At 42.5% G+C, this 144,179-nt stretch overlaps 1 protein-coding gene across 1 annotated transcript; it reads left to right on the forward strand.

Annotated features, from left to right (window-relative positions):
- The first annotated feature begins 12,946 nt into the window (after positions 1–12,946).
- Cabcoco1 (ciliary associated calcium binding coiled-coil 1) lies at positions 12,947–116,003 on the forward strand. Its single transcript, XM_028877228.2, has 8 exons — positions 12,947–13,050; positions 21,322–21,428; positions 29,742–29,911; positions 34,539–34,683; positions 40,439–40,511; positions 109,733–109,855; positions 110,270–110,410; positions 115,203–116,003. The coding sequence occupies exons 1-8, from the start codon at positions 12,985–12,987 to the stop codon at positions 115,275–115,277; spliced, it is 900 nt and encodes a 299-aa protein (XP_028733061.1). The 5' UTR covers positions 12,947–12,984; the 3' UTR covers positions 115,278–116,003.
- The last annotated feature ends 28,176 nt before the right edge of the window (positions 116,004–144,179 follow it).

The following is a 144,179-nucleotide window of genomic DNA, read 5'->3' on the forward strand; positions in this document are numbered from 1 at the left end:
GGCTGCTCGGACTAGGAAGCCGACTGCCCAGGCTAGGGAGCCAGCCGCCCTTGCGGGAACCCAGACCTGCCGCCAAGCCAAGCGGTTTTTAATGGATTCTTGTCATGTTGGGCGCCAGATGTAGATGTAACCAACCATCTTATTAAATAAGAAACACAGAGCCAATGTAAAAGAGAAAGCCGAGAGGTCAGAGCTCAGAGCTAAAATCTTACCCTTCCTCCTGTGGTGCTCCTACCTCTCCGAAAGAGACCTACTTCCTGTGTGTATGTCTTTAAATAGTCTTTCTGTTCTGCCTTCTCATTGGTTGTAAACCCAAACACATGACTGCCTCGTTACTGACTGTAAGTACAGCCCTCCAGGTCTTAAAGGTGTATGTCTCCAATGCTGGCTGTATCCCTGAACACACAGAGATCTATGGGATTAAAGGTGTGCGCCACCACCACTGTCACGCTCTTTCTATGACTCTAATAGCTCTGACCCCCAGGTAGCTTTATTTATTAACATACAATTAAAATCACATTTCAGTACAAATAGAATACCACCATATTATCACATGCATAAGTAGCTGGTGGTCAGAGGGTGGCCCTGGGTACTTCCTCAGTTCTTCTCCAACTTAGTATTTTTAGACAGACTTTCCAACTGAACCTGGAGCTCATCAGTTTGGCTCAGTTCCCAGGGATCTTCCTGTCTCTGCCGACCCATCGCAGGGATTACAAATGTTCGCCACATGGGTGCTGGAGATCTGGATTTTATATTCTCACACTTGCACAGGGAGGCCCTTTATCAACTGTGCCATCTCCTCAACCTCTTGATTTTTTTTGTTCAATTATGCAAAATTGAAACATTTATATGTTTTTCAAAGACACAGAGATTGGATTTAAAAAAAAAAAAATGACACACAAGCAAAACATCCCTAACACTCAATTTAACAGATGGAGGCTTTCCTGTATGTTCATGTGTGGATAATAGCATATTTCAGTACATGCTTTTAATTACAAATTGAAAACATGACTAACAATAGGTACTTTAAAAAATGAATATCAAGTTAAATATTAGTAGAACATCTGAATGCAGCTCGCAGACTATTGCTTTGAGACACAATACAGTGCATTCTAACACGGGCTCTTAATTTGATAGTCTGGAGTTTAAATTCTATCACCTCCACTAAATAGCTCTGCGATGCTGGGTAAATAATTAACTCCTTTAAGCCCGAGCGATCACATCTGTTCTGAAGCTTAAAGAAGACAGCACACGAAACAGCAGTTAGCCAGAATGCTGGGTACAATCACAACAGTGATAAGCTTTATTTGATTGACATTCTTTTTTCCTCTCAGGCTTGCCGTATCTGACTGAAAACTACGGCATGGCTGAATTCCCCCAGTCCTGCACCTCTGACTCCCTCAGTGTGCTCTTAATTTTTTTTCCCCACAGCACTCCTCACTGTTTAAAGAAAACTGTATTAGTTATCAGTCAGTGAACACAGTTTCCAGTTTTTAAACACAGTGTACAATACTCAGCTCTTTGTGGGTCTTAACTTCTCGTGTACAGACAAAATGCTTTCCCACATAATAGTGATTTACTTCCATCTTGAAATTTCTAGGAGGGCAGAGGGTTTTGTTGTTGTTGTTGTTGTTGTTTTTGTTTTGTTTTGTTTTGTTTTGGTCTAGTTTGTTGGTTAAGTGTTTGTGACAAGGTCATGTAGCCACTAAGGCATGAGATTTGTTGGACATTTGTGTAGAACTGTATTCCTGGGACAGGAAGATTACATGTTCAAAGACTGCTTGGTCAACAAAGTAAGTTCAAGGTCAAGCTTAGCCTGGACAAATTAAGGAAATGCCTTGCTACACATAGTGGGCCATTTTAGATTGTCTCAAATTGTGAAGGACACTTCTTTTACTGGTGTTTTGTTCCTAGATTCAGGATAATAGTATTACTGAGCATTCACCAGTGGATACTGAGTTAAAATTGAGCCTTAATATCGAGTTTATGTCACCATATACAGAAATGACTCAAAATTCAGTTGTCTTTGAAGTTCCCCTGAGTTGGACTCCAGCAGGGAGGAAACAGGAAGCCCCTAGGGCACAGAATGAAGGAAATGCTTGTCTAGTCCATGAAGAGTCCCACAGTCTTCTACATGAAAATAAGAATTGCCCAACAATTGTGCAACCACAAGAAAAATGGACTTTGCTGCCTATTCAGAGTAGGGACACCAGATCTGCCAATGGTTTCAGAGGATACACGCACAGTATGAAGCCAGAGAATACCATGCTTTATTGTAGGTTGTCCATGACTTCCAGACATAAGACCATGGTGTCCATGAGCTATGGCTCTCCTCAGACAGGTAAGAAGGCTATCACATCCTGAGTTGTCACACATCAGGACTGGGCTGGTCAGGCAAGGGCCACCCACCAGTCATTTAAAATCTCTCCGCTTTAGCTGCCTTATCCAGCTGCTGAAATATAATCAAGCTGCATCATTCAGCTCTATATCTGTGGCTGTGACACCCATTATTATCAGAGAGCCTAATGGATGGATGAAAGAGACAAAAGACGTCATCTTACTACAGTTCAGAAAAATGATGACGCTCACACATGGTCTAAGCAACTTCCAACTAACCACTGGGGTCATTTCGGAATCAAACAGAACCTACCAGAACACCCTAGCCCAATGCATCAAACTATGGCAGAAGTGTTGCCGAAGGTCAGGATGATCCAAGGTCAACTTTCTACTGAATTCTGATCATCATTCTCTTCTATCATCTATCTTTTTCTTCATTTATTTTCCTCCCAATCTTCAACTTTTGGGTTTTTTTTCCTTTGCAAACAATCTAAATTTATATGCTTAGTCTAGCATAATGAATTATTTAAAGATCTTTCTAAGAATAACATTTATATTACATGAAAAGAAAGAATTTTTTCCCCAAAGGTTACTTACCTGGTCAAAAACCTCACTTGATAAAAGTTACTATATTACATTGTACCTCAGCCATTTCTGGATCCTGGTACCCACAGGGTAGCAGCATAAAAGGGCATGATGTGGTCTCTGTAAAATTTCAAGTTGGAAAATAGCTGTCAATCATCCACTGACTCTGATCTGTGGCTTGTGAAACATCAGCTAAAGCCCTATCTTATTTATGGATCTGGTCTCTTAGCAAACAGAAACGATCAACCACCACCCTAATTAGAGATCCCCATTGTTAAAAGATAAAATGTAAAATAACACTGTAAGCTCAGTGATAGCTGAAATCTTCAAAAAGACGCACAAAGACATCTTCAACATCTGCAGTGCAGATGAGCAGCCCACCTTGAAGGCATTTAAAAATACATCTCATCTGGAAAGGATTCACACAAGTGTTAAATAAAAATAATATGCAAGGTTTGCTATTGTACTGAGATGGGGGTAAGCCCAAATGCAAGAATATTTTGTATTGATTGATTAAATTCCTTGTCTCTGCTCTTCAAATATTTATTGGGACATACTGCAGACCGTAAAAAGAAATCACCCTTTCAGCCCCAGACTCAAGTCCATGGAACGAAATGTATCAAGTAAGGTCTTAGAAGGCATCAGAAGGCACTTCCCATTTCCATGGTGTAAACCCCCGTTTGGCAATCCTCTGCTGGAGGCGAACTCTTTTCAGCTACAGAAAGATTTTCCCTTTTCAAAGGCCTCCTAGTAAAATACAAATACTCACTCCCAGTATGTGTTGGGCTACATCATCTCCTGCTTTCATTATTTCTGTATACTAGGATTGCTAACCTACCAAGAGAAAAATGCTAGATGAGTTAGCATTTATTATTTAAAAAAAAAAAAAGCACCGGGGAAGGTGGGGAGAAGAGGAGAAAGGTGTAGAAGGTGAAATGGAAGGTTCCAGATAAAAATTTCATGGACCCATCTCAGCTCCAGGGTGTTCCATACCACTGAGATGGGGTGAGGCAGTGAGAGGGCCACAGAATCTCAGGAGCTCATTCACAGCCCATCTGCCTGTCCCATTCATAGCCACGAGATGCAAGGTCAGATTGTCCAAGCTCTGGAAGATTCAGTGCCTTCATATCCTCCAACGATTCTGGTGAGCAGCTGAGCCGGTGAGGTGACTTCCCTTCCCTGGATTCATAAACACGTGTGCACACAAGCAATGTTTAATAACAGTCACATTGTATATTTGCTGCGGAGAATGGCTCAGGCAATGAACGCTTGGGGAAATTATATGGTAATAGAATTTTCGGAGATGAGGCTTCCTCAGAGATTATCTGGTGGTTTTTGAAACTTTTTAAAGCTCAAAATCCTTTCTCACAGAATTTGCATGAAAGCTATTATGTAAAAGAGATAAAACAAGAATGCCTATATATAAAAAAAATGGAATGAGTTGAGAGGTTCCATGGAGAAGGGGGACAAATTTTGCTCAGTCAAGGCACTCACAGAATTCCCAAGGGGACAGGTGCTCAAAAATGTATTTTAAGAGCAGAAGAGTCTCCTGCCATTAATTAAGTGACACAAAGTCACTTTTAGAGAGTTTTAGAGGGGGAAAAGCAATGAAAACTTTTTAATTTTTATTTTTAACTATGTGTATACGTGCCTATCTATGTATGGCTATGTACAAATGAGTGCAGTTCCTGAAGAGGCCAGAAGAGGGCATCTGATCCTTTGGAACAGGAATTACAGGAGGTTGTGAAGTGCTGGGTTCTGGTAACGAACTCTGGTCCTTTGCAAGAGCAGCAAGTGCTCTTATCTGCTGAGCCATCTCTCCAGCCCCTGAAACCATCTAGTCACACACAGCTCACTAATTGAAAGGGTAAAGTTAGCTCATTCTAGCTAGCCCAAACCATGTACTTGAAGCCTCAGCTTCTGCTTTGGCAATATGGTGACCCTTCTAGAAAGAAGATGCAGGAATGTTTTTTCTCTGTAGAAGCATTTTCGCATTATATACACGTAGCTTAGCTTTGTTAACTTGTCTTGGTACTGAGTTATCACTTTGTAAACACAGATGAGTGACCGCAAGACAGTCCACAGCAGCCAGAAAACGGTGATGAAACTGAACTGAATAATGATTTACAGATGGAAACCATTGACAGGACTTGCTTAAAAATATGAATTTTAAGCCTAAACAAACTGGAACACGTTAATCTGTAAACTACAAGGGTTCTCGAAACAACCACCCCTGCCAGGCACAGCCCTGTTGGATTCTTTGGAATTCTACATCGCAGAACATGGGAGAAGATTTTATTGAGGAGGTCAGAGCTTCAAAGGCCAGGATGAGAAGACCAAGGCACGGAGCCTCCTCTACCTTCCTGTCATGGAGACGCATGGGAGGACCAGAGAGCTGTTCTTTTGTCTTTTCATGTGAAAGTTTAAAAGAGAGCTTGTCAACTGGGGAACTAGAAAGTCTCTTTAGTACTCTAAATCTAAGCCAGTTTTCCAGGACAGGAATAGCCAACTCTCGTGGGTCATTACACTCTCCATGACTGCCATTAATCACGAGAGTAATTGAATTTGGGGACAGCTTCTTTCGCTGAAGAATGGAATGGAATGGGCATAGCCCTGCCTGGGTGAGTTTTCTGAAGCTGACAATGAGTTCCCAGGGTCACTTCAAGTCGGTCCCATCAACTTCTCACTGATCAGTGACAGCAACAATGGAGCCGAACAAGGCAGACACAGCTGTGTTGGTTACTTTTTCTGTTGCTATGAGAAAACGACGGACAAAGCCAATTTAGGGAAGGAAGGGTTTCTTTTGGCTTACAGTCTGAGAGTACAATCCATCAAGGCGAAGCCACGGTGGCAGAAATGTAAAGCGGCTGGTCACATTGCACCCACAGGAAGCAGGTATAAAAGAGGCTTGGCTGTCCAACATCAAGGTCTCCCCCCAGTTGCCCCACCTACACTAGCAAACCCCTACTACTGAAAGATACAGCCACCTTCCAAACAGTTACCCTCAGCTAGGGACCACATACATGAGGCTATATAGGGCATTTCACATTTGAACCAAATTGTCCATCTTCCTCGTTAAAACTTTAGGAGCTATGAGCAGCTCATTTGAGCCAAAGTCCCAGAAGAACCACAACACACAAATGTGGTAACTGAGGCAAGTTTACTAAAGACACAATCTATAACTATGTCACTATTTGTGAAGGATGTCAAGAAGGGCTAGGCTAGCTGTAGGAATGAGTCGCCATTCTTAGGTCTAAAATGATCAACGGGAAAGGGTTATCCACACTCCGAGAGAGCTGTAACCATGGTAGCACTGAGGGATAGGCTCTTGAGGACAAGACCTCAAGCTCTTTGGTATAAGAACCCAACTACTGCTCTCTCTTGTCCAGTAGGGTGGGACCTGGGAGAATACTTTGACCTCATATCTCTACCCACTAGCGTCCAGTTGCTTGGGCGCTCGTTGGCCAATCCCAACAAGAAGGCAGAAGGCAAGAGGGATGGTAGACTCGCCTGAGGGAGCCTGGAGAAGTGACAACTCTGGTACACCAGGCCTAGCTGAAAAAAGCTAGAGTGGGGATGAGAGGCGAGGAAGGGGGCGAAATCCACACCATGAAGGGCAGGACCCAGTGGCAATCCTTCAGGGCACAGCTTCGGGGGAGCAAAGGAAGAAAGGATTGCAGAACTTGGGGTGGCTAGAGAGAAGAGACAAATGAGGAACAACTTTTTCAATACATGGAACACTTACAGAACTATCCTTTAAATATCCTAGGGACAGGAAAAGACAATGATTCCTGATTTAGATTAAAAAAAAAAGAATATTTACCTGAGGAGCAGAAGAATTCAGCATAAAGAGAACAAAGATGAACAACAGATTAACCCCACCTGGGAAAGTAGAGCATTTCGAAGAGGAGCTGTCTATGGGACATCGCTGTCCCCCACCACCACCCTCAATTTTAACTCTTAGAATGTGAATCACTACAGTAGGGTTACTCTCTGGATTAGTTAGCCACCTCATTGCCACAGTGGCAACACACTGGCAGAACAGCCTACTAGGAGGAAAGGCTATTGTGGATCACAGCTTCAAAGGGTCCTGTGCATCGTGGCATGGAGGGCATGGTAACCTGTGCTGGTCAGATCGTGGCAGACAGGGGTGCAGAGTAAAGGGAACACTAGTCCTCAACTGGTGTTTTCTCTCTCTTCCCTTTTATTTCATCTGGACCCTCAGCCTAAGAGATGGTACCTCTCATATTCGGATGGATTTTCCCCCCACAGTTACCCCTCTCCAGATACACCCTCAAACATATACACCTGGAAATGTGCCTTATCAATCTCCTAAGTGATTTAGACCCAGTCAAGTTAATAATGATGGTAAACCATCATAGGTCACCCCTTTTCAGCTTAACACTCAAACACATTCGTCTAAGGTAGGTTTCACTTCTAGTTCCCAAAACAGTCCTCATATCTCCTAATACAAATTGTATATTCCATCCTTCTTTATAAGTCCTGGTGGTCTTAATGGTTCTAATATTGTTCAAAACTCCAAGTCTGAAGTCTCCTTTGAGACTCAAGTCAAACTCAAGCCCTTAGATCCAAGGCCTTATAAAAAGCCAAGAAACAATTTACACAATTCTAATAAGCAATGGGACAAAGTGGACATTCCATCCAAAAGGGAGAAAAGAGGGTCATATCACATCACATGCCCTGCACATCCATCAGGGAAAGCATTAAGTCCTATAGCTCCACATCTGGCACACCGGGCAGGTGAACTCCAAGTGACTTGAGATGCTCTGCCTCTGTAGTCTGGCTCTACTCACTTCATGGAGATGCCCACAGCTCAGGGTCTATGTTCTTGGAGCTGACAATATCTTGAAGTGTCCATCACAGTTTAGACTTCAGCTTGACAGCTTCATGCATGGACTCCCTGAAAGGCTCTGATGCTATGAGATACTGCCTAGGTTTGCAGGCATTCCATAAATCTTAGTGGATGAACCCATGACTCTAAAACATTTGCATTATCAGTACCTACAAAATCACCACTATGTACAATGCCAAGGTCTGTTACGAGCTCAAACCAGTAGCCAGATTTCCTTAGACCACAGCTACTGAAGGCTCTGGGTGCCTGGGAAAATAAACCTTAGAAAACACTTCTCTTCAGGGGTAAAGTGATGGTCGCGGGGGTGGGGGGGGAAGTATTTTAAACAAGTGTACATTTCACACCCTGAGGCAAGTGCGGGGTGGAGTCTGACATCTTCGTATTGATCCACTGCAAAGCACTTTGCTTCTCTGTCATGGTGCTGACCTCTCACTAGTCCACACCTTTCTCATCCACTCCTTTCCGGCCCAAATCCTGTTATTTTAATCCCCAGACTTGGCTCTTTGCTCCTGATTCTCAAGGTAAATATGGCTCCAAGGGGCCACCAATGACCATGCTACAGCCTGAATGCGGGGCTGTTTCAAAGCTTTTTCCACCCAAGTAACTTGTCTTTCAACTCTGAATCTAGCCCCCCACAAAATTTCAAGTCCAAGATAAATTATAAACACATTGTTTTCTGGAATATACCATGGATGGCCTCTAGTCCAGTTCCTACCAGATTACAGTGACCAGTTCAGAAGCCTAGGGACTACACAGTCAGGAAGGTTTAGTCAAGGAAGCATCACCTCTTCTCTAGTAACTATTTGCTGCACTAGTTACTTTTACTGTTGTTGTGAACACAGTATCCAATTCAAGCAACTTAAGGAACAAATCACTTATTTCAGCTCATGATTTCAGAGAGCTCTCTCCAGGGACACTTGCTTCCTTGTGCTTAGGTGGAACATCATTGTTGCAGAATATTTGTTTGTGAAGATAGGTCTTTGCCAAAGCACCTTCTGATTGGTTTAATAAAGAGCAAAATGACCAATAGCTAGGCAGGAAGAGAATAGGTGGGACATCCTGGCAGAGAGAGGGGGAGTGAGAGGGATAAATCTAGGCACAAGAGACACCAACTGGACACATAACAAGTTGGACATACAGGACAGAGGAAAGGTAACCAAGCAATATGATAGAACATAGATTAATAGAAACAGGTTAATTAAGTTATGAGATCTAATTAGAAAAAAAGCCTAAGCTAAGGCCAAGCTTTCATCATTAATAATAAGTCTCCATGTCGTTATTTGTGAGCTAGTAGCCCAAAGAAAAATCCATCTACACATCATAGTAGAGGGAATATGGAATAGAGAGCTATTAAATTCACTGATAATCAATGTTGACAGTGCTCATCAGTTTTTTTTTCTTATCTCCTAAGCATGTTTTATCAAGATAAGACCTCACCAAGTCCCTATATCCACCTACATTAGACACTTGAATGAAATAAAAGGAGCTTTACGGATTAGGTAGCGATTATGAAAATTTTAAATATGTTTTATAATTAGTTAACTACTTTCTGCACTAGTTAGCCTTCACTGCTAACTCTTTACAGTCTAGAGTTACCTGGGAAGAAGGAACCTCAGCTGAAGAACTGCCCAGATCAGAATGGCCTGTGGTCTTGTCGGTGAAGAACTGTCACGATGGATGGTTGATGTGGGTAGCGCCATCCCAAGGAGGGTGGTCTGGAGATATATAAGAAGGAGGAAAGCAGAAACCAGAGAGAAAGGCAGCCAATGGTCTTCCGTGTCCTTTGCTCTCTTTGCTTCAGTTCCCGCCCTGTCTCACTTCAGCGATGGATGGCGACCTAGAAGTGCAAACCACATGGACCCTGTCCTCCCTTAAGATGCTTTGTTCAGAGTGTTTTGTCAGAGCAACAGGATGCAAACTAGAATTTGCTTAAAAAAAAGAGAAAAAAATTAAATATATGGGTAAGGAAAATTACTTACCAATTAAATAGCTTTATGTTTTCCTTTTTATATCAAACAATCCTACATTATTTCAAGGCTAGCTACAGTGTGTTGTCTGAATTCCATCTCCAGAATTCTGGATTCTCTCACTGCCACTTAAAGGATGAATTTGAATGTTCTGGCCTGATCCTCTAAAGAATTCCATGGCTATCAATAACAGAACTGAAAATTTTAGCAATGATAGTGTTTGAGCTCCTAAGATACTGTGAATCTCATTTGTGACATTATTTCATCTATTGTTGAAGAGCCTGACTGATCTTTAACATGAATCAGGGATGGTAGAATCATGAAGGGTTTAGCTGTTGTAAAAACCTTGAGATCTCAGGACCACTGAGATTGGTCACATATTACTGTTCAACACATACTGAACACATACCAATGTTCATCATCAAATTAGTCTCTTCCTCCACTCCTGTGTGTTTCTCTCATGTTTAAAAGCACACTTTTCTTTGAACATGCAACCTATATTTGAATTGGAAAAATTCTGAAAATTCTCATCGCCAAGGGTATGGAGCCTGGAGCACTTTCATTACAAGGGTATAGCTAAATGATCAAATTACACCAAATCATCCCACATTTTATAAATGTGCCAAAAGTCAGAGAATTAACAAGAAAACAAATGCATCACTGTAAACACCAAAATCAGTGTTTTATTTTCCCTTCCAATACTAAAGCAGCAATGTAAAGCTAAGAAGTGGCCGTCTGCAGGCTTCACTTAGAAGCCTTTACTTTCAAGAGAAACCTGAGCAGGAAGCCTTAGCTGAACCATCCCTGATGAGAAGTCTTCTTCATCGGCATGCCTTTCCCAAAGAAGTGGGAGGCTAATGTCAGCCGAAACTTCTGCAAGTTAAAGAAACCTTGGGACTGACAGGTTTTCAGCACTATTCTATACTGGGGGGAAACATTCTGCCCCATAAAATTAAATGACTGCCTCCAAACTCACTTCCCTATAAATTATACCATTAAATGTATTAAGGTAAATTTGAAATTTTGTGTTTCCTAAGGTAGCCCTCCTATTACAGATTCCATCTTTAATGTAATAATCCATCTACTTCTAGGGTCCAAAACTAGAAACATGATGAATAAAACTGTAAAACTGCCAAAGAAAAGAGCAAAACAACTAAGGGATAGCTAAATACATCTCATTGTCAGAGGAAACCACAAACTACTCTTAGGAGAAATAAATGTGTTTGCAGTTTGCAAGCACTAAATTGCAGGAATGTGGGCCATTCTAACCTCACAGAAGGTGACTAGCTGCATTCTGTTTCTTTGGAGTAAAGATCAAAAGGAAAAAAAATTAAACACTGTAATGAGTTTGAAAGTTAGTGGCTCATATTAAGTCTGGCAATAACTATGAATTGACTATATTCTCACTAATTGAACACATTCTAATGTAGTCCTTTTAAAATGGGGTTGAAAGTCATAACAATGTTTTTTTAAGTTTGTACTTCGTATTGAGAATTCAGCCAGCCCCTTGAAAAGTAAAAATTCCAGGAAAAGACCACATTACAACCAATCGGAAGAGCTGGACCGTATGTGAACTAAACTAGAGGAGACTTCTGAACACAGGTGGGCTAGGACAAGACTTGGGTTGTTTAAAGAGTGAGAACACGTGAAGGAGAGATGCAGTGACAGAGCTACGCAAAGCGACCCATTAAATTGGCTCTGCAAGGCAACAAAAGATGCTACTGACTTGGCCAACTGATAACTTTGTATCAAATGGATCCTGTCAAGGAAAGCACAATACAGATGCTATCACTAAGAACACTAGGAGGTGCCAAGACCCCCGGAACTTTTCTAAATCAAAGATCAGTTTGTCTTTGTTAGGGTTTCTGTTGATACAACAGAACACCCTGGCCAAAAAGCAAATTGGGGATGAAAGGCTTTATTTGGCTTACACTTCCACATTGCTGTTCATCACTGAAGGAAGTCAGGACAGGAACCCAAACAGGGCTGGAACCTGGAGGCAGGCGTTGATGCAGAGGCCATGGGGGAGTGCTGCTTGCTCGGTTGCTTCCCATGGCTTGCTCAGCATGCCTTCTTAGAGAGCCCAGGACCACCAGCCCAGGGATAGCACCACCCACCATGGGCTGGGCCCTCCCCCAATGATCACTAACTGAGAAAATGCCTTATAGCTGGATCTCATGGAGGCATTTCCTCAACTGAAGCTCCTTCCTCTCTGATGATTCTAGCATGTGTCAAGTTGACACTTAAAATCAGTCAGTGCATTGTTCAATACCTTTGGAAAGCTTTGAGGCCAGCAGTGGTTTTAATTTTATTTTATGCATGGGGAAACTGAGCCCCTAGTGTCTGGATTTGACAGTAAGCATGTTGCATATCAACCTCCAAGCAGGTAAATTCGTGGTGTAGTACATTCCACAGCCAAAGGAACTTTTGAACCATCAAAGAATCAAACTATGCGGGGTCTGGCTTGTAGCTCAGTGGTTAGAGTGCTTGCTGAGCCCTCAGGCGACCTGGAGTCAATCTACACATTGCATAAAGTGATATGATGCCCTTGGCCTTGATTGTAAGCACTTGGGAGGTGGAGGTAGGAAGATAAGGAATTCAAGGTCACTTTCAGCCTGGGCTACTAGAGACCCTTTCAAAACAAAGAAGATATATATATGTGTGTGTGTTTGTGTGTGTGTGTGTGTGTGTGTGTGTGTGTGTGTGTATTATACTATATATAATATGTATTGTAATACATATAATACCTTGTTGTTTCCAGGATTTTTATTATGGAAATTTCAAACATGTTCAAGAAGAGACAGTGTATTAATTCCATCTCTACAGCAATCCCAGTTCCATCTGTCTCCCTCGATATTTTGAAATAAGTTGCAGACCCTCATGTCCATCACTAGCTAAATCTGCATCTCTAAAATTCCGGCCAGTTTTTCCTTCTAAAGGCCACAATGCCATGGTAAGACTTTTAAATGTTACAAAAATTGCTTAAGATCGATAATCAATAGCCAAAGCCCCAGTCGTTTATCACCTTCCGTTTATAGTAAGCCTTCAGCAACAATACTGGAATTGCTTAAGTAAATTTCTCAGTTCCCACTGTAATTCGAGCAGCAGGTGGCCTCATCCGGAGCCCCATGGGTGGGCGGGGCCTGGGCTCGGGTTCCGTCAGCGACACTGGGTCCCACCCCAGTTGCCTAGGCGACGAGGGCTGCTTCCTCTAGCGGTAATATGGCAGGGTCCTCGGGAGCGACCCCAGGGGCGGTGACTCCAGCAGGCAGCACAGGTGATTCTGAGGTATGCACCCCCTTCCTGTCTGGGACTGGGTCCTGGGCTCACGCCAAGGTCACTCAACAACGTCAAGGCCAGAGTCACCAGGAACGCAGCCCATGAGGGTCTGCAAGCGGCCAGTCAGTCGGTCGGGGGACCCCTGTCTCATCACAAACCCTGTGAGGTTACTCTTGAAAGTTCCATGCTCACAGGGCCTCATGACCATGCAAATATTCAATTGAAAAAAGGAAGAAAGTGATCTCTGCTCTTAAAGGGACCAGTCCCTTTTTCTAAGTGCCACTGGTTGACTGTGATGATCAGTCAATCGCATCTGCTGGAAAGGTGGGAACGGCTGATGTGATCTGAGTGGGTCCATTTTAGCGTCTGTGGTCACCAGGCCTTGGCCAGGAGATGGGACCAAAAGACCCTGAACTGAGAGTCTGTTTTCTGCCCCTGGCTTCTTGGTTCATCATGAACTTGGCCTCGGTACCCCAGGGACCTCTTGCGTAACACAAGGTTTGGCATGTTAAGACCCCCTCCTAGCACCAAGTCTCAATAAGGGGTGCAGGAGGCACTGAGTCATTTTGCCCAGAGACTTAATGTCTTGAAGATCTATTTTTACTTATTTGGGGTGGGTGAGTGGGTGGGTAAAAGCCTGAGTGCCATGGCTCAGTGTGGAGGTCACACGACCACTTGATGGTGTCCATGTGGGTCCCCATGAAGCTCGCAGTTCAAGTGTTCAGCCTTGGCAGCCAGTGCCACTGTCCTGTGCCGATATTTTAACCACAAGCAGATCAATTAAGCAATCTAGGAAGTTTTTTCTTAATGTTTAAATCTCCTGGCTGCATCAAATCCTGTTTCTAGGATGTTATTTTTCCTTGCATTTTAAAGACTCTGAAAATTATATATATATATAACAAAGTGTTCATTAACGGGGCTTTGTTCAGCCTCCGTATATGTCTAAACAACAGTCTTTGTGCAGAAGATAAGAACTCCTGCAGTCTCAGCAGTTAGGAATCACAAAGCCAAGAATTTCATGCCTTCTTTTCCGGCAAGCAAGCCAGTCCCTCCTTCAGGGCCCCCAATACTGCAGGAGAACCTCTAAGCATTTAGGCTCTCCTATGAGCCTTTCGAAATAAAGTTAGCATATGTTAAATGCACATTTTAACATGATAAACTGGATTCCCAGACCATTCCTCCTTTGTGATCACTAATGAAAGTTAACATAATTTTAAAACCAACACAGGAAACTTTCCTATTAAATTTTGTGTCATTTAAACATATACAATAACTTCTAAGACTGTATAGTGTCCTTGTACCCACACACTAACTTACCAGTGGATGTAATGCCCTCTCTAAGACTATTTAGTGATTTCAAGTTTAATGAATTGGTGTTCAAGAATGTGTGTGTGTACATGTACACACATACACATTACACACACACACACACACACACACACACACACACACACACACACCTACCTATGTTTCAAGTTTTGCTAGCTCAATCTTTTTATTAGTAAGTAACTGAAGAAATCCAGTTGTAACATGGGCTCACTTAGCAGTACTCCTTGACTAAGAATAACAGTTAATATACAGAGTGGTAGACTTTCCATATTTCACCCCTGTAAAACTGAGTTCTTGAAGACCACAGCAAGATGGCCCACCATCGGGACCTCCCAACTGGGCTGTCTAGGGACTTTGAGATTAGAAGAAAAACACAGCAAAAGACACCCTTGAAGTCCATTCCCATGGTTGCTGAGGGAGAGACCCTTGAGTCAGATGCCTTGCAGAGTTGACCCCCTTACAGTTATCCATGTTAGGGTTTCTTTTCTAGTAAACTCTGTATCTAAATTGAATTAGTCAGAAGACCATCTAGTCATCCAAGAGGCATGCAAGAATGATTTTTTTTTTTTTGGCCAAGTCAATCAGAAATAAAGCACAAGCTTTGCTCACCTGTGGTTCCCCATGTTGACGATGGACAACATCTAGAATAAAAACTGTTGTCCTAGTCACATAGTAGGTGCTCACACAATTATGGTAGCACATTAAAACCACAGGCAGCCTGCCGTGTGCCACATGAGGTGGTCACCAGAGACTATAATCCATGCTGAGATGCTCTGAGCAAGGGCCACAGAATCTGGAAAGTAGATTCTGTGTGTGGCATCCCATGAGATCTGCTTGCCAGTGTCTTAACCATAACGTCCAATTTCTGCAGCAACATTAGACAGAAGACCACCTTTTGAAATGCAAGCCTAAACTTTCAGCCTTTATCTGTATGAATGTAGGAGGACAAAAGTGAAAAAATAACAAAAATTAAAAATAAAGATTCTCTATGTATATAATATATAAATAAATATCTAATTCAAATTCTGCAGCCTCCTGGCCAGTTAGTTCATAAATTGACTTTCTTAGTATCTTCGAAAAGGTTGATTAATTGGTATTCTTAAAAGTAATATGGTTTAGGTCACATTAGAGAGCTAAAGGAAATGAAAATGCTTCTGTCCCAATCACCATTGCTGAATATGATCTTCTTTTTTTTTTTTTTTAACTTTTCGAGACAGGGTTTCCCTGTGTAATAATCCTGCCTGTCCTGGAACTACCTCTGCAGACTAGGCTGACCTCGAACTCACAGAGATCCACCTGCCTCTTCCTTCTGGGATTAAAGGCGTGCACCACTAAGGCCAGCTCTGAACATGATTCTTAAAGTGTTCCAGATGGGCTGTGAACCCACTGCCTCTGGGAATTCACTAGAATACAGACATTATCTTACAAGGGAAGATGCTGGTGTTGGTCTTAGAGGCCATCAACATGTCCAGTGGGAATCTGTAGACAGAATCCATCCACACCAGGTGGTCCTCTAACATGTCAGAAAACTTGGGCTCAACTTACATAGCAAACGTTCAAGTTTCTGTATTTTCAGTATCATTCCATAAGTTAGTTTGTAAGACAGGGTCTCTTATTGTGATGTGGATCTCACCAATTCCTCAAGACCAGTGGTTCTCAACCTTCCTAACGCTGCGACCCTTTTAATACATACAATTCCTCGTGCTGTGCTGACCCCCAACCATAAAATTATTTTCGTTGCTACTTGATCACTGTAATTTTGCTACTGCTATGAATCGTAACGTAAATAATTTTGGAGATAGAGGTTTGGCAAAGGGGTCGCGACCCCAAGGCTGAGAACTGCTGCTCTAGACTAACTGGCTGTGGAGCTCCAGGAATCTGTATCTGTCTCAGCCACTGGGATTATTAAAGCGTACCACCTGATTTTTCATGTGCGCTTTGGGGACCTAACCTCAGGTCCTTGTGACTACGTGGCAGACACTTTACCCGTCTACCCAGCCCTTCGTCTGTCCAATTTTCATCGATGTTATACCATTTTTATATTCTGCTTTTACATCTAGTTTGGAAAGATCTATTCACCATCTTAACTTCTTCCAAATGTCAGTGTCTTCCCCTAAGAATTTAAAACCTACAACGTTCTAGGAAAATCTCACTGGGGTTCAGAAATTGTCTCTGCATTACATTTATTGTGTGAGAGGAATGTCATTTCTTGAATTTGAAGGAGTTTCTAATTTATCAATTCGTATCCTTCAAGTTCCAACAAAGTTTTAGAAATTTTGTTAGGATTCTTATGCCTTTATTATAGTCGGAACAAAGTATAATGTAATCAAGTTTTGGGACATTTCCATTTCTAATTAGTTTCTCAAATAGAGAAAAGAAACTAGCTTTGTGTATTTATGTGATGTATAACTGTTTTAGCCGGTTTCTTAGCTGAGCGTTAGTACAATGTCCGCCTTCTTAAGGACACTATGATGTAATCTTCAAATAAAGGCCTTTTTGTTCTTTTGTGTCTCGTGTATAAGCTGCATATTTCATTTTCTTATCTTCTAACCATAATAGAGGAGAGTAACTCTAACGTTGAATTACAGTAAGGTTGCTGGTCAGGGCCGCATCTCCTCTTGTTTCTATACCATTGACCACTACCCACCACTTGTTACGATGGTGTCTGTTAGTCTTGGAGAGAGTCTGTTAGTCTAGCTCAGTTTTCTTTTTCCATTTATACTTACCAAGAGTTTTGCTGCTGAGTTTACAAAGTGCCTGCTCAGCATTTACATAACAGTCACAGAATGCGTGTTGAATTCAACATAAACTTAAGTTCCCTCTCCTAGTGATGATGGTTCTATCTGGGTGACGGCTATTATCCTTTAATCACAGTGGGATTCGTGTTTTGGAGATCTATTTTTAACTCGGGCCAGAGTCTGAGTTCATTAGTGATTTGGGTTTCTACATTCTCTTGTTCTCTTTGTGTTCTTATATGTACATTTTAGATGTGCAGCTTTAAAAAAAAAAAAAAACTAAACTTTTTTTTCTTTTTTTCTTTTTTTTTTTTGGGGGGGGGTGGTTTTTCAACACAGGGTTTCTCTGGGTAGCACCTCTGGCTGTCCTGAAACACATTCTGTAGTCCAGTCTGGTCTAGAACTCATAGAGATCCACCTGCCTCTGCCATAAAAGTGCTAGGATTAAAGGTGTGTGCCACCAGTGTCCAGCCAAAAACAAAACAAAACAAAAAAACAACAACAACATCAAAAAACCCCTGAACTCTAAATAGCCTAAAGTTTTTAACCTAGATTTTAATTATATGTAGAATTTCAAGGATAATACCACATGTTTGTTCTGATCAATTTTCCCCTTTATCCCTGCTAAGTTCTAACAATTTATATTTTCCTAGGAAATCACCCGTTCCCTTGTATTTTCTAATGTTCTGCCACCCGCTGTGGCAGCCTTTTGCTTCCTTTATTCTTTAATCATACTTACCAGAGAGTTGCCTTTTTACCCATATTTTTAAATAGCTAACTCTTTATTTCACTTGTTTTTGGTTCCTTTAATTACTTACTTTCTTTTCAAAAATAATTGGTTTCTGAGCCCTCTAGGAAGATCATGATGAGGGGGTTGGGAGGCCCCTGTCCAGCTCAGCATCTAAAATGTGCCACTACCTTGTCGATCCACGCAGGTGATGCTTCAATGGACCACGCTGATAAAAATCAAAGCTGGTGTAAGAAATGTTGGGATGAATCAGATTCTAAAATAAAGAGAGCATCAATATTCCTGATTTTCCTTTTGCCTCAGACTCCGATATGGTTTAATACAACACTACCCCTTAGTTCATTTATTTTTAGGCTTGAGGGGGAAAACTTTCAAAATCTGGCTTTTGTGGACAAGCTTGTGTTTCTTCTGACTGGGAAAGCTCTCTTTCCTAATCCAATAAATGGGTTGTCTTTCCTTTAATGAAGCTTTTTAGAGGCTCTCCTTTATGAAGCACTACCAGCAATGGGTACAGACATGTTCCTAAAAGCCCGTGTTCTAGGAAGAAGACATGTTTACAAGTGTGGAGTGTTCAGATGACATTGGAGGAAGAGAAATCAGGCAAAAGATTATCTGGTAAATAACAGGAGGCTTATAAGGCTGCTTGTGGAATAGATACTAAAATCCAGCAGGAGGTGGGATAAAGTGAGTTCCCAGCATTGCAGAGCTGCCAATCTGGAGACAGGACGACACAGAGAGCCACAGAAACAAGTGAGCACGTTTAGCCTGTTTATGAGTGGCCGTTGGATCTGTAGGCTGTAGAGATCAGAGTGTATGCACTGAAAGACCAGAGGTTTTTAATCACCTAATACTCTTTCTAGTGCAAGGCAGCATAGAGTAAAAAAGCAAAAAGAAAGGAGGGAAAAAAAGGAGGCTTCATTTAAAAGGAGGCTTCATTTAAAATAGGTGCAGAAATAAGTATTTTTTTAATGCTGCTATTCCTAACACTAATACCAATAAAAGAGGCAAACTCTGCTGAGTGATGACTATCTTAAACTCCCAAATTTTATTCCAAACAGTGGCACTGATATCGGGCATCATTGCTAGAGCTCTGACTGTCAAAGCATTGATATTATTGGATTCACTTTCATATAGTTCTGTGTGACCTAATTTTTTTCCTATCCAGAATTTTTCTCGTCAAGTAAATTGATCTTTATGTCGGTATCACTCACTTTTCATGTACTTCTTTCTTGCTCTGACTCATCGTGGCAGTCCTGTGAGTATTCAAACACAGAAAATGATTTTTTTAAATATGAATCCAAATTTGAGACCAAACAAGTTGGCCTAAGTCATAAAATTAATCAGCAGTCCAACCATGACCTTATCAGCAATTCCCCTAAATTCTCAGTTCTTCAACCCTCTTCGAGCACCACACCATCATGGGATGAAGATGAAACTCAGCAGTCCCTTACTAACCCATGTGGACTCAGCAGGGTTTGCAAATTCCAAACAGAAAGGAAGACAGGAGTGTGTCTCAGAACCTAAGAGAATTTAGTGCTAATAAAGGATGTGTGTAGTCAAAACACACATAAGCAAACATTAACACCATGTGTCTGACTAAAATACTGTCTTCTACACAAACTCATCCATGTGAATGAGTTTAGAAGTATCTGAGAGGTCAGCATGTGCAAAACATATTATACTAGATGCTAAAAGTCAGATCCAATCAATCATATGACCTAGTAGTGTTTAATTTACTCATCCTATATTAACAGTGCAGCACCAATCTAATATTAGGTTATATGAACCAATGGCGATTGTGTTAGCTTTGACACTTGCCATTAGGAGGCAGTGGGCTGGTCCTGTAGCTCAGTGAGTGAGGTGCTTTGTAACAGGCGGGAAGGCCTGGACTTGATCTCCAGCACCCTATAAACTAGCCATTGGTCGTACACCCTTGTAATGCCAGCATCAGGCAACAGAAGCAGAGGGTCAGAAATTCAAAGTCATCCTCCTCTATAGTGGGCTCCAGGCTATCTTGAGAGAGGAGGAAAGGACATGGTAATTGTCCTGGGATATTGGCTGTAGTCCTCTTACTTTTCCAATCCCATCATGGGAATAGCTCAGTCCCGGTTTGGTGAATCAAAAGGCATGCACCTGTGCCCCCCATTCCCAACAGGCTTCAGGCTCTGCAGATAACTCCGTCTCATCCCCTCTTCCACCTTGAGTCACAACCTTTCTCTTCCAACTATGTACTAGGACAATCTCATCCATTAACCAACATCTTAAAACTTGACCTTCCCGACTCTGCCGTTTCTAACTTCTAAATATTTGCACCTTGCTCTGCACACTCCTCTGTCAAGTCTACTGTTGAAAGAGGGAGTGTGTCATTGTGAAAGGCCCTGAATCCTCTGTTTCTGAGACTCCCAACTCTTCATCAAAACTGTGTTTTGAGAGTCTGTTTTTTTTGTCCCTTCCTCCACATCACTTCATGTTCCCCATTTTCCCTCATCTGCCGTAGCTCACAGCTGTATCCTGCCACTTAGCTACTCAGAAACTTCATGCATCCCCATCGCCTGTACAGAAAACTCCATAGCTTGCTCTTCCTCCACTGGCCAGGGTCTAAAACATCTGTGATTCCGCACACAGTAGTTCTACCTTGTGAGCTTTCAGGAGGTTATTTATGGTCTTCTTCATTTCGGGACCTCCCACGACATGCTGCGGTGCACACAGCATCTCCCGACTCCATCTCATTCCTGGCGCCCATCCTGGGCACTGCTGGCAACTGCTCACCCAGGGCTCTGGTTAGGCTGGTCCTGAAAGGCCACTCACGGACTCCTTCCATTCACATCCCTGTCCTTGCCTTTGCTTAGGGACTGAATGCCCCACTTACACCAGCTCATGTGTCATGTGCTTTTTGTCGTTGAAGTATTCCGTTTTTGTTGTTGGAGAATTTCTTAATGCATGCAATGTGCTTTGCTCCCCTCCATCACCACTCCTGTCTCTCAACTGTGTCCACTCATGTTGTACTCACCTTTACTACACAACACCTCACCCACTGAGCCCCGCCCCAGCCCCGCCGCTTTCTCATGGAGAATTTCAAAGCTAACACAATCGTTATCGGTTCGGTGTTTATAACGCAATATTAGATTGTTATACTAATGCTGCGCTTTTAATCTAGGATGAGAGTACATTAAGGACTCGCCGTTCAGCTCCATGGGGCGAGCGAGTCTCTCCTTGCATTTACCCTCTCTTGAGCCTGCCATTCGAGGGGCATTGTGTAGACAGTCAGGGTTTGCTGAGTTGTAAAGCAGCCCTGAGTTCTGCGCATGCCCAGGGATAGACCGTCTACCTGTGTGACTTCTCAGCCACCACCACATAACAACAGAAAAGAAAAACGACTAAGTGTTTTGTATCATTAGAGTTAATACACAAAATATAAGATGTAGATGACTCATTCTGTTTTGTTTTGTTTTGTTTTGTTTTTAACAGAAAAATACTGAATTCCAGGAGAATGAAAAGATTCTGTCTTCGGATTTTCTCTCAGTTGACCAGATCACTGACCTGCTGGAAGAACCAGATGTGGATGGAATTCAAGAGTAAGTACTCCACAATCTCAGTCAAGTTGAGATCAGTTCTAGGCCTTTATTGCAAAGTGATCATGGTGCATAATTTACACATTTTAAGCTTTTATGTCAAATTATGTGTTAGTATAGTGTTCACTAAAATATGTCAAGTATTGGGAATACACACACACACACACACACACACACACGCACACACACACATGTGCGCGCGTGCACACACATGCACACACACACATACACACACACACACACACACACACACACACACGAGCACAAATGCAAAGAGCATTGACTCTTTGCATAGCTCAACAGTCTTTCCTGGTGAGTGACATGCATTGGGGACTCGAGCTGCTAATGTTGAACAAGAGCCACCTGTGTCTACCCTGTGTCCTTTCTGCGTCTCTTCTCTTCCATTCATGAAGCTGTCAACATGTCCAGTAATCCAAAAGACAACCTTGTGTAACATTAATTATATTAATATAATATAACAAATATGTTAACAACATTCATAGTCAATTAGATTCTTGTCTTCGTTTGAGTTACTATGGCTGTGATCAAACACCATGATGAAGCCAGGTGGTGGTGGCACACACCTTTAATCCCAACACTCACAGGCAGGGACAGGTGAATCTTTGTGATTTCGAGGCCAGCCTAGTCTACAAATCGAGTTGCAGGACAGCCAGGGCTGTTACACAGAGAAACTTTGTCTCTAAAAACCAAAGAAAAAAGAAAAAAAGAAAAAAACCCACCATGATGACAAGCTGAAAGCAAGTTGGGGAGGAAAGTGTCTATTTGGCTCACACTTCCACAGCACTGTTCATCATTAAAGGAAGTCAGGACAGGAACTCACACAGGGCAGGAACCTGGAGGAAGGAGCTGATGCAGAGCCATGAGGAGTGCTGTTTACTGGCTTGCTCACCATGGCTTGCTCAGCCTGCTTTCTTATAGAACCCAGGGCAACCAGTCCAGGGGTGGCCCCACCTACCATGGACTGGGCCCTCCTCCATCAATAATTTAAGAATATTCCCCATAGACATGCCTGCAGCCCAATAATATGGAAGCATTTTCTTAATTAAGGTTCCCTCTTCTAAGATGACTTTAGCTTGTGTCAAGTTGACATGAAACTGTTCAGAACAGTTATGATTTTGAAAATTCTGCATATGAGCCATTTACCAGTGATATTTATATAAAAAAAAAAGACAATGCTAAACTCTAGACTCTTATGGCATGTGTTGTTTTAAATTATAGGTAAGACTGAATTTGTCAATAATACTAACGTCGTGCTGTCATGGGTATAGAGTACTAGGGCATGCCATTTATTTAGAATACTAGCCAGCTGGGTCAGTCAACATGGTTTCCTTAAAGATGTCTACTAGTGGCTACAAATGCTGCCTAATGGCTAAGAACACATACTGCTCTCCTGGAGGCCCCGAGTTCTGTTCCATGCACCCACAGGGGGATGTTTACAGCTAACTGCCTACAACTCTAGCTCCAGAGGATACAATGTTCTTTCTGGCCCCTGTGAGCACCTGACTCACTTGCACATAACCCCTACATAGACAGACTGACAGACAGACAGACACACATGCACACACACACACACACACAGAGAGAGAGAGAGAGAGAGAGAGAGAGAGAGAGAGAGAGAGAGAGAGAGAGAAAGTTAACAAAAAACGAATCCCTTGAAATTTTAGCCATCACCCACAATTTAAAACAAGTTATCCCACCTTGAAGTGGAAACCTGCTTGGCTATGGAGAGTAGCACTGGGCTGGTGTGATTTGAGGACCCGAGCCATGAAGTCTGGTCTTTGAAAGCCAGTACTCAGGACACAAGCAAGATGGCACAGACCATAATGAACACACAGACAATGACTCTGTCAGTGGTGATCACAGACAGAGCTTACAAGTGCTACGGCATTGAAGTGATTTACTCCTGAGAAAGAGGTATGACAGATGTCCTGGATGGGAGAGGAATCTGCGAAGGCTCACCAGGAGCCCACAAGTAACACTGACAGCTTTTTCCCAAGATACACTTCACCTCCAGTGCTTCCAGAGTCTGCTAGGAAGTGACGGCGGTGACTGGGCCCAACTGTCTGCTGTCCGCAGCTTCCTGAGAGTCAGAGAATTAAAAATTCCCACCCATTTCAAATGATTTCTCATAACGCTTTTTACCGTCTCTACAGAAATAAATATTTATTGGGAGTTCTGATTCTTAGTGTAAGGATTGAAGGGAAAAAATATGTGTGTCACAGATGGATCCCAATGCCTGAGTTTGAGCCCTGACCTACACAGTAGGTCAGGTAAGTTGTTTTCTGTCCTCTGTACACCTGCTACAGTGTAGAGGCACCCACACACACAACCATACACACAAAGAGTAAACAAATAAATCTACACAATTTTAATAATTAATTTAAAATAGTCACACATAGTATTAATAATATACATAGTGATTTTTATGTAAAATGCTTTTCCCATTTGCAGGTCCCTATATGAAAATGATCTTTGTCATGCAAAGCAATAGTCAGGACTAAGTGAGAGCAATACAGTGGAAGTGACAGATACTTAATCCCACTTCCAATTGGCTTGTAATGACTAGTAAGGAAAATGTCAACATTAAAAATACCAAACATCTAGTATTTAATAGTCATTAATATAAAATAACATGTTGGTTTCTAGAATCATGCATTTTTACTATATCACTAGTTGTGCACTCTACCTTATAGAACACATTTTTTTTCAATTACTGACTGTCCTTTGTTATTAAATATTCAAATTCAGAAAATACTCTTAAGCATCGGGAGGGCACAGGTGGACCAAAGCACAGGACACAGCCGGCGTCACAGCCATCAGAGACGGACTGGGCGAAGTACCACAGCCAGGGACATGAGCGTAGGCTTGCCACCAGTTCACAGCCAGCCTGCCTTCCAAAGCACACCCAGAAGAGCCAGGGCTACCTGGCCACACACAACGACACAAAAAGAACCAACAGAGCGCGACACAAAACGTAGCCACAGAGGAAATAGGTAAAACAGCTGTGTCAAAAGCAGGTTGACGTCTTCAGCGATCCGAATGACCACAGGAAGGGATCCCATGTCGAATTTTAGGACAGTGGGACAGCGTTATTATTTTAGGAGCCATCTTCTTGACATTTTCCTGTGTTTTAAAATATAATTCCTGTAACAATAATCTACATGTATTTGCAATCATTTTCAATTTAAAACAGCATTATTGTAAGTGATGGTTATATATTTTTCAAAAAGACAGTAGTATAATTTAATTATCCTCTCCCGAGTGACCAAAATAGTCCCAGATCATGCAGTTTGAAGAGCTATAAACCTACTTAAATAAATTACAACAAATCATCATATTTCCCTACATCTCACAATTATGAATTTTTTTTCTCTAGACCAACAGGCAATCTAAGAAACATGAGGGATTATCCAAAATACATTTTGAAATAGATTCCACATGCCTGGTGTTCTTTTCATGACTTTCTAATGTATGCTATCAATAATATTTTATGTATATGCAACTCAGCAGTACTTACAAATCTACCCCAGAATTTCATTTTAAAAAGACAAGAGAAGTCTGCAGAAATGGCTCAGTGGTTATGAGCACTGGCTGCTTTTGCAGAGGACCTGGGTTTGAATCCCATCACCCACATGGCAGCCAACAATCATCTGTAATTCTAGTTCCAGGGGATCGGACACCATCTTCCAGCCTCCCTCAGGCACCAGACATACAAATAGTGCCCAGACATACATGCAAGCAAAACACCAATACAAATAAAGTAAAAAGGAAAAAAAAAATTTAAATCTTGAAAAAATGGTAGAGGCTAGCTACAAAGAACTTTATAAACACAGACATCAACACTGAGCCTTGGTTTTTGTTTGATTGTGCTTTTGGAAACTGAGGCTGACTCTTGTCATTCAGGCTGGCCTCAAGCTCAAGGGAACACCCCTGCCTTAGCTTCTCAAGTGCTGGGCTTTGAGTTGTGCCCCACACCATGTCTGTCAAGATGGCTTCTAATAACCTTCTGTAGGCAAACCTCTGCCATCTCTTTAACTGGTCTGCAGAGTTAGTTTCTGCATGCTGACGCACTTCAGAAGGGGAAGGCATCCCAAGATCTAGAGCATGAAGGGAAGGACGAGACAGTTCTGCTGATGCTCTTTTTTATTATTTTCTTTTTTATTAGTTAATTTTTTTAATTCGTTTTATCTACCAACCACCATTCCCCCTCCCTCCCATCCTCCTGCTCCCCAACCCACTCCCAACCACTCCTCAGAAAGGGTAAGGTCTCCCCGGGGAGTCAACAGCTTCATCACCTCTTGCCATGTCACAATGTCCTGAGATGCCGCCAAGTTCCTTTCCCTTCGTGTGCATCAGCCCATGCTACAGCTGTGGCGCTCTCTCTCTGTCTTGTGCCATCCTTCTTTATGACTAAACTGACCAGTAGAAGACACAGAAACTGTGTTCCAGCTGGGGCCCTGTCTTGCTCTGAAGGATTCCCTGTATCACCTCCTTTGGAGTAAAATGACTGGGGGAAGAACAGAAACCGTCAATACTAAGCCCTGGGGGTCAGTCAAGGTCGAGAGTCCACTGATCCCAGGGGGAGGGAGGGAGGGAAGGTGCCCGTCAAAGCTGGGGTGCAGGGAGGTTGGGGAGCCCTCACCAAAATATGTTTGGAAAAGTTGTTGAGTTCATTCAAACACAAGCATTGAAAAAACAAAAATAAAAAACAAATACCATGTACAGGTATTCAGGTCAAATATTTACTTAAGAATCCAGAGAGTGCAGATGGCAGAGGAAGGGAAAGTTTAAAGAAAAATCAACAGAAGTGAGAGAAACGCTACCCCAAAGCTCATGATTAAAGGCTAAATCAACTCCGCAAACCAAGGGATTAAAGAGCTGGTAAGATATGTACATAAAGGAACTCTTTGAGCTAAAAGAAGATTCTAAGCATAAAGAATTAAGTTAATGTGGAATCTGCTTTGCTGAAAATGAAGTCAGTGACAACAGAAGATAAATGTGTGGAGACTCATAACAGTGCATGTGTAGTGACAGGATGGGAGGGTGTTGGGCTTCACATCTAACATACTGAACCAGAAAAGAACGAAACTGCATGTAACACATGCTTAGATTTTCCTGTTTCAGTGGCCTGAAACCTCAAGCATTTCATTATGTCCAGTGTAAAGTGACCCAGGGACAATGAGCAGGCAGGCCTCTCACAGTTCCCTGTCAGGAATGGACAGCAGCTCTCTGAGGAACAGCCAAGCCATTAAAATCTAATTCATAGAAAGAATGTAGTTTCAGGATCAAATTCTAGCTGGAATTGTTTAGGACATTTTTATATAAAGAACTCAAAAAAAAAAAAAAAAAAAAAAAAACCCCTCAGTGTCCTGTGGTTTAATTGAAAGATTGACCCATTACCTCAGGAAAGATTAATCAATTCATTGATGCATCTAATGCAACAATAACAAGAAAACTGGCAAAGAGAACTGTGATCTAGAAAACAAAAATAATTAAAAAAAAAAAAACCTGGCAGTAAGCACAAGATTCATTTGAAATTAAAATAAAGGCAAACAGTATAATTATAAACTAGAACAACTATTCTAGAACATTCTGGTAAAAAAAAAAAAAGTATGTGCATGTGGGGGGAGTAACCCAATTTCTTCCTTTCACAAAAATAAAATTGAATTTCGGGATGCGGTAAAACTGTATCCCAAATATAAAGGGTCAATACTTCTCATTACACAAAAAGTTCTTAGAAAACCATTTATAAAAGCAGCAGCCAGTAGGGTTGGGGAGATAGCTAAGTAGACTGAGAACTCACCTTGCAGGCATGGTGACTGGAAGTAGGAGACCCAGCAACCATGTTAAAGCTGGGCAGTCATGGCAGTTGCCTGTAATCCCAGCACTGGGAGGCAGACGGTGGATCCCAGGGCAAGCTGGCAAGTTGTCCTCTGGCCTCTACACACATACATACTAACACATTGAAAAATTTCAAATGGATGCAGATACATGAATACTGTATGTATGCACACTGTAAATATATATAAACAGGTATTAGTATAGATATAATGTCACTATCAAACTCAATATTATGAAGCCAACCTGCCTCTAAGTCTCCTGGTATGTGACATTTTAGATAAAGAATAAGGCGCCTACAGAAAAGCCCTTCTCTTAGACCAATTTCACAGGCTTGACAGCATTGTGTGCCATGGTGAGAAGGGAAGGGAGATGAAATGGTTGCTTAAAAGCCATCAGACCAGCCAGGCAGTGGTGGCGCACGCCTTTAATCCCAGCACTCGGGAGGCAGAGGCAGGCGGATCTCTGTGAGTTCGAAGCCAGCCTGGTTTACAGAGCGAGATCCAGGACAGGCACCAAAACTACACAGAGAAACCCTGTCTCGAAAAAAAAAAATCATCAGCCCTCATGTAGGGTTTGTGGTTTCTCCTGATAGGGTTGCCTTTGAGGTGGACGTTGACTGTTGGACACATGTCAAAAACCACTTGAACATCTGAACTGGTTTTCGTTATCACTCATTTGAATGTGGTGAAGGACAAGGGCTCCCCTTTTGAAGATGGTGGAGTGAGCTTGCCACACATGCCATCTCCCAACTCGTCCCAAGAAAGCACATATAAGCAACAGGGAAGATCAGTCACACCTTTGTCAAAACCAGAGAACGCTGAAGGCCCGCCCAAAGCATGAGCTTTGGAGGTGATCCCCACAATTATCACAGATCAACTGATATGCAGGAGACAGTTTGAGGGAGAGACACACACAGCTATGGGATTTAGGAGGAAGGAAAGGTACAGGACACTTCCTGGAGGAGAACACCCTAGATGCTATGCCATGAGTCCCCATTTGTAGTGTAGGACCTGGGTGTGCAGGAATGGGGTGCACATACCTGTATTACAGACCTTTGATGTCACAGTAAAATGAGTCTCTATTTTTCCTTTTTGTAACCTCACTAACCAAAACAGAAATGAATGTTAAAAGAATTGACAGAAAGTAACTCCGCACAGGAAATGCCTATGAGTTGGTTATCGGGACATAGGAAGCACCAACCAGTTTTTCATCACGGCACAGGAAGTATCTACTAGTTGATCTAAGGACCCAGGAAGCATCTCATAGTGTGTGTTACAGGCAGGTCTCCACACCCAGTTCATTTCCCGCAAGCAGCTGTTCAAAGATAACTAACATGTGAGGACTATGTCTGCGGAGAGAGTGACAGAGAACAGGACAAAGGCACCACCAGAAAGATGTGAGCAGGGACACACAGAAGACACAGGCGAATGTTGTCTCACAGATTTTTTTTTTTTTTTTGGTTTTTCGAGACAGGGTTTCTCTGTGTAGCTTTGCGCCTTTTCTGGGACTCACTTGGTAGCCCAGGCTGGCCTCGAACTCACAGAGATCCGCCTGGCTCTGCCTCCCGAGTGCTGGGATTAAAGGCGTGCGCCACCAACGCCCGGCTAGTCTCACAGATTTTTTAAAACTTACAGAGCAACAGCAGCACAGAACAGACTTAGAAGAGCTGGAGGAAGGGATGATGACGGGAAAGAAAGGGCGAGAAGCATCAGAAGAAAAGTGCAGAAAAAGAAAGGTCTAACAGCAGCTCAGGGGAGGAGTCACTGCTTACCCCATCCTGAGAGAGAAGAAGGAATAAGAAACAGACTCAGGGAAAGGAAGAATGTCTGAAAAAAAAATTAAATGTACCTGACAGAAAGCCAATGAAACATACCCAGGTTGTCATCTTTGCAGAGAGAAAAGGACAGAATATTTAACCATCTGTTTTCAGAAATGGATCAAACTTAATCAGCAGGTTGATTGGTAGCAGCAAGGTCCTGGCTAGAAATGAGGCAACCCCGAATTGGTAGGAAGGGCACCCACTTGGCATGCCTGTCTCTAATCCCAGCAATAGCAATGGAACTGAGGCAGGGGGATCAGGAGCTCAAGGTCATCTTTGCTGCATAGCAAGTTCCAGACTAGCCTGAGCATGAGGTACTGCCACACACAAAAAAAGAAAGGGGTATTGCATTTAGAATTTCGGGAGGAAAAATACCAGGTATTGAAGGTATAAGAAGTGGAGACAGAGAAAAAAGAGAATGGAGTTAGGGGAGAGCGCCCACTCCCCACCCGCTGCCCTTCTTCTCCTTCCTCCACTCCTCCCCTTCCCCTTTCACCTGTGGATTCTGATGTGACTGAATACTTTAAGGTGAGAAGCAGTCCAGAATTTTCATTAAACTAGTCGCTTTCACAACTCCTCAGAACTGTTCAGTACTTAACCCCATCTAATATCTGCATTTTTCCTTTTCGTTACAGAAAAATGAGTGTATTTCTGAATTTTAAAAATCTCCAGACTTGTTTAAGAGATGCCATTCTCCTAGACTACTACGTGTCCGGGTTCTTTTGGGCCAAAGGAATGGACTTTTCCATTGACCAATATTCAAAATTCATGACTTTGCTGGACATGTTACTGAACAATCTTCAAAGTAAGTCCAGTCCCTCTCTGTCGTTTTAAGGGGAAGAAACGCAGTCTGTGTAAATTAATATTCAAAAGCCAGGATGCTGGGCCTCATTGTGATTCCTTTAATAAGAACTGGAGGTTTGTTTCCTGGATACAACAGGGACAGCTCATTTCGCACTGAATGGTAAATCCTCAAAGAATTCTCAGTAAGACTAAGGTTCTCTTTGTTGATTCGCCAAAGTGATTCTAATTAGTATTCCCTGCACCAATCACACTCCAAATATCTTAGGATACTCTGATATATTTGCAATTTTCTGTATATCTGAACCTATGCTGGAACCCAAATATTAGTTAATCTATCTTAAAAGTAGAATACATAGTATTCTAAAGAGGAAATGAGAAAGCTCTCTGTATATTACAAGGCTCCATATTAGCAGAGAAAAAGAACATGAAGAACTATGGACTTTTGTTTATAAAAGATAAAAGCTAGAATATATGTTTTTATTTATATGCATACAGGAAAGCAGAAGAATACAGGATAAAAAAAATATGAATGGTCTGTAAAGCCAGGCATGGAGGCACACACTAGAATCCTAGTGCTAGGGATATGGGAGGTGGGGGGAGTGGGGAGTCTAGGGTGAACCTAACACACAGTAAGAATGGGTCTTAATTTAAAAAAAAATAAAATAAAAACAAAACCTTTCTGGGGAGGATGTGGAAACTGGGGTGTGAGCAGCAGGGGCTGGAGGAAGCCTTTTCAGGCCAGATCTGCATATAAGGCAAAACTTGAATACATCAGTCCTACAAAATTGAAGTTTCAAAGGATGTTTGATGTGGCTGTCCTAAGCCTTTACAGCTTCTGAGCAGAGTGTTCACCATGGAAGGAGAGCAGAAGGTGGCATTTTCAAGAGTTTCACAGCCCGAATTTGAGAGAACATTTCCGTTTTCCACCTTTCCCACACCTCCCAGCCTCCAGGTGGCCTCCAGTGGAGCCTTGTTTGGCTGGTATCAGTTCGAACCTGCACTTCTGATCCGTGGGCGGGCTCCATGCGGCTAAGTCACGAGAGAGTGAACATGTATGTGGGGGAAGCAGACAAGCTCATGTATACATCTGGTAAGAAAACAATACCCTCTCAGGACGCTCGATGGAATTAGATTGTGAACCAAGAGCACAGCTTCAGCTGGTTTCCACAGCAAGGAGGTAAAGGATGTTTACATTTAAACCAAGGGACCATGGGGTCCTGAACATGAAGTCATCGTGCCACCCTACACCATAGCTCCAGCCACGGAGCACAGCCCAGGTTCATGGTTGTCAAGCAGCCCAGCCCATGGGACATCCACTTTTGGACATCTGGGTTTCTGAATTGATCCTTGCCCCAAAACTGTGTTGCGTGTCTACAAGCCTTTCTGCTGAGAGCCCACCTCAAATCACACTGGATCATCTCAAAGATATAAAGTACAGTTCGGAGACTTATCTAAAGAGCATGCTTTTGCTTTTGTGGTTTGCACCTGCTGAAGGCAGAAAATATTTCTGCAAAAAAAAGTCACATTTATTCAACAAGTTAGATTTTTTTTGTGTCAGCATTCCCCGAAAAATAGACCACAGCAAATAATTTATGTGTTATTGAGAGAGAGAGAGAGAGAGAGAGATGAATAAGATTCTGAGGGATTTGGTTAATTCCTGAAGTTGAGATGAGGTCAACTTCAGCAAACAAGGGTCTGTCCTGATGCCACATCCCACATGACTGGCACAGGGAAAAACTTAGAGTAAACAACAAAGAAAATACAATAGAAACCAATACAATAGACACACAGTAGAAGGCTAGAAACCAGTGCCCATGTGATAGATGAGAAATGATGCATGCTAAGAATGGCACGTATATAGAGCCATTTACATATAGTGGACTAGAAACAGGTCCATGAAAGAAAAGGTGCATGTGTAAAGGGATACGGGTAAACACTAGGAAGGCACATATGTTAAGGACCAGAAATGGGTACGTGCTAGGAAGGGCACATATGTAAAGGGCCAGAAAGCACCACACATTACAAACAGCACATGTGGAATTCGCTTGAAGCTGGTTCTCAGTAGAAATAGTACAGGCACACTAGATGAAAAACATAGTATACCTTGGAAACAGCACATTCATAGTAGAATACAAACTGATACATGCTGAAATAGTGCAGGAATCATCAACTAAAAAAGAACACACACAGAGTCTGGCTGTCCAGGGGCTCCTGTGCATTTCCTATTTGCCTGCCACACTAGCACCAGCATCTTGGATGCAGGAGTTCTCTTCGAAAGACAAAATGACGAGACCGGTGACTAGCCAGCAAGTGCCTTTCCCTGACCCCACCCCAAGTTTTCTAACTGGTTACAAATCTAGAGTCTCCTTCCTCGCCTCAGTTTCCCAGAGTGAATTTGGTTCAGTCCCTCTCGGTCCGGTCACGCCACTTGCGGGACTTCGGTTAACTGAGAGCAAGGGTCACACCTGTAGCTTTCAAAGCAGTCATCTCCAGTAAGGCAGGAGGCTCCACAAACACAGTTCTAAAGAGTCAGCCACAGGTCGGCACAAGCAACAGTCTTATAAGCAGATGCATTCTGTGTTTGGCAGCCATACTTTCGTCCAGAATTCAAATCAATCATCTTAAATAAACTTCTTTTCAGTATCTCCAATGAATGAGTTCGATTTACTATGAGCTGTTCTCATTGTACTCATCTTTTCTTCCCAAATTCCCTCCAACTGTGGGGTTATTTTTAAGGTTTATTGTGAAAAGAGAAATGTACAGTTAGTATTTGTTTCACCTGAGACAACAAACAAAAGGCCCTTGATCTGCAGTTCTGTGCAACTCACGTGATAACCATGACCCGTAGGAGGGCATGACTGCATAAGAACTACCCCTAGTCCTTTCCGGGTACTGCGTTTTAAAGGGCTCCTCCCCCCCAGCACCAGGCACATTCACTGCAGTGCTCAGTGGGGTTCAATTACTTTCCATTTCTTTCTAATTGCTACAGATAGAAAATTTGAACAAAGTAATTATAAGCTGATGATTGTAATGTCTTCCTAAAAAATATATTAGTGATTTTGACATCCAGTGCATGTGTCAAATGTGCGTTCCTGGAGAGGTGAGAGGTGCCTGACGCCACTACTCTAGATGTAGCAGAACCAACTCTCAGTCTATATTCTCATAGTTTATCTTTGTCTCCATCCCCATCCTACAACACTCCATGCTAGTACAGGAAGTAGGATCTTTACGGATGGCTTCCTAAGAGGTCTTCAGCTCGGCACTGCAGCCTTTGTGAAGAATCCCCTCAAGCCCTCAGCCAGGCACCGCAGCTGAGCGTCACCTCTCCTGACACCCGGCCCAGACACATTTGTCCAAGACCTTTCAACGCTGCCGCCAGCCACCTCTCTCCCATGTGCATGCCCACCCACTGGTGCCACCCCTGTGCATTCCTACCCACCAGTGTCAGGAAAGACTTTCTGGATATTCCAGTTGCCTGTCTTCAGTCTCCAAGGCAGGAGGGGAGAGAGCACAGAGATGTTATTCTAGCTGCCACAAGAGAAACCAAACACAATCAACCAATCAAAAAGGACAACAGACCTGCATGTTTTCACCAAAGACACCATAGAATTAAGTCTGAAGTTATGAATATTTAAGCTTCATTTTTAACTGGACAAGTGTCCTAGGACATAGCCTGTGGAGAAATGTTGCTTTGTTGTGCGCACGTGTGTTTTGTTGTTGTCTATATGTAGCTTTCTGAGAATCTTCTAGAACCACCAAGCTGCTCATTGTGGGTCGTGATGAGGAAGTTGTGTCATTTCATCCAGGTTTGACAGTCTCTCAAAGGCAAATGTCTGACAAACGGGTCATATAGCTTTGAATTCTTTGGTGATGGTGATATTTTATACCAAAATTCCTATTTTCAATGTAGATATTTAAAGGGTTAATGAGATGACCCAGCAGGTAAAGGCATCTGCCACCAAGCCTGATGACCGGAGTTCAGTCCTTGGCAACCCACAGGTGCAAGGAGAGAACCAATTCTCTGAGATCTTACTCTTACCTACACAGAAACCATGTGATACACGGAGAGAGATGAAATTAATAAAATGTAAAAATAAATACGATGAATTTGAAAATATCAATATATTTGACTCCTATCAAAAATCTTCCAGCCAAGTTTTCACATGATAACACCTAGTTATAGCCAAGAAACAGGGGGACTCTACTCACTGGCCTCCCCCACCCCAGTTCAGTACTGACGTCAACAGTGGCTGAACCCATGAACTGGGGCTCCTCACCACCTTGTCTCTAATTTTTATATTCCCTTCTTTTTTCCCTTAAAATCAGCTTTAACATTTTCCTTTCCATTTAAAAGTAGTGCTTAGATATTTGTGGTTTTGCTCTTGAAAATGGAAACAAAAACTGTCCAGCTAACCACTTACATAAATGATCATAATGATGGGTAGACCAAGCACTACGAATTCATGCAAAAAGCAATTATTAATTTGTTGTAAAGAAACAAGGGCTTCACCTTCTCTCTCCACAAATGCTGGGCAAGGGAAATTTGGGCAGATTTCGGACATCTTGGACTGTTGTCCCCCCACAATGGCTATCAAGCTGACAGAAAGGCTTCCCGGCTTTGTTTTCAGCACTCCACATGTCCTTAGAGGACAGCATCAAGTGGCTTGGGGAAGTGATGGCGGAGATCGGACCTAATCGTTCACGGAAAAATGAGGAGCCGCATGTCTTTGATGTCAAAGAAGCCAACGCCATCACCGATTACCTGAAAATCAGGTAGGACTTGTGTTCATTTATCCTCCATTCCATGTCTTCTAGAAAACACTTATTAAAGATAACTTAGATTTTAGTAAATTCGGACGGCTATAGAATTTGCACAACAACTACTCAATGAGTAGATGACGGTCGAGCTGTGGAAATGGCTCAGTGAGTAAGGCCCTTGCCTCCAAGCTGTGATGATCCGAGTTCTATCCCCAGGACCCACATAATAGACCGAAAGCATCAGTTGACTCCTCCAAGCTGTTCCTTGACTCATGGTAGTAGCACAGATGTACCCGTACACCTACATGAGCACAAAATTAACTTTTTCCAAAGTAGAGAATACTCAGCTTTTCCATCTAACAAAGGAAAGCAAGGACTTGTCTCACTGCATTCATAAAGATGATTCCTGAGTGACACTGTGATTTCATCTGGCCTGTAATCACTACTGGGGACTGCCTTTCGTCCCTGAATCTGTAACCAACAGCCTTGTATTAACAGAATTGAATTTGGTTATAACTATAATTTTGGTTATATTTTAAGTAGCTGGTCCATCCAACGAGCCACATTTACATTTTAAAGAGTAACATTCCTTTCCTACTCAAAAGCTGATTTTACATGATTTGTGTTTGCAATGAAAGAGCTGTAAGTCCTTATGGCAGAGGCCTGTAATCCCTAGGAGGGGAAGCTAAGGCACAACAGCATGAGTTCAAGGTCAGGCTAAGCAAATTAGTGAGACCTTGTCTAAAAGTATTTGCAAAAAGGATTAGGACTGTAGCTCTTTGGTAAGGTGTTTGTCCCTACCAATCATGAAATTATATGCTCAACCCTGGTACAGAAAAAAAAAAAATGAAGAGAGTCACATACTTCATCAAGTTTATTAAATACCCTAAGATATTTTGAACTAATGGCCAGTTTAACTCGTTATTAAGACTTACCTTCTACTTAGAAAGTAATTGTGGATGGAGTGGAAGTATGTTTATATCAGTGACTCTTCATCACTTAGGAAGAAATCTGTTTCATTTTTTGCCTGTATATGTGTAGTGTGCACACGTGATTGCTTATATAGGGGCACACATGTGTAAGGATACACATGTGTGCAAATGTATTTGGAGGCTCAAAGTTGACCTCAAGTATTTTCCTCAATTGCTCCCCACTTCATTTATTGAGACAGAGTCTCTCAGTTGAACCCAGAGCCCTCTGATTCAGCATGTTCCACTAGCCAGCCCATCCCTAGGAAACTCTGTCTCCACCTCCTGAGCAATGGGATTAGGGGTGGTCTACCATGCCTACCCATCATTTATATGGGTGCCGGGGACCTGAATTTTTGTCTTCAGATATGCTCACCAAGTGCTGAGCCATCTCCCAGGCTAAAATCTGGAGCCTGTCACAAAGTGTGTGTGAGAGGCATGCCTATCTACAAAGAGATATTTTGAGATGTCACAAATCCTATGACACCAGTAGATGAAAATCTGCCTCTTCCCAGCTACGTTTCTCTGCACAGTCTCTTTGCTCTTGCTTTCAACTGTGTCTCCACTACTTCCCAACATTACATTTAGCATCCTTCCACCCAGAGGGTCACTGATGTCCTACACAGGTTTGAGACTCACTTGGCAAAGATCCCAGTTGTTGTCTGGCAGCTTTATAAATGTTAGTGTGTTTAATATGATAAAGCTTATATACTGATTTCTGTGATGGCTTAATAATGGCATATGATCCAGTACTTTTTATAAGATAGCATCTAACACACTGTGATTTTTTTTTTTTTAGTACAAAACATGCTTCCTATTGTGTGAGTCTCACTGAAAGCCATACAAGTCTCCATAGCTTTTAGAGCAAGAGAAGTAGAGAAGTTCCTCCACTGGGGGAAGAGGAGGAAATGGACAGAAACCTGCCCCTCGGGGCTGGGTAGATAATAGCTCTGTGGGTAAAACATTTGCTACAGAAGCTAGAGGACCCAAGTTCAGATTCTTCTAACCCACAAAAAGCCAGGAGTGTCTGTAAGCCTGGATGGACACATAAGGAGATAGGAGGTAGGGGGAGAATCTCCTGGACCAGCCAGCCTGGCCTATGCAGCAGTGAACAAGAAAGACCATATTCTAGAACAAGGGGAAAAGGGAAAGTGAAGCTGAATGCCTAAGGTTGTCTTCTCAGCTCTACCACCCACCATGGAATGTGCACACCTGCACTTACACACACACACACACACACACACACACACACACACACAGACACATACACTCATGCATATGCATGCACCAGCAAGCACATGAAAATCTGTGCCTTAAGATCCTTCTGCCCCTTATGGCATGAGAGTGCCTGGGCAGGGGAAGTCAACCATGGACGCTTGCTCTGGCTCCCTTCTTTAGCTACTTACGCTTGTCTGCTGGGTCAGGGTGGGATTTTACAGCTGAGCCCTAGGCCCAGGTTTATAATGCAAATGGGGTCCCATAGCTAACCATAGCATCAAAGCCTCCACACATGCTGCCACATCCCTTTCCTGAAGGTGAGGGACAAGCTCCCTACCCTGTCTCAACTCATCTCTCCAGGCAATGTTCATCAATGTACATCTTAACAGCTCCTCATGCCCCTTCTTAGATCTCCTAATAAAAAGAATATTTAAAGAGATTAGTTAAATACAGAAAATCCAGATGTAATGCTGTTAAATCTCCACATTGTGATTGTAGAGTAGCTATGCATTTAAATATAGTTATTACACAAAGGATAAAGTATCAGTGATTAGGATATCTGGAATTGATAATGAAGTTGTATGAAACAGTATGAGCCTTTCCACAACTGTTCAGAATCCCTCATGGGTTCACAAGGAGAAATTTAGTAGCAGTGAAATTATACAACATATTCATTCCAACGATTATTAAGTTTTATAAATATGAAGAATAACCAAACTATCTAAAGAGGTGCGTTTCACTTTCACCCTGATAGTCTGTTGATCCAACCACGGAAAGCCAGACTCAACTTAAGAGACTCGCCCAAGGCCCATGGCATGTGCATTTCACGACTATTCCTGGGGAGGCATGAACAAATGCCTGTTAACCCCCCAGAGGACAGACAGACAGACCAAAGAACTAATTCTGCCCAGTCCAGCTTAGTGAAATAATGAGTCTATGAGAACTGCTTCTGGGGGCATGGGAGACTCAAAGACAGATGAACCCCACCCCCACCCCCAGCACCACTGACATCATGGAAGCCACATCCTTTGAGCTCCCCGCAGAACATGACAGATAGCTTTATCAGTGATGCTGCCCTCTCCAGCGATTGCTTATTGCTTATACAACCCTGGAGGGGGGCCTCCGAATCTCATCATTTTCTGGGGTTCTTGAGCCCTTGGTTTCAGGATCTCCTCAGCCTTCTAAGTCTTATTGTCAGCCTAAGTTCCGTAAAACTCTCCTTCTAGGAAGGGATGTGGCAGTTAAAAGGAGGAAATCATCACACAGTAGGAAACTTAGCTTGTCAATAAAATTACATTTCTTCAAATACTTTCACTTTAGTCTAAATGGTATATCTCTAGAAACACTACAACCAAATTTCTTTTTCCACACGAGTATGGGGTACTACTGCTGTCTGCTGATGCAATCTGAGCAAGCACACACACACACACACACACACACACACACACACACACACACACACAGGGTTTGGCAGGGGAGAGCTATGTGCTTATGCAATATATATATATACTATATATATACATATATATATATATTGCATACTCTTATAAATGCAGATGTTGTTTACCCTCTTTTCACTGAATACTCTTCTTCCCTGAGAACTACACATATCCCACTGTAAGAAAATTAGCCTCACTCCCATTTTGTGCCAAACAATGTGTGACACCGGCCAGACAGCTCAGACCATTTTTATTCCATCTTGTTTCGAGGTCTAACCCAAAAGTTAGAAGCTTGAGTCAGACAGAAGTCCAATGGAAGAGATAGAAAATGCATTTCCATGGCTGAACTGTCACTTGCTGTCCAGGTGAGGCACCTACTAGCTCCCTGGAGAGGCTGGAGGGTGCAGAGAGACAGGGAGGGAACTTGACCCGTCCCTCAGGAAGTGTCCCCTTAGGCATCTTCCCCTGGGTATATATCCTGGTCATGGTCCAATTGACCATCATATCCAAGTCATGGATACTGTCTTCACGGCTTAAGTTCCCTCTTGGCAGACATAGGACAGCCCTATCCCTCTATATAACAAGGACATAGAGACTGAAAGATTATGACGTTGCAGAGTAGAAACGTTTTACCCTATGTTCCGTGTCAAGCACAAGATGGACAAAGTAGGATTTTTTTTTTCTCTAGTTCATTTACAGGATCGCAAGCTGGTTCCCAAATATGGCCTTTGATTTTTTTTTTTCTATACGCCAAAATCAGTTATTGTCAGTGTGATGTTTTCGACCCTACAGTTCTCTCTAGGTCACCAATATAAAGGAGGGGGAGGCTGACTTCATTTTTGCTTCGGTGACTTATCAGACTTCACTAATCTTCGTGTGTTTTTCTAGCCAACAGATCAAAGCAATGTCAAAAGCTAAGTTAGTCTTGTGAATGTTGATGAGTAAATCAAGTATTCAATGGCTGCAGAGAAGAAAGGAAACTTGACTGGGCCCACACAGCCACCCCTCTTTAATGGATTGAACTCCTACGGAGCCCCACTGCTAATGTAACTCAGAGGGGCCCAGCTGCCTGAGGATTTCTTCATTGATTTCAAATGAATTGAAACTTTGATCCATTACAGCATCCAGGAGAAGCCATTATTACCCATGCTCTGTAGCTACATTCTTGCAAATGTTAATTTCTCAGTTATATTAAAATCAATTTTCTTAAATAGCAGAAGGCACCAGAGTGAAAGAGAACCACGAAGACATTTTTTTTTTGTTCTCGGGCGTTTTGCTGTATTATGAGTCTATTAATTTTCCCAACCAGCAGGAAGAGAATTAGAAAAATTCAAATATTATCACAAACAGGATATTAGAAGTCAGCCCTTCAGTAACATTTTTAACTCTCAAAGATACATCGCCAAGCTCTTAACTTCCTAGAAATATTTCTTTGCAAGAGCTTGTGACTCGGACCTCTTGTAGTCCATGGTCACTGACCACCTAGTTTTCAGGTGAGAAGAAATGATCTGAATAAACATATGCCAGCCTTTGATGTGTGACCACACATTCTGCAGGAAAATCGGACATTTTAAAAACAAATTTTAGACCTTGCCAAGTCATTTTTCTGGGGTTTCTAGAGATCGATTAAATCTCGAAACATTTTGGCAATGCGTGGCATAATGGATATAGAAATCCAGCCTCATTCATACCAGGACTGAGTAAGATCTAAAGCAAAGCACAATTGATGTGGAGACTGTGCAGCTGACTCTGTGTGTGTGTGTGTGTGTGTGTCTGTGTGTGTGTGTGTGTGTGTGTGTGTGTGTGTGTGTGTGTGCATGTATGTGTTGGGGGGGTTAGTAGCTACATTTCAAACTAGGAAACACACTCTTGCTTCTCTACCCTAGAGCACCCACCCCACAACCCCTCATGTCACAGACGGACCTGCTGACACGTTCCTAAATCCTGTGCTGTCCTGTCAGTGTCTAAGAAAGCAAACTTCGAACCTCCCAGCATTCCCGGGCAGCTTACTTCGGAATGAAGGAGATGGATTTCTGCACCTCTGTTGACTTCCTCTGGCTTGGCCAATCCCCGTTTCCTGTGAGTCACACCTTCAGATATTTTTCTCTTCTCTCATGCTTGTTCCATGTTTGTTCTGTGTTCCAGCTTATTTCAGCACTACAGGCTCTATGAGTTTATGTTCAACTCGACCAGGGAAGAAATTGTCATCGGAACCGAGGTGAGTAACATGGGGCGGAGTGGCTGGACCACTTAGCCCATCTGAATACGGAACTGCTCAAAGCAACTCCCAGTCCTGATAGACTCAGTGAAATAATTATGAAGAGTAATTATGCCAGGTGAGCTTCTTCATAAGAAAATAAGATCTTTGGATGATGTGAGCGCCGTTAATCACATATTTAGGAATCTATGGATTGTATGACAAAGCTCCCTTGAGTAGGGTCCTCATGTCTCCATCCAAATAAAATCAGGAAACCCTCAGGTGGATCAGCCCAGCTTGTCTCTTCTGATTTTGCATTATTTCCCCTCTGCTCCAGCATCAAACCTCACTTCTCCACTGAAGCAAGCTTGCACTCATTGTGTTGTGTTTCGGGTTTGGGCTCATTCACTACTTGCAGCCTCGAAGGGTCTCCCCCCCCCCTCTTATTTTCAACTGAGCTCCTCTTACTAAATTTTGGCTTCAGTTACACAAACATCCATCATCCTGCAGATTCCTCGGGGTTTCCTGTGGGTTCGGATAGCCAAGCAACCCAACAGGAATGTTCCCCAAGGAGAGGGTCATCTGCTACTTCTCTAACATGTGACAGCCTATAGCATCACACAGGACACAGTCCTCCTGAAATTAGTCCTAACTAACCAATTAGGTGACAGATGGAAGGGAGGTGTCGCAGTAAATTGTCTACAAAGCGATGGGGGACCCTTCTCGGGTAAGTCAGACAAGTTCAGCTGCTGGAAGTGAATCCCGAGTGGGGAACAAGCTCAGTGAGAGGAAGATGTGTGGAAGGTGCTCCTGACAGTTCCCCATCTCCTGAAGCAGCTCCACTGCCTCCTAGAAGGATAAGGGACAGGCACAGTCTTGGCCAGAAAAGTAGAGAGGAGAACCCACCATCTAACCAACTTTACTCGGATTAGGTACCAGATGGGATGACTCTTACCCTATCTGATCTACTAAGGAAAACTTGTGTGGTGATAGTCCCCCATTAGCAGAAGCAGATGTTTAGATCCATGTTTAGAGCATGTCTGAGTTTGTCTCCTCTCTGTTCATCTGCACTCCGAGGACAAGATTAGATGATGTCCATGAGCATGAAAGGGACCACGGATGAAGTAGATAGAGACCGGCTGCTTCATTGTCTCTTGTGTTTTTGCCACATGGTCAGAGTGACAAAAATGTACTTCAGGGAAGGATGTTGGGTCTTCCAGAGTTGCACATTCATAGAATTGTAAAGGACGGACAAAAGCAGGTATCATGTTAGAGGACTTAGTGGCATCTTGGAAGTCACTGATGACTTTTGGTGTAAATATACGGTTTTTAATTCATGGAAAAAGGCAGGATTCTGGCCCACTACTGCAGGACTGCTTGTGCTGGCCTCAAAGCCCTGGGCTCAAATGAGAGACCACTCTGATAAACTTGAGTTTCTTTCTTAACCATAGATAGAGGATTATAACAAAACGCCCATGTCTCTATTGGTAGACATATCCAGATCATAATGAAAATGAAAAAAAAAAAAAGACACAGAATGCCCCCAGTTTTCAACCACTAATTATGTAGTTGTCCCAGGAAATACTGATCAGTGGGTGCCAAACAAAAAAGATAGAAGCCGAGTATTACTGGCTCCCCAATAAATTCGTAGAATTCCATCTGTGAGTTGTTCCTGCTGGATCTTTGAACTGCTCCGAGTTCTGACTCTTCTCACACTAACTACTCACTTGCTGGGAACATGGGAGGTTCTGATGAGTGTCACGGGGATGCAATGAGCCAACCTGGCTATGTGAGAATGTGTTGCATGGAAGATGTAGAATCCCAAAACATTAAAATAGAAGGGAATAAAAATGAGAAAAGGAGGAAACGATAGATAAAAACGACTCGATGCCAAGTGCACTGTGTGGCGCACATTGGAGTGGTGTGACTATGGTCTAAGAGTGTCAATCCAAGATCCATATTGGCTTCTTGATCCCCAGCATGACACGGTGAGGCTGATGGCATCCTTAGTGGGGCAGTGCCCAGGGAGAGGAGCGTCCTCAGAAGGGGTTGTGAAACCTATTCTCTCACTGATGTCTGGATGCCACCCAAAAGTCTTTGTCATTGTGCCACCGTCTACCATGCCCCAGGAGGAACTCGCCATAGCCACACCAAAGCAAGCAGTGAGCAACTTGCAATTAAATCTCTAGAAATATGAAATACCTTCTCTTCTCTATGAAGTTAGTCTGCCTCAAATATTTTGTTACAGTAATGAAAAAAAAAAAATAGACCCACGTGCCGGAGTTCCAACAACTAGGGAAATAGCCCAGCGCATAAGCAGGGCTTAGTGGAGAGAGAGCATCAGGCGTTTGAGCACAAGCTGGCTGTGCATTTGGCAGTGAGTACGTGCTAATTCGTGTAACTTGTAAAAATGTCATCAATGTTTAAAGGTTTGCGAATTCGATTAAGTGGAGGAATTTGAGAGGGGGCAGAATTACTCTGGATTGCTCAAGTGGGCTCAAAAAGTATCGTTAATGACCTCCGAAGAGAGCAGAGGAGGGGAGAAGTTAAAGGGAAGGTAGATGATGCACGTGTAGTCTTGAAGGAAGAGGCCCAAGCTCAGTCAGATACCCTGGCATCTATTATGGGAAGGTCTGTGATTGTGTTGATTTCTCAACATTAGATTGAGCATTATTGTTCATTATCCTTAGTATGAAATTTAGATAGAAACTTAATGTATGTGTAGATTTCTAGCACATGGCATATGTGAGCATTTAGAAAAACAGCATTTCATATCAACTGGGATGACTGTCTATAGGCTAGATTTCCACCTTGTACAAAATTCTACAGTGAGTTCGGCTGACTAAAGGTCCCTTCCCCAGTGGCAGACACATGCAGTATCAGCAGACTATAATTTACCTTGCCCTAACCTTTCCACTGAAAACAAGTAGAAAAACAGGACAAGATATGATTTTAACTTAAGTATTTGAGCTCTCCGCTGCCATAGGTCAAACCGTTATGAATGTGGGGCAGGAGAGATGGCTCAGCAGTTGAGAGCGTATTGTTTCTGCAGATGACATTAGTTCAGGTCCACAGCACCCATATCAGATTGCTCACAGTTCTCCATAACTTCAGCTCCAGGAGATAGCTGGTGCCCTCTTCTGCTCCCCACAGGCACCCATACTCATCTCAAATGCACATGCCCAAACACATATACATAATTAAAAATAATTAATATATCTTTTTGAAAGGCATGACTCTCAGAGATAAGCCTGGCATTTGGTGATGCTTTCTACCCAAGCAGCTGTCTAATTTTACAGGAGGCTAACGAGACTTAGAAAATAAGAAATGGGTCTTTGGTGGACACTTGGAACAGGAAAAAAAAGTGAGGTACCCCCACGAGTTGTGTGCCAGACTCCAAAGGATCACCTTTGAAAAAAATCAGTCCTTATGTGGACCAAATTTCAGTTTATGGTTCTCTGGAGTATTTAAATCAACTATATGTAATGCTGTCTCCTCTAAACCAAAATTGTACTGCACTCCAGATGATAGCAACAATGTTCCCATAACTAGTACCCACCACACATTGAAGTCCCCAAGCACAGAAAACATAAATAGACTGCAGGAGGTCTTTATGGATGGAGTAGTCACATTCAAACAATTATACTAAAAGAAAAGATGTTCTTCAAAAACTACAGCACATTGACTTTGGCAGAGAGCACAGCTGTATCTTTGAGACACGATCACTTATTGGCCTAGATCTCGCTGAGTAGACTGGGTGACCAGCAAGCCTTGGGTCTCTGCACATCTGTCTCAAGCACTGGAAGTATGTGCCACCATGCCCAGCTTTTTATGTGCATCCGAGGATCAAACTCAGGTCCTGAGTCTGGGCAGCAAAACTTGCTCCACTGACCTACCTATCTCCTTAGCTCCTAAAAGGTTAGATTTTGAAGAAAAATTTTGTTCCCTGTGGTATTTTATTGGCAGTTGTTTGCTTAGCACGATGGAAAGTTACTGGATTGTCTCCTGGCTCTCATAGTTCCTGTTGAGAAGTCATCTGTCCATCCGTTTCCCATTGCTTCTCTGAAGGGAAGGTCTTTGCCCACTCTCATTGGTTGTACCACCCTCTCCTGGGCTAAGGTTCACTATACTTAGGTCTGGATTTACTTGGATTGGGGAATTTATTCTCCCTAGTTTTAAAAATACGTGTCTAGGGAGAGCAGTGCATAAATATGAAAGAGGGAAGAGAACAATGAAATCCATGTAAAGTGCTCAGTTTAAATTACAAAACTGTTAAAATGTGAGAAACATAAGGAAGGAAACATGTTTTTTGTCTTTAATGTAGAATGAGACACCTGATTTTCTAAATTATTTTTTTGAGACAAGGTATCACTCTGTAGCCCAGGCTAGCCTAGAACTTGAGATCCTCCTGCCTCAGACTTCTAACTGCTATGTTTACACACAGGTGTTTAATTTTTTTTTTTAGAAGATGCTTTTTTTGTGGGGGTTGGTTTATTGAAATAGAATGCCTTTCACTCTGCAATCCTGGCTGGCTTCAATACACTCACACTTTCCTGCCTTATGCTCCCAAATGTGATTACAGGTCTGAGCCACCATGTCAGGCAGTTTGACTGTTTGATGAAATAAATCAGTTATTTTTTTAAGTCTCTTGGAGGAAAAAAAAAAAACACTTCAAAATTTCTAATGATGAAGAAAAGATTTTACAAATAGTTCATATAATAAAATATGTAAAAGGAAGCCAGACAAGAGAAATATGGGAAAAGAAAATGCAGAGTTTGTAGCAGCTAAATTTTGTCAAATTGGGGTTTGCAGAGATGACTCAGTTAAGAGTACCTGCTTCTCTTGCAGAGGACCAAAGGTCAGGTTCCGGCACACATTTCAGTGGCTCACAACCACTTCTAACTCCGGCTCCAGTATAGGATGACCTATTCTGGACTCCTTGGGCACTGTACCCATATGCACATACAGACACACATATACAAATCATAAAAGATAAAAGATTTTAAAAGCATTGCCACATCGGGGGCTAGAGAGATGGCCCAGCAGTTAAAAAAAAAAAAAAAAAAAAAGGCTTGCTGCTCCTGCAGAGGACCTGGGTTTGATTCCCAGCTCCCACATGGAGGCTTACAACCATCAGTTACAGCTCCAGGGTCCCCAACAACCTTCCCTGGCCTCTACAGGCACTAGGCATGTACTTGGATCACAGACCCCATGCAGGCAAAACACCCAAAAACACAAAATTAAAATTTATTTTTAAATGGCCAAATCAAAAGGGGAAATGGTTAGACAAAAATGTCATAGAAAGCCAAGACATCTTTAGAAGGAATACCTTTAGCTAGGCACGGGTATGTGAGTAGCTCTGGGAAGAAACTGTGAATACTGGAGTGAAGAAGCACATGGACAGTGTTGGGGCCTTGTTTTAAAGGCAGGCAGACATGAAGATGTGCAGATATGTGCAACAGCAAAAGGACAGATGGATGTCACTGTGAACACTGCGGTAGCTTGCCTCTGGGTAGCAGGGCATAAGTGGGAATTGGCTGGGAAGTAGAAAGGGGCATTTTTGCCCTCTCTGTTCTAGACGGATGCTGGTGCTTAACCCCACAATGCCTTTGTGTACCACTTGTACAAGAAGAAAATATTTCCTAGCTCATTTCTGAGAGGGCACATTTTGTAAATTAAGAGCAGGTCTATGTTCATACTCACCGTCAACATCCTGGCAGAGAGGCAGTCGGTCAGAGAGACATTACCCGGAGTTTTACAAGAGAAAAGCTGAACGGAAAAATAATTGGTGCATTCTCAGCCCATAAATTTAAATGCTTTACAACCGTTCTGCCATATTTAACTTTTAACTACAAACTGGGTCTAGCTGAAGAGTCACTTATAGAGTGAAAAAGCTGGCATTCTCCTGTAACATCCCAAATTTCCCCCCACAAAAAATAAATTTGGCTTCCTGGATCATGAGCTCTGTATCAGGTCTTAAAATATTTACGCAGTTCAAGTTCAGCATCAGCGTGATGACGCAGCAGATCTTGAATCACAGGCACTCTCCAAGGTTGTCGTGTATGAGTGCATGTGCACACATGTGTACATGCACACATGTGGGTTGAAACACACGCGCATTGATACTACATATACACATGGGCATTTGGGAGGTGAAAATTTTCACAAGATTTGGTACATTTCAGTCATCCTCCCAACTTCTGAAGTGAGATGGGTAGACAGCTTGAGGGTTAACCCCAAGAGCCAGCAGGCTTACTGCTCTGCAGGAGGTGCTCTGACACTCAGATGCTTCCTGGGGCTCCTGGTGTAGCTCCATGGAAACTGTTCACACTGTAGCATGTGTGGTTACAATGCAGGCCATAGCATATCCCACAAAGCCACTGGCAGAAACCCTGCTTTTACAAGCAGTACTGTGCCCGGATATGACTATTATACACGTGATAGATGTACAGAGACATTTAAAGAGAATCATAAATACACCTAAGTGTCTACCTTGCCTGGAGTTATACTTTGGCAGACTTTCAAATCCCAAAATAATACCACTTAAGGTCAGCAAATACAGGAATTCAGAGCTCTTCCAACTCAGCGGATGTCAATGGGATATAATTTCATGTTCTGAGCATATACTCGTCAGCAAAAACAAAATAAAGGAAACATTTTTTCTCTCTTATTTCAAAAGTCACTCAAATTATGGGTATTAATGACATTGTAATTTGAGGGAGAAAATAACAAGACAGGAACATAAATTTTCTTTTACTTCTGTAAAGTATAAAGTTCAATAAACAAAACAGGAAACTTACATAACAACCACTGTATCCACTGTCTTGAGGAAAAGAGAGCAGTGTACATAGCATTCACGTCTGGACAGATTTGGGAGAGGAAGAGGAATTGAAGGGCAGCTACAAATGTCTTTTTTTTCCCCTTCTGAAAATGAAATGCACCTATTAATTCACAATACCTTATAACTCCAGCTCCAGGGGATCCAACGATCCAACACCCCCTTCTGGCCACCTCTGGCGCTTACACTCACATACATCTACCCACACACAGACACATAAATATATACACAGTAAAAACCGAAATAACTATTTTTAAAATAATATCTAAACTAACACAAATGATGTTTTTATTCTTGGAAGCGATTTCTGTCTTGAATTAGCCCATTAGCAAGCTGCTGGAAGAGAATATCGCACAGCATGTAATTTGTCGTTTGACCCAGTGGAATGGGGTGTACTGAGAAAAATCCATCAGAAATTGTTGTGTTGAAATAACTTTATCTGCTCTGGCTGGCATGTGTGACAAAGTGACTGGAGAATCTATCACTTAAAGAGAGTGGTCGATGCGCCAGCCTACAATTCATCAAACTTCACTCTCACCCTTTTCTTCCTCCAAGCTCTGAAAAATAATCATCCTCCCTTAAATATCAATCTTTTCAGAGAAATTTGGGGGGAATTTGTCTCTGGCCAAACAATTGATAAATGGCAGGCGCATAATTTAGAGACGGTTTCCATAGCAGCTCACCTGGTGCTTCGGCCCCTGAGCCTGTCACTGGAGTGTTTCTGCCCTCCTGGACCACTGCGGCATCCATCTCAGCACCTCTGTGGCGGGGTCGTTGAATAAGGCTGGGCTTTTGGTAATTAGATCTCCCCGCTCCCCTCTGCCTGGATGGATAAAGCCTCACTTGCTGCCCAGCATTTCTTTGCCAATCCAAAGTGATTATTCCTTCATTGTGCAACTTAAGAGATGTTTTTAACTGAAGAAAGGAGAAAGGGAGGGAGGGAGGGAGGGAGGGAGGGAGGGAGGGAGGGAGGAAGGAAGGAAGGAAGGAAAGAAGGAAGGAAGGAAGGAAGGAAGGAAGGAAGGAAGGAAGGAAGGAAGGAAGGAAGGAAGGAAAGACAGAATAGGAATTTTTACCAATGCTATGTTTTTTTCTTCAATATCCCTCCCTTGCTGGAGAGCACGATCGCTGTGTTATGCCTTAGAAGCTGACTTCTGAAACTCTAGCTCTCCACCATGGAGCTAATTATAGACCACTACGTGGCCACAGCAGCAGCCATTATTACTTCTCTTGGTTTGCTCCATGTAGGCACTATCTACATTCAACCAGTGCCCAAAATTTTACCACATTAAGTGATGGAAAATAATGGGAGCAGTATTTCATTGCCTGATTTAAAAATAGCACATTTGCAAAATATGATTTTGTGTGTCCGGTGGAAAAAACCTAAGTCAATCTTTAAATTATCAATGATTATCCACTAAGCCCTTTACCAAGAAATAAAGAAGGTGTTCTTAAAAGAAAGTGTTTCTACTATTCATGTTTAATATTTAAAAAAATCTTTTATATGAAACACTTTGTGAAATGTCAAAATACAGCTCATTGTAAGTCAAGACATTCAGATATCAGATGTCTTTGCCTATGCCAGAATTTTAACTTATATCTGACGGTAGGAGGTTACTCTAGACAAATTTAAAAATCGAACTTCTAAAACAAAATCTGTGATATAAATAAGTGACAGAAAGGGAATAATACTCTGAATATTCTCCATAATTCCACTTTGCAAATTACTACAGAAGACGTGTGCTGAAGGAGACACCAAAAGCACATGTATGGGGCTGCAGAGGTGACCTTGAGGTTCAGAGCCTTTGCTGTTCTTGCAAAGGATTGGAGTTTGGCTCACAGCATCCATGTCAAGCAGCTCACCCACTTGTAACTCCAGCATCAGGGTATCTGATGCCCTCTGACCTCCACAGGCACCTGCATGCATGTGCCCAAACTCTAATACAAACGCAGGCATATACACATAATTTAAAATATGATAATGTTATAAAAAGCATATTTACACAAGAAGATACATAAATGGCCAAGAAGCTCATGCAAAGATTTCTGCCATTCTCAGTTCTCCAGGAAATGCAAATTAAAACCCCCATGTGGTGGGAGAGGTGCTGTGACTGCGTAGGATTGTCACAATTTCAAAGCAAGCCTGGTCTACATAGTGAGTTCATAGAGAGACCCTATCTCAAATCTCCCACCCCAGAAAAGAAAGAAATGCCAATCAAAACCCCTCCATTCTGAATGGTTTAAACTCCAGCACTCTGTCTTGTGAGAATGTGACAACAAGTACTCCCCCACTGGGCTGGCAAGAGCAGAAATGCTGTAGCATTCCAGTGGCAATTGGGAAACTTTGAAACATGGTGACTTTTCATCTAAGTCTATACTTCCCCAAGTTTGTCTCAAGCAGACAAGGGGTGGAAATATGAGTGTGTGTATTTGTCTGCAATGTAGAAAAATAATGTGACATAAATTGTGCCATACCTAAATGCCTTTCATCAGAAGGGCTGTGTGTGTGTGTGTGTGTGTGTGTGTGTGTGTGTGCGCGCGCGCGCGCCAGGGGTAGGTGGGTCTATGTGTGGATGTGTACACCTGTCTGCAGGTGCCAATGGAGGCCAGAAGGGGATGTTGGATGCCCTGGATCTGGAGTTATAGCCAGTTATAAGCTGTCCATCATGCGTGCTAAAAACAAAACTCAGATCCTCTAGAAGAGCAGCAATTATTCTGAAATACAGAGCCATCTCTCCAGCACCCAGACTTGAAAAGAAAGAAAAGAGGGGGGAGGGAGGAAGAGAAGTAGAGAGAGAAAGTAAGGAAGGAAAGAAAAGAAAAGAAAAGAAAAGAAAAGAAAAGAAAAGAAAAGAAAAGAAAAGAAAAGAAAAGAAAAGAAAAGAGAAGAGAAGCAGGCAGAGATGGAGAAGGGAAGGAAGGAGGGAGCGAGGCAGGGAGAAAGGAAACAACATTTTTATTTATTTTATTTTGTGTGCCTATATGCAAGGATATGTGCTACCGTGTGCATTCTTCTAAAGGTCAGAGGACAAATATCAAGAGCTGATGGGTCCCAAAAACTGAACTTGGGTCCTCAAGCTTGGCAGCAGGAATCTTTACCTTCTGAATCATCTCACCTGTCATGTTTTAAATATTTGAGACAGGGTCTTATGTAGCCCAGGCTAGCCAGGAACTCACTCTCTAGCTGTGGATGAACTTGGACTCCTGTTCTTCCTACTCCACCTCCTAAATGGCACTCCAAAGAATTCTGTGGTCATTAAGAAGTATTCTCAAAGTGAGGTAGCTCATTACAATGGAATATGGAACATTGCTCACATCATGTTAGTCATCTAATCATTTAACTAGTGAAACATACCTACTAGAATTGAACTGCAGGTCAGGGTTCACCTCACCTCTGTGTGTCTCTGCAATGACCGGGTTGTGGGACAAGGCTGTCCAGCCTTCAGGAAGCTGCTTAGAACACAATTCAACTCTCTTTAGGAACACTGGCTTGACACAAATCTTGCCACCTTTGTTTTGAGTAACCCAGACAGAACATTTCCTCTGCTTTACCATTTTCTCAACCTCTACATGGCTCTCTCGCTCTATAAAAACCCTCTACATGGTCTAAGCCATTTAGATCTGCCAAAGACTTTCCTACTTAGAAAAATCTTGCCCCACGGAAGGGCTCAGCAAAGCTGTTAAAAGTCCATACCAGCCTTGAAGTCCCTGCTGGATCAACCTTCTCCTTAACTCCTCTGTGAAAACACTTCTGTCTAGCCCAGTGAGCGGAGGTTCTAACACAGCTTCTTCTGTTCCTGCTTCCCTTAGTAGCACCAGCCCCTCCTTTACGGCCCTCCAGATCCTTTATATTCGTGGGAACCTCAGATGAAGATGACCAAGTGTTCCTAATGGCTCTGATAAGCCATCCATCAGGGCCTGACTTCCCCTGTACTGTCTCAGGTGACAGAGCCTTCGAGTAGTTACATGACTCAGTTTTTCTGCCCCCACAGCAGTCAGGTTGATCCCATCTATTCCCATGTTCCACAACCTCACGAGCCAGGCTGCAAAAGGCTCTTTCACTGCTTGCTTAAAAGTCTCCCCAACTTCATAAACTGAAGTGCTAATGATTTTCTGACCACCCTAGTTTCTGGTCCCAGACTGCTGTTAAGACTGCCATCTTTATGTTGGATCACGGATTTTTCTTTTCTTTTTTATTAAAGGTCAGACCCTCAAGGTAATACCTACTGCTTTTACCATGTTCTCCTTCTTACTTTTTGAACTTTCCCATGGGTTCCAAGCTGTCAGATCACAGGAAGGGTTTCTGAGCACGGATCTAACCTGCACTCTCTTTTCCTTCTGGCCCCTAAGCCTTAAGGAGCCAACACCTCCATCTCAACCTCTCATTTTCCTAGTTTACTTGCAAACCCCAGCCTTACACAGAGGATGCTGATTGCATCTCCCTTTCTTGTTCCAATTACTCTTTTACATAAACAAGTTTCTGCTTTGTATACATGAAACCCTCTTGTCCACCATCTTGGCCTCCATTGCATTTCCAACTAAACACAACGAAGGCTGCTTGCTGACCGTCTCAACCCCTGCGCACTAATCTCCAACACTGTGAAATTTCCTCTAACTCTCTTAACTGTTTTCAGGGCATCTCTGCATTAGTGTGGTGGACCCTACTCATCAAGCAAGGGCGCCACCCTACACCACGAGGATGAAGACTGTCGTCTTGGGATTCTTCCCATAGACACTCCTAACCTTGATGGCTCAGCCTTAGCTGCATGTCTCGTTGCCCAGAGCAAGAACTGTGTGACTACTGTCATAGCACAAAGACACACTAACACACACCGTACAAGAAAGAACAACTCCATCAGCATCCATGGATGCTCCCCGCTCCAGCTCCCCAGTCTCAGTTCCACACTTTGCTGTCCACAGCCAGGACCCCGCACTCACTCCTCCACAACTCATCTTTGGTTCTATCACGGCCCTGTTTGGGCACCCATTGTATTGCGTGACAAAACTCTTTCTGGAGAGACACAGTACACACGTCCCCCCACCCCAGACAGGAAGCCCACAACATACCAACGTACGGATACCACAAAAGTCTAACTTGGTGAACTGAGGAGTTTTATTGGGGTTACTTACAGGAGCGTGGGTGAGGAGGGGTCACTTACAGGAGCAGAAATGACTCAGAGACAACTGCACCACCAACACCTACCCCACAGGGGTGACAACTCACAAAGCTGGGGACCTGGAGCACACTGTACAGCCCGCAGGCAGCTCAACAGGTTGGAGAGTGTCCTTTGCAAGAGACTCTGGTCTAAACCTCTCCCAGCAGCTCAGATGGTTTCTGCTGCTTCCGGGCAGCTGGTCTGAACTCATTCTTCTTTGGAACTTGGCTAGTCTCACTTCTGAGGCGGACTCTTAGCTTTTATAATTGACTCTGGCAGGGAGGGGCCTAGTGAATCTGGTCAGTTTCAGGGACTTGCCATAGTTATTTTGAGTTGTTTACCTTCCTGCTTAAGGAGCTTCCCTGCAAGATGGAATGCTCCAATATTGGAGGAAACTGTTTCAAAACAGACCCAGAGCACATATCAGATTGCTGATAGCAGTCACTCTATGTCGACCATGTTCCAGGTCAGCCTGGCTTCTCCTTGGCTCTTGTCTCTGTATCCTGAAAAGGTTTTCAACAGTCAGAGTGAAGCTGTTTGATTTTAAGAGTGCAGGCATCGATATCAAAGTTTTCCTTCGTCCTCTTTATTTTCACTATTCAGCATTATGTCTCCCTTGCTTTTCTTTTTGACTTCAGAGGCTTTCACATTATGAAAGTACCTGCATTCTTGTGAAGAGCTGTATTTCATGATCATGTGACTAGGCAGCATGCTTTTTCCCTGAAGCCAACGGTTCTATTTCAGATGATGATTTCATAGTTATTTGAGTAGTAGAAGCATCTTACTATTTTCAAGTCGTCTAAATCATGCAACAAAAAGTGTAGGTGGACTTTTCTGTCCCACTAGTCAGTTCTCAAATAATCACAAGGAGACTTATTATTAATTATAAATGCTCAGCTGATAGCTTAGACTTGTTACTAACTAGCTCTTCATCTTAAATTAACCCATATTTCTTATCCACCCTCTGCCACATGGTGGTACCTTCTTTCAGCATGGAATGTTCATCTCCTGCTTCTCCTGAGTCTCCTCAAGACCCTCAGATTTCTCCTTCCTTTTTCCCAGCATCCTCTTAGTCTGGTTCTCCCACCTAACCTTATCCTGCCTAGCTATATGCCAGTCAGCTTCTTCATGATTCCAATCACAGTGATATGTATCCACACAGTTTAAAGGAATATTCCACAATGAAGGATGTCCAGAGCAGTGACAGTAAGATCTGGAAAACAAGGATTATCTGGCCAATAGATGGCAGGCTGTAGAGGAACGGATGCAGTTTGGAAAAAGCCGACATGTTTCTGTCCTATGATCACATGCCTACAGAATCCATTAGCAATCCCAGATTCAGTTTCCAGATAAAGCAGCCTTTTCAACACTGTCTGGGGTGTCCAGACATGCCCCAAGGTAGGCCGCATGCTGTTGAGCAGCCCAAGTGTTAAAGGGAACATTTCCAAATGCTTGAGGTAAAGCAACCTGGATTTTCTATGAGGCAGAAGCCTCTGAAGAATAGGAGGTTCTCAGTCAATGTAGTAACTGCCTTCAAATCCGAAAGACTGGTAACTCAAAGAGGGACTAGTCTAGTCTGCAGGACTCCCAAGGACAGACCAAAAATAGTGGATCATCTAGGGGGAAGATTTGAACTAAATAAATGCCATCTCTCTAAATAACGTAACTGTCCGAAACCAGAGGGGACAAGGCGGAGATGATCCGAGCTCAGGCCCACCTTCCTCTTCTAGTACCACCTCTTGGCACGGGGCCTGGCCTACAGAAGGCCTTGGCAGGCGATAATCGACTGTCTATTGACCAGATCTGAAGCTTCTTCACAAGGCTATTCTTCCTGTAATATTCTGTAAAACTGTTCAGAGAGTTGGCTGGCAATTGAGTTAGTTGATTTATCTACAAGTATAGGAGCATACAAGTATGGGATATTTTCAAGACAGTTGAAGCTAGTTTGTCCTCTTCTCCTCATGAGTCAGTCTCCCAATGTTTGTCTTGTTAGTAAGGTCCGGAATTCTAGTCAGGGTAGCATACCTGATAGGATGGTCTAGAGGTCATGTGGGCTCTGAAGCTGGGGAACAGAGAGAGAGACAAGGCTGTTTACAACATGGATATCACACAGCCAGCTCTAAGTTGGAAGTGCATATCAACAAACTGAGCCGGATGCAAGATCCTAGGACCTGGAATGATACATTTTTTTTTTTTTGGTTTTTCGAGACAGGGTTTCTCTGTGTAGCTTTGTGCCTTTCCTGGGACTCACTTGGTAGCCCAGGCTGGCCTCGAACTCACAGAGATCCGCCTGGCTCTGCCTCCCGAGTACTGGGATTAAAGGTGTGTGCCACCACCACCCGGCTGGAATGATACATTTTTATTGATTGTTTTCTTCGGGAAGAGCTCAGTCATCCATCTCTGCTGTGTTTCTAGGTGTCCACATTTGCTGACCACCACCCTTCATGTTTAGTGTACCAGTGGCTGAGAATAGGCAATAAAGACTGCATTATGCAACGGGTGTGGGAGGAGACAATAAACACAAAGAAGGAGGCTGGCTGCTGTAGCTAGAGTTTTTCTCTCTGGGTCCCTGCCAAGCCCTGGCAGTCCCATAGCCCACTTATAAAATAAGCATACAAACACTTATATTAATTAAACTGCTCGGCCATTAGCTTAGGCCTACCATTATCTAGCTATTACTCTTATACTCAGCCCATTTCTGTTGATCTTTATGTCGCCACATGTTTGGTGGCCTTACCTGTTGCCTTTACACGATGCTCCCTGGACAGCAGGCTGGTGTATCCTCCAGACTTCCACCTTCCAGCCTCTCCTCTCTGTTTGTCCCACCTATCCCATACTTCCTGCCTGGCTACTGGCCAATCAGCATTTTATTTATTCACAACATACAGGACATCCCACAGTGGGCTGCCTTGTTGGTATTCTTACTGTGAGCTCCAGCAATTTCCTATGCAGATTACGATTGGATCAAAATGAAGAGGGAGCACACAGCAAAGTTCTCTGTGGCCAAGTCTCTGCTGTGCCCAGTGGTAGAAATGATGCAAGGGCAGAGGAGATGGATGGGGGCTTGAGTTTTGAATGTGGTGTTCCTCTTTCTTTTGGTTGAAACTCTAATGACTGCAGCGGAATAGGCAGTATTAGCTGACAGATGTGGAATGTCACAAGTTCCCTTACCCCAGCTTTGGTGGGATGATGCCTCTGAAGGCAGAAGCAGTCACGTGCCCTTGTTTCAAGATGGGCCTGGGACACACGAAAAGAGAGGGTTCCATTCATATTCATTCTATCTCTCTATCTATCATCTATCTATCAATCTCTTTCTCACTCTCTAAACAGTACCCATTTACTACTTAAGTAGATTTTTTTTTTTAGCTCTTATTAAGTACTGATAACTTAAAGGGTTAAGGACTTTCAACTGAAGAGATGGAGAATTTTGATGAAAAATTCATACACGCTGATGTTTTAAGAATTGAAAAGTAGAATAGAATTCCTGAACAAAAATCAAACTTCCTTATATTCACAGTTTGGCAATTCATGTGTCTTCTCTGTCTTCTCAACTCCTATAACCCTCACTGAGGCCACATGACCCCTGCAGACCACTGTTGATATGTGGTCAGGGTGTTGTCCCTTACATCATTAGTCAATATGTAATTTGACCAGAGCTGGCTGCCCTTAGGCCTAGCTCTGCTACACACACACACACACACACACACATATACAAGATAGGGGGAGAGACTGCCCTCAGGAGGCAGAGCTCACACCCCTGCCTTGAATGAGTAATGGACTTGGTTTCTGGCCTCTAGTGAGCACAGTGGGAGAAGGGATGGTGTCTTAGTTAGGTTTCTATTGCTGTGAAGAGACACCATGATCACAACAACTCCTCTAAGGAAAACATTTAATTGAGGGGGGTTACTTACAGTTTCAGAAGTTCAGTCCATTATCATCACGGCAGGGAGCAAGGCGGCATACAGGCAGACATGGTGCTGGAGGAATAGCTAAAAGTCCTACATCTTTCAGGCAACAGGAGGTCGACTGAGACACTGGGTGGTATCCTGAGCATAGGAAACCTCAAAGCCCGCCCCCACGATGGCACACTTCCTCCAACAAGGCCCCACCCACTCCAGCATACCTACACCTCCTAAGAGTGCCGCTCCCTATGAGGTTATAGAGAACCAGGGACATTCAAGCCACCACAGAGGGGATGCTTCTTCCAAAATTAGTGTATAAAGAAACCACTATGCCATCTTGAGTGTTCTCCCTTTGTCCCTACTTCTTCATTAGTGTATATTAATCATGAAAGTTACAGTTTTCATGATGACATTTTTATGCAATAAATAGTGTGATTTCACCATAGTCACCCTCATCCCTCCCTTATGATGGTCCTCTTCATTTCCTCAAATAGTGGCCTTATACTTTCATGTCTTTTTTTAAAACCTAAATTACATGTCTAAGAGAAAGCATACATTTTTGTCTCTCTGAGCCTGGCTTTCCCCGCTTAACATGATGGTCTCCTGACCCAGGCCCTTTCTAGAAAATGTATGATTCCATTCTTTGCAGTGGGTGAACAGGACTCTGTTGTCTTGTTATGTGACAAGACTTGACCTGGAGATGCAATAGACATATCTACTCACCACAGACAGGAAGCCCATGGCAGACCAAAGTATAGATACCACCAAAATCCGGTTTGGTGAGCCAAGAGGTTTTATTGGGGTTACTTACAGGAATGTGGGTGCGGGTGAGGAGTTACTTATAAGAGCAGAAACAGCTCAGAGACAGCGGCATCCCCAAATCCTGCTCTGGCATGAGAGACAGCTCACCAATGCTGCGAACCTGGTGCACTCTGACAGCCTGCAGGTAGCCCAGTAGGTTGGGAAGTGTTATTTCCAGGTGGCTCCGTTGATCTAAATACTTTCTAGGCAGACTGGCTGGTTTCTGTGTCTTCCAGGCAGCTGATCTGGTCTCAGGTCTTCTTCATGGCCTGGCTTGTCTGAAAATGACCCTCAGCCATCTTGATTGCTCACTTTGGGAAGGAGAGGCCTAGTGGACCGGGTCAGTTTTAGGGACTTCCTGTAGCTCTTTTGAGTTGTTTACTATCTGCTGTAAGGAGCTTCCTTAGGAGATGAAATGGTTTGGTCATAGAGGAAGCTGCTGTACAACAGATGTGCGTGGTGGCTTTCTTTACATCCATGCATTGCTCCCTGTCTTGTGACATGGGGCTCCCAGGAGCCTCTGCAGAGGTCCCATGGTACCGCACAGTGTCATGTGCATGGGCTTGGAAGTGATCCCTCCTGGCTGAGCCTAGTGAGGGCTCTAAGTCTTATTGATCACTTGATAACAACCTTCAGGGACCTTGAGGCAATGCCCCCGGCAGACCTGTCCTGTGGTGCCTGAGCCACAGGACCGCATATCTCTAAACATCTATTTAAGCTGTCAGGTTTGGGATAATTAGTTACGAAGCCCCAGAAAACATATGTCTGCTCCCTTCACAGTGTGTGTGAAGCACCCACCCACAAGTGTTCAGTCTCGTCTCTCTCTCCCTGTCTATTCCTGTCCAGGCTGCCTTGGATGCTCTGCTGCCCATCACTCTCAAAACTGCTGCTAGACTTCCAGTTCAGATATTCCGTTAGACACCACTGCACACAACAGACGCTCAGGAAACATCTCTGCGCAACTTGACCACTGTTTTCTTTTGCCTTATGTGAGGACACCTGTCCCTTGAGAGATATCTTAATGCCTCTCACTAAAGTCCAAAGAGATGTTGTACTGAAGTGTTGGGAGCTAATCCTCCCATAAACAAGACTCTGACCTGGCAGTCAAAGCACTTCCCCTCACATCTGAGCCTGTTGGATACCAGGCTTGCTCACACGCTCCTTTGCTTCTGCCATGGGAGCAGGCACACACCTCTGTTCCCACAGAGGCAGAGCTGCACTGCACTGAAAGTGAAGCAAGGGCTTTGATGTAAGCAAAAGTCTCAGGTTGACCTACACAGGCATTTCCAAGTCTGGGTGGTTATCACATCTACTGAGCAAATGCGTAGACCTGCCATCCTCACACGTGCCTTAGGGTCTAGTGTCTGTGCTCATCAGCTTCCTGTGCAGACCGTACTTCCACTGTGATTCTCCTATGTCAGCTTGTGCAACAGCCCCGGTTGCCTATGATGAGAACGCTAGCGACAGAAACTGACATCCATGAGAACATAAACCCACAAGAACAGAATTCAGAAGCAAAGAAAAGGTTCCCGTAGGTAGAACAAACTGGATCAGAGAGCTTTCTGGTCTAGGATCAGTGGATGGAGGGATCTCCTCTGAACCCTGTACTGCTGGGCAGAAATCGCAAGATGAAGTGCAAAAACTGAGCAAAAATCCAAGGGAAGTCAAGTTAACTGAGCATTTACCATATGCCTGGTACTTGCAAACTTGTTAACTCTCAATCCATGCATCCTTCCCTGCAGCCACAGGAGGTAGGTACCACTGTAAAGACTATTGGACTCAGAGACATAGTTGTATGTTGACCTCTGTCCCAGATGCCTCTGGAAAAGCAATGATGTCATTCCGAAATGAAGGATTGTGGCGCCCACTTATGGGGTTGAGCCATATACGACATGTTGATAACCCTCGGACGTTTCAACAGTTAAAACACAAAATAGGACCTAGTTTAACTTTATTACCTTCCAAACATACACTCCTTAAAAATTAAGTATGGCATAAATAACATCGTAACAAAGTTATTTTAAATATTCATCACTTTTACAACCCTTTCAACTTCTTTATGCTTTCCACCCAAGAGCCTTCTGATGGTCTCGTTCACACAGTAAATAATGCTAATCTATTACGTGTGCTTCCATTAGCACACAGTGTGTGAAAATGGACACAGCCAAAGCTGGGGAGAGAAAAGGGAATGTGGTTCATTAGTCCCCGCTAAATAATGAATATATTTGAAATAATATGATCATTAAGTACAAATTAGCATAACTGCTAGAAATGCAAATTTTTTCAAAAGTTGAACATTTCCTTCAGATAAACTCTTTGGCTAAAGTTCTGAATACTTAATTGTTCTGTTTTCACAAAACAAAGGCAGACCAGCAATTCAACATAATGAGCTGTCTAGATAAAAAAAAAAAAAAGTATAACAGAACATAGCTAGTGTCTTCTGTTTATTCTTCTAGACTCATCTCTACCCTCTCCTACCCTGCCCTGCTCCCCAGTTCCACTGTATGGGAACCCTCATTAAATAGGCCTCCTCCTCCTCAGAGCTCGAGCTGGGTCACTGGGGACATGAACCAGAAAAGCGAGGGAGAAGTGGTTCTACTCTCAGCTGCCTCGCTGCCGGGTCACCGTCTTTTGAGAATCCTCCACCGAGGAAGATGACTACAATCCCTACCCTGACCTCTTCTCTCTGGATAATGGAACCTGGTCCATCCCTGACTCTGATAACGCCACGAGTTAGCAGATATGCACTATACCATTATTCCCCCGACACACAAGCCACCCTTTTGCAAATGGCACCTTTTCTCAATCCACCTCAATTACTGTTTTTCACTGTTAGGTTTTTGTTTTGTTTTGTTTTGTTTTGTTTTTGTTGTTGTTGGGTTTTTTTTTTTTTTTTGCTTTCTTAGAAATTTGACTGTAATGATTGATGCCAGGAGAGTGGCCCAGAAATTGACCTGTGTGTGTGTGTGTTGGAGTGGAGGAGAAGCTGGGGTGGAATTAGAACCTATGATGGGAGAGAAATGAGTAGTTTGCCCAGGGTGAAGGAGCTGGTGTTCGTGTGGGACTTGAGAATGTGACTACATCACCCAGAAAGGGAGTTACTAGTCTGCTCAATGAGTTGACTGACAGCTGAACTCACTATCATCCAACAGACAATTAAGTTGATGAGCCTCAATATTGAAGGGAAGAACCTGACAGCCGAGAAGTTGTATTCACATATAAACTGTTTACTATTTCCTGACCATCACTCTTAGCCATGCCCTCACCAAGATCTTAATAATGCCTGGAAGAGGGTCTTCACCATCAGTGGTCACTATGGTACCTGGCTATACACTGTAAGCCAACTCCTGAGTATAGGATGCTTGGAACCATATTTGCAACGGAGACCATGCAAGGGCCGCATTCCCGACTCACTAGTCTGTTGACATATTTGTGTTTTTCTAATCCTTAAACGAAATTTTATACTATTAATGAGGAAGAGATATGGGGATGGAATACTTCCCTGTGTGTACATGGGTGTGCACTTGTGTGCAGGTACATACATACACACACTAAAGGCGAACATCTAATGTCATTCCTCAAGTACCGTCCTCGGAGTCTCTACTGAGAGAGTGTCTCTCACAAGTTTGGAACTTGCCGATCAGGCTAGATTCTAGACCATCAAGCCCCAGAGGCCCACCTGCCTCCACCTCCCCTGTGCCAGGATTTCAATCACTTGTCGCATTGCCTAGCTTTTTATGTAGATTTGGGGACCAAACTCAGATTGTCATGCTTGCATGGCAAGGCCCTTTATGAACTGATCTCTCTCACCAACTCACAATTTAAATAGTCTTAAGGTAAATTTCCAGTAAAATCTATACCAATGCCTAATGAATTGCACCCGATTACACGTGGCGCGAAAATCAAGGCGTAGTCTTTATAAATCGGGCACAAGGCAAACATAGAGCTGGTGGGAAAGCTTGGGTCAAAGGTCAGCACTCCTCACACATCTTCAGGGGCCATTTTTCCTAACCACCGCAATTCCTCTATGTCATCTACAAAGCAGGGGGAATGTTACCCACCTCCCATCATCGCAAGGAAGCCAAGACAGAGTCTGACGGGCAGAGTGACTCAGTTAACCCAGCAAGTTAACCTGGCTCCCGCAGCACCTGTAAGCCAGAACAGCGGACCTGGGGATGTGGAGAGCTGTCTGTTAATCTCATTTTATACCCTGGTTCCTGACCCAGACCAGCACCCTACTATATGACTTGAATGAATGTGTGACTGCATTTGAGGAGGCTACATGAGAATGGTTGCTTTATCCTCTTTTCTTCTCATCCACCTGAACTTGGTCCCACATCCTCATGGGTCACCTTTACAATCAGAGATACACTCCTCTTTGGGGTGAGCCCTCCATCTCAGCGCTGTGACAAATATGACAGCAGCTGGTGGCTTAGAACCAACAGAAATATTTCCTTCAGTCACAGAGATTGGGAAGTCCAAGATCAAAGAAGGAGCCCACTTGGTGTCTTGAGATGCTCACTTTCTCCTTCATAGGTGGCAGCTTCCTGTGTCTTCACTTGGAAGAACAAAGCTTCCTCTACTAAGCCACTAATCTATCTGGGGCAAGGGTTCTCCCCTCAGGCCTCATTCACCTGGAAATGCCTCACCCCAGTAATACGCACACATGTCCTTCAATATACATGTTTTGGGGGAAGACACATTGAGACCATAGCAATTCCTATCCTGGAAGGAGTGTTACAAGAAATAAATTACATAGAGATTGAAATATGTAGAAATACAGACTACTCCATAAATTTTGTTTCCTTCCCTCTCGTCCCTTTAGTATTTCTAATGCTGAATGCGTTACAGGCGCTGAAATAAACATTCGTGATGTGCCGCTGGATGAAGTTCTCATTTGGAGAGCCCACACGCTAGTCATTCCTTTTATGAAACTCCTAAATATCAGATTACTGCCCATGGGGTTGCAAAATATTTCTATGCCTTTTATGGTTAAAATGCTCCAAGAATTTGGACTCGATCCCACTTGTGAAAGTTATTGCAATAAATCCAAAATGAGCAGACACAGAAAATAGTTAACATTCAGCAGTTAAAACTTTGAAGAGGCGAGAGACACAGTTTCTTCTGCCTCTTGTGATTCTGCAAATCATAAGAGACAGTTTAAAGCATTTACCCCAAAGAGGCTCACCTAATCATCCCTAATGGGAGACATCAACTCATGTCACCCAAGGATTATTCTTAAAAATGCACATATTGTCTGACTTTACTTGGAATAAACAAAAAGCTTAAATTAAATTATTGCTTAGACACAGAGCCATTAAACTAATATAAGGCCAGACATTTGGAATTAAATCCATTTAAGAGAGTCACCTTACATTAAATCATGGCTACAGTATCTGCATTGTTTTTGAGCTTTATGCCCCGGTCATAAAAACTCAGTTAAAAAAAAAAAAGTCCACAGTAGGTGCACACAGTAGGTGCATGGCACTTTTACACAAATTCTGAAAACCAGAGCCTTCAAAGGAATCTATTGAATAAACAACAGTCAACACGAATACCCCCTGAACCATTAAAGACAAGCATTCAGAGGTTCTAAAGGTCATTAAAACCACTAGTGCCCTGACTTCTCCTTTCAAAACAAAACAATCCAAAAGTCCACCAATCCACGTCTCAAGGTCAGTTCAGTGACCTCCCCTCAGTCACAACTTTTCCCTGGGACTCCAGCAGCACACCAGGGCCTGATATGTAACACCTGATGGGGGACACTGGATTTATAGATTTATGTGCTTGGCAGCTTTGCAAAAACCCACATTTTCCTTTCAGATGAAAGGAAATACTTTCAGTCACAAAAACAAGCAAACCAAAAACCAAAAACTCATCTCATCATTCCAAAATGAGGAAGTAAGTTTAGTGGGGGTGGGCATGCATCACAGTATGAGACTCGATGAGCACCCCATGGTTTAGAAAGGCAGGCTTCTACACACCAAACACAGGCAGGGAGGTTTAAGTACATAGTTTTCTTATTTGCCAAAAATGAGGCAAAAAAGAAATTTGCCTGATGGCTGTTTTTCCATTGAACTCTGTGGGTGGTTGTTAATAAACTTTGTTCTACGCTACAAATTCCTAATTCTAATACAGTATTATTACTGGAAAGCTGAGATGCTGAATCAGTATGTGTGTGCATGTATGTTCCTGTGTGTGCATTTGTGTGTATATATGTCATCTACGTATGTGTCTATGTGTGTCCATGTTTATTTGTGTGTTTGTGACTGTCTCTGTATATGTGTGTTTGTGTGTGTGCATGCCTGTTTGTCTGTGTGCATGCATCTGTATGCTGTGTGTAGGTGCATGATTATGTCTGTTTGTGTGAGCCTATGTGTCAATGTCTGCTTATGTCTGTCTGTGTATATTATTTGTGTGTGTGTGTGTCTGACCATCTGTCTGTGTAGACATTGACACTGAGAGAGAGATGACCAGCTTGAGATGACAGCCTCCTTAAGGCACCCTCAGGATAGCTGGAGGCCTAGCTATGTGTGTATTTGTCTGTATGCTATATGCCTAAGATATTTGTGTCTATTGTTTGCATGCCTATATGAATGTGTATGTGTGCATTTTCTGCCTATGTGTGTGTGTGTATGTGCTATGTGTGTGCCTGTGTACTGTCTATGTCTGTATGCTGTTTGTGTGTGTGTGTTGCACAAGTATGCTATCTGTGTGCAGTCTGTCTATGTGTATGTCTACGTCTGTATGCTGTCTGTCTCTGTGTGTGAGCTGTCTGCTTATGTGTGTGTCTGTTTGTGTGTGCTGTCTACATATATGTATGTTTATGTGTGTGTATATTGTCTGACCATGTGCATGTCTGTGTGTGCATGCTGTTGGGCTGTGTGTATGTCTGTGTGTGTATGTTGCCTGACCGTGTGCATGTCTGTGCAGACATCACACTGAGACAGTAGTAGTAACCTTGGGATGGTACTTTAAGGAGCCCTCAGAGCTCACTGGAGAGACCATCCATGTCTGTTGAACAGTCTGAGCCGTGTGTGGTTGAGGTGCTACTTACCCTCTTTGAATATGCAATCAATGCAGAAATGTGCTCACTCTCCCAAACAGTAGGAATACATTAACAATACAGCATAAAAGTTTACAAATAATTCCATATTCTTCAAGTGTAAAAAAAATACTGTATTCAAAACTTAATCATTTTGGCTTATGTGTCTCATTCTGATACTATAGCTAGCCCAGAACACTCTCTAATCAGGGAAAGCAGAAAGGGATGATTCCCAAGGTCTGTCTCAAGGCCTTGGATCTTCCAGGACTGTCAGGACCTGAGATGCTGTCTTAATTTGGGTTTCTATTGCTGTGATGAAAAACCATGACCAAAAAGCAAGTTGGGGAGGAATGGGTTTATTCAGCTTATACTTCCACATCATTGTTCATCATCAAAGGAAGTCAGGACAGGAACACAAACAGGGCAGGAACCTGGAGACAGGAGCTGGTGCAGAGGCCATGGAAGGGTGCTGCTTACCGGCCCGCTCCATGTGGCTTGCTCAGCCTTCTTTCTTATAGAACCCAAGACCAGAGTAGTACCACCCACAGTGGACTGGGCCCTCCCCCATCAATCATTAATTAAGAAAATGCCCTACGGGCTGCATATAGCCCAACTTTATGGAGTCATTTTCTCAACTGAGGGTCCCTCCATTCAGATGGCTTTAGCTTGTGTCAAGTTGACTTAAAACTGTCTAGCACAGGGAGTGGAATGTGGTAGTTTGAATGTAATTGGCCCCCATAATCTCATAGGGGTGGCACTGTTAGGAGGTGTGGCTTTGTAGGGGTGGGTATGGCCTTTTTGGAGGAAGTATGTCACAGTGAGTCCAGGCTTTGAGGTTTCCTATGCTCAGGATACCACCCAGTATCTCAGTCAACTTCCTGCAAGATATAAGACTCTTCTCAGCTACTACTCCAGCACCACATCTGCCTGCCTACCACCAGGAAGATAATGGACTGGACCTCTGAAACTGTAAGCAAGGCATGCCAATTAAATGTTTTCTTTATGAGAGTTGCCGTGGTCATGGTGTCTCTTCACAGCCATAGAAACCCTAACTAAGAGAGTGGGCTTGCCAAAAGAGCCCTGATCAAGGTAATGATGTGGCAGGGAAAGGCTGCGTGTGCAGAAATGAGACTGGCATTGCAGAAGTGATCTCTCCCAGGCATTGGTTGGCCTGGGCTGTGACCGGCAGTTCGCTCTTCTTGAGAGGAACGTCTCTGCAGCTGAGTGGAAGCTCTGGTGGGAGCCAGACCACAAGATAGTTAAAGTTCAGAAGCCAGAGGAAAGCAGGCCAGTTAACGTGACCCTGAACCATGGCTTTGGGAGTCAGGGGTCAGGGGTCAGCATCTCACCTCAGGAAGTCTGAAACACACAAGCCAAGTCAGCTGAGTCCATGGTTGAATGGACGTGGTCTGTCCCTGTTCCCACCTGTCTGAGAGAGATAACAAGTCACTGAGCCCTAGACAACGTCCACTGAAGAAATGCCTGTGACTGGACTCAAGGAAGAGAAAAAGAGGAAGGCAGAGAAAAAAAATATTTGAAGAGACAGTGGACAGTTTGTAGCCAGGTTTACAAGAACCATTAACTCACAAATCCAAGGAGACCAATCAACTCCAAGCTTGAGACACTTAGAAGAAACCAAGCCACAAGACCTAACACTAAGAACTGACAATAAAGAGAAGCCTTAAAAGCCTCCAGAAAATAAGGATCTTGCTGTACCCAAATGGAGGACTGGACCGAAATCAGGCACGGGAGCAAAGCTGTTGCTGAAGACAGTGGACCACAAAAGGGAAGCGAACTGTCAACCCACCACTGTGTGTGCCACGTGCAAGTGAACTACTTGACAGGCATACAAAAGCTTACAAGTTCGCCATGGGCAGACTCACATGGCAGGAAATGTTCCGGGGTGTTCCCGTGGCAGGGGAAAGGGGAACACGGTAGAAGTCCGCAGTTACACGGAAAACCGTGAAGCAAATTTTGACTACTAAGATAAGGTGTGGCAGGAAGTGAAAATGAAAGCAAGTGTGTTGTTGGATTGGTGTCATACAGAAACCAGAACAGAAGAGAGCGTCGGTACGTGTACCAACAGGAAAGAGATAAGAAAAAACGCTGTCACAAGTGGCTTTGCACAAACCGGTAGACTATCGTTTAAAGAAGATTGGATTAAGTTGAGGATATACAGCGTCCCCACCTAAATAATTACCCGAAACTTAGAGCCAAGAAGTAAACAGAGAAGTGGAGACGAAGTATAATTATTCTCAGTCCTAAAGAAGGCAGAAAAAGAGACAATGGGGGAACCAGGAGCAAATAGATACCAATGGTAACAAGGGTGGATTTAAACCCAACTTAATCAACAGTCACATTAAATGTCCCAACCCATAAATAACAGCGCCAAGCAGGTGATCCAACCATACTAACCTTTCATGACACCCACTTCAAGTACAAGGGCACAGACACACTAAACGTGGATGAGAGTGGATATCAAACATCTCAGTCTTTCTTCCCACTGTTGTGATAAAAAACACCCTGACTAAAACAGCTTATTGAGGAACGGAACGCTTATTCTGACTCTGGATTCAAGGGTACATACAGTCCTTCATGGTGGGGTGGGAAGTCAAGGCTGCGGGCTCTCTAAGCAGCCAGGCACATCATATCCCCAGGCTGGAAGAAGAGCTGTGGACACTTGGCTGCCGTTCAACTCCCTCTCTCCATTTGCGTAATTGAGGATCCCGGCCGGGGAATGATGCCACCCACGGTGGGCAGATCTTCCCAGTTTAATTCATAGAGTCAAGATATTCTCTCATAGACATTCCCAGAAGCTAACGTTAATCCAGACAATCCACTCCCCCTCCCCTGCATAGAATCTTGCCCAGAGGCCAAGCTCTTGGCGACTCTAGATTCTGTCAAGCTGACATTTAACGCTGACTGTAACACCCAGTTAACAGTAATAAAAACAAAGTAGTAATGATTTTATAATCATCTGTTGATGTCAGGCCTCAGAAATCACCAGTGAGAAAGTCATTCCATAGTGGCAAAGAAGCCAGTTCAATAAGAACACATAGCAATCGTGTACATTCAGGTGGATAACAGACACTCAAAATACATGAAGTAAAATTCAGCAGAACTGTGAGAAGTAGGTAAATCCATTAGAACAGATTTCAACACCTCCTTTTAAGAATTGATAGACTTAAGAAGATAGAATTACCAAATATGTAAACAATTTGACCAATGCTAGGAAACGATTCCGTATCATTGACATTCATAGGACAACAACAGAGAAAACTTACTCAACTATGCAAACAAAAGATACTGAGAAAGGAGCCCATGCCCTGGACCATAACACAGACCCTGAACTAATAATATCAAATGATTGACATATACAAAGTATATTATTAATCACAACTGCATTCAGTTAAAAGTCAGTAACATGTGTACAACCGACAGTTCCCAATAACAGGCCGGTACAAGAAATATTAAGAGAAACTTGAACTGTTTGAAAACAAAAGCAAAACTTGTGTGAGAAAGCTAAATCAGTACATGGAGGGGACAGGTCAGTTTTTGTCATGGGTGTGCGACCAGTCAGCTGACCGTGCCCCCAGTGGATGACCCCAGGTCTCTGTGACTGTGGACAGCACTGATTAAATTCAGTGGGTTAGGGAGAGAAGAAAAGAAGGAAGGGAAGGAGGAGGGGGCCGGAAGCTGAGAGGAGAGCTCAGTAGGAAAATCCAGGGATCTGGAAGGAGTTTGAAAATGAATAAGAATGAATGTGATCAAAATACATTACATACATGTAGGACATTCTTAAAGAATTATATTATATTAAAAAAAATGGTAGCTCTATAGCCTCCACTTTCAACTTGAAATTCTAGCACATAAGAGAAGATTAACTACAACCAAGCAGAGAAATAATAAAGAACAGAGATCAACTTTCAAATAATAAGAGGCTCTTTAAAAACTCATTAAAATTAGTGTCTCTATTACGGCTGAGCAGGAAAAGGCTAAGCCGGCAGCATCTGAAAGAAGAGACTGTAACCTTCCAAAGATGGAGGGAGTCTAATGAGAAGGGCCTGGAAGGAACATGGCCAGCTCGGAGATTTTCCCTCCTGTCTGACTTGGTGGGTCACTGACTCATAGACTCTGGGCAAAAACAAACAAGCAACAACAAACAAAGAAACAAAAAAAACAAAACCGATATTCCTGACTTTAAACTGGAAACTCTCAGCAGCTGAGGCAGGGGATCAGTGGTTAACAGCACTGGCTGCTCTTGCAGAGGACCAAGGTTCATTTCTCAGCAGCACCCACATGGCTGCTCACAAACCTCTGTAATCTCAGCTTTAGGAGATTCCAGGGCCCTCCAACGGCTTCCTCGGACACCTACACATATGTGGTGTACATACACAGATCCAGAGAGATACTCATACACGTAAAATATACTCAGATACAAAATACTCATATACATTAAATAAATTGGTTTTAAAAATGAAAAATATCAGATTGAACTCGAAGGAGAAGACATGAAAGCCTTAACAGCAGAAATTAAACAAAAAATATACAGCAATCACAGTAGTAAGCTGTGGGATGGGTCTTCGAAAAAATCAATGACAGTGAAAAGCTCCTAGTGAGGTTTTTAGAGACCACAACACTGGCAATAAATCCAGGTGTCTATGGACCAGTGAACACTCAAAGATAAATATCACTGCTGGTTTTCATACTAGGTAAAAGTGGTAAATCTAGAAAGTTTTAATAGCTGTATATCAAAAAATTGAACTAAATTTTTGCTTACAAAGAAACCTCCCAAGTCCATATTACTTAATAATTAGAAAAGAAACGAAGTCAATTTTGGATGTACGTTCAGGTTATAGAAAGAGATCAAAATGACTTCTGGTCAAACCTGACCAGGACAATATAAGAAAGAGAAATTGTCTAAGCTCCCTCCTTTATGAACATGCATGAAAAAATCAGAAATAGAATATTAACATATCAACCCAAGAATGTAGAACCTGATGGTACCCGTGACCATGGTAAGTGTCTTTCTGGAATGTAAGGAGGACCAGTCAAGGCAGCTATACACATTGATAATAATGAAGGACTGTGTCATTTTTCTCACGAGATGCAGAGCAGTTGTCCCATAAATCCAACACCCATTCTTTATAAAAATCTATTAACAAACCCAGAATGAGGGGGAAATGTCTTACTATATGACTAGACTTTAAAAGTTACTACAAACACCACATCAAGCATTATCATCAATGGTCCATTACTGAAGCCTAGCCTCCTGAGAGTTGGCGAGAAGCTGTCTGTCATCAGTCTTTCTGTTTTCTATACGCTGGCAGCTCCATCCAGCCTAGAGGAACAGAAGGAATAAGCCTGGGAGTATAAAATGGAAACATGGGATCAGAAGTGTCTGTCATATGTGACACTACTATATATGTAGAGTGGAAAGGAATTTGCAGGAAAATTATAAACCTGTAAAATAATTTGTCAGATAACTGATCACATGGCAAACATACAGAATAACTTTTCTATATGTCAGACAGAAGCAACTAGAAAATAAAACAATAAAATGGCATTAGAATAACATAAAAAGCAAAAAAAAATGTCTAATAGCAAATGTCCAAGTCATATATGCAGACAACAGAATATGGCGAGCAAAACTGAACCTGTACCTGGCATTTGGATTTTGAAGTGTATGGAGAAATGGGAGGAGGGCTTGAGAAACGGATCAGGGATTAAGCTCATGCAGAGGACCCTAGTTCAGTTTCCAGCACCCACATTTGTCCTGTATCTCCAGTGCCAGGGACTCCACTGTCCTCTTCTGACCTCCACAGGCAACTGTACTCATGTGCACACACACCTTCCCCCAACCCCCACATGCACATAATTAAAAATAAAAATAAATGTTTTTTAAAAAGTAAATAAAATAATTTAAGAAAGGCAAAGACTAGACAAAGCAATGCTGAAGATTTAAATTAGGGGCTTTGTATTACTGTTCCAGGAGTTAGAAATTTATAGTGATTTCAGAACACTGATTAATTCATATTGGCATAAATATAGGCAGAGCATTGGCAAGAAATAAAAAGGGGGAAATACACCTATATTTATATAGTCATTTACTATATGACATGGTATTGCAGAGAGAAAGAAGTAATTATTTTCAATACTAATTTCAACAAATGATTAAGGGTCTATATTTCACAAGGAAAATAATGAATTTGGACCTTTAGCTCACAATATGAGGAAATATTCTTTCCATGTAAATTACAAATCTCAACATGGAGACAAACTACTTAAGCTTCTAGAAGATGGCATCACAGCCTTCAACAGGACACACACACACACACACACACACACACACACACACATCACATCACATCACAGCATTAACTGTGAAAAAAAAATTGATAAGCTGGGGCAAGAGAAAGGCACAGTTGGTTAAGAACCCATACTGTTCTTGCAGATAACTCCAGTTCAGTTCCCACACCCACACTGGGCAGCTCACAATGACTCCAAGGGATCCACCACCCTCTTCTGACTGCCTTGGGAATCTGCACTCACATGTACATACCTGCACACAGACACATACACACATAGGCATAACTGAAAATAAACATTTTTAAGTTGTTAAACTGCACTTGATACGAAGGAATTCTTTTCAGCAAAAGGCCCCACGAAGAGGACAGATGTTGAAGAAACTAGAAGATAAAATATGTCTGTCAAAAGATACAGCAACATAAATAAATAAGAAAATACCAGTAAGATGAACATAACGAACCTCCACCCAGAAATGGGCAAGAACTTGAAGGTGTATGTGTACTTCATGAGTGAAAATATTCAAATGAAAGTCTTTAATGGATTTATAAGAAATCAAGAAAACACAAATGAACTGAGTTGGGTCTTCACTCTCACCATAGTCTCCATCAAGAGTCTCCCTGTGTCCATACCTGAAACTCACCAGGCAATACCACAAAGCTTCCCAAACTGAAGGCTACCCCGGGAAGAAGCAGAAGCCACTAGTCCTCTTGGAGAGAGGTTAGTCCCAGATCCGCACCGGTTGCATGGCTGAGGCTAGAGAGGTCCCTCAACTAGGTAGAACCCCATGGGAACAGAAACAAAGCCCACTTCTCAATGGGGAGGTTCCCGAGAATCTGCAGCCATCGCCAGGCCATCCTGGTTTCCCACCTCCCTCGGTGTAGACTTGTTTAATGCTGGCTGGACCACCAAAGGTCATTTCAAATCCTCTCTTTCCTAAACTGTCAATTCCCTCACCTGAAAAGAGCTCTTCCCCCACACCCCACACCCCCACTGCAACCCTGAGACATCCAGTTTGTCTCTATGTTTTGGGGGACCCTTATGACTTTCAACCTTAAATTATGTGTGTACATCATCTCCTCTATTTTAAATAACCTCAACTTCAAGTTAGCCACCTAGCTAGGTTCCAGTTACAGACTCAGAGGAATTAGTTTAGGGATGGTGCATGGCAGCCCTGCACACAGGGTGTTTACTAAAACCCAAACTTTCTAATAGATCAAAACACGGTTTCTCTCGAGGTTATTTAGCTCACTGGCATCTCCTTTACACTCAACCATATTTTTTAGCTATTAATACACAAAATAATGCTAAGTATTTTTCTGGTGTATACTGGAGGGAAAAAAAAAAAGCCATACTTAATAAGGAAAATAGCACAATGCAGCCACTTGCTGAACTCTTAACTATGGCCAGGCTCAGTTAGAGCACTTACCTGCCTGTGAGGTTTGGAAGGGAAAGAAAATAACCAAAGAATCAAAGCCAAAGACAACAAAAGAGCAAGAAAAAAAATTGTCCTGTAGACTCTGAACAGCCCCAAGACAGGACATTTTGATGTGTGCCAGCTCCGTGGGGAGGAAACCCAGGCTCCAGGACCACACACAGGTAGGGCTTCAGAAGACAAGGCCGCCTTCCCTCTGAGTTAGAATCTACCCTTTCCACATTACCCACGGAACCATCTAGATCATGGATTCAATTTTTTGAAAAACACATCAATTTTATGCCTATTAGAACTTTGCGGGATTCAATTTACTCTCATTTTCATAATGTTAAAATCTTTAAACACCCATTCAGGGAAAGAAAGCCAAATGGTAACTTGACTTGAAAAAAAAAAATGTGTTCTATATAGAGGCGATTGTACACTATTATTAGAGAAAATGAATCCAATTTCTGATGCTTTCACTTAGCAACTAAACCTATGTTATCGTGTGTTCCCTGCCATACCTCATGACTGTTCAAACAGTAAAAAGGGTTTGGATGGAGGTAAATGACATTGAGTGGAACTTGGCATGAGAGAACTCTGACTTGTTTGAAAAAGAAAAAAAAAACTCAACTATTTAGGGGATTAACAGCCTAACTTAAGTCCATAAAACAAAGCTAAAAGGTTAGGAAAGGGTTGAATCCAGGCACCACGGCACAGTAAAATTTTCTTAGAGGAGTTGGGAGTGGAGGCAGCCTTTCAAGGACAGCATTTAGACAGGTCACCCCAGAACTTTCCAGATTCACTTTGGAGACGGTGGGGATCTGTGACATCGTAAGCAAAGAGCTGGAGGCCAGAAGGGAGCAGTGACCTTTCACCTCAGCTCAGGGAAGAGATCAAGCATGTTCATCACGTCTGTCTCAGAGCAACTGGACATTCCAGTCTAGGGCACACCAAGGCAGGGCAAGCTAACTGTGCTCCTCAGCGCGGCTCGGCTGAGCACCGCGATCAGCCCAAAGCCCCTTCACACTTGACTGTGAGGACAGAGATGATGCTAAGGGAACTTTACGGAGGTTTATTTGTTTCAATATTTTGTTGTGTTTCTTGGTTTCTCAAGCAGGGTTCCTCTGTGTATCCCTGACTGTCCTGGAACTCACTCTGTAAACCAGGCTGGCCTCAAACTCACAGAGATCCGCCCTCTTCTGCCTCCTGAGTGCTGGGATTAAAGGTGTGTGCTACCACCGCCCAGCTAATATTTTGAGTGATCTCTGTTGTTGTTGTTGTTGTTTATTTTTGAGATTGTATTTTAATTACATTTCTCCCTTCTCTTTCCTCGCTCCAAGCCCTCCCACATACACCCCTCCACCCGCTTCAAATTCATGGCCTCTTTTTCCTAAATTTCAGCATTGGAAAGTTCTTCCCAAAGTGTGGCTAAATGAAATCTCCCTATTTGGTTTCCATGAAATCAGCATGGTTTTCCATAAAGAGAGTATTATTTTTGACATGAAGCAAAGGTTAGAATCTGGGTGTGTGTTTGCATCCACAACATGATGATTTGCGTATGTGTTTTAATTTCCAAGGTCAGGGTCAGAAGGCAGGTTATAGCAATATACAATTATGGCAACCAGTCAAGCTGCCCACTTCAGTACAAAAATAAAAATACGTAGTTCACTGGGAAAATGTTTGCTCAACTACATTTAATGTGAGTTATGAATTATTTGTGAAAACTAAATAGTTTTCCATGAAGAAACTATTCTTTAAATAGAATCAATGGTCAGGAGCTGGGGGGGATGATTCAGCAACTAAGATCATTTACTGCTGGGTGGGGGGACCAGAGTTCTATTCTCAGCATTCAGATCAGGTGGCTCACAACCACCTCTAACTACCCCTCCAGGGGATCTGATGCCCTCTTCTGGCCTCTGCAGGCAACTGCACTCAAGTGCACAAAGCTCCACTTAGACACGTACCCAGATGCATAATTAAACACAATTTAAAAAGAAAGAAACAGAGGTCTGGGCTTGTGTGTGTGTGTGTGTGTGTGTGTGTGTGTGTGTGTGTGTGTGTGTGTCTGTGTGTGTGTGTGTCTGTGTGTGTCTGTGTGTGTGTGTGTGTCTGTGTGTGTCTGTGTGTCTCTGTGTGTGTGTCTCTGTGTGTGTGTGTTACTTTCACAAATGGAGGTCAGGAGTCAGATTATGACAACAGAGTCAAAACAACCATCAAATAGTTATTCCAGTTCTCCAGGAAAAAGTCACTAGAAAAAGTTCAGGCAACTGTGTTTAAAATGAAACATTTACCAACTAATTATGAAAAGTCAGAATGCCACTCATCAAAGTCTCAAGACTCTTTCTCCACATTCATCAAGTGGGGACTTTGTCACACACAACTATGTTTGATTAAACTTCTGGGACATAGTTGTCACAAACACATGTTCACTTCTGCCCAGGCCTCTTAGATGCTTAGCGATTGATTTCCAAATCATAGCACAAAGTCGAGCCCATCAGGCAGGTGAAAGGCTCAGGGATGAATTTTCATCTCATTGAAGTGTTTCAGAAACCGTTTTAGAGAAAGCCACCAGGCTAAAGAAGCCCCCTTTTGGAACACTCACTGATGGAGGAAATTATTCCAGTACATAGTCTGAGGAAGCATCACTGTGATTCTGATTTTCTGCGAAACGGACCAAACACCAAATTTCATCATTGTTTTCCTGCATCTCAGAATGATGACTTCCGACAGTTACAGTCATCTTCTGGGGATAGCAGTGATGTAAGGGTGTGTTTACACAATGACAGTGTTTGATTCCCAACTTACACTGAGGAGGGTAAAGCCTATGATGTAATTGCAAAGAACGGGTACCAGACACCAAGCTGTTTAGACAAGGTTGAGGGAGGGAGCTAAGAACCAAGCTTCAACTCTCTAGATGTGAATACAGCATGAGGTCACAGGGAACACAACAGAAAATCCATGGGGTGCCTCTCCTGGACAAATTGGAAAAGGTCACTCTTCTACTCCTAATAACAAATTGGCAGGTAGTTGGGTGTGGCTTCTCTAAACAGGGCCTGCTCTTTGTGCCCAGGCCTTTCCTCTGAGAGCAGCGTCCCATCAGGATCACAGTAACTTAGGTGGGAGCGCCTTCCTTCTGCCTTTTTTCTCCAACTCTTTCAAAACTCCAAAGGTAGAGGCTGAAGAATTGGCCCTGAGTTTCTTCATGTAGAATGTAAGTGGTGGCCACAGAGCAGTAGGTGGGGTAACTTCATTAAAAATAAACAGCAGTTGCTAAATTAGATGTAATAGCAGAACCAAAGCCAGAAAGAAAGAAATGATGGAAGGGAGAAGGGAATAAGAGATAAACGTCAAATGGACAAGAAGAGAGAAAGGAACAACGGAAGAGGAAGTAGAGGGAGCGGTGGGTGGGGGCAGAGGGGAGAAGAGAGAGGAAAAACAGGCTCAGCAGAGATAGACGGAGCTTTACTCTAAAGGAAGAACTTTAACAAGTATGTGCTTTGAACACCCAAATAAATTAAGGGGAACATTCATGACATAAAAACATAACGTAGTGGGAAGGGAAAGGGCATGACAAAGAGAAGGGTAAATGGTGACATTAAAAGATTTTAAAATATCTAGAATAATACAGAGTTTAAAACAACAGTACCGGGAACCAACCTGTGATGCGCAGAACAACCACACAATAAATGAGAAGGGTAAGACAGACAAGGGCCCCAGGTTTTTGATGGAGGGTACAGCACACAGAGCCCCACTATCTCCAGAAGCTGGGAAGGGAGGACCGTGACAAGTCACCCAAACATGATCTTGGAATCCTGTTTGCAAAGTGCCAGGAGATAACCTTTAAAGAGCAAAGGAAGGCTCATTCTGGAAAAGGACAAAGAATGACCAACTCCAAGACATAGTCTAGTAAAGATACTGGGCTTCAGTGGGAAAGCACCCATCGGGAAAGGATCCACAGCCAAAAGAAGAGGAGAGAAGGAGGAAGAGGAGGGGGGAAGGGAAGAAAGGAGAGAGGTGGGAGCCAGGGAGTATGCAGGGGGAATCCAATGGTGTCAGAATTTTAAGTAGCATCTTCGAATGCAATAAATTAGTAGGAAAATATCAAGGAAATTCTAGAACAGATTTGTCTCTAGAATGTCATAGTCAAGTTGGTATCCAGCTGTTCAGATAAAGGAAGCAACTTCAAAATCTGGAGAAGCCTTTCTCTTGCTTATCTCTGAATCGTCGATGACAAATCTTCTTCTTGTCGACAAAATTCAACCAATATTTTATGTCACGAGCTTGGTTTCCCATAATCAGATGTCAAGATAGAGTTTGGAATCGATAACTCTGGAGGGAAAGGGGAAGAAGCTGGATTGGACAGAGAAAAATTCCGATACACACTGACGATGAACTACAAACTCAAATCTGTCCGCAGAGCATCCTTAGAGGAATAGTTACCCTCGGAGTGATCACATAGGGCACAAATGGTCACTTGTGTGCCCACCACACAAGCCACAAGAAAGCTGATTGAGATGGCTCATTAATGTCAACTGGTGGGGCCATTTTGTCCAGTTTGCTGTTCTTTGGCAGTGAATGGTCTCTGGTGGCCTTTATGTGGGAGACACACACATACATAAACCACCTTTATGTTTATCTACTGGCCTAAAGAAAAGACATTATTGCAAATAGTTGTAGGAGTTCTTTAAATGTTCTATTTCTTGTTCACAAAATGATCCCCAATAAATTTCTATATAATCCATAGTACATAAAACACCATCTGACAATACTGATTACAATTAAGAATGAAAAAGATGTGTACAGAATCAACACAACAGGAGCAGCTTGAAAGCATTTGGGTTCTCTGGGGCCACTCTGTAGCCAAAGAGTGGATCTAAACAAACACCACCAGAGAAAAGCAATCTATGCACAGAGAACAGCACTTACATAAATAACAAAGCATGATCTTTGACTCATTGCCTTCAATTAGATGATAAGCTTCCTAAAGGTAGGCCTATTTATTATTTATTTGACACTTCTGCAAATCTAAACATAGGAAAATACTCATTAAACATTTATTGAGGCAAACCAATTGCATTCATGAAACCGACAGCAATATCATCATTTTAATATCTATGTGAATGCAACTGGAATTTATAAACACTTTAAAATTTCAAAGCTCTTCAGTTGCAGTGAAGAAGAGTCATAAATTTTCTGCTACATAAATCTCGAGAACAATTTTTACAATAGTGAGATTTTCAGTGATGTTCTCGGAATACTGAAGAAAGCTATTTAAATTGTTTCAGGTTAATTACCACATAGCTCAGAAAGTTCTAGAGCTCAAAGAAGGTACAGTCCAAACCCTTGCACAGAGCATCTCTCCAGTCAAAATAATAATTAGATATGTGTGCTCCCATAACTCTCTTCAAATATCATTGGTTGTTTTAAAATGATTTTGTTCCATGGGTCTAAAATGCAAGCCAAATAAGAATTTCTTCTTGGTCATTTCCATTCTGTCTTCGTTGTCTGTCTTCTGTGACGTGCCTCTTTGTTAAACAAGAACATTTTCTGATTTTTTCAGATGCTCAGAATGACTTAATTTTAAGGAAAGAAAATCTAAAATAATTTTGAGTGCCTAACAAGTGGTATTTTAAAATACCCTCAAGGATGAAACAATTCTGTGTCTGAACTCTGGGTGCTGATGCAAGAACAGTTCTCCCTGCTCTATATTCGTCTCTCTGTATTTTAAGTCACTGTGTAATTATGGAAAACATTAATAGCAGGTCACCAGAGTGTTTTGTCAATGTCTGTATGCATCATTTACATTGGTATCTGTTACAGACATTTCCAAATTTTATTGCTAAAGCCTGAAAATCACCAACATCAGTGTTTTTAGATTCTATAGTCCTAGGACTAAACACAGTTTTGAAGCTCCCTTGGTTTCAAGACCATTTTGTGTATCTCTAAAAATATGGGGGGCAGGGGTTTACCTTCCTCGTTACTTGAAAGTCTTTCCTTATGGCGCATCCTTAGCTACTTTATGCACCAGAAGGCTTTTAGGCTGTTATTGTCCTTTCTATTTTTCTTGTTTGTCTTATACAATGTTCGTTCTTACCTGTGTTTATGTACATGTCTTTAATACTTGGCAGGTCAGTTTTCAGATGTTTGACAATAAAAATCTCTTTCCTGAACATGGACACATGGACAGTGCCACAGTTGTCCCATCAGAGTTACAAAGTAGAGCCACGTGTCACCAGGCAATGGCAGGTCCCTGGGGAAAGCCATAGCAACAGGAAGCCATAGCCATAGCATAAGGAAGGCCATTTGCAATGCCCTTGTCAACTCATGAAAGCAAATAATATCTCCATATTCATATCACATTTTTTAAAGAAAAAAAACAAACAAGCTTTAAGCCCTAAAGATTATATGGAGAGGGAGGGACTAGATCACTGCCTCTTTTTTTTGTTTGTTTGTTTGGTTGGTTGGTTGGTTGGTTGTGTGTGTGTGTGTGTGTTTACACAGTTAACCTTATGACGTGAATTACTTTTAAAAGATCCAAAGAAGTGTGCTTTAGAAAGTGGGTTTCCCAGACTAAGTTTCATCTTCACAGCTGTCAGGGGCCTTGAAGCAATGCTGCTTGCCCAGCCCTGGCCAGCACTCGGCCATCTGAACCCTCAGCAGTAGCCCTAGGACTCCCAAGGCCGGAGACTGGGATGCTGAGTTCCGTTTCCTTCCTCTTTTCTTCTTCAAAAGATTCCTTCCTCTTTTCTTCTTCAAAAGATTAAAAAATCGCAAGGATGGGAGAGTAACTAAGACATTGCCACAGTACCATAAGCGCATTTAGCACCTAGCTCTTGATTTCTAAGTGCCAGAAGAATCACCTCTTCTCCAACTGACAAAAACAAACGATACAAATAACACTGCCCTTTGAGACTTGAACCCGGAGGGACAGCAAGGAAGTTCGTCCTCGGTGGTTGTTCAGGAACACTATCTATTATTTTGGCAAGTTAAAATCACCCAGAAAGAAAAAAGTAAAACGAATGCAAAATGTTGACCAAAAGTCAATATGAAAATTTTAAATCCCAAGGTCAGCATCTTGGGTACGTGGGGTAGTTCACGTCAACCATTGAGGGCATCGGGTGGTGCATCCTAGCTTCAAAGGCATGATGGCACCATTTCCTTCCCCTGAGGAGGGAGCCAAATTACAAGCTAGGACTGTGAACTTCCTGACCCCTTCATCCTACCCTGCAGCATCATGGAGAGTCTGAAGACTCGCCTAACCTCGTATCTGATTTTCTGATTTTTCTCATCTTAGGGGAAAAATAATAACTGACCCTCAGAAATACTGATTGTTTTCGATAATTCCAACTTAGAAATTAAATGTCTTTTCCCAGCAAAGTTCTAATTAGTGCTCAAGAAATGGAACATTGGCTTTCAGCACAATTTGCTTCATTCTGACATTTTTTTTTTCTGGGGAAAAAAAAAATCTCCCTTACTTTGGAAAAAAGGAGGAAGAAAGCCCAGAGGACTGTTTGTATGTCACAAATATCTGCACAGGGCTGTTCAAGGAAGCAATGGTCACAATTGCTAAGGTGTGGAATCACCTCAGGTGCTCAGTTGAGGAGATAAAGAAGCTGAGTTGTGTACACACCATGGAACTTCATTCACCATAAGAAAAAACAGAATTATATCTGTTGCAGAAAGATGGATGGAGTGGAGATGGACTTAGCATTGTCCTATTGAGGGAGTTAAGTCAGACTCAAGAAGACAAATATGTTTTCCCATAAAGGTCCTAGATTTTACATTGGTTCATAAATAATATATGTGTATATGACATAACAAGAGATGTGAAACTGTCTAGGGCAACCTTCCTAATGCTGTGACCCTTAACACAGTTCCTCATGTTGTGGTGACCCCCAACCATAATATTATTTTTGTTGCTACTTCATAACTGTAATTTTGCTAGTGTTATGAATTGTAATGTAAATATCTGTGGTTTTCCAATGGTCTTAGGCGACCCTTGTGAAAGAGACGTTCGACACCCCCCACAAAGAGGTCACGACCCATAGGTTGGGGGAATGAAGGAGATGAGGGATAAGGTCACACTGTATCATAGATTTGTGTGAAATGTCCTTATGAAGGGCATCACTATGTATAATGAATATATGCAAGTTTTAAAATAAGGAAAATACAGGAGAGAAAAATTATTGATGGCATTGCTAGCAGTGAACCCTGAATGCTACAACACTGACCTGCCAAGCAAGATGTGCCCACTTGTGCGATGGTGGCATGGATGTTAGTGGGTAACCAACCACTGTGGGGTTGGCTTTGAGGTCTGCTTGGCAGAAGATAATTCACACCTGGTCCTGTAAACATCATTTAAACTCCATGTTTAGAAGTTCACAGACCCAGGAAGGAGGGATGCTATTTCTGTTTGTGTGTCAAATGGATGTGTTGGCAAACTGCCTTCTAAGTATTTATGCTTATAGTCATAGGTTAGTGTCGCTCTCTGGCCTAGTGCTACTCTCAACACACACACACACACACACACACACATACATATACACACACATACACACACACACACACACACACACATACACACACACATACACACACACACATACACACACATACACACACATACACACACACACACATACACACACACATACACACAAATAATAACAATGATAAAAATTTTAAAAAGAAAAAAGGATAAAAGAGAGGAAAAGGTAAAACAAAATAGAACTTCATCAATAAAGCATTTTTGTGTGCAAGCAATATTTTGTTATCTCACAATGCTATAAAATCTAGTGGAATCTGTATCAAAAGTTGGGTTAGTTTGACTTCCTGATATCAAGGCATTTCATAACAATGAATCTCTTAAGATTTTGAAGCAATAAAGTGTCTCATAATATAAAGGTACTAGTTAATTGGATTCTGGATGAAGAGATTGAAGGCATAAATCAGCCTGGGTTAAATCCTTATCATTGCATAATAATAAAATATTACAAGATGTAAAATAGAATAAGCCTCTAAAATAACTAAAAAAAAACAAAGAAAACATGTTAAGTATGATTGTATTGTTAATGTATATAACTATATAAAAGTTGCCAATTTACATGACAATATTTTTAAATATTATTATGTATAAGCATATATCCAAGTCTTTTTGTATTTTTAAATCCACCTTCTGAATTATTTATTGACAGAAAGTTCTGCCAGTGGGAGCTAAAAAAAAGATATTTAAATTTAGACAGTGTGTCTAGATTCCCTGGGAAAGCAATGAACTAGCATTTTAATTACTAGCCAATTATTCAAACCAGGTGTGAACCATCAAAACTTAACCAACACCTCTACTTAAGCAAGTGTTTTCATTTGTACAGTATTTTGATTTAAAAAAATATTTATTGTATGTGTGATGTCTGTTTGTGTGTGTGTGTGTGTGTGTGTGTGCGTGCGCGCGCGCGCGCGCATGAACATGCACACAGGGCAGAGGACAATTTTTGGCCAGTTCTGTCTACCATGTGTTTTAGGGTTGAACTCAGGTTGTAGATGGTAAGTGCTTTTACTCACTGAGACATTTCTCCAGGCTCATTTGTTTGAAATCTTGATATCATCAGTTTCTAATTTGGAATGCAGGCTCAAAAGCTGTCAGATTTATACTGCACTTACATTATTTTGTTTCAACTACAAATTCCTAGACTATCAAAGCTACCAGCATGTTACAAATCAGTATGTCCCTCTACAGGGGTTCTCAAAATACCCAAGCCCTCCCCCACTTCCATTGTTAGGATTAGCCCACATGACATTTTTGAGCAAAAACTATAATGAGATGAATAGCTTTCTTACTGGAAATATGTATGTTATATAAACAGTTATTGGAACCACATAATCTATATCGATATCCACCAGGCCTGTTACTTTTCAAATTTAATGAAACTGTCCATTCAGTGCAGCTGGCTTGGTCTTACAAGGGTCTGTTAGTCTTCAGAATAACAAGGCCAGGCTCACAAAGACGCATGGCAACTGCCAAGATCATAATTACTTTTATATTGATTTAAATCTAGTAAAATGTTAACATTTCTTATCTCTTGGAGAATGGTTTGAAAACATACTACTGAAATTGTGAGTTAGGAAAAGGGACTTTTTTTTTTAATTTACATTTGGACCAAATATTCACCATAAACACTGTAGAGGATGATGTTCCCTAGACTTTATGACAATAGAGAGAGCCACTCTAGAATTTATATTTTGATTCTGTTTCTGTTTGCTAAGATTGATTTATCTATCTCCCGTCTAGTTACCTAAACATGTCATTATAAGTAATATATATCATTTGAAAATAATGTGGTCTATGCAAACAACTTACAAACACATCCCAATTACAAGTAATAAGTGCACTCTGTGGTAATGCCTTCAGTTCTGATTGATTAGCTTGCCAGCTCTAAAATATCCCAGCCATTTTTAAAGCCTGCTGTAATTCTGACCTGCTTAGCTTTTGCTTCATTCAAAGCATGCATCTTACCCATTTTACCGTGTTTTAAGATAAAGTTTACAGGGACTACATGCCTCCAAAGGAAGATTAAATTACTTACAGTCGTTTTGAACCCATAGAGAAACACAAACTCACGTGAAACCCACCATCCCGAGTTGGGGCAACATCGAATTTTTCCAGTTCAGGAAACACACAGTCTATTTAAGACACTTCATTAAAACCCGGATAAGGACAGAATGGACCTCAGCTGCCGCAGCTTGAACCAATCACACTAGAGTGCCCTCCTGTGGAGGTTTGCTAACAGCTTCCTTTGCCTGCCCTTAAGGAAGATTTTTTTTCCACCGGCAGTGGTAAAAAAAAAATCAAGGCATTCAAAATTATGGAAATTCTATCCAGTTGAATCACTTCTTCAATTTGTAACTAGACATAAGGCTGCTTTTCAAATCCAAAAGGCATTTACAGTTCATAGGATTTGCAGATCAACATGCATGAAAGGAAGACCAGCTTTGCCTCTTTATATCTTAATTATTTCATTGAAGTAGCTTTTCCCTTGATTTTTAACTTAAATAATTAAGTATTAAAAGGGGAAACAGAAAACTCTGACCCTGGAGTAGGAAAATAAATTCTTCATTGAAGACATTTTTCAGATTTGTTCAGTGAAAACTGTTTTCATGTTGGAAGCATAAAGACTATAGATCTGTAACGACGACCAAAAAAAAATTGCAACCAAGTTTAATTTAATTAGACTATATACTCATTTACACTCATTAAATGTATGGAAAAGGTGACTTTTTCAAACCGTTAAACTTTTAGTCCCACTTGAAGAGATACCTTTTTCACCTAGGATAATTGCATTTAACTTATTTGATGTTTGTCCCCCCAAAAATGGTTTATTTATGTTTCTCTCCCAGCACTGACCCTCCTTTTATGCTCAGTTTTCTGGAAATGGAAATATGGTCTCTGCTATATGAGACAGATACACACATACATAGACACACACTCACATATACCCCAGTATCTTTTCCTCTTCATAAGAATTTCTAAGTAGATTTCAACATATCTAAAGTCCTCCAATTGGTGGACTCAGATGCCCTATATTTCCTGTTATGTTTCCTCTTTTCCTGCCCCAACACATGGCTTCCCTATGCAGCCTTTTGAACTCATTAATGCTGAAGATCCCTACTACTGCTCAAAATTCAAAGCCCACCCTTCTTCTCTAGTGGGAAATTAAATGGGTGTTAAGAACCACTAGACCAGTGAGTGGTTCTCACCCTTCCTAATGCTGGGACCCTTTAATACAGTTCCTCATTCTGTGGTGACCCCCAGCCATACAATTATTTTCATTGCTACTTCATAACTGTCATTTTGCTACTGTTATGAATCATAATGTAGACATCTGTGCTTTCTGACAGTCTTAGGCAAGCCCTGTGAAAGGGTCCTTCGACCCACAAAGGGGTCGTGACCCATAGGTTAAGAACTAGTGCACTGGCCCCTAATGAAGACTCTCTTTAGGAAGTAGAGGAGGTGACCAGAGAGCTCAGAAGAAAACGAGGCTGCTTTCTGCAGGTTTTGACTTAAAAATACAATGGATTTTTTTTTTTTTTGTCTCTTCATGTAAATCTCTTTAAATCTGCCTCCTTCAAATGGAAATGGGAAAACACTGGATTTTCAAAGTCTAAATGTCTGTAATTACAGACTATTAGGTAACTGCAGAGCTCATAACTTGAGAAAAGAGCTCAGCTCTGTCTGAAGCCGAAGCCGTGATCAAGAGATTATGAGTAAGCATTTCTACACTAGAAGTGGAGGACACAATCTTCAAAACAGAAATAGCATGAGAAAATGCACAGTAGAGTGGGAGACGGTGTCAGCTTCCTTTAGTAAAAATGGCTTCATTAGCAGGACCAGATTAGATTAGAAGCATAATTGAGAAATTCAACCTGCCCAAAGAGTCACCTAAAAATCTCAGAAAAAGGACGTTAGGGAGTTACTGGGAGAGGGGGAGTGGATATGTTCAATGTAGAATACACACTTGTATGAAGATATTGTTGTATAACACAGTGCTGTATATATTGAATATATATGATGAGAATTAAAATTAAATAACGACAAAAATTAAAGTGAAGTAATTTTAGTGCTGGGCATATTTTGTGATCTGGGTTTAAAAAAAAAAAAATTCTAGAAAAATGAGAGTTGCCAAGGCCAGGAATTTTTGAAATTCCATCAACAATCAAGGGTGATATCCAACGCACTTACTTAACAGATCAGGCTAAAACAAGTAAGATCAAATTGGGCCACGGCTGGATGATGTCCCTCAAATGGATTCATGATGACCCTCATGGCATCCCATACTTCAGGACATGCCCTCTCCAGAAAACGAAATAGTGCCAGAGAGATGTGACCTTCCTAGACCCCAAGATAATAAAGCAATCTTCTGTCAATCGGTTTGGACAATGTCATAGAAGTGAAAATTAACTAAGAGTGGGTAATTGTGATCCTTAAATACCAAGTCTGCCTTTGGCACCAAGAGACCCTGGGCCAACCAGTCTCAGAGCTATCTGACCCTAATAGTGTTTAGTCTCCGCCCCCACCTTCCCGGGGAACCAACCCACTGTCCCAGAGAGGTCCCCTTCACAACGTGAAGATCTTCCTTCCACAGCACAAGATTCAGCTGGGAATGTGAACGTTGTTTATCACCGAAGTCCCTTTGGGGTTAAGTTTGTTTATTCCTAAAGTACTTTTCCTCTCTGCTTTTCCTGTCACATGAGCTACCGCAAAAGCAAGTTAGGAAGGCAAGAGGGAGGAGGGAAGGTGTGGGGAGGCAGGACTCGGACTTGTCTCCTGAAGGGCTTTGGGGTTTGAAGTCCTACAGGGTGGGGGTGGGGGGGCATCGTCATGAGTCAGGTGGAAAAACGATGAAAACAAATATTGACACACACTGCAACACTCAGGTCGGCACTAGCTAGTGTAGTATCTTTAGATTCTGGCTTTAAAAAACCAACCGTCGATTAACTGCATTTGAATTGTAACTTGCTGTAACTGGATATGATTGGCTAAAATAAGTCCTCCCACCATCTCCTTCTCAGGTGATGTAGGGCTACGGGAGCTATGGTTTATTACTTTCTTGGTCATGAAAGACTGTTAACCAGGTGGAAAGTGAGTGAAACAGAGGCCACGTGACCTAATAGTTTTGGCAGTCAAACTTCAGTGTGGCTTGTGATTGTTGTTTGGGGGAGGGGAGGATTTGTGGGAATAGCTTTTGTATTGGTTTATTTTTATTTGTCTATTTTTCTGGCAAGAATGTGAAAGAGATGCCCGCAAGTAGAGCAGTCGTTTGGGACCATCTGGTGATCTTTGAAATGGAGGCTGGCAGTGCAGAGGAGCACCCTGAAGGAGACTCGGTCCCCCAAAGCTGAAGCACATGGGTGGCTTTGAATGATTTTTCTCCTGCAGTTTTAAAGACAAGATAAATTTGTTGGTTGCTTAAAGTCTACCAAACGTCAGGATTTTCTGACACTTTAGGAACCGCATACTATCTAAATACACCAATATCACTGTGCCATTAACAGACACAGACCGACACCGGCCACCCCCACCGCGTGTGTTTGTGTGTTCTGTGTGCACATCCGTGCACAGATGATCTCCCGTGTGCTTATGGAGGCCAGAAAAGGACACCGTATCTTCCGGTCTATGATTCCCAGCCTTATACCCTTGAGACAGAGTCTCTAGCAAACCCCAGTAACTCTCCTGTCTCAACACTCTCACACTGTTGTGGTTACGGATACATGAGGCCTTTCCTGGCTTTTAAGCGAGTGCAGGATCCGAACTCAGATCCTCAGGATGACACAGTAAGTGTTCTTACCGTCTGAGCTGTTTCTCCTATCTCCATAGCTTTTGATATTTTAATATTTTTAAATTTTGATTAGAGTGTCAGAATTAAATCATCAATTATATTTCCTCCTCCCTCAAAATATTTTTTCCTGAATTTTTGGTGTGGCTCCATGGCAGAGAGGGCTCTGACCTCCAGCAGCTCCCTACCCCCATATACACCAAGGTTTTTTGGGGGGCGGGGGGGGGGAGTGTTTTTCGAGCCAGGATTTCTCTGTGTAGTTTTGGTGCCTGTCATGGATCTCACTCTGTAGACCAGGCTGGCCTCAAACTCACAAAGATCCGTCTGGCTCTGCCTCCTGAGTACTGAGATTAAAGGCGTGTGCCACCACTGCCTGGCCGGAGAAGTTTTCATATTACCCTATCAAAAAAATTATTCTAATATATGCTATATTATATCTTTACAGCTATATAGAAAAATAAATTATGTAGTAGTTTAAGCCTTCTTACAAGTTATATACAACAAAACTCTATTAATTTAAATCCAAATCATTTTCAGTTTCAGGAAATCAGCCTGACTACAAAGATAATCAACTCTAGTCTATAAAACAATAAAGACACAATTTAGATACTATTACACAGAGGCAGTTTAGTTTCAGGGGGATGGAAAAGCAAACTGCATCATATGTAACACACACACCCATGCATACACACTCATAGAGGCCCCGAGACCTCTGTATTCTGGTTGCACATTTATAATTGCTCTTACTCTCTTCATAAGATGGGATTTGAATCTGGCAACATTTGCTGTTTATATGCAAATGGCCACTGCTAATTATAAATGGTGTTTGTTTCTGGTCTGTCTCGTTTTGTTTCTCTCAGCCATTACGGCAGCCCCAGAATCACTACTTGTAACACTTTATTAGTAATTACATTGACTCTAGCAATCTTTTTCACAGAGGTTCCAGGAGAAATGGAGTCCTACAGAAAACGATAACAAGTTTGAATTCTTTGAAGAATAGCATATATAAATAGATGGCAGATGGGTGTGAGAGAAGTTAATTCATGACAAGCAGTGGGTACCTTTGGTTTCACAAATCTTGCTTGAGGCTGAGAACCATTTTTCTTAAAAAATGTATGTTGCCTGTTTAGAAAATATCCTACAGTTCAGACTGTCATCAAATTACAACTGGCTTTCTGGCCAATTCATCTAAATTAATCTGTTTGGTGAGTATGGAAGTAGCTTCCATTTTAAAATCCTGTCGATGGTAAGAGCACTGATCTACATGTAACTGACAGCAATTTAGATTTTGAGCGTGAGACTGTTAGGATAAAAGCAGACTTTTGAGGAAAGTAACTTGGCTCTGGTGCACACAACATTTTGAAGTGAAAGAGATTAGGGACAGAGAGACTAATTAGGAAGATAAGAAAACTAGGAATTACAAAACATGGCTAGGGTATGGTGATAACAATGGAAAGGAGGGGGGAAACTATTATACTGTAAAGAAAGTTTGATGCCAACATTAATGACCGCTTGGATATGAAACTCTAGGGCAATAGGAGGAACCAGAATCATCACAGTTCTGAGGAAGAGTCCAAAAGAGTAATTTCATGAAAGAGTGATTGTACCAACTACATAAGTAGCAACACTACTTTTTTCATAATTCTGAGAAAAGTTGCAATTACGGGTTTAGTGTTAGCTACACTAAGATCAATATATGGAGACTGCAGCACATAAACATGGTATCCTATAGACAATCAGAGATACAGGACTGGAGAAACACAGCAGAAAGGCTATCGATTCACTCGGCAGAACACTGGCACAATCAAGTCTGTACAGGCGTCTCTGGGCAGGCTTCTCCTATCATTCTCCGTGACATTGGTGTACAAAGGTGCCAGGTCCAAGGTCATATGGCGGTGTCAATGTATCCTTTGTGGCCAGGCTCTGGATGGGCATGAACAGTGGAAGAGAAACGAACTTCGAAATACCCGAAGCTAGAAGCTAGTCTGTGGAAAAATTCTCCTAAGCGTCGGTTGTGTGAAAAGCTAGTCAAGTCTTGCCATGAGTGAAATGACATTTTAAGAACTCTAAAATATATTTTTGAAGCCTTGGAATAAAAACCAAAGTGCAAATGAAATGCAAACATTTGATTCAATACATTTTGAATATACCATTTTAACTGTAATTTGGACAGACTTTTGGAATGTTTTAGTTCAACAAGTGAGAAATGATGTCTTCTGACTTGGATCTCCACGCAAGGCATCTTTTGTGTCATCCGAAAATTGATTTATTAAAAAAAATAATAAAAAATCAACATATAATGAAAGATGAAGCAAGAGTAATATAAATCATCAAAAGTTGTTCTGACATTGAAAAATAAAATGTGATTCCCCAAAATTCAGATCATGGGAGAAGGAGTGAAGCAGTGGAGATGCTTAGAAGAGAAGCCCTGGGCAGCCTCCTGGATTGTTTAGTGTCATTAACCGAGAAGAGTAACTCACATGGCCGCACTGGGGAAGTCATTTAAATTTCTTACATTTTAGTGAAAAGAATCCGACTATCGGTTACGATCACTTGACATGCATGATGTGCCTTTACAAGGAGGGCATCAGCACAAAATTGGATAATGACTGTCATTCACTCAAGAATAAAGAACATCTGAAATCGTCCCTTTCATAAAAAGAAACTGATCAGAACTTTGAATCTGTGGCCCACATCTAAAGGAAACTTACTACTGTCTGCTGATACTTTGTGCCAATCCTAAAATTTACTGATAATTACCAATGAGGAGTTCTGGGAGTGAAATGGTCCTAAACTGTCAGTGATTAAAAGCACTTCTATTAACCAAGAAAAGATTGAAGATTTCTTCTGTGGAAAATACTACAATGTTGCTGTGTCTGAAGAGCCCATCAGACTGAAGCTCAAAAACTACAAAGATGTAGTTAGTACCGGATATGGATCAGGTCACTGACAAGTTCAAGTCACAGCATTGCATTTTAAAATGTGTTAGCTTTGTAACAAATGTTATTCATTCATCCTTTTACGATTCTGTGTAGTCACACTTGTGAATTCTACATACTGTGGCTTGCATAAGGGTCCTCCAAGGGTCTAAGTGCCCAAGTATCGGTCCCTGGAATGCTGTGACTGGGATTTGGTGAAGCCTTCAGGAAGAGGAGCCTATAAAAGATTCTTGAGCAGAGAGGGGATCTTGGGGAGATCCTTCAGTCAGTGAAGGATGCTCTTGAAGAAGACTGATTCCTTTGTCTTTCCGTGTTTGCCTCCTGGCCAAGAGATGAACAAATCTCCTCCACCATGATGTGCCTACTCACTTTATTACAGGCCTGAAGCGGTGGTACCACTGTTCAATCACAGGCCAGAACTTTCTCAGCTGTGAGCTGAAATAAACCTTTTCTCTATCAGTTGCCTACCTCAGAGACTTTGCTGGAATGATGCAAAGCTAGTACATTCACGTGTACACACACACACACACACACACACACACACACACACACACCTCACTTTTGTGTATATTTTGTTGCCAATCTTGCTGCGAGCCTGGCACAGTCTGCTCTGGGTGTTCTTGTCCATGGTTGAGTGAGGGAAAGAGGAAGAACAGGTAGAAGGTGACAGCTGTGATCTGGGTGTCTGGAAACAGCGTAGAGGCACGAAAGGCTTTAAGAAGTTACTGTGGATCTAGTCCGAAGCAGTCCTACCAGGGCTTATTGGTCAGCTTGTACACACCTCTCAGGGCTCAGCTTGACAGCTGGATGGACATCAACACTACGACCCACAGAACAATGGGAGGGACATAAGGGAAGCAAAGTGGCTGGTTTTGTTTGGGGCTTGTCAAGGGCATCATGTCTTCCCCTCTGCCTTACCTCACTTCCCACAGTGCTTGGTTTGATCTACTAGAGTCCTGCTGCCTTAGACTGTAAACACAATGAAGGCAGGAACTGACTCATTTGCCCATACTGAATGACAGATTTCTTTCCAGTTGAAATTTAACCCATGTATGTGTCAACTACATACCAGATGTTCTACTAAAACTAGACTCAAATCTCTTTCATAAAATAATTAAAATGAGTAAGAGCCAAGATTGAGGGTAAAGATGCCAGAATTAGCACTTCAGGTATGTCCTTATCGTCTGGGTGTCTTGGAGGAGCAGCGTAACTTCTTCCAGCCTTCCATTCCTCATCCAAAGATGAGGATGAATATATGTCTAGGATTATAACAAGGTCAAAAGTAAAACAACATATGCAAAATTCTTATCATGGCGTCCAGCATGCATCAACACTTAACAAACGTTAGGATGCACTTGCCTGTGGTTCTCTTTCTAGTATAGATAATACCTTCAGCACGGATACCACAAAATCAGTGTAGTGGAAAATGTGAAGCGAGAGAAGTCATATTTTGAGCATAAGAACATATCTTAAATAATTTCAGGACAAGATAATAGGTTTCTTCACTCTTGCAGTCCTAAGGGGAGAGGGGGGAGGACTAAAAGGCACTGTGGGCAAAAATAGAACGAATTTACCCAATTCTTTACCGCACTGTTTAACCTCTGCCTCCTTAATCATATGCACAGCAGGGGAAAGGATGCGCTAAAACAATTCATGTGTCAGGAACAAAGCAGCCGCAGATTTTAGCTCAAAAATCACACTAGGAAAACCACCCGTTGGAAGTAAAGTAATAAGGCCAAATTTATTTTCTTAATTGAGTCTTGAGTTACAAGCAACCCTTTAATTACATTAATCAAGAGGCTTCCTCTCAGCAAATGATGAGGGAAAGGCATTGTTGAAACTTTTGCTGAATTCGTTTCTAAAAATTGCTCAATATTATTCAGGCATATGGAAAATAGGCCCCTTGATTTATTTTTCTTCTGGTTTTTTTTTTGTCTTTATCTATTCGTTGTAGCCATAACAAAAGACAAACACACACTGACTTCTAGACATGACTGTAAGTCAATTCGAAACATTTAAGACATTTACATTTTCATGTTTTTAAATGTTAGCAGGCCTTGACTAGACTAAATTACTTTGTTGTCGTTAAACTTTAACAGCAATTTTTTTTTTACATTGTTCCAATTTTGGAATTTTTGATCTATTTCCAAGAAAATCAGCTCTGCTGATTGCATGACTATCAACCAGAAGACTGCTTACCTACATAAGGAGTGAAAAAAAACCTAAGGCTTATGGGAGATCAAATGAGTTTGCCCAAAGGTCATGTGATTAGTAAATGTCAAGGCTGAGTCTGGACCCAGACCTGCCGGCTTCATCTCTTTGCAAAACTCCATGTCAATCTTTCGCTCTGGAATGTTCTTCTTCTGTCTCTGTTCTTTAATGTGTGTTATGACTTCCCGTGTTGGTCTGTCTGTCTTCCACCCTGTTCAACCCTGACTGGACACTGCTTCTCACCTGACTCAACTTGGGCATTATCTGCTCACCAAGCATCCCTGACTCTTCGGCTTTCCTCCCTCCCCTGCTAATGAATAGGCTGCCTGTTAGCTGTGTTTCTAGAATACTCTACATACACTTTGAATAAGTATTTCTCTTGTCCTCCTTACCTCATTGCATACTGAACTGTGACCTGTTTGGAAGTAAGGACTAGATTGTTCATTGCCGAGTCCCAGACCGATAGTGCATGGCCAGTAAGGACGCCTGGGAAATGACAGAATAAATGAGAAACTTGGTTGGTTTGATAGAGGACCTTGCTATATAGCCCAAGCTAGCTTTAGACTTATAATCCTCCTGTCTCAGACTCACCCCCCAATGCTGGCATTACAGGTATATGCTGATACATCTGGCTATAAATGAATTTTTAAAATATGGACTTTTTTTGCAAATGGAGAATATATGTATGTACATTATATACATATATATATATGAAAGCCTTAAGGAAATGCTAAGAGTTAGACTTGACCTTTGAAGACATATGGAACTTACAGAGGTGGGCAAGGGAAAAGTTAAAATTTAAAGCCAGTTGTTTAGAATAAGCCCTGAATTGAAATTTTAACATCATTACAGGAAATACTTTTTAAAATCTTTTTTTTTATATTTCTGTCATTGACAGCCACATTTTAAGAATGCAATAAAAATATTTTACAGTAAGGACCATAAGTGTATACATTAAACATTTTCTATTTTTCAGCCTTTAAAAATTATTGTCGCCTGGCCGTGGTAGCTCACGCCTTTAATCCCAGCACTCGGGAGGCAGAGCCAGGCGGATCTCTGTGAGTTCGAGGTCAGACTGGTCTACAGAGCGAGATCCAGGACAGGCACCAAAACTACACAGAGAAACCCTGTCTTGAAAACACAAAACAAAACAAAAAATTATTGTCGCCGTATCATTTACATAGTGTCTAACCAAACCTGAGAAAAAGAGTATCACCTTTGTAGTGTCATGAAGCAACTCAGAAGCAAGTTCATTGGTCAAATATTTTATGAACAAAACTGGTCCAAGACAGTTGTTGTTTCTCAGGTAACCACAAGCATCCTTCCTTCAAGATGAAGTCAGGCACACTGGTGCACACCCTAACCCCAGTGGTCCAGAGGCAGAGGCAGGAGGATCTCTGTGAGTTTGAGGCCAGCCTGGTCTACAGGGAGAGTTCCAGGACAGTCAGGGCTGTTACACAGAGAACCCCTGTCTCAAAAAAACAATGAAAAAAAAACCTAACAAAAATAAAACCCAAGATGAAATTGAATTCGATAGAGTGAGTCTCCTGTAGATGGTAGGTCTGTGCTATACCTGCAAGTCAGTCTTTCTCACACTAGGAAGTGCTAAGGAGCCAGAGCCACTGTCTTCAAAAGGAGGCACTATTACCTTTCTTTACCATGCCTAGACAGCAGCCCTTGATCACCTTGGAGCTCATTTAAAAAAAAAAAGAAAAACTTGTACACACGGCATAAGTCTCAGGAAGACAACAACAGAGGCAAGTGAGATGAGTATCTCAAAAAGACATGAAAAGTACTTTGAGCAGGAGGTGAAGCAGGCGTTAGTTTTCATCCTATTTGCTCACCTTCATTCATGAACTTACATTTTAAGCAGATTACCTGTTTGGGACTCTTTCTGGGGTTAATGCACAGTCCTTTGAAAGGTAGCAGCCTTTTGGTGCTATTCCTGTGTATATACATACAGCCAGCAATGTTGTCAGGAGCTGTTGGGGAACGGGCTCTCTACATACGTGTCAGGAGTTAGCAGTGCTTGAATTATTTTTATAATTAGCTCTCAAATGTGCTTTCCATAATCTATCACAGGTCCCGCTAAGTGTAAACATTTTAAATAAAAGTAACCATTGGTCAACACAGTATTTCTCCTATAAGCAAAGAAATATATATAATATTTATATACATATATATCAAAAATATAATCAAAGAAATATGTATATATATTTATATCAAAAATTAAATTATACACAAATTTCCCAAGAGCCAAGTCTATTTTGACATGTTTTTGCTTTCTAAGTTGTTTATTACCATTCATTTCTTAGGCTCTGGGTCAGATTGTGATAAAATGTTGGCTGACAGAGGTGTTCCCCAGTCCCCGCCATGCCCTGCCCTTCCTCATTCCTCTCCGTGGCTGTCCCTGACTGGCCTGTTACTCCCGTGTCACCTACATAAAGAGTTAATAACCCAGTGTCCCTCCACTGTAGCCATTTTTGCACAGTATTATAGTTGATTGTACATGTGTTTGTTTCTCCAGCCTGCTAGCATCTCTAAATCTCTCCACTACACCCCCTGTGAGGACAGAAGTCTTGCTTATATCGTCTCTAATACATGACAGATGCCCAGATCAATTGAGTGAATCTAAATACACAAGAGGCAAAACTGTATATGGTACAGTATGGAATTTGCTAGCAGAGTCACAAGGAACTAAGCGACAATTTTCATTTGACATGAATGCACGTGTGCATTGCGCGCGCACGCGCGCGCGCGCGCGCACACACACACACACACACACACACACACACACACCAAAAGAAAAAATAATAAAGCAGAAGTAGGAAATAGTTTGAAGGGATACAGCAGGAGCTGGAGAGATGACTCAATGGTAGGAGTGCTTGCTGCTCCATCATGAGGACTTGAATCTGGATTTCAGAACCCACAGTACACAACTCATAGATTCCTGAAACTCCACCTGTTGGGGATCTGATGCCCTCTTCTGGCTTCTTTGGGTATTGCACTCACATGTGCTCATACACACAGAGAGATGCTCACATATGCAGACATAAATAAAAATCAATCTTAAAAAATAAAAACGAGAGATCTGTGGGCATTGTCCATTAATGAATGTCTTAAAGACCACTCAAGTCCCATTTCGGGCGCTGTGAGAGCAAAAACTGGCCATAATACCCTGGCAAAGCACAGGGAGAAGTCTACAGAATCCAGGCCTGGGCTCCCCAGCTCAAGCCTGCAGCATCAACCCTTCACTTTCGTCAGCCCTACATTTTCACTCTCCTTCAATATCCATAACAGCAAACATAATCATAAAGCCTTGCTTATATAAGAGGTTTCTCTTGTTAGCACACTGAGGCCAGTGAAGCCTTATAGGGTCTGGACGTGCACTCTCTCGGGTGGTTTAAAAGTGATAACTTTGTGTGATTCATTGCCATCTAGTTCTGGATTTTAATAACATGACTCCTGAGTTTTACATTTCTTAGAGAAGCAACTTGGTTAAACCCTTGCCACTGTTTCTTCCTGGGGTCATCTGGACTCCAGTTCCCAGACTATCTGTGAAAAGGATGTGCTTTCTGTGTGGGGAACAATCGTAATCTATCATGGCTGGTGCCGGGTCCATGGATTACGAGTGTAAAATGTCAGCCCGGTGAATTAAAGCTTTGTTGTAGACCAGCTTGCTACACAATTATTTCCCATTCATGTCCTATAAATCAGCCTTGGTCTCCAGCAACCAGAAACTTCCACGAAGCACACAAAGCACCTAGGTTTTGTATTAATTGTGCTGTATGGTGCAGCCCCTAGAATAGTATGACATGACTGCAGCCCATGGCTTGAAAAATAAATTTCCCTGTAACTGGAACCTATTTAAGGGATTGTCTGTATTCTCACGTGTGTGTGTGTGTGTGTGTGTGTGTGTGTGTGTGTGTGTGTAGCTGTTTGGTATTTGTGTTGAAATAATAGGAAACGAATTTAAATAGAAGCACTTCCCATGTTTTATCTCTCTACAAACAACAACAAAAAACATAATTTACAATAAATTATCACAGCATTTGTTGGTGCCGTCGGCTTTGCTTTGTAATCTCACACCTAACCTGGCAAGATGGCACTTCAGAGAAGGTAATCCGTACAAGGTACCTCCGGAGGTGATTAAATCTGACAGATGATGGGGGGATGGTGACGTTCCGTGGCGCACCAGCAGACACCTTAGAAAATTCTTGTTAAAATAATAAAGCATCTTACGTAGCGATGGGAAAACGGCTATGCTAAAAGAACGGGCCGGTTTACACTGCTACACTTTCGTGTCTGAGACCAAAGGAAAATTATCCACCAATAAGCAACCGGATGAACCAATTATTGCAAAGGAGACTGTACAGAACAGTGGTGATTTAGGAATGCGGAATATTATCTTCCCAGATGTCCGTACTTACACATCACCATCAAGCCCAATGAGAATAAAGACTTCCACTACACACAGAAGCTAAAGAAATGGAGTGTATCTTTTCATAACATTTTGATAGTCTCCCTGCTCTCCCACACACGCCTTAAACACCAGCTCCGTCAAAGGTAAAGCCTTCCTCTCCTCCCCGGGCAGTGACGACGATCAGATGGTTAGTGTTTACAGCAAGAGTCACAATCAGAGATATGTTAAGGCTTAATTGCAGACTGTATAATTAGATTAGCCCAATTAATGAGATAGCTCGGTTTCACAAAGCACCTTTATTATTTGAATGGTTTTTCGTCCCGGTTTCTTATTTCTAGCAGGGGAATCTTGAAACAGTTGCTTTGTCCTTGGTTGGTTTTAATTACTGCAGCAATGTTAGCTTTTTCCAGATTGATAGGGCAATGTGTGGCAGCATCATATTACAAGATACGCTGTTTTCTGGTGTTCTTACGTAAGCGTCTAATGCACAGATTTCATTTATCAATTCCAGCAGTTTCCTTGAATGGAGTAAATTAACATGGACCAGTTTCCACTGCTGTGATAGCAACCCTCCATACCTCCATGGTGCTCACATAAGAGTGAAAACCAGAAAGACCCTTCAAGGGTCTTCCAGACCTGTGAGTCCCTTACTGGAGAGCAGGCTCCATCATCCTAAAGTCTCAGGCTCCTGCCAGCCTATCTTCATGTTATATAACTCCGTACAGCATAGACATCCTTTAGAGGAATCTAAACATGAGAAGAAGAATTTTTAAAAATGAGTTACCACACCACTGAATACTCCAATAAGGAGCAGTCTGAGTTCAGTATGTGAACACCTTACAGGAGGAGAATCTTAAAACTCTGGTCTTTTATGGCTATCAGGGAAGTCGTGCCATGGAGACTTATTTGCCACATAGTATGTCCTTACATTTAATTATTGCATACATACCATTACTGTCCCACTACCAGCCTCCCACACATACACATGTGCACACATGTACATACACACACACACACACACACACACACACACACACATACTTTAAAATATTTCTATACACCAGACATAGTACAGGTACTTTCCACACACTGACCTAAACCTCACTTAAAACCCACGTGCTGGACAGCCATTGCATCTCCATCTTAGAGACTGCCCTGACTTTGGGACCAGGGATGAGCAGGCACTCCAGCTGCAATTTGTCCCTTACTCATGGCAGCGACCCTGTGTCAACACAGCAGGTGACATCGTCTGTAGTGCTGGATTGTTAAATACAGTCTGCGGAGTATTTCTAACTGCTCTCCTCTCTTTCCCACTCAAAGAAAGGAATGATTTGAAACGTGAAAATGGGAGTCGAAAACCCACAGGGCAGAATCAGTACCACAGTCCCCATGGGACAGCTGAGACACCCCAAAGGTCTCAGGAGGGTCATGTGGTACCATCCTGAACTTCCACAAGAGTCATGAATCAGATCTGGAGTTAGGGGCCAGGTGGACAAGGAAACCTAGCCCACAACAGAACTAATATCTCATTCACCCAGCTGTGACTTGAAAATCATATCAGCCATGAAAAATTATTTCCCCACTGTCTTCCGTCGTCCTGAGTCATCGGGCCATATTTAATTTTAATCATTAATATGTAAAAATAATAAAAAGCCACAAAAAGGAGTCCGTAGTCAATTTTCTGATAAAGTAAATTTACTCCCTCCCACCACCGTTTGTGATTTAAATGGCCTCCAGAAAGTTATTTTTTTTTTGAAACTAAGTGTTAATTAAAAATATGGAAATGGATTTCAAGCGTATCACAGGGCAGGGTGTGCGAGAGGTCGGCTCACACAACAATGCCCACCCCTAAAAACTTTTTTTTTTTAACTGTCTGGGTTATTAGTTTTCCACATTCCTCTTCCTAGAGAAGTCTGTGATCCTGGTGAAAACAGTAATTACAGTGACCGCCAATGGGACGAAGAGCTCGCTGAGCCAAGCGTGGACTTCCGTCACCACGGATGCCGCCGCTCTTCTACTATGACACAAATGAGTCATGGTCTCCCACTTTGCTGTCACCCTGACGGATGCTTTTTATAGAGCGCCATGTTTAAAAGAAAATCCAATCCCCCATGCCTTAACTGCAGGCCTTCATTTGGAGACAAGCTCTCTTTCTGAATTTAATCGATCGAGAACTTTCCTTCTCAGATCCCCAGTCCTTTTTTTTTTATTCTGAGCTTCCGTTTTCTCACCCATAAACTACAGATAAATATTTCAGCCAATCAAGAACCGCTGTTGTATTGTAATTACCCCCACCCCCTGGATAAGGTACTACCGGGTTTCCTGCCAGCCACCAGTGGGGGTCGATTCAAGTTCTGAGTGGAATTCACTATTTTGTGTCACCTTGGCTCAGTCATTTAACATCTTTGGCTTTTGGATGTCATGATGTCAATAAAACCTCTCTTCACAATGGAGCGTACGTCATTGTGCAAGAAATAAATGCTTGTAACGTGCTTTGTAAACCTGCCCCATCCCAGTTCTCATAAACATAAACCTCCTCAGCATATCTTTTTTCTGAGGGGGGGGGGGCCTGGTTCACCCACTGCACCCACCGCTCCACCACCCACCTTCCTCAGGGTCCTGTGAGCCGGGTGCGGCCCAAGATAAGAAATGGAAACGCAATGCAAAATCTGTGAATCTTGGTCCTGGAGTACGGCATCTCCACTGCCCTGAGGAAGGTCCACGGCGTCGCCCTAGGACTCTAGATGAAGGAGTGAGGGCTCTCCAGACTGTGAAAATACACTGTGTTTAGATTAACGCCCATCACGGCCTTGGGAGGTGGCTAAGTAGTAAAGCCCTTGCCATGCAAATGTGAGGACCAGAATCCAGATGTTTAGCAGCCTGGTGGACATGTTAGCCACCTCTAACTCCAGTGCCTGGAGGATGGAGCCAAGGGAATCCCTGAAACAGGCTAGCTATCTAGACTAACAGAATCTGTGAGCTCTGGGTTCAAGAGAGAGACCCTGCATCAGGTAGATCTGTGATCAAAGAAGATGTCCAATGTCAACCTCAGGCCTCTACAGGCATGTTCACTAACATATACACACAAGCATATTCACATACACACACCTGCCTGTCCACTCACGCGCAAACACGTATGCTCATATACTACACACATACATGGGCAGCAAGCAAAAACACCATCGTCAGTCAATTCCTACAAAAGCTTAACCGCCAGTTAAAACACGCTATGGAGGGCAGACAGATCAGTGTGTATCAGATTGTCTGATTGTGTACTCAGAGGAGTACTATGCGGGTACTGCCTCCAGGTGATGCAGCCAGCTTCCAAATGGGACCATTTCTCATCACACCTTTATCAAACCAAACTGCAGCTCATCAAACAAACTAGATCACCCTGAAGTGTTTTTTGTTTGTTTGGTTGGTTGGTTGATTGGTTTTTCAAGACAGGGTTTCTCCGTGTAGTTTTGGTGCCTGTCCTGGATCTCCCTCTGTAGACCAGGCTGGCCTGGAACTCACGGAGAGCCACCTGCCTCAGCCTCCCAAGTGGTGGGATTAAAGGCGTGCACCACCATCGCCCGGCCTACCCTGAAGTGTTTTAGGTGAATGCTGCGTACCCTCCCGGCACACCTCTGACCCACGGGTCTCTGAGAGACACAAGACACGCTCCCTTGCCTTCGGGTTATTTCCACAGGACAAGAGGACATGGCTCACACACAGCAACAACTAAGGGACACTGTGACAAACACCACTCAAGGGGAGAAGGAAAAGCCTGACTGCAGGGAATAAATGGTTTCAGAAGACCAGAGGGAATGATAATGGTGGGAGGCAGGGGAAAGGGATCCCTCGGAGGGCGCAGTCTGGGAAGATGGAGGTGAAAAAGGCGCATCTCTGCATTGTCTTCCCTTCCTTTTCCTTTTCTTTGCTTTCACCCTTCCTTTCTTTAGTCTTCTGTTGGCAGTGGTGGTGCTGGTTCGTGTGTGTGTGTGCGCGCGCGGACCCTCCCACCATGGACAGCTCGGCGGCGGTGGTAGTTCTCTCTGTTTACACGGGTCCTGGGGACTGAAGTCGAGAGGCCAGCTTTCATAACGAGCGCCATGATCTGCTGGGCCACCTCACAGTCCTTCTGTCCTTCTTTAAACTTCCTTTATCCAATAAATATTTATACAGGACCCACCGTGTTTTAGGGACTTCGCACGTTGGAAAACAGAAAAAGTTAGTAATCCCTTATGGCTGGAGCCCCCAAGGTTGGTGAAGGCAAGAACTTAGACTTCAAAGATGCAAATGAGCATGGTCCAGGAAAACAAGGGTTATGGCAGACATCATGAGACATCCTGGAGGTGTCCCCCAAAGAGCTTTGTGGCTGATTTGCTGGTAGACACAAGGCGGAGGGAATAACCACTGTGCTTCGCGTCCAGTAATTGTGCAGCTACTGACGTCACTCAGATAGAAAGGATGGGAGGAGGAGGAGGCGGCTTGGGAAGCCAAGAAAACCAAGAACGGAGCAAGCCCAGGCCTGTGTAAAACTCCAGTAGCAGCGAATGTAGAGTTGAGATACTCTACATCACTACAGAAAAACACTGGGTCTGGGCAACTTCTGACTTGTGTAAACAGAGCAAAGGCCACGTGAAATTCAGTAGCATGGCATGTAACTCCTGTAACTGGAACACAGACGACCTAACGAGACTCAGAAGGACTTCACGAAGAAACAGCTCAGACACAATGGGAGCTAGGACTCCAACAGACATTGGGGGAGGGAGCCCAGATTTCTAGAACATTCCATCGTAGAATCAAGATATCACCTAAATATTTCACAGATGCATTTAAGACTAAACTGGCATAATTTACTTTTTTTTAAAGTCTTTTTTGAGAACTCTGTGTTTGAACAACGTTGTCCACAAGACCTGACTCAGATGTAATTACTAAGATTTCTCATCTGATGGAAAACTCCAGTACCTTAGAGTTCCTTCAAGCCTGTTCTCTGCAATCTGTGATTTCCCCAGATGCTTGCCATGCAGACACACCCTCTATATAGAATAAAGAGCTGACCACGGAAGAGGAAGGGTCAGGGCTCCCCCTAAGCTGGTCTACCTTTACAGTAACAAGCTCCAAAAGGTGACCCACGCAATGATATCTCCAACCCAGGAAGACCTTTTTCTGCCAGCCTGGGGACAGGCACCCAATACAATTAAAGAATCAGCTAGCCAGATATTAAAAGAGGGAGAACCGAGGAGAGCTAAGCAGAGAGGGAAATATTTATAGCTATGACAACATGTTTCCTAATAATAATTTATGAGCCTATCGGAGAAGAGGGAAGCACGCAATCTATGCATTAAAAAAAAAGTCCAAAATGTAAACATCATGCCCTCGGCAAACTTTCTTTAGTTAAAAATGAAGGAGGTTGACTACAGCAAATGGCCGCATTTCCGTGGTCTCTCGTTTCCTTGATGCGAAGGGTTACCGGCTGATTTACAACTTCCCGTGTTGTTTTTCAAATCTATATTTGTCAGCGCATTTTTTAATGTCAGATTACTTAAAATAGATGCGTTGGGTCTTCGCAGTCAGGAACAATAACACCCATTGACTTCTCTAAAAGTTCTGTAGCAGTTTGCAAAACATCCTAAGCGCCGAGCCTCCCAAACGTTGCAAGTATAAGTTAAATTCATTTCACTCCCAAACGTTATATTTCTAACTGATATTCATTTCTCTGTGGTTTCAAGAAGTTGTTTTGGTTTGGGTTTTTTGTTTTGTTTTGTTTTGTTTTTTCTCTTCCCAATTTTCCCGAGAACTCTAGGACTGGAGTTCAATCAGACCCCTTTGAAGTTTAGTGAACTCTGTCAACGCTTCGTCCAAATAGACTCAGCCTCCTCTTGCTCAGGGATTTTAAACTGTCAAAATAACAGAGAGCACCCCAAACCCAACCCCACCCCCGCAAAGACTAGAACCAAAAAAAAATTTAGTATTTTCCATTGCAGTTTCTCTTCTAACCATTATAATTTATTGTCTGCAATAGTTTCTACAATTTACAGGTAGTTGGCTGTTGGAGAAAGGAGAGAATAGCCTAAAATTTGAAAACCATGAAATAGCTTCATCTGTATATAAGCCCTCAGCAGGGCCAATGGAAATGCAAAAGAAAAAAAAAGTGTAAAAATCTAGATTTTTAAGTTTCTAACTGACAATTCAAAGCAGGCTTTCTACTAAGATAATCGCTTAGCTCATCTCTCTGAATCGCCAACTGACAGCGCTGTTTAATTCCAAATCCTTCAAAAAGAGATTATCTGACATCCTTTTTTAATACTAAAATACTCAGAAATAATACAGCAGCCTAAATGAAAGCAAACAACAATGCATGGATGACTACAGTGTTTGTAAAATACTTCAGATTGTCTACAGGTCCCTATCGTCGAGGGTAACATGGTCTGGTAAACAACCATGCTGCAGGTGGTCTAAAAAAATATTCTGAAAAATCATTCGGTGTTTCCCAGCTATTTATAACCATGTTTTCAACTCTCCCCGTGAGGAAGCTGCCGGATAGTCAGTCTAAGAATCAAAAGTACAAAGCCAAATTTAGTACTTTCAAGATCATTGATACTTCATTTTCACAAGAAAGACCTCGAATGCCCGCCTTGTAAAGCCCTGATTCTTTACTTTTGATTTAAAAAAAAAAAATGTGTTAAAGGGAACAAGTGAGATCTAGGCCACCACAGGCCACATTTGACACAGAAAAACAAAAGATAGACGGATAAATTAGGCAAGGAAAAGAGTAAAATCCCCTTTATCTACTAAGTGAATGATTTGCCTAAGTTCTGATAATGTGGCACAGTCATGAAACGCCTAATATAATACCAAAGAGAACATTCTTGGGTCAGGGGAACTCATCCAATGAGGTGGCATTGGATGTGTTTGATATTTGGGAGACTGTCAGTGAAGGAAGAAGCACTGTGGTAGCACATCCTACCGAGTTCAGAGTTCATCAGGTTGCCTACGCAACATTAACAAACACCGATAGCGTGGACCCATGTCATCAAATATGGCTGCTGTAGTCTGTCTTCCAGTGACCCCATCAGCAAGATGATCCTTTGAATAATAACAGTAATTATAAATAATAATACGGTTTAATAATACCTCCCCCTTTGAAGAACGCCCAGCGTTTTTATCTGCATTATCTAATTTGTGCTTGAAACAATTCAACGTAGTAGCCAGGTAGCAATTATCATTACCCTTGTTTTATAGATAAATAAACCGAGGCCTAGGGATTTTCTTCACATCACACAATTAGGAACAGAGCCAAGCCCAGAGTCTATAATTCAGCTCTCTCTATCTTCCAGATTATTGTGTCCTCAAAAAAATATCTGGGCATCTGAAGAACAGTTCTACCCCTTAGAAAATGTTTGTACTGGAGCCAGACCAAAACATCTTTTGCTTCTAAATTGCATTTAGACTAGAGAAGGTAGGCCTTTTCTGATTCATTAGCGAGGGTCTGGCTATCTGCAGTCATGACGAGAGGCACACCCAGGTTCTATCAAATGATATCACTGGCCCCAGACAGAGGAACACTTGCAAATCTCAAAGTCTCTAAAAGACTCTAGAACCAGTTTATTTAATTATCCAACTTTACACACACACACACATTTCAAACAAGAGCAAGTCAAGAAACATTCATAAAAATGGACCCAAAGTGTTAACTGATGTACCCTAGCCAGATTGCAAATTGGTTTTCTGGGGCTTGCCAATTTAAATTCTTCCCTGCAGCTTCAGCTGGAGTGGGGCATCTTCATTTCCTGCCCTGACTTGTTGTGCTGTGTTACCGGTCCCTGTTTAGGTGATTAGTATGTGTGTGGATCTGCTGGTCCCGAAGCTCTCTTAAGTTATAAATGTTCAAACTACCAGTGTGCTGTGGGTAAAAATAGCACTTGTTATTAGATGTCAATTCATAGCCTGCAGGAGCCTGGCAACGTTTTGAACCTTTTCAAAATGTAAATACTGCACATTAAGCATAGGAGAGAAAAATTAATGTACTGCTTCTGCAAAAATCATTTCCAAGTCAAAAATCCAAAGGAAGAGGAGGTAGAGGGAGGAGGAGCGGGAGGAAGAGGAAAAGAAGGGCACTTCTAACAGAACTGGAATCTGCAGCAATGGGTATAATAAGTTTGTAAGGGTCGGAACACCAAAAGAAAACCACTGTAGAAGTAGATTAGTCTCTCTGATCATCTCCACTTTTGAATTTCCTCTTTTCATTTTAAGGTAATGGCTTCCTTGGGACCTTGCAGGTGCCACTCATATGCCACTACTTTAGATGCAGTGGATTGTGGGCAACAGGGCACCCGTTGTTGTTGTTGTTAATTTTTTTTTTCCAGAAGCACACAAGAGCTTCTTCATTAGACTTGCAAATGAGTCATGACTTTCCTGAGAGGGGGGCGGAGGGGGAGGAAGAGGACAGTTAAACTTTACAAGAATTGTTTTGTGCCTTTTCCCTTCAGTTAATGGTGGGGAAAGTTGGCAATCAAGTTTGCTTTTTGAAACTTTGACATATTTTAGAAAGTTCTGATTTACATATGAAGTCATCCTCCAACAATTCCAAACAAATGTCTTTTCAAAGCAAGCCTACTTTCTGCCTTTGGCTCACAACAGAACTGAGCAGAGTTTTTTTTGCTTTTCGACCACTCAAAAGGGTGGAAAATTTGTAGCCGCAGTAGATTCTTTAATGTTACAAATCATCTAATAACAGATGTTAATAACTGCAAATTTGCCACCTTAAGGATTTTCTAATGGTACAAATATAACCCACAAACCACTTGTGGGTTACCCATTCTCCAAAGATTACTAAAGAGAAGCGGTGGGTGGGAGATCAATACTTTTGGAAAGGTTAGTTCAGAAAGTCTGCAAGACGGAGTGAAGTACCACAGCGTGTACCACGTGACATCTTCACATGACTTCTCAGACACACTAAGATCTGGAGACAGAGTCTGATTTCCTATAAGCATGTTTTCAGAGCCAAACTGACCCTCCAGAAGAGGTCAAAATTCCTAGCATTTATTCCCATGGTAGATATCCAATTCATATTGGAAACACACATTTCAAAAGATTTCTAGTGATTTCATTTGGCTCACAAGTAAAGGGCTTACATTAAAAAAAAAAAAAAAAAAAGACAGTATTTGATGATGGAGTTTTGTACTGATGAATATAAAGTTATGCCAAAAGCCAGTCGTTTGCTATTCCTTAAATACCGTAGCACAAGTCAAGTAAAGCATGGATTACAAACCACCTTAAGTAACACAAGTGCAATGCACACACAAAGAACAATGTAGCCAGCTTCAGGTAATTTCCATGTAACAGATAACATCTGGGGGAAATGCAGAAAGTAAGTTATGCAAAACTAATTTGCAAGTGACCACATCTGTGGACGTTATTTATTGCATGTTCACTTAACAGTCCATTATTCTGTTTAGAACTCTCTTCTCTTCTTTATTAGAGCTCTTAATGTACTCACCTTGGTTCCAATGGCCTGCTCATAATCAGAAAAAAAGAAAAAAAAGTATAAGTGGCATTCATGTGAAGCAGCAACGTGGCTGTTTTTATTATATCCGTTTGTGTGCAAGCATTCAGAAACAGCAAGAGAAACACACTGATTGCTTCACATCCAAAGTAATACTTAGGGGTATTTGAAAGTCAAGCAAAACCAGTTATTTGGCCAAATGGATGTGTGTATATATCAGAAAGTCCTACCTTACCTTTTAAGCTCAGCGTTAGGCCTGAGGCAAGTCACTTCAAGCATTTCCCTTTGGTTCTTGGTTTGAATGTCATGGGTGCTAGTCTTCTGCTGGGGGGTGACTAAATCCAGACCAAATAGGTTGTTTAGGGTTTTTTGTTTGTTATTTGTTTATATATTTTAATATGCTTACTTTATCATCTTCCTGCTTTTATTTTTCCAGATTTAAAAAGTAACATATTAGACTTTTGAGGGGTAAAAAAATGAGACAATTGCCATTCTACAGGAATGTATAAAAATAGTTATAAAACTGGCTTTATTTAATTTGCTTCAACTATTCGTAGACTTGAGGAAATTATAATGTTCTCTCAGAAAATCTAACTCAATAAAGCTGACCATGTCTCTCTGTTTTAAATAGATTTTATTACAGAGCCAGTGATGTTGTAAAACATGAGGTTTTGTTAAAAAAAAAATACAAAGGCCTAATTGTATTTTTTAAAGAAAGTATTGCATCAGACGGTTTCATTTAAGCGTGTTTGCTGGCTCCGCGTGCTCACCACAATTATTGATTCTAATTTCCCTCGGACTTGTTTTTTAAGGAAGGCGATCACTTTCCATGGAGGAAAACTCACTGTGATACTTGGGAGCCTTTTGTTTATTTCGAACTCTGTATTTAAAACGGCACCTTCGTCTACTGCCTAACACAGCTAAATTTAATTCTTGGTGAAGGAGAGAAACAGCTGTGGTTCGGTTCATTAACAGTATGCAGAGCATGCAAAGAAAAGAAACTCTCACCCCCCACTCCTGTGCATGAATTGAATCAATTTAATAGTTATATGAACTACACACATTACAAAAAATCAAGAGAAAGAAAACCTCAACTGTCAGCCATAATTTCAGCTTCTGGGAATAAATGCAAGCTTCAGCCTACCAAAGAAAGGAAGTAGGGAGCCAGAGAGGTCCAAGTCTCCACATGTGTGTTAGGGCACATGTGTGCATGCATGTGCATTCACATGCACATTAATATATTCATTCACACACATATACATAGACACACATAAGAGATACATTCACATACACATCTACATTCATACAAACATGCACATCATATATACATACACATAGATGCACAGATATACATACATATATACACACATACATACACTCAGGTGCATGTATACACATACACATAGACACACATAGAGCTACATATTTACACAGACACATATGTGCACAAATACGTACATGCATATACTCATACACATAAACACATGCATACACACATACAGAGAGAAAAGGGGAGAGCAAAAAAAAAAGAAGAAAAGAGGGAGAGAGGGGGATGGATGCTAAGTGGTTAAGGCTCTAGAGGACTGAGTTCAATTCCAAGCACCCATGTTAGGCACCTCAAAATTCCCTGTAACTACAGCTCTATGGGGATCTGACACACTCTTCTGGCATCCCAGACACCCCAATACATACATACATACATACATACATACATACATACATAAATACATACATATCCTTTAAAAGGAAATCAATCAATCAATCCAGACCCTAGAGGTGTGTGGAGCGGGGGAGAAAACGTAAGACTTGAACACAAACATCTGTTTGCATTTAAGTGTAGAATCTGCTGAGGACTAGGGGCACCAGAGGGCCAATCCGATCGTGGGCTCCGCTTCACCAAGTGGAGAGACTCTCTGAAAAGAATGTCAGGAGGTGAAGACCAACAGGCTGAGAGCCCCAGCCCGTGTGCCCAGAGCAATGTGGGTGACAGTGAACGACACAACATTCTACCCCATTGAAAAGATAAGTGTGTGTCCCCCCCCACTCCCTCCACCACTCCACCCCCCCCCCCGCCCATAAGCACATGCTCGATGCCCGCAGCTGGCACTCTTTCTTCTCTTCACAGACTCACTCGTCACCATCGCCCCCCCCAAACACATTTCCTACGCTCAAACAGCCCGTTTTCCCCACGTCTCTGATTCCCCCGGGCAGCTTCTTCATTTTACCTGTAACGCTCAGAGGACCCTGAGGCCTGATTAGCCCCTTTCTTGCCCTGGGGAAAATGAAGAGCAATATGGGAGTTTGCAAGCCCAGCATGGGGGTGGGGTGGCACATAACCGCGAGAAGATGGGGTTCCTTTACCCGCTCTCCCCTCACTCGGCAAAAGGCAACAGCTTATGAATGTGACGGGAAGATGTCTCCTCAATATTATGATGAACACTGAATCTACTCAAGATAAACAGCAGGAATGATGTCATCTAACAGAATAAAAATCAAAGCTTAGCAATATCAATAACTTCCCAGGATGGCCACTTGATGACATATTACAATTTACTGAAAATAGCAAAAGCGAAGACCTCACGGCCCCCAGACTCTAACGCCATGGATGTCACTAAGTAATTATTTGATCCCAGACCAATCATTTCATCTCTCCATTGCCAAACATTCTTGCTACCATATATCTACAACTAAACAGCAACTACCTATATGGTCATCAAAAAAAATTAATAATATAAATTCAGCTCAAATGCATACACATTGGTAAAACCAGGGAACAAATCTACCTCCAGCACTATCCAAAGCCTATAAAGGAAAAACATTAATATTTAAAAGATGGGATGTGCCAGGTGGCAGTGGTGCATGCCTTTAATCCCAGCACTCAGGAGACAGAGCCAGGCGGATCTCTGTGAGTTCGAGGCCAGCCTGGTCTACAGAGCAAGATCCAGGAAAGGCTCAAAGCTACACAGAGAAATCCTATCTTGGAAAAACCAAAACCAAAATAAAATAAAAGATGGAATGTAACAAGAGAACTTAGAAATGACTGTATGATTCTTTTGTGATTTTTTTTCCCCCACAAGCATCCTAAGATGGTAATGGGGTGGGGTATGCTTTTTGAAAGTTCCGCCTTCCAATTTGTATGCTCAGGTCCAACTCTGTCAGTACACCAGTGAGTGACTTTATCTCAGAGCTCCGTTAACAAGCCCATGAGAGTTTACTATGTAAATTGGAACACATTATTGATTTATAGTGGGGTATGTAAAAGACATAAAAACCAGAACACTCAAGTAGGCATGTCTTTACAGATCAACTGAGATGGGAAATTAAATTATAGTCAAAAACATTGCTTGTTAAACATGGAATTAGAACAAGAGGAACTAATTAAGTGATTCAGAGGTTTAATGCTGTTCGTGCTTGCTCTCTTCTCTTCTTTCAATCTACCTGGTGGTGGCAGGATTGACCCTGCCAACCTCAGCACCCATGGCTCTCCTTGTCCTTCACTGCCGTTGGTGACGGTCTCCCTCCACTTACATTTACATCCTCTTAGCAAAGACGTGTGGACTGCTCACAGTAAAGTCCTGCTCCGCTGTGAGTTTTCAGTGAGTCCCTCTGATGATTCACACTGCTCTGGTTTTATACACATATTGTACTTCAAAGATTCTATTGTGTTCCACTGCCATGTTCTGTGTGTGTGTGTGTGTGTGTGTGTGTGTGTGTGTGTGTGTGCCTGAGTGTGTGGTGTGTGTACACGCACATGCACCCACCTGCATGTAGAAGCCACAGGTCACCTTTGTGTGTTGTACTGTCCACTTTTTTTTGGAGGGGGGAGACAATGGGGCCTCCCAATGATACTCAGGCCCCCCCCCGCCCCCATCCCCATCTCTTACACAGCACTGGGATTACAAATGCATGCTGCCATGCTTGGCTTTTTTTTTTTTTATGTGGGTCCTGGGGAATCAAACTCAGGTCCTTGGCAAGACCAACCCCACGACTGGGTTGTTGATCCTGCTAAGTCATGTGAGTCAGCACCAGGCTGTTACCGGGTGTAGAATGCACCATACCCTCTGCCAGAAATGGAGAAGACAGATGCACCAGGGGTCTGAAGCTTGGCTCTCTCCCTACAACAAGCTGATACACAGGGGCACGGGGCAGGGAACAACGCAAGTGAATGAACCCTCAACCACAGCGTACAGAAACAGTAAGCAGAAAGCGCTAACTGTGAGTGAGAGCTGGTACTTGGAAAGCACCAGGCAACGAAGCGGGCAATGGTATCAGAGAGTTGAGGCAGATGGTACTTGAAGAAGACACCAGATTTGGAAACGCGCCAGTAGTCCTGTGAGGGAACCGGCTGAGACAGTGCCGCTCAACCGAAGCTCTTCTTTTCCAGCAAACCATAGAAGTGGTCAAGCCTGCGGACTACCCTTTCCCAGCCCCACTGGAGGAAGGAATCTCTTTGGACATCTATTCAGCCTTCATAGATCGATCGCCAACACCGGAGAGTGAACAGAAGGTAGGCTTGAGTTTGCCTTTGCTCCCCCTGTTAAGCATTCATTATGTCGGTCCAAGGTGGAAAGAACCTCACGTTCTCCCATTGTCTTTGCTACTGACTTTTCCCTGGCCAGTAAAAATGTTCTCGTCAGAGTGGATTCACACATAGGCCAGCTGATGGTGGTCAGGAGTTTTTAACTCCTCCCCCATCATCCCCTATCCGACCCAGGCTCCACTTTCACAGTCCCCAAAGTCTCTTGCAATCCCCGAGATGTGTGGTAACATAAAATCCAAGTCCCCGTCCAGTTCACCATCGCTCCTGGGGTGGCCATACAGAGCACAAGTGTGAGGTTGCCTAGAAATCGCTGAGCACTCCAGTGCTCGCTTGAATGTTGTTTTCTTTCAATATTGCATGTGTTTATTTCCCATGTCTTAGGTGCCAGATCAAGAGCAGAGCCCTCAGGAGTCCCAGCCAGAGACCGAAACGGCAGAGGTGGATCCTTTAGTTGGCTTCACCATTGATGACGTAAAATCAGCATTGGCTCGAGTGACGGATGAGGTTTTGTTGAACATTCAGGTACTGAGCACAGGCAATGAACTCCCCTTTATGCTTGGCGAATTAGCCAGCGCCAGCCTCGACATCTGTAAACACTGTCTGCTCTGGCCAAGCAAGAGCAAGGTTTACGGTTTGCACACTTTATCTTACAAGGCTACATAATCCTCAGCTGAGTCTTCTGAATTCAGTAAGATCACAAACCAGATTTGCCAGCAGTGCCTCGTGTGCTCTGTGTTATCAGCTTGCAAAATCTTTCGACACTGAAACCCCAGAAAAGCAGCACGCGGAAGACTTTGAGCCACATTCTACTGTAAACAGGCCTTATGCAAGAGTAAATGACACAGGCTTCTGAAGACCGAACGCTGCCGATCGCTGCCGATCGCCCATCATGTTTAGCTAAGTCACCTCACCCAGTTTCAGGCATGAAATTCTTCTCAAGCACTTCCCCATCTTCACATATCACTAATTGCTAAGCCATTTGCACCAACGGTGCCCAAAGAATGGGTAGCAAGTACCACCTCTGGGCAGCTGCCCATCATGTCTCAAAGGGTTACTTGTGTTTAATACTTCTTCCCCATGCTGTCCAAGAAACAACTACTACTACCTCCACGTAAAGACTTACAGGAATCCACATGATTTTTCTAAGCCAAATGCTTACATAAAGTGAATTGCATGTTTTGAGAAATGACCATAAAACACCACAGCACTTATGCATCTAAGGGGAAGCTTTTCTTGTTATTTGAACTTGGGACCATGTATAAAAAGCACACTGTATTAATAACTAATTTGGGAAGAGTAAAAGCTTAGGTTGTCCTAAGCATACCTTGCTACCCGTTTAATCATCAAATGTTATTGCAATATTTACACAAACATTTAATGATTCGGTGCCAACAGAATCAGGCAAAGTCCCCCAGCTTAATAAGGGGTGCTTAGTGTTTACCAGAAATAGTGGAAGAACACGTTTTATACAAAGGGCTATTGTTAACAGCCCTGTGAATGTAATAACTGGTTACTGTGTAGAAGGGCAGAGTGTAGTGAATTAAGCTGAGTTCAGAACATACCTCCTTTTTAGATTTGATAACATTTCCTCTAAATATAGTTTATGTATAATCATTGCCCAGGGCTCCTTTGCAATCCCACAGCTCTGAAATTATTGCCGAGGAACTACTAGCCAAGCAAGAGAATTGTTCGCAGGACCCACAATTGAAAACATCTTTACCAAGGCCATGTTCCATGAAGGGAGCTGCATGTTTCTAACTATTCACTGATGGTTTTCTTTTAGAGGATTGGGGTCTGCAACATTGGCACCTCTCTTCTTTGACAGAAAGAATAGGGTTAGTATATGGGCTTCTTGTCTTCCCATTAACATGAAGCCATCTGGAAGTTCAGTAGCTTGTATACCTAAGTGCAATTATGCACAGAGAGAACATGGACCAGAGTGGAGCTACCTAGACTTCGTAAGTACTGTGATTGTCTCTGTGCTGGAAGGATCTAATCAGCTTGGGCAAAATTACTGCTGACTTTTCAATGAAATGGCAAGATGATGTAGCTTTCAGCAGTGTCTGAAGATAGCCAACCACCCTGTGTATTTTCTCTCTGTAATCCTACTAGCCTCCATGCAAGTGAAGAGGGCCTTTCTGGTGACAAACGGGACCCAGACAGATTGCTGTTTGTCTCACAGGGGCTGTGAGCCTGGTCCCAGTTGCAACTCCAGCACCAGCCAAGGAAGCCACACATCTAACACTAGGCCCAGGCTCCTTCGACTGTTCATACACCCATGGCTTCCTACTTTCCTGGTGTCTGCCTTCCTCTTGGACAAATTCCAAGCTGGGCCACTGCCCTGAGCCTTGGTGTCAGACAGGCTGAGTGACTTTCCACTTCTAAATGATCCTAGTTCTAAAAACTGCCACACCCCTTTTCAAAACCATGTGTGCTTGACACTGGATACCCACACCTGCCATATGCGCTTAACGCATTTTGATGTCAGTGTTTGTGAGGGCACCTTAGTTTGTTTGTTTTTTCCTCTTTTTAAAAGTCATACTGTTATTGCAGTTTTTGAAAAAAAAAAAAAAAAAAAGCAAAATGTCAATAGAGAGTTCATATTTCAGTGCATTGTCTAGGAGCTATTTCTCTATTGTAATTCCAAGCCAATATCAACTTCTTTAATACAGAACCTCCTGGAATGGAGTGTAAACCCTTAATATTTTATGTCCATCTACTTATTTTTCCATGATTCACTTTGTAGTTTAGAGATTTATTAAGAATGAAGTTACCTTGGCCCTCAGACGTCAGTTCAAATCACAGGAAATAGACCAAACATCTTAAGCCAATATAGTTTAGCTATTTTCATTTTAAAGATACACTCAGAATGAAGTTAGTTCTGCTGTGAGTTGCATAACAAAAATAACACCCAATGGAACAAACTTTAATGTATTTAAAGAATAATATTCTAGAGAAATTGGAATGATAATGCCAGACTCTTGCATTAAATGTTGGCTGTTGGCCTTGACACAGCAAAGGAATAAAATAATGTCAGAAAAGGTGAACAGAATTTGCCATCCTGCCATTTTCGATGTCTCAGGTCAACTTCGAATTGTCCGAGTTAGAAAAGTCATCCAAGGTAGTGGTCGGTGAAAGCTACTAAACACAGTGCAGGGACTTTAGAATAGTTCCTAAAGGAGATAAAATCCAACCCAGCCCCAAACTGAAGGTAATGTGTCTTCTCAGCAGCATTCTGAGGCGTAACAAGGATGACAGCAAACCAGCAGGTCCAGTGAGTAGCCACGGGGTCCTTTCGCTCAGTCTCCACTGGTTGTACCTAAACTAACGTGCCAATCACCAAGGTCTGGTGGTCAGGAAGTTTCCTCTCCTGCCAGGACTGTGCTCTTGCTACTTTCATGAACCTTCTCTCCAAAGCCCACATGCAATGTAATAAAGTCTGTCTCTGGGAGACACAAGGAGAACTCCCAGATTCTTGTGAAAACCCTAGTGAGGATCCAGAGAGGAAATGGTAGACGACACAGCCCGGCCATTCTTTTCCGGAAAACACGAGGTGATGGGTGGACACAGAAGAGCATTGGTGAATGGAGAAACCCAGCGTCTGCCTAGGGCAAGTCCTCTCAAGCCTTTGTCAAAATGATTTCCTCAGACCATTTCAACACCTAGCTGGTGCAATCTATCATAAATGGATGTTAATTCATAAGGTGTACCAATTTGTTTTTAATATTTCATGATAATGTGTTAGTGAACTATGCCATTAGTAAAGTATATTGTGAAATCAGGAATTGGGATTATGAATGCAAAGCTGAAGTGCCGTGTTAACTAACCCCTATTCCCTATTTCATTTTCCAGATAAAGACTAGGCAAAGTGATTAAGTGACTTGTCTGAAGTGGCCTAGCCTAACTAGACCATAGATTAGTTGGTAGTACATAAGCCATGTTCCTGCTAGTTCTGTTAAAGTACTGCATGGGGGTGTCAGTGAAAAGGGTAACCAGAGGACCGTTTCATCCCTTCGCTTGCCTCATCCATTCACCAATAACAAAGAGAAAAAATGAAGACACCAGAAGTCAAAAGTTGATCTGGGGGGGGGGGGGAGAAACAAAACTTAAAAGCCCTGCCCCATTTCTTACTCATACAAATCGTGAATCTAGAATTGTTGACACCAATGTGACCTGTCAGAAATATCAACTCTTTCTATGATGGTAAAAACCAAATCTCATTAAAATGGTAATGGGGGGGGAGGGGAAACATTTCAAAACCACCCATTATATTTACCTTCTTAAAAAATTACATAAACACATAAAAATATTTTTAATCATATCTGGTCACGAAACAGTGATGGTTTTTATCTTTTTTTCTATTTAAATGAAATAATAAAACCTCAGAAATACAGTTACCACGAAGATTTCAAATTACGTTAACTACTTAAATATTCTACACTTTGGCTCATAAACACACAAGAGTAAAAGGTACTCCCTGTACATGTGTAGATGTCCTCCAGCCACACAAACAAAAACACCTCCCAACTGCCCTTGTCCCTGCATGCAACTGTGTTATCTATCCTGATGGAAGGAAGGCATTCCCTGCGTTCCCAGTGCTGAGATGTGCAAACACAATGAGGTGCATTTCTGGAGTGACACAGGTAGCAATGGTAGTGTGCAGACCATCAGCACCAGGGGCTCAACGCCATCACAGCTGCCATGCTCGCTAAAGCCTGCCGCCGATCGCTTATGGGTTCTCTTTCTCTCTTTGGTGTGTACCAAAAATCTATTACAAAGTGGCATGCGTGCAAGGATTGTAATGTATGATGAATATTCTTAATTATGAGAGCTGTCCTAATTATGAGATTATTTGTGTTATTATTTCACACACGGCCGCTTCCAGGAATCCCATTTAGAATGCATTAGAGGGAAGCCCGAAAGGAAGGGTGGAGGGGCCCACGGAACTGCACCAACAGAGCCCGAAGCAATCATTCCGATTCAGCCCTTATTGGCAAATCTGTCTGGAAATGCGGGTCAGTTATCCTATGTTCCAACATGAGGCTGTGTGAAAAAAAAAAAAAATGGCTGTCCAAACACCACTTCCTGTCCGTGGTAGACATGCTATACATTGGGAATGTGCAGAGAAATACGATAAAGTGTTATCGCATCACCAGGGCTGGAACATAGTTCTGCCTGCAAAACAGGAAGGTGTGTGAGGGATAATGTCTGTCTTTCGGCACTATAGTATGTCAAAACCACAAAGACAACGTGCGGCCAAAGATAGCTCCATCATAACCACTTTTTTTTTTTTTTTTAATGATTGTCTCCACAGAAGGAGATAAACGAAAAACTGCAAGTACAGGAAGAGGCCTTCAGTGCACGCATAGAGAAATTGAAAAAGGCCTGAGGACTCGGTACGAGTGAAGGGATTCCGAACTTCAGAGAAACAAACAAACCCGGCCGGAATAATAAGACTCTCTGGAGTGCTGTGGCGCCTCCACGCAGCCGTGAAAGGAAAGCCCTCTTTCCTGTATCCCGACCGATTAGCCATGCCTTGTCCTGCCTCCCCTGTCCCACACCCACCTCTGAGTTCGACGTGCCAAGGGCAACAACAGCACTTGTGTGCAAGAGTTTGGAGTGTTCCGTCTGAAAATACAAGGACCGTTAGGATGGCTCCATGTCGTTTTGACTAATAAATACTATTCCTCGTCTATGGGAATGAAACCAGCCTTTGGAAATAAACCAAAAACAAAAAAAATTGTAGAAAAATAGTAAGTTTTACCACCGGGAGCTGGACGGGCTGTCGCATTGGTGAAGCACTGTGAAGAGACGCCAGACCTTACTACAAGGGCAAACTTGCCAACCCAACAGCCACCCTGGCATGAACTGCAGGGTTGTTGTTTTCGTGTTGTTTGTTGTTGTTGGTATTTTCTTATTTAACTCATTTGGTTTTCTTATTTAAACCTTTCCATGTGAAACCAATTTTCTGAAATTATATAATGCAGTCTGAAGCATTTTAATTTATTCTGCACTGTATTTGCTGTTTCTAATCTTGTTACCCTCCCAGGAGAACTCATGACCTATATAAAAAGAAGCAATGTATAAATGATTATTAAAGGACAACCTATATATAGATTGTAAAAATCTTAAATACAAATCAAACTCAGAGTTCCTAAAATTAACCATTATACTGCATAGGAATGATGGGGAGTGGAGGGACTCACGGGGGAAAAAAAAAACCCTCAAGCCTTTAAATACCCTCATGAATACAATTTGAAGAGGAAAATAGGTACGTGACAACGGTTTGTCCCTAGTTAGAAAGATTAATGAATGGCCACCTAGGCCCTTTCCTATGTTCCTTGACTTAGGAATATTCTAGAATGCGGACACAACATTGCTGAAGGGAGAGGAATCTCTCATGAACTTTTGATTCTGGGTAGCACTTGGTTAGATATGGGTGATGGCCTTACTCTCTCAGTCGGGATCCAAAGAACCATCCAGAATGTGTTCTTCTGGGACAGAGGTGAAGCCTACAGCATGGCAACATCTCCCAACTTCAGAGGAATTCTTAAGATTAAGGCAAGCTTGCTTCTCATGCAAGAGATATGGGGCTGCCTCCCCTACCCCAGCAACTCTTCCTGCAGGAAATGTGAAAGGCTGTAGGAGACCACCAGGAGGGCTCTTGGTCTGCATTTCCTTAGCTATCTTTTGGGAGACAGCAACGGCTCTGAAGAAACCAAGGACAGGTAATAAAGAAGTTTCTAGAAATGACCAAGCAAAGTTTGGTCCAAATGACCCATCAATGACATATAGTGGACCTAAAAGAATGTGTCCTTGAGCAAGGATTTCAGGCATCTAAACCCAATCAAGAATAGTGTAATATAGATAGATAGGCACATAGATAGGTAGATAGATAATAGAAAGATAGATGGATAGATAGATAGATAGATAGATAGATAGATAGATAGATAGGTAGGTAGATAATAGATAGAATAATGGATGGATGGACGGATGGACAGATAGATAGATGATAGACACATGTAATCCTCTTTGTGACCATGAGAGACTGGTAGGTATTATGAGCCTTATTTTATAGTGCTGGATGGAGCCGAATTCATGAACATAATTTAAAGCAAATTACACAATTCAGAATTAATGGATCAGGGACTAGAGAGTTGGCTCAGAAATTAAGAGAACATGCTGCTCCTGAAGGAGACTCCAATTTGGTTCTCAGCACCCATATGATGGCTCATAACTTCCCATAATTCCATTTCCAGAGGACCCAGCACACTCTCCTGGTCTCTATAGGCACTAATCAGACAGACAGTTCAACTACATAGATGCAGACAAAACACTCACATACAAAAATAAAAATAAAATAAATATTTAAAAAAGAATTAGTGGATCACAGCTTTAAATCCAGTTGTACATAATTTATAGAGGATAAAAGTGGAATGTAGAGAAATTTTACAGTAATTTTCCCATCATTGCACATCTGGTAATTGGTAGAATTGGGTTTTGAACCTGGAGTCACATAATCAAAGCTGATATACTCAGTCTTTGTCTTCATCCATCTCATAGTGAAGATGAACCAAAGTAAAAACTGATGGTTTTTGTCTGTGTGTGATCATGGAATACCTACTTACATGACCAGCACATCTAGCATTTAGGAAATTCATAAGAGGATCATAGGACCAGATGTCTAACTTAGATCCATCTAACCAGTCCTCAGTGGTATATTCAGCTGAGCATGGCCTGTATGACTGGACATTGGCTGGTTATCCAAAGACAAAATTTGTCTCTGTCTTAACTATTTGTCACAGTGGACACCATGACAAAAAATAAGTTTCAAGGAGTTAGGGGCAAACTGAGCAAAGCATCCTGCTGTAGCCTGAGAGGTCAAGGAGGGGTTATCCATGCAAGAGTACCATACAGGTACTTGCAGTGCACCTGGGAGAACCAGCGGTTACTCAATGGAAGGTACAGGAAGATGCACTCCAGGTGCAGGGAGAGGGGGGAGAAATTTGAGTCTGCTCAGCCTAGGATGCTCTGAGGATGGTTTGGAAGAGGTGATCTTAGAGCTGAGCTAAGAGGAGGGAGAAAAGGAAAAGAAGTCAAACAAAATCCATGCTTAGGAATACTTGTTCCAGGCATCAAGGATGCAAGTGAAGTGACCTTCCTCTTGCATTGCCAAGTAGAAACTCTGGTCATTCCATATAGTGTTGTTGGTTGGTTTTGCTTTTTTTTGGGGGGGGGGCTTGCCACCCAGCTCCCAAATAAATTACAAATAGGCTTATTTTTAATTATAAATGCCCGGCCTTAGCTTGGCTTGTTTCTTGCAGCTTTTCTTAACTTAAATTATCCCATCTATCCTTTGCCTCTGGGATTTTTCCTTTTCTTACTTCTATAAATTTTACTCTTACTCCATATCTGGCTGGGTGGCTAGGTAGCTGGGTGGCTGGCCCCTAGCATCCTCCTCTCCTTGTTTTCTTTCTCTTTCTTCTTTTTCTCCCATATTCCTCCTTCTATTTATTCACTCTGCTTGACAGCCCCACCTATCCTTTCTCCTGCTCTTTATTAAACCATCAGGTGTTTTAGACAGGCAAAGTAACACAGCTTCACAGAGTTAAACAAATGCAGCATAAAAGAATGCAACACATCTTTGCATCATTAAACAAATGTTCCAGAACATAAACAAAGGTAACACACCTTAAAATAATATTCTACAACAATGCAGCTCTGAGGGAATGGGGTATTTACAGGGTCATGTCCCTGAGAAAATAACTGTGATGGTTTTCAATCTCAAACCCTAGCCCTCTTAATTCAGTGCTTTTTCTAGTACATCTAGTCAGCATGGTGACCCTACTTAAAAAAAAAATCCAAATGTGTAGCCACAAATTTTATTACCAGGAAGTGAACTCAGACCCTCTGCTTATAAAATCTTTGAGGAAATTTCCCATGTAGAAGAATTACACATAAATTAAGTAGCCATGCTACTCTAAAGATGGAGCCATATTAGTCCCATCTGTGTGAGGAAGAACAGAGTGACTTGCTTCTAGAGAATAAGATGTGGGAAAGGAAGAGGTAGGAATCAGACCCTCACAGTAGACATCCCTAATCAATACTGTCTCCACTGGGTAGTCCAATCCATTATAGTCGTCACAAATCATGAAAATAGTTTTCCACCTCCATCATCTCCCTCTCCAAGTAAGGGGAAATAACATGAGAAAATACTAAGAAAATTCCAGTGTGGAGAACTGCTATGCCTCAATGATGCTGCCCAACGCTCTCAAAGGTGATCAGAAATGGGGGGCTGAGAAAATATCACCTCCAAAAGGAATTTGAGGAGACATGATGGCCTACCATACTTTAGTAGCTGGATAGGATTATAGAACACAGAGGAACTGCAAAAGCTATGAATAAATAATGGATTTGCACAAAAATCTTTCAATGCCAGTTAATTAATTTAGCCAAATGCATCATACTAATGCAAGGCTAGTGACAATACTAATAATTAGTAGTAACTGGAAGGGAGGGATGGGGGAGACCATGTGAGTCTGTGACACCTGCCCAGTTTGTCTACAAACCTAAAATGGTTCTACAAAAATAAGATCTATTAATTAATTTAAAAGGGAATATTGAACAGAATAAAACAAAGTAATTAGGAAGAAAAATGATCCAGACCACATTTTGTCATTAATGAAATGACTCTGCCTTCTAAATGGCACAAGAAAAAAAAATCAAATATGCTCCTCTTGCAAGCTAAAGAGTAAATGCCCATGAGGGGGCCAAGCTTTGGGTGGTGGGTGGAGGTTTCCCCTGGATCTCCCCACACCCTTCTCAGTTCTGTGGAAGAGCTCAAAACTTTCTGGAAATACACTCACTTTATAAATAGAGAGTATAGTGAGTTATTTTAGAACTGAAGTCTCAGGGCTGGAGAAATGGCACAGTAGTTAAGAGCATTTAACGCTCTTGCCAAGGACCCAAGCTTGGTTTCCAGCACCCACATCAGGCAGCTCACAACCCACCTGTAATTCCACTTCCGGGAGACCTGATGCCCTCTTCTGGCTTCTACAGGCTCCTGCACACACTTGGTGTACATAAACACATACAGGCACACACAAATACACCTAGTAAAAATAATGAGTATTAAAACACACTGAAATTTCTACAGATAGCATCTTATTACAGCCAATCAGCTGATCTTGAATGACTACCCTTCCATCAAGTGGTCCCAGTCTCCCAGCTGCTCCTGGTGACAGCAATGACCTCCTTTCCTTGTCTTTTCTGGTGTCATAATTTGTGCTGTTATTTTTCCTTAATTCCCCTCAGTCCCCTTTATAGCTGTAATTAGACCTTAGGGTTAGGATAAAGTAAATAGGTCACAGTAAATTTACAGTAGTGAAGATTCACGAAGAGGAAGAGTTCTCACCCTATTTGTCAGACTCAGAGCTCCTTCTATCTGCTAAGGAAGCAGAACTGGCTACAATGAGTCCATAGATGTGGTCCACAGGGCCACAAGAAGGAGCATGAGTTTGCAGGGAGGTAAGTCCTTGTGGAGGCTAATCTTGATTCTTGACCATCAACTCAGCAAGATCTGTTATTCACTCAGACATACCTCTCGGCGGGTCTAGGAAGGCATTTTCAGGAAGCATTGCCTGATGGGAAAGACCCTCCCCATAATCAAAAGCATCCTTCAACAGACAACTCAGATATAACGAGGTCCAAAGAAAAATGGTGTACTCATCACCTTTCTGCCTTGGCCCTTGCTGTTGAGTGTGTCCCTCCCTCCTACTACTGTTGCTGCTACTGCTGCTGATGCTGATGCTGATGCTGCTGATGCTGATGCTGCTGATGACGATGATGATGCCATCTGTCAGTGACATCAGTATCCAGCCTCTTGGTGTTTCAGTGTAATAGAGACTGAAGACCTGAGACTCTCCAAGAATCTTCCAGGCATTGAGCACCAGATTGGAACTGCTAAGGAAGCCAGCCTTGTCCCCTGAGCAGCTGAATGAGTATCCCAGGCTCTTCATTACACAGACCACTGGCCTACCAGGCCCTCTTAGTTGTAAATCATTCAATGGAATCCCTTCACACACATAGACACACACACACACACACACACACACACACACACACACACACACACACACTCTTTCCATTTTGTTCTTCTAGAAACCCAGCCCAAAATAGTCCCAAATGTCGCCCTGCCATGATGAAGAAACCAAGGTCCAGAAAAGCAAAACTGCTATGCACACCATGCAGAGTAGTGTGGTTGTTCCTAGAGATACCTACCTGTGGGTTATTGTTGCCTCTGTCTAACCTGCCTGAACTGGCTCAGTGTACCCATCTCTGTGTATACTTCCACAGTGTGTCTCCTACAGATCACTGTCAGTGAGGTGTGACAACTGAGCAGCTCATTAACTAGAGGCATGCACATCCTTGTATTGAGTGATTTAACTGCCTCTTCACTCACGTAAGGCTGAGCTTCTCTCCCAAGATGGCAGTCTATGACATAATCGGCAGTCTCACAAGTATGACTGCTTTTACATCTGGGATTTTCTGACTGGCAACCACCTCCTACCCCATTCTCCTACAAGCAAGGCTAGCACGTTGTGTGATATTTTGTTTGTATTCTGACGAATAAAGCTTGCTTGGAGTCAGAGGGCAGAGCTAGCTTCTAGTTAACCATAGAGATTTGGGGGACTGTAGAGAAAGGAACAGGAAGTGGTACAGTGTGGCAGAGACAGGATCTTGGCCCTTTTGATTGGAATGGAAAGGTAGGAAAAGACTGGCTGCTCTGCTGCTTTTCTGATTTTTTGGGGGGGGTTAACCCTGGTATCTGACCCCTGGTTTTTATTAAAAGGATTAATTAGATTTATGTTTCATCTGGCACTCCAGGTTGGATGCCATATGTAAATGGATGTTTCCTGTCCTGACCGCCGAGTCCCAAATAAACACACAGAAGCTTATATGAATTATAAATGCTAGGCCAATAGCTCAGGCTGATTACTTACTAGCTCTTACATTTTAAGTTAACCCATATTCCTTATTTACGTTCTGCCATGTGGTGGTACGTTTATTAGCATGGCACATTCAGCTCCTGCTCCCTCTGCATCTGGCTGGCACCTCCTGACTCTGCCCTTCTCCTTCTGATCATCCTTAGTTTGGTATTTTCTGCCAGGATACTGGCCAATCAGTGTTTTATTAAATCAATTCAATTGACAAATCTTTATGGTGTACAAGAGGATTATTCCACAGCACTAGTAAGTTTATCAATGTTATAGTTGAGAGAGAGTTTCTCTAGTATAACAAAAATAGAACTAAGATCCTAAATTACCCATTTTGTGGACATTCTTCCCCTCTGGAGAAGGACATTTCTTCAGTTAATTCACTAAAAATTATATATTAAAGAGCTACTCTGGGACTCTGAGCAAGGCTTTTACTAAAGTAAGCATGGATATATGGCTCTCATGGATATTAATTTTATCCAGCTCAGAAGAATGGCACACACTTCTGGAGCATCATTCTTCCTTGCAAGTCAGCAGCTGTGGCTTAAAGGAAAGGGCAGCGTGTCCAGAGTTGGAAATAGAATTGCTGTTTCTTCCCTCAAACATAACCAATGACCAGTTGCCACCTGTTGTTGTGAAGCCACAGAGAGTATTTCTAGAATTGAAATGTAATCTCAAAATGGCATAAACATCAACCCAGAGATGCCATATTACATAACCAGAAGAAAGAAACTCAAATGCAGGAAGCTCCAGGGGTACCCCTGGTAACACCAATTGCCTCTGCTTTGGTGCACACAGCTCAGCATCCTGGTGTTTATCATCAGGGCTGTTCCCTTGTAATTCAAGGATGGCAATAACATCCTTGTATACTCAAATGATTTCTTTGGCCTCTCTCCTTAATATAATTTTTTATTTTGAAATAATTATAATCATATGTAATTATAAAAAAGTACAATTGCCTAATTATATCTTATGAGACAACAGTACAAAGTTAAAACTGTAATATTAATATAGAATGCATTTTATACATGTAAAAAATGCTAAAGAGCAAATTTAATAATTAACAAAATGGAAATGAAAAAATTACCTCAACTATATCTCTTATTTTATGTGTGTGTGTGTGTGTGTGTATGTGTGTGTGTGTGTGTGTATTCACAAGTGTGTCACTGGGGTGTGGGGGTGCTGAGGATCCAGAAAAGGACACTGGATCCCCTAGTACTAGAGTTACAGGTGGCTGTGAACCTGGCCTGGGTGCTGGGAGCCAGACTCTGGTCCTCTAGACGAACAGTGCATCCTCTTAAGTGCTGAGCCATGTCTCCAGCCCCTTGTGCATCTTTTTAAGAACAAAAATAACATTTCCCAGAGCCTCCTGTACCCCATTAGCCAGAAGCATGTCACATGAGCATCATGGAGAAGTGCCATAGAAAAGCATGCCACAAAGAATATCTCAAAACAGCTTAAAATTTGAACAGCGGGTGTATTCTAGTAGAGACTGGGATAAGGGCTGTGGCATGAGTTAACTGTATGATCATGTTTAGTGCCTGCTTCTAGTACATCTTATGCTCTAACTCAGTGGTTCTCAGCCTTCCTAGTGATGTGACCCTTAAAACAGGTCCTCATGTTGTGGTGACCCCCCTCCCCCAAATATAAAATTATTTCCATTGCTTCTTCCTAACTATAATTTTGTTGCTGTTATCAACTGTCATGTAAGTGTCTAATATGCAGGATATCTGATATGTGATCCCTGAGAAAGGTTCGCTCAACCCCTCTGTAGGGGGTTCGATCTACAGGTTGAGAACCACAGCTCTAGAAGACTGGGCACTGTTCCCATCTCGCTCGATGCCCTATCTCCAGGGTGAGCACAGTGCCTGGCGCAGAGCTGGTACTTCATGAATATTTTGTAGAAGCAGCAGCAGATGGTAGACAGACTCGCTGGCTGGTTGTCTATTCCCAGCACCACTATTTTGCTTTTTCTTACGACTGCAATAAGACAACATGTAGAGATTAGAACTGTAATTAACCCACAGCTGAAATCATTATTATGTGTAAATAATAAGATTACTTAACTGAAAACCCATGAGGAAAACTACTCTAACAACATCAGAAGACATAGGATGATGCCATAAATATTTTACATTTTTATATAAATTAATAATGGTGAGAAACACAGTAGGGTACAAAAAATCCCTTACAAATGATATTCCGAGGTGGCAGCAAGAAAAATAACCTGTCTGAAGGAAAGTATAACAATGTTCTTCAGAGGGATGCTCTGCGAAGCACGATGTTTAAATATAGCAGAGAGGCCAAGTTTTAAATGCAGTTGCATGGAAAAGTCTCGGGCAGTGTTTTTGTCTCTGCTGATGCTGGTGTGAGGTGGGTGTGAAGGATGAAGCAGTGGAGGGAGAGATGAGAGTGCTCACCAGCCACAAGGGGCAGGGTTTTGTTTCAGCACGGAGAACATTATCAAACTCAAATTCTTAGAAGCGTATCGCACAGAAATGGGAACCAAGTTACCATGTCACAGCGGAGGGCTTCAAAATGGCCAAGGCTTAAGGATTTATTTTGTGGTAGAGTTTATTTGGGAAGAAAAGTCTATAATTTTGGAGCCATTCCATGGAAAGATTTGACCTAACGTCTCAGCCTATTAGCAAACACGCAACTTAATCCATCTAATGACAGTTAACGACAAATCAATGGGATTGTATCCCATAGGGAATGATATTAGAACACCTTATTTATCTGGGGGGGGGAATGTTTACATTTGTGTTACAGGTGTGAAAATTTACAGAATATGTAAAACTACAAAATAGCCATAAGAAAATCCAAGTGCCTCTGTAATAAAACTAGTACAATAATACCACAAAGAACAAGAAAAAATTTTTTCTTAAGATTTGTTTTATTTTATTAAGAGTGTGTGTGTGTGTGTGTGTGTGTGTGTGTGTGTGTGTGTGTGTGTGTGTAGGTACCCAAGGAGGCCAGAAGAGGGCGTCAGGTTCCCTAGAACTAAAGCTACAGGTCATTGTGAACTCCAGGACATGGGTGCTAAAAACCATCCAACTCCAGCCCTCTGTGCTCTTAACTGCTGAGCCATGCCTGCTGGGAACAGAACCCAGGTATTCTGCAAGCGCAGGAAGTTCTCATGACTCCCAACCCACCTCTCCAGCCACCATGGCTCTGGAGGTTAAGAGCAGCAAGGTCCCAAATTTGATGGTTGCCAGCACCCACATCAGGCAGCTCACAGTTGCCTGTAACTGTAGCTCCACCGGATCTGACTTCCTCTACTGGCCTCCATGGGCTTCTGCATGTGTGTCGTGCACATAAATTCACAGAGCCTTAAGCACACACTCAAAAATAAAAATAAATAAATATACCTTTAACTTCTGAGACATCTCTCCAGCCACTGAAAAAAAACTTCAATGTCTGCATGGAAGACTTTTAAACATTTCCATGGGAAATGATGAAAATTCACTGTAAACATAAAAGAAGAAGACTGAAGGAGATACTTCCAGCATGAAAATGAATGATTTTAGGTCTCTTGCTACAGCCAAGTGAGTTGGAGCACCTGGAGGGTGAGCTCAGAATGAGACACCACAGGTTGTAAGAAAATGGAGGACAAGCTGGGGACATGAGGGAAATCACCAGGTTCCATAAGGCCAAGCTGAAGAAATCCAAAGTGCGGGAGAAGAACCTGCCAGCCAAAGAGACCACTGGACAGGAAAAGAGGAGTGAAATTCCCTAGAAGTCTAGACTGGAGGGTTCCCCCAGCCCACCCCATCCTGTTATCTCAGAGACCCCCTCCTGATGTGGAGGAAGAGCCACCTACAAGATGGACTCACAAGCTGCACTGTGAACCTGGGCACTCCACGCTGATGCCACTGGCCCAAGGGTCTCTGAAGGGGGACCGCCCCAACACTAATCAGACTGCCGAATTTCACCAGTTTGCCTTGGGATATTATAGAAAATTACTTGTGTGATTGATAAAAATAAAACACACCTTGTGGCAAAAAAAATAATAATAATGCTTTTAATATAGAAATAACTCTTTCAAAACAACACACAAGATGTCAATAACTCAACAGAAAGTTGCTAAGGATATGAATAAATAATTCACAAACTAATAAGTCCAAATTATCAACAACAGCATGGTATTTCATTTTAACAATTTTTAATCTACATTGCACTTCAATTTAAATCACTTAAATGCAAAGAAATCCTTAAAAAAAAAAAAGAGAAGCAGAGATAAAAATTAGGTGTCCACTGCCCCCCAGGAACTAAGACTGTCTCAGACATGGAAGAACTATGTCTTTCCCATTTAACCCCTCTGTGTTAAAAGAGTGTTTTAAATTTCAGGCGAGATGTCAGGGCTCATTTTTGGTAAATTGCAATATGCCACTCATTCTTTCTGCCAGCCCACATTCCTCTTTTCCGACATGGCATGTGTGACTTTCACACCACTGATAATTTCCATGTCATAAATATCCATCCGGATGAGCGTAAATGAAGTGGATGATGGGACAATTGCTGAGCAAAAATATGCAGCGGTCTAGATCTGGGTCCCATCCATGCATTCTCTATATACATAGCAACTGCATGGCAGTTGTTTCTAGCAAAGCCTGTCAAGCCTGCACCCCACCCCTTTTGAAAGCACAGGTGGAGGCAATTAAATTGGTGTGTGTGTGTGTGTGTGTGTGTGTGTGTGTGTGTGTGTGTGTGTTCCATCATGCGTGCATACTCACATGAAGGCCAGTGTTGTTCTTCAGGCACCATGTACCTTTTCTATTGTGGGGACAGAGTCTCTCACTGGCCTGGAACTTTCCAAGTAGGCAAAGCTGGGTGAGTTCCAGGCACCTGCCTCCCACCGTGGGGATTACAAGTGTAAGCCACCACAGGTGACTTTTTATACCCGTGAGTTCTAAGAGTCACACTCAGGGTTTGTGCTTGCGAGGGAAGCATTTTACCAATTGATCTCTCTCTCTAGTACCCTAAATTGGCATTTTAAACAAGAACCCAAATTAATAGTTAGGTGGTTTAGTGTTTTAAAACCAGTGTCATGGCAGACCACTAAATCTTTCTGTAAAAATCACACACTCTAGAGGGAAAAAATATGGGCACAGAATAGCAGCTCCACTGTACATACAAGTGACCACCCACCTCCACTCCCAGAGCTCTGTTCTCAGATCCTTGTTACATATGAGGTGATATCTCTTTAGGTTGCTCTCCCAATTTCCTGAATCAAATTATACTCATCAAAGCTTCCAGTCTTCAAAAGAGCTTTCAGAAAGCACATAAATTCGGTCCCTAGTCTGATGATTCAGGCACTTAATCACACCATAAAGTTAATGGAATCCAATTTGAATGTAGACACCTCAACAACCACACTGCATCGAATTCACAGCCTCCATAAAATATGGGTTTCCAAATGAATCACCAGCCTAATGGGAAATTCAAAGCAGGATGCTCTTCTCTCATTGGTCACTGTCCAGATCTCCAGCTGCCAGGAAAGGACCAGAGCTGTCAACGCAAAGGCCGTAGCCCCGGCAACCGCCACATCACCGGGAACTTTCCAGCATTTGAGAAGCTAGAAGTTACAATGCACACTTTCAGATGTCCTCTAGACTGTTGGGATACCCTGTGGCTTATGGCAGTCATGGCTCCTCAAGCGTCAGACTCTGCCTGTCAATCCCCAAGCCCCACATATAACAGTTGACAACATGGGCTTTCTCCGTGCATCAGACTCAACCCAACTGCTCCAAGGCAAGTTCCTCCAGTGGTACCTGGACTCTCCTGTGTGAGGAAGGAGCTAGCAAGATCCCCAGGAATTCAGTAGTTAAGTATCAGAAAAGAAATGTGCCATTGTCTTAGTCCTGCAAGTATCCAGTTGTGCTCTTCATGCTGTCTGGCCTCCCCTCCTCTGTGACAACATCTGAATTATAGGTGCTGTGCTTTCAATCCAGATGTTCTATGTGGTGGGGATGGAATGCTGAACTGAAGCTGGGTAAGTCTGCATGTGGGAGGGAGCTGTGTAGGTGGGCTCCCTTAGGGAAGTCTCCTCGAGGTCCTTCTGCCTCAGATGGTGGCAGCTTTTCCTAAAAGGACATTAGACCCTGAAGAACTGCTTAGATGGACCATCCTCCATGTTCTTCAACAGTTGTGGTCATTTCTAAGATAAGTAGAAAGTAGACAAAATCTTTCCTTAATTTCTTTTTCTCCTTAAAGACAGTAGCTGGAATCCAACCATCCTTACATTTCCCTCAAATAGTGGCCATGCGTACAAAAGGAGACCAGGCCCTCAAAGTGTCTGGAGCACTTTCAGGTTAATGTGCTGAGCTGCAGATTTAATCCACTGAAGTGGTTTGATGCAAATGCTCCTTCTCCAATTCCCTTTGTACAGAACCTTAATGCATAATGTCTAGCAGTGGAAAATACATTAATCTACATTTGGAGATGTTTGGAGTTGGTTTTTGTTGTTGTTTTTGCTTTGTTAAGTAAACAAAAATGAACAGGGGCCCTCTCTCTCCCTCCCCCTCTCTCTCTTTGTGTGTGTGTGTGTGTGTGTGTATGTGTGTATGTTTGTGTGTGTGTGTATTTTAACCCTTCTTGTTCTCAAGTAAATCATATATGAACCATATCTTCTTAAAGTTGTCTTCCATAGAACATCTGTGTGAGTGTCTGTGTGTGTGAAAAGCTTGAAATGTGCTGTCTTAATTGCTGTTCTATTGCTGAGAATGTGACACACACACACACACACAGAGACACACACACATACTTTTTATATAAAAGAAAAGGAAAGCAATTAATTGGTGACTTGCTTACAGTTTCAAAGGGTTAGCTTATTATCTACATGGTAGGAAGCAGACAGGCATGGATCTAGAGCAATGGCTGAGTGTCTCACATCCTGATCCACAGGAAGCAGGCAAATTGAGAGACACTGGGTGTGGTACAGGCTTTTGAAACCTTAAAGCCCCCTCCCAGTGGGACATCTCCTCAACAAAGCCACACCTCCTCTTACAAGGCCACACCTCCTCCTACAAGGCCACACCTCCTCCTACAAGGCAACACCTCCTAATCCTTCCCAAACAATTCATCAACTGGGAACTAAACATGCAAATCGATTAGCCTGTGGGGGTCATTTTCACTCAATCCACCACAGGTACCAAGTTTTAATTAGGAATTGAGTGGTAAATTAAACTAATTTCCCAACTAAGACAGGCAAATAGAAAGATATGACCTTCTGATTTATGTCTGGAAGACAGTTCAACAGTTGCCTAAGCAGATGAGTGAAATCCTACTACTGAGAGTGTTTCCTTATTCCTGCCATTTTAATTACCTTATGATGGTGAGATCTTACTGTGGGCAGGGAAAAGAGTTGGTGAGTGCAGAGAGATGCCTGTGTGGTGTTAGGGCCAGAAAGCAAACAGAGAGATGGCCAGGGGAAGCTGCCACCTCCTACAAAGAAATCCTAGGGAGGTGGCTACAATGGGTCCATGTCTTTGCAGTGCTCTGTTTCATCACTTACTTATATTTGCATATCATTAGAATATTAATAAGTTGTAATGGGAAAGGAGGTGCAAATACAATGAAGAGACTTAGACTCCACCTTAAGCCTGAGTCTGCCTGGTCACATGACCTTGCTTACTGTGCTGGTTTCAAGTTCAACCTGTCAGGTGAGGAAGAACTATTTACTCTTTAGCTCCCCTCATTCCTATCTCTCCTGTTACTGTGACAACGTCATCTTAAGGAAAGAAGAGTGTATTTTGGCTCATGGCTTCAGGCAGCTGGTCACATGACAATCCACAGTCAAGAAGCAGAGTGCAGAGTTCTGGGGCTCCGCTCCCTTCCTCCCTCTTTTCGCAGTCCAGGACCTGAGGGAATGGCACTACAAACTTGGAGGATGGGCTTTCCCACCTCGATTAACCTAACCATCATTCACAGGGGGATGCCCAGAAGCTTGTCGCCCAGGCAACTCTAGATTCTGCTAAGTTACTAGCCAACAATAACCATCACAGTCTCTGGATGCTGGGGCTTGATAAAGGGACAAAGCAAAGGGTAGAAAGGACTTCCTAATAGCTGCTGCTGCAGCTGAGCTGCTGGGTTAACTATAGTTCCCTCTGAGAGTAGACGGCACCTTGGCTCCCTTCCTACACATTTTATTCCGGGCTACCCCGAGCCATCAGTAGAGTGGATAAGTTGTTCTAAGAGGGCATACCTGTAGTTTATACCACTTCAGATATGAAGCCTGTCAAGAAGTCTTCAGCTGACATTTGAGGACTCATAACACTTAGAGACATGGCTCTCACATATAGCCCACATTTTGATTTTGCAGCATGGTGCTGTCATCTACAAAGTTGATGCTGGAGAAATGTGCAGTCAAGCCACAAATATATATATATATATATATTTCATCACTATACTCCTCCATAGGAGCCTACATGGATTACAGACTGGATGTGCTTGCATTTGGATAAACGCACAGATACCCACTTGCCTACTCACCGCATTCCCCACGGCCTCCTTTCTGAACAGCTCACCTGGACCACCTGGCTCCTGACATTTTTACCATCCTTTTTTTGCTCATTTCCCTCACCCTTCTGGCTTAAGGTGGTTCCAGGACTCCATTTTAAACTTTTTGGTTATCATCTCCATCATGAGTCAAAGGATTCACTGACCGATGCTTTCTTTGCTTCCTCTACCTGTTTCCCGGACTTGAGAATGAAGCATAGACAGAAAGCACTTTGCATGTACTTAGAAGGACACTGCTTTATCTCAGTTGTCAACTTGATGAGATCTAGGATCACCTGGGCATTCATGCAGAGAACTATCTTAGTTAGGTTATTTGAGGTAGGGAGACCTGCCTGTTGTGGGTGTCTCTATTCCCTAGGCTGGGACCTAAATTGTGTTAATGAGGAGAAAGTGAGCTGAGCACAGAGAATCAAGGATCTCTACTTGACTACAGAGGCACTGTGGCCAGCTGCTTCAACCTTCCGCTGCTGGGATTTCCCACTGTGGCTAACTATATGCTCAAACTATAGGTCCAAATCGGTTGTTCCTTCCTTCAGGTTCTTTTGCTACGGTATTTTGTCACAGTAAGAGGAAAAATAAAACTACAGATGTGCCTCTCAACCAAGCAATCAAAGGACTTGCATAGCACCGAGACCCTTTTCTCTTTCGGAGCTAAAGACCTGGAGCAACTAAGAAATTGCTAATTTGATGGGCTATTTGTCCTGGGAGAAGGTGAGAAGGATGGGAAAGATAAGGTACTTTCGCCATCCCTCACCTTCACATTTACCATAAATGGTACCACACACCAGCAGCAGTCAAAACCTCAGGAGGGGCTGGAGAGATGTCTCAGTTGATAAAGTGTTGGCTTAGCATGCACAAGGAACTGAGTTCAACTTCCAGAACCCAGATTTCTAAAAAAGCATATGGCGGCATTTGCTTATACTCCCAGCACTGGGAAGTACATTAAATGTATAATATACTAACTATATGGGAAGAGGTGGATCCCTGTGATTCACTGGCAGCCAGCCTAGCTTACTTAACCAGTTCCAGACCAAGGAGAGACCCTGACTCAAAGAAAAAGGTGGACAGTACCTAAGGGAAAATACTCATCCTCTGGCTTCCATGTGAACACGTGTGAGTGTGTACACAACACACACACACACACACACACACACACACACACACACACACACACACCTGAGCTATTCTCAGGCCTCTCTTCTCTAACTCAGCAGGTAGACTTGAATGGTCAAGGAGGATTAATCTAAATTCTAACCCATTCCTCATAGCTTTATAATAATACAGATAATACCAAGCTAATTATTTTACATTTCCATAACACGGAGGGGGGCAAGTAAAAAGCCCGACTCATTTACCAGGGGTATTTCTAGACTCTAGAACCATGCTTAGCACATAGTCGGTGCTTTCAAATTCTTGTTTCCTATATAAAAGTGGCATGGAAAGGGAGTTACTTGAGAGAGTAAATGATTTAGAGACCAAGCTCCCAGCAGAACAGCTCCCTAATACCTTCTAAAATGTGTTGATGCTCATAAATCCAAAATAAACGACCTGAAAAATCACTTAAGAAGAAATAATACGCATTTAACCAGGCTTCCAGAGAGGAAAGTCTGAAGGAAAAAAACAGAAAAAAAAAAATGGAAGAATTATGAAATCCCTTCCAATTCAATCCCAGCTCTACACCAGACATGCCCCATGTCCTTTGCCCAAGCAGCTGTCACTTTGGGCAGTCCTGTTCAGCACTTCCTCACCAAACTCCCAATGTGGCCACCTCTGGAGCTCAGGACAAGGCTTCGGACCATCTGAAAAAGACCTCTCACCCGTCTACCCAGCTGCCTCTTCCAGGTTTCACAGGGAGATCTTAAATGAATCGGGGGAGGGATTAAACATACCACACAAATACTCCAGCCAGCATCTTCAAAGGCTGACATGTGTCCAGCCTCAGCTCCATGTCATAAGGATTTCGTCTATTATCAAATAAAATTCAAAACACCGCAGATTGCCCATCTCTGTCTCAGCTTGATAATCCTCTTAAAGTTTCTGGAATTTAACAGTGTTCTGGTGCCTTCTGTCCCATCCCGGATTTTTAGCTCTTCATCGGCTAATGAGAGTGACTTTACCTTTCCTAGTGTTTGATTAAGGTCTTGAGGGTGGGAGTAAAATGGATCCCCGTTTTTGCTACAAATTCAATTAGCAGAAGTTGGAATTGCTCTCTCCAACAAAGTTAAATAAATTGTTAATGAGAAATTTACCTTCACTTGATTCGCCCGTTGCCTTATTAGCTTGGAGTCAACACTATTAAAGGAGAAGGTGTTTATTAAAGCTTAAGGTGTTTTGCTGAACTGAATGCTAAAAAGACGAAGATGGTGGAGGCAGAGCATCACTGACTCCCAGCTTCCAAACCACACAGAGGCTCCCAGGATGCACCAAAATCCAGCAACTTCAGGCTCCCGTGGGTTCTCTGCATCAGGGAAATAGTTACCTAGTGGATAAGAATGGTGGGCGTACCCAGGGCCCACCCAAAGCATCCAGCAGCGACGCCAAGACACAAGAGGCAGAGGAGAGTTCTTATACCAGTGGCCACGCAGACCTCACGATCAACTACCCAAAAAGAAACGGTAATGTCTGTCTGGTGCGGAATTCCTGAAGTGCTTTGCCTTAAGAACCCGCTTTTAGCAACACTGAGAAGCTAGTAAAAAGGTAACTTTCAATCAGTCCTTTTCTTGTCTATTTCTCCCACAAGCCTGTTCACCTGACTGCCCTGCTTATGTGGTAGAATCTGTAAGTGGTCCTTACTGGTCCATGCCAGGCTCCTCATAGAGTGGAAAACACACACACACACACACACACACATATACACACACACAAATATGGCCTCATTTCCCATAATTCCCTGCAGCTTAGGTTCCACAGCAGCATTCCTCTCCTCCCCCTCCCCAGCACAGTGTGGGGATGAAGGAGTTAACCAGAGAGAGGGCCCAGGGTTGAGAGGCCACCACAGGAGCGAAAGGCACCTGCTTACCTGCATCTGCCTGGGTTTTACCATTGCGGGTGAGGACAGTGTGCAGGAGTTCCAGTTTAAAGATGGCCTCTTGTTCTCTAGCTTAACAATGACAGAGGCAGGACTTCTGTCAGCCAGCCAAGTCTGAGGGGTTCTTCCTGGAATGTCTGCCTGTAGCCCACTGTTCTAGCCTTTCCAGGCTAGATTTTTGAAAATTTCTCTTGCTAAAGACAGCCTGGGCAAATTCTAAATGAAACTGGCCGAAATCCTTCCTTCCACTTAAGCCACCAGATGCCCTGATATCTGGGCCGCCATCTTCTCAGATATAATAGGTTGTTAAACTACTTCAAAAGTGACTAGTAGCTACAAAGAACGTCTTCCTCATGCCCAGTTCCAAGCAGACAGATGGCAATGGTAGGTGTTCGAGTGAGAATGATGTTGATAGAGACTTTCTTCTCAGACGGAAGACGACAGTTTGGGTGTTCCAACCCTAAGGAAGTTGTTCGTGGTTCATAATGGTAAACACATTGCTGATGTTTAAGGCGGGAGAGAACCATCCTAATGTGTAAGGCTCGGCAGCTAACTCCAGCTCCCTAATGTCTCCTAACCTGTAACCAGGGCTTCTCCAAAACCACGACAATCTTTCCCCCAAAAGAGTACTACTTCAGCAGGCAGAAAGTGAAAGTGTTTACCTGAGGCCCTTAGTGATGAAAAATCAGGGGGAGAAAGTAATCAGATATAGGATGATGATTGGCAAGGTCGATCTACACATCAACTCATCCCAACACCTGAGAGACCACAGGACAATGGAAGAGGAGGAATTGCTATTTCCTCATCACTAACAATGTGCTGGATTTAATGGGCTCCATTCACTTAACATTTTGTTCTTGTTTCCCTAGGAGACACTGATGTGTAACATTGGTTTCCTATTTCCTCCCTCAGTTGAAGAAACAGGTGATGTTAGGGGTAAACAGTGACACAAGTTGGAAGAAACTAAGCTCAGGAGGTACCTACCGCTGTCTCCATTGCTACCCAATGCAATGGGGTGAGGCTGGGTAACTTCCTTCCCAGGGTTCTGGGAAGTGTGACCAAAGACAGTGTTCTTACTTACAATCTAACCTCCCCTGTGGGTGGAGCCTTTGAAAAATAATTCCCAAGAGATCCTCTGCAGTTCTACATGACCATCATGATTCCTTCCTGAAGGAGCCCAGGACATATTATTAGCACTCCTTCTGCTGAGATTCAGACTAAATTAATTAAAATGCTTGTTATTTCAGGTGCAAAAGTCCTGGAGAATGAAACCAACTTCTCTCTACTCCATGGCCTTTCATACCATTATGGTGAGATCCCAAGCTATCAATGACAGGGACAAAAAAAATGAGGCTTTGCAATGGAGGAGAGAAGCTATTCAAACTGCTCCTGATTTCTGTAAAGGAGAGATCGTTTGATCTTTGAAACAGCCAAAGGGGCAGTTTGATCTCCCTCAAACTCATTTATTTTAGATTCTTGCAAATTTCTTTTCTGTAGGTTTATTTCCTTAGAAAACTCAATATTCAATTGAACACTGACTTTTATACATTGAAATGCAATATTGAATAGCCAGAGCCTAATAAATGCCGTCCTAGCTATATAGGATATTTTAAAAATCATAAAAGGGCCGATTGAGCCTGATCCAGGCAGAGATGACAAAGTGAATTCAATGCTTCTTTTGAAAATGAGTCATGGTCAGAAACACTTTGACCAAAAGCATTTCTTTGAATGCCAGGGGTAAATTTGCTCACTTTCATTTTCTGCCTGGGTTTCAAATCAGCCCTGCAGAATGGAACAAAATCCACTCCGAGAGGCCCAGGCAGCTGTTGCAGATATGAATGTGAGCAGAGGCATGAGGTGGGGCCTGTTCCTTTCTGTCAGTTATTTTCAAATTATGGAGATAATATTTAGATAGGGGAGGACTGATTCGGCTTTGTATATTTTTTCAGAGAAGAGTAAATCATTGCTGTTCTCTGCTACACTAACATTCTCCAGGACCACCCTTCCTGGTACTTAGAAAAAAAACAAAAAGGACGTTTATTGTCCCAAGCTTCCAAATTACTGGCAATGAAAGAATCTGACATATGTTCAAGTTGGGGAGGGGGAGAAGACTCTAGGGAGGATGGGCACAACATATTCAATTGATTAGCCAAAAGGAACAGCCTTTGATGTCAGGGCCCCTTTCCAAATTTCACTTAAGACTCCAACAGTCTGTGGGAAATCAAAGTTCTCAATCAGAACTTCTGCCCCAGTCCCCTAGTGCAACCGTGGCCTGTGGCCCAGGAACATTTTTTCCTTTTAACCATATGTAGATACTGCTCAGTTTGAGAACATGTTCCTCTCCCGGCCCTTTCAACATTGAGCCCTTTAGGAAACAGATAACTCCATCTTCCATTTTCTCTCTGCTCTGTGAACGTTTTTCCCAGCTGTGTGTATGTTCTAGGAACAGGAAGAGTCATATTGTCGAAGATCCAGTTGGTAGGTAGCAAGCCCTCCTAGACGTGACCTATGGAGAGATGAGGATTTCTATGGTTCTAAGGGAAAAGCCTTCATTATGTATACTCTGCTGAATGAGCTGAGGTCTAGAATGGAACTGAGAAAAGGAACTGGGGCAGAAGAGCAGGGTAGCCGATGGAGGAGAAATAAGAACCTCTTGGGAAAAGGAGGCAAACAAAAAGATGTCATCAGAGGTGGAAGAGGTAGATCTCACCTTCGGAATAACAAAGACACGATTATGGCATCAGATCAGAGACCATGGCTTGGATTTTGGAAATCCAACTTCCCAAGAGCCTTTGGATATCTAAGAAAAACTATGAAGTCATAGACATTGTCGCAGACTTTGGATCACTTTGGTATTCATAGAGAGGATTTTCTCCAATAACTATGAACGTGAGAAAGTTCTAGAAAGTATTTCCTTAGCCCTTGTCTGCTCTGCCCTGGTTACAACATCTAAGGTACCATCCCACCCAGAGCCTGGACCTGAACACTATCAGATCATCATGGTGCCTTCTAACATATAGATGCCCTCACACACCAGTAGCATCTTGTACAGACAGATGGTCAAGATGGTGGAGTCTGCATAGCACTGAACACCTAAGGATAAGAAGTCCCAGAGAGGAAAACATATGGGCAGGCAAAAAGCCACTGGGCCTGATGATCCAGAACCCATATGATGGAAAGAAATAACCCATGCAAGCTGTAGTCTGACCTCCACTCACACCCTGTGGCATGACATGTGTATGCTTCAAGATATATATATATATACACACACAAATAAATGATAAATGTAAAAAAAATTACCTAGAAATATTACACATTAAATGTCCATCATGTGAAGAAGAGCTCCATGGAAGTTATAGGGTGGGAGAGGTATTTGCCTGGGGGCAGGGAATTAATATATACAATAGTAGAAATCCCAAATGATGCCCACTGCTAGTATAGTGAGTTCCCTAACATGGAAATATCTTAGGCCCAAACTGGATACCTTACACATGAAAAGGGAGTTGTCGAATCAATGATTCTACATAATATTGGACCTGGAAGGCACCTGTAGCATCACACACTCCAAGTCCATAAAAAACCCAGGACTCCCAGCCTGGAAGCTGAGAGCTGTCTCCCCTGCTGCAACTAAGGACTTTCTAACAACATTTTCTGAAAACTACAGACCAAATTGGCTTCAACATCTTCGAGGAGCCCCTTGATTAAAAAGTCCTTTCCCATCTTGAAACCTTCAAAAACAACCTCAATTTAAGAAAGCCTCTCTTGCAGGCTGGGAAGACAGTTCAGTCGGTAAAGCGTTTGCGCCATGGCAGAACATAGTAACCTGAGTTCTGTCTCCACAGCCCACAGAAAAACACCGGGAGTGGTAGTATACACTCAGAGTGGGGAGGTGGAGACAAATACATCCCTGGGCAAACCTGGCTGCCCACCCACCTGACCCAGGCCAGAGAAAACAAGGAGATAGCATGGTGGTTTGAATAGGAATGCCTCCCCCACACTTGGTCCCTGTGGATGGGGGAGGTTTAGGAAGTGTGGCCTTGCTGGAGGAAGTCCATCACGGGGAGCGGGGTGGGGTGGGGGGCTTTAGATTGCATAGACGCATCTGATTTCTAGGTCACTCTCTGCTTCACGCTGGTGGTAAAGACATAACTCCTCAGCTTCCTGCTCTTGCTTCTTGTTCCCATGCTTTCCTGCCATAGTAGGTTCTTATCCCTCTGGAACCATAAACCCAAATAAATGCCTCCTTCTGTAAGTCATTTTGGGTTGTGGTGTTTTATCACAGCAACTAAAGAGTAATTGACCCAACATCTGAGAAGACACACTTGAGATGGAGCACTAGACACTACAACATTCTACACACGTGCATGTGTACACTCACACATGTACACATACAAACAACTACACACATGCAAGCCTCTGTCTCTGTCTCTCTTCTTTGTATGTATGTGTCTCTCTCTATCTCCATCTCTCTCTGTCTCTCTTCTTCATTGAATAAATACAAAACTTTAAAAAGGACAGCTGCTAAAATCCACAAAACAACTCTTATCAGTGTATGCTCAGCACCTCAAGGACATAGCTCCCAGCTGGAAGGACATAGTGCGCTCATACATCCCATCCCCATCTCTAGGGCTCAGAGCACCACAGGAGGCCTTTGGGAAAAGAACTCTTCTTTTGTAGCTCCGAAACAAGTGGAGGTTTCTTTTTCTTCCCTTCAAGACCATTTGAAACAAACAAAAACCAATATCTGCCTTTCCAGACACTCACAAATCTATTGTTCATTATATATATCCCTCAAGACCTGGAACATAAGGGAACATGTTCCTAGAGAAAGGTAAGAAATGCAAAAGGTAATATCACTCAAGAAGGTGTGGGGGGAAAAAAGGCAAAGACAATACCACACAAGTCTTGAAAGAGGTATGCTGTAGCTGTTCAGCCTAACGTGGGTTTGATCAACACTCCTGTGACATTTGCCCCTCAGTGCATCTTGTCTTCTTTCATCTGGTTTGCTCTCTTTCTAGTTGTAATTTCATCAGGAGACCGAAACAAGCTGTGGGGTCTTGTTGTTGCTATTGTTGCTTGCTTGTTTGTTTATTTGTTTTCTAAGGACTATTAGCCCCCAGAGACTCAGCAACGGTAGCGTGTGTGATGCTTAAAGTGTCGAGAATGTAGAATAGTGGCATAGGAGATGCATGTCCAACATGCATGGTAACATGCAACATGTGGTAACAGAAAATGGCAGAGAGTAGCGGCCTGCCTCACCTGAGGTTTCGAGGACACGGGGTCATGAGATGCACAACATTGGAAGGAAGCTGATGCAGCTAAGGGTCTTTCCCTGACCCCGCCACAGCCCTGGGTAAGGCTCACCCTCCTCCAGGTACACTGTTAAGGCTGTGGCCGGGCAGACTGGGCCTCTCAGCACATCTATCCATCTGTTGTGCTCATTAACTCAGCAACTGTGTTAAGAGAAACCCTTGGATGCCAAAGTTCACCATAGTCTCAATGGCTCTAACCTTTAACTACTGGAAGATCATCTGAGAAACAAGACAGGAAGTAGCCACAAAGAGTCAAGGCAAGTCCTGAATTTCATGGAGCACGTTTATGAAAGGAGCAATGGAGGCTGGGGGACTTCTTCACTGATAATAAACTTTATTGTCCCCTTTCATCTTCCCTAACTTCCCTATCAGGAAAGTGCTATCAAAACAGGCAAGCAAAAAGGGACATTCCTATTTCAATTTCCATGTCCATGCAAAATACGACTCTCAAAATATTAGTTTCATCCAGGTTGGCCTTTCCCACAACGTGCATAGTTGGACATCAATGGACTGTGCTGTCGGGAGGATGCTGGTTAATTGAATTTTCAGGTTAGCTGGAAGCTGGACAGAAAACTGTCTTTTTTCAGATGTGGTAGGAATCAGTGCAAGGTGCTAATGAATAACAATGATGGTGGCCTGGTGGTGACCATCATGTATGGGTACTTCCTTAGGAATTTATGTGCAAAACAAATTCTGACTAAAGAAAATAAGCTGTCTCATTATCAACTTCCCCTGTGTTCCGAACTCTCAGGTAGAACTCACTATCAGGTTCGGTTAAAGAGTTTTGGGTTTTCTATCTGCCCAGGCCAAGCCACTAAATTCAAGTCTTATGATTAGCACATCATGCGAACAGAACATCAGACCTCATCCATGACAAGAGAGAATGACAGCTTTACTTAATGCCTCGTGTGAGAGTTGGCCTACTTCAGCCCTGTGAGGGGTGAGCAGATTGCTTCCGTGTCTCCTCCCAGTGCCCAATCCCTGGCCTCAGACGCTCTAGCCAGGTACTTGATACTGAGCTGCATTCACAGCCCAAATTTTATCTACTAATTGGAAATATCATTTACAGAAAAAGTAGGGTGTCACTTCACAGGTAGTTTCATGTCTTCATTAACTAAATCTTTCTAGGTGGTAACGACAATTTGCCTGTCACTTCTGTATGTCTCGATGATGTGTCAGGAGTAGGCATGTCCCAATCACCATGATGAGATTCATCACGGACAAGTATTTTCTAGTGTGGTTGGTTGTGTAACACGTAAGCACACAACACAGAGGAATGGAAAAGCAAATGTGTGATGGTTAATATTGATAGTCAGTTTTACAAGATGCAGTGTCACCTAGGAGATGAACCTCTGGGCATGACTGTAGAAGAGTATCTAGATGAATTGAGGTTGAAAGGCCCACGATTCCCTGGGCTAAAGTCCCAGACAGAATCAAAAGGAGGAAAGCAGGCTCAGCAGTGGCTTTCATCTCTCGAAACTTCCTGACCTTAGATGCACTGGGACCAGTTGCATCAAGCTTTTGTCACCATGACGACCCCACCATGATAGACTCCACCTTCCACCCTAGACCCAAAAATAAACCCTGGCTCCCTTAAGTGCTCCTGTCAAGTGTTTTACCACAGCAACAGGAGAAGAGCGGATACAGAAACTCATTCAGGGGGCAGCTTCACAAGATCAAAACCATTCTAAAAACCTTCACTGTCAAAGGTAAATGGAATTTAATTCTGGAAAAAAAAAAAATGTCTTTTATACCCAGCACATTGCTCTTTTTGTTAACATGGCAATAGCCCTATCTATTGTGTGATATGTGGATTCTCCATGTATGACTGAGGCAATTGGAAGCAATGAGTATGGGATACATATTTGCATTTAAACTTGTCAATTTATACTTTTGTAAATTAATAGTAACTAGATACTAATCACATTCTCTTAAGATTTTTGAACTCTGTGTCTTAGATTTGGTGACAGTAAAGGTCATCTATGATATTCTGAAACTTTAGTTTTGTGAGCGAACTTAACTCCCAAATAAAACACTGAGTGGGAATGTGTTGTCTCCTGTGCAGAGATGCACTCGGAAACCTCCCAAGAATATATTTTGGCAAAAGTCGAGTGGAATCTCTATGAATGAAACTTCAGTCTCCCCATATAAATAAATCAATGGAGGTACATAAAATGCTTGTCTTCATAGACTGATAAGCAACCGTAATTGGGAGATTCATTGGCCCTTTGTATGGACTTCTAAGAAAGACAGGTTTTCATAGTTCTGGGCAAAAATGTGCCTACATGGAGTCACCATCCCTTACAGACAAGGGTCCACTAACCTCAAAAAAAAATGTATATGACTTCTTTTGGTTTCTCAGTCCACTACTGGGGCAGACAGCTGTCTGCAATGAGAATCTGAAGGCCTCAACTGTACAGGTTTTAGCACAAGCACAATCAGGCTCATCTGGAGGTCTGAGTTTACAGGTTGAGGAGACTTTTTAAATGATATGAGATCATGGGGATCTTTCCCAAGCCCAGCACATCTCTCCTACCACAATTCACCCTATGAGACCAGCAGGTAAGGGACAGATATGTGGATGGAAAATCTAGGGAACCCATCAGCCTTCACAGAAGAGTTCCAGACATGTGTTCACCCCAGATACAAAGTGGGACACATCAGTGAGCCTCTTGTATGACATTGAACTTGTGAAAAATAAATCAAACACATGCTTGTTTACTCGACTCCTGATTAACTACCCATGACTAATTGCAAGGACACCAACACGTATGAAGAATTGCAAAGGAAAGCAAAGCCATAAAGAAACAATGTAATGCCAATCATAAGAACATCACACTGTTTAGTTCCCTGTTGAGCTCATCAGAGCACTGTTGAAGTTAGTGACTGATAGAAATGTGACTCAAACCAGTCACAATCACAAAGAGTGCTTCAGTTCTTAAACTGGGAAATGTAATGAGTATCACACAGTGGGTACATCTTCCCAGAGCCAGATACCAAGGATACAAGGCCAGAAATCTAACACACACACACACACACACACACACACACACACACACACACACACACACAAAAGCATGCACTACATGATACGTAATATATATAGCATATATATTAGTATCATAATGTATCATATATTGCATACACATGCAGGGTAGGAAGAGATAAGATCAAAAATTACATAACAAATTTCTTAACACATAACAAAGTACCATTAGAGATAGACACTGTAATAAACCTATTTTTTTTAATATGTCATTTTAAGGGTATTACAGCACAGAAAGAAAGAAATCCTCATCCAGAGTTCTGGAAACCACAGACAATTTTTACAAAAAGCCGAACTGAATTTGGAATTTTGTTTGTTTGCTTGCTTTGTTTTTAAGTGAACAAGAGATGTTTTAAAGATGGATTGGTCCAAAGGAGAGGCTGAGCAGTTTGCACAAAGGAGAAAGCGCGGGCAGTGTCCTCAAATTGAGAAGTAGTACAAAGTCTTAGAGAAACAGAAAGACTTGCACAAATCCTGGTCATTTACTATTATAAATAACTCGGGGGTATAAATCCTTCTTATGGAACTCGCCTCTTGATCTTAAAGTGGTCACTTAAATCCCCTGGGTCTCCCAAACAATGCTGTTATAAACAACAAATGTAATAATGTATGTGAATTATGTAGGGATTGCCAAACAATTTGTAACCTTGAGGCATGGAGAGGGGAGGGAAATTGGGACACCAGTTTGTAAAACCCTGTCTGGTTAAGGAAGGATGCCTGGCTCTGAATGGGCCACTCAGGAGAGACACACTTGACGTCTCATGTCTGTTTGGCGTCTAAGGCCTCCTGGTCACCAGGAGGGTTAAGCTCTGCCTTCCAGTAGCAGGTACAGGAGCCACCTGTCTTTTGAACCAGTAATGAGATTGTCACTGAGGGAGTGTCTTGGGTGTTGTTTCTGTTGATGTGATTAAAATATTTGGATTAAAAAAAATTACAGGATAGGAGGTTTATTTTATTTCAGGTTACAGTCCATCACCGCAGGAATGTCAGAGCAGAAACTCAAGGCAGCTAGTCACACCACATCCACAACTAAGAGCAGCTAGAGAGAATGAAGACATGCTTGCTTGCTCAGCTCAATTTCTCTGCTCTTCTGCAGTTCGGTACCCGATGCCTAGGGAATGGGGCAGCCCATAGTGGGCTCGGTCTTCCTACATCAAGTAACTCAAGTAAGACTACCTCCCACAAATATGACCATGGGCCAACCCAGTGTAGACAATCCCTCACTGAGACTCTCTTCTCACATGATGCTAGGTGGTGTCAATTCGGCCAATTAAAGATAACCATCACAGAGAGACTGTGCACAACAGGAAACCAGTGGAAGGGCACAGAGTGTGGGCACAATGCACAGAATGTGAGCACAACACACTGAGTTAAAAGCATCCTCAGGGGGTTGGGGATTTAGCTCAGTGGTAGAGCGCTTGCCTAGCAAGCACAAAGCCCTGGGTTCGGTCCTCAGCTCTGGGTGGAAAAAAAAAAAAAAAAAAAAAAGCATCCTCAGTGAGGAAAAAAAGGGATCCTGGGATTTTAAAAGAAAATGTTTACAAGCGAAGATTCTAGTGGGAAAAAGACCTTATTGGAAGATGAGAGATGAGAAAGAACATGGGGTGTGAAAAAATTGTAGAACTATACAGACTGGAGACCTGTGAAGAGACTCAGAGGAAGTAGTTTGGGAGGCTTGTGCTCTTCAGAGTCAACCTGAGGTATGTTTAAATTGTAACTGAGGCCAGCAAGTCACGAATAATCAGTTTGTCTTGGAGAATTCTGGAATTATAAATAAAAGGATACAAAGCATTGTCCAAGGTAAATATTGACATGACTGAAGAGCGACCAGAAGAACTTTTAATGAAGCCAAAACACTGAATCTGGGGGAGATGTTTCATATTCTTACAATAAACACTCGAGTACATGAGGTTGAAGGATGATGGGAAGGATCGTGTGTACTGGAAAATCAATTTAGAACAAAGGCCAGCTCAAATGTACAATAGTAATACTGTCACATTCAGTATTAACTTTTAGGACCACATTACTTCCTAGAGTCAGTTCTCCCAGCCAGACACCTATGTTCCCACAGATATAAAAAGACTCATATTCATATCCTCAAGCAACTACCAAGTTTATATTGCCGTGGGCACGCACTGATTTCTTCTTCTACTCCGAGCTGCTAGGAGTGAAGTGTTCTGGGAAGTCCTCTCAGAGCAGCTGGGCTTCTGCAAGGCCTAAGCCCTCCCACCCTTTCAGTGATAAATCACCCTATTGGCTGAGCCAAATCCCCTGGACAGCTGAGGCAGGCCTTCGTTGATTCCTAAGGGTTCACACACCCTGCTTCCTCCCTGAGGGGCATTCAGGTGGGGTAACCTGAAACTCACAATAACAGGAGCCCATTATTGCT

This window comes from Peromyscus leucopus, chromosome 16_21 (assembly GCF_004664715.2).
Source record: "Peromyscus leucopus breed LL Stock chromosome 16_21, UCI_PerLeu_2.1, whole genome shotgun sequence".
Taxonomy (NCBI): Eukaryota; Metazoa; Chordata; class Mammalia; order Rodentia; family Cricetidae; genus Peromyscus; species Peromyscus leucopus.

What these genes read in the sequence shown, in the direction of transcription:
- Cabcoco1 (XM_028877228.2), top strand. Translation starts at nt 12,985, where the DNA reads ATGGCAGGGTCCTCGGGAGCGACCCCAGGGGCGGTGACTCCAGCAGGC. An exon ending in GATGTGGATGGAATTCAAGA is followed by an intron (nt 21,429 to 29,741) that starts GTAAGTACTCCA and finishes TTTTCGTTACAG; the next exon opens with AAAAATGAGTGTATTTCTGA. An exon ending in GTTACTGAACAATCTTCAAA is followed by an intron (nt 29,912 to 34,538) that starts GTAAGTCCAGTC and finishes CTTTGTTTTCAG; the next exon opens with CACTCCACATGTCCTTAGAG.